This window comes from Aythya fuligula, chromosome 4 (assembly GCF_009819795.1).
Source record: "Aythya fuligula isolate bAytFul2 chromosome 4, bAytFul2.pri, whole genome shotgun sequence".
Taxonomy (NCBI): Eukaryota; Metazoa; Chordata; class Aves; order Anseriformes; family Anatidae; genus Aythya; species Aythya fuligula.
The window spans coordinates 48,389,361-48,533,539 of NC_045562.1; the positions used below are offsets into that span (position 1 = coordinate 48,389,361).

Below are 144,179 nucleotides of genomic sequence, written 5' to 3' on the forward strand. Positions count from 1 at the left end.
AAAATATATTAAAAATCAAAAGAGATTAACTACTGATACTTTTTTTGCTGTGGTAAATATTAACTGTCTTGGAAAACAAGTATTGCCTCTAATAGATCCATAGGAGGATCTTAACGTATTGAACTAATATTCTAAGATATATCAAAATAACAATTTCTAAAGTATTTAAAAATTGATTTTTTAGAAGTAAGAGTGCATAACTACTGTACTAAACTGATGAAGATTTACAGTCTTCCCTGATAATGTAGGGCTTGAAATAAGGTTAGACATACCAAGTTCTATGGGGCTTTGCTACTGAAACCACTCAGCTTTATGCAGTGCTTATTGGATATTTGTCTTTCAGCCACGCAACGGAAAGAGATCAGTGGATTTTCGCTAAGGAGGTATTTATTTAATGCTTTTAATCATGACCTATACTGAAATTACATTATTCTTATACAAATATTCCATGGTACTTATGTTTAGAAGTAGATTTCTGGAGACAAACTTCTAACAGATGTGCTAAATTCACTTGTCTTTGTCTAAAGTGAGTAGAAGCTATAGCTACTCAGTTCCTAGAACAGAGAACACAGAGGGGTTTTGGGCAGCAAGAAAGGGAAAAGATCCCAGATTTGTAGACAGTTTGGAAAGTTACCAATGATGATAGGTGTACATCAGGAAAAACTGATTCAACCTCCTGCCAAATACATACTGAGAAGTAAGCTGATGACCTGGTGATAAACCTACTGTTCTTACACAGAAGAACTGCTCTCACATTGAAATTAGCGAACTTCAGGACTTAATTTCAAATCATGCAACTCTTTGGACAGAAAAAATAATAAATCTGTGCCAATATTATGATATTCTGTTTTGTAACATAGCTTACACCTCTGTCATATTTTAAGTATTTTGTGCAATACCATACCAACAGCTAAAACTTTTTCTTATTTTGCAGGATTTTAGACTCCTGACCTAGAACTTATGCTGCAGGAATGCCTGGGCATGGTGTTTTCCTTACAAAAATAGTTCCTTACTAATGTACAATTAAAAATCACTACAATGTAAATGTTCTTACATTAGATTCAGTAAAAAATTAAAATGTTTCTTTACTTCCTTGATTACATTAAAAGCATATCAAAATTATTTGTTTCTTAGTGTTATGTTTATAACTGTGTGTAATGAAACTGTAAAATATCTCAATGTATGCATGCAACTGACATTGCCTCTAACAACATTGCTTTGTATGTTTATTTGCCTTTATAAATAAAGGCCCTGAAAGAATTGTTTTAATGAGAATGTTTTCATTGTAGACTATTGCTTTTTTTCAGAATATTTTGCAAGTGGCTTGTGTAGTCTTTAGAATTACAGATTAATTTATTCTCTTGTGTTGTATTTGAGAGGTCCTTTTTTTATAATTATGCACACTTATGTAGCCAAAGTGTTACATTTGCATATAATTGTTCTCACATTTATTGGAAACACATTCTTTCATTATCTTAATATGAGTAAGCTTGGTCATACAAAAAAAGACATACACTGAAGCCAAGCTTTCATTCACCTACTTGATAAAATACTACAGTAAGTGTAGTTCATGTGTTATACTTTTCCCTGCTGTAACAGCAAATAATACCACATCACAACAAAACTGAGGGAGCAGAGAATGAAAATCTAGGAGAAAATGCTACACTTCAAAAACAAACAAACAAACAAAAAAATTCAGCAAAAAAAAATCTACGCAGATAGAAACTTTTCATAAGTGGTTTCTATAAAAGCCAAACAAAAAGTGTGGTTTGCTTTTCTAGATGATGTCCTCTGCCCCTGCACTTCCTTCATGATTGCCAGTGGACTTCTGGTAGCCTGTAGAGCCAAGATAAGTGGTCTACAGGTGGTCTACTGAATAACACTGATGATAAAAGTGTCTGGCAGATCAGAGCATGTCTTAAAGGTAATAGTGCTGAAGTTAGCTGAAAAAAAATGAGAATCTCTATTCTCTTAACTAAAGGTAGCTGAATAAATGGTATGGTTTGAAGAAATATCTCAACTTTAACTCAACTAAAATAAACGTTTTTTCCATTTTTTTTTTTTTTTTTTTTTTTTTTTTTGACCTATTAAAAACACTGATACACTATGCCTCTGATTCAGAAGACTTAATTGCATTACTTGCGTTCTTCCAGATTTAAGATCTGTCTGAAAACTCAGCTGGCTCTGATGTAGTCTTAAAGAAGTTCTAGTCAGAAGAGTAAGTTAGCCTCACAGTCTTTCCAGCTTCTTGTTCTGAGTTTGCTTTCACACCAGAGTTGTGATGAAATATTTGAGGATACAATTATATTGACAGTAACTAATACTCCAGTGTAGAAATGGATTGTTGTTTTTAATACAGTACCAGCTGGCCACAGTTTGAAGTGACCTCAGCCCTTGAGCTTGCAAGCATGGGTGCGCAGTTGGGACAGCTTTTGTGAACTGAGGATCCAGCTTTGTACCAGCTGCCTGCTGTGAAGATGTATTGAAGCTGGGTCATCTTTAAACCACGCTTCAAGATCTCTTCTACAAGGATGAGGGGTAGCTGGGGTGGGAAGGCTGCCTCATGGGTTGTAGGTCCTGCCTGTCATGGTGGGCAGCACCGAGCCAGCAGTAGGCACCATGTAGGCCCAAGTGGCCCAGTGTGGCTGTTAGAACCAGTGGTGGTTCTAACCTGGCCCCAACAGCCGCCGATGGGTCAAGCTAGTGGCCTCCAGGAGGAGAGGCAGGGCAGCAGGGGGAGCCATGCAGGTGGGCACGGTGACCGAGAGCAATGAGAGGGTTGGGGCTGGGGACTGCAGGGGAAATGGGGAGGCTGAGGGGTGGTGAGCGGTTGGGCCAGGAGAAGTCCCGAGCGAGCAGTTCCTTTGTGCAGATGCACCTCTGAGTTTCCAGTGGTTAGGAATTAACCCTCGAAAATGCCCTTTAAGAATAATAAAAGACTGCGCTTTGTTGAAGATATCCAGCTCGTGCATTCCCAAACTTGCTACACGTACCATTCCTGTCAAAGCTAGTGGTAACAACATCATCATTGGCAACTGTGAGACTTTATTTTATTTTCTTGGGATTGTGGCCTGCTAGTTGAGTAATACTGCTTCACACTGAGACCAATTAACCCTGGATCATTTTTGCCATTGCGTGGCTCCTTTGCATTTTTACCTTTATATCCTGGGAAGTTTTTGACACATTTTCATTATTTAATCTGTGCCTATTACAGCAAACTTGAATGAGTAGCTTAACGCCAAGTTTTGGAACTTTGGCTTAACTCAATTTGTTAAGAATTGTTGAAGGTTTGCTAGTTTCTGGTCTGATCTTGCTTGAGACTGGAGCTGAGGTGTTATGAGACACCTATTTTTGGTATGTTTACCATGACCGAGGATTCCTGATCCAATTGATCCAGACTGATTTGTCAATTTAGTTTTGTTCCATAATATCAAAACAGGATCCAAATGAAGATACTGAATGGAATGAGATATTGAGAAAATTTGGAATTCTTCCCCCAAAAGAAAAACCGAAAGATGAAATTGAAGAAATGGTTTTACGTTTGCAGAAGGAAGTAGAAGGCAAGTAAAATAAAAAAATATATATGCCATTAGTACAACAAGATGATAGCATTGCAAACTGCTGCATATGGCACCATTTTAATTACTGTTAGAATCACAGTATGGTTTGGGTTGGAAGGGACCTTAAAGCCCATCCCGTTCCAATCCCCCACCATGTGCAGGGACACCTCCCAACAGACCAGGTTGCCCCAAACCCCATCCAGCCTGGCCTTGAACACCTCCAGGGATAGGGCATCCACAGCTCTGGGCAACCTGTGCCAGCACCTCACCACCCTCTGGGTGAAGAATTTCCTCCTAACCTCTCATCTGTACCACCACTCTTTTAGTTTAAAACCATTTACCCTTGTCTTGTCACCGCAGACCCTGGTAAAAAGTCTTTCCCCACCTTTATTATAATCCCCTGTTACATGCTGAAGGGCTTCCATAAGGTCTCCTTGGAGCCTTTTCATCTTTAGGCTGAACAAACCCAACTATCTCAGCCTTCCTTCATAAGAGTTGTTCCAAACCTAACAGATCCTTGGTTTTGCTAACAACTTTGGGTTTTTAAGACTTAGTTTTGACTCAAGTTTCCTAGATCTTTGATCATTCTTTTGCTGTTATCCAGACTCTTATAGATTACTTTGGGCTAACTGGTATAGCTAACAGGCGTAGGATGGAATTTGAACCCAGTGCAGGTGTAGTTAGATCCATGGAAACAGTAATGGCAAGTAACTAAGCAAGCAAGTATCTAAGTAACCAAGTATGGTTAAATAGATTCATTTTTTAATTCTCTCTCTTACCAGTTACCCAAAGTTGACTGGTTTCTGAAATCAGTATGTATTTTCCTTGCATTAGTTCCATGTCTGTGTAATAATTTTCATACATTTAAAACATGTGCAGGCACTCCAGAGAACAAGAGGTGACTAATTTTGTTTGCTTATTTCTAGTGAAACCATATGAAAGAATGAATCTTAAAGAATTAAAGGAAGCTGAAGATGACTTTGATGAGGCTGATAGGAAGGCTGTTGAAATGTACAGGTATAGTAAGCTATTCCTGGCCAAATTAACAGCGGTGTCACTATTGCACATTCTGAAACATAAACTCAGAATCTTTTGAATAGTAACATCTGCTGACACAACTTCTGCCTTTCACCTCCTGCTCTTCTGCTGATAGCACTGATGGTACTGTCCTACATCTTCCCAATAGCCAGTGACAAAGAGAGGCAGTTCACACCATACTTTGCTTTGAGGTTTTGTTAGAATCAAATTATTCCCCTTTTAAAATATTAAATTTAGTCTCAAAGCTGCATACTTAAAGGAAAACAGAAGGGGCCACAGTGGAAGCCACTGTTACACATTCTCAGTTCAGCTGTACCATGCTGCCATATGCAGAGAAGTGTTGTATATTTGAATTGTTGTGTAGTCAACAATTTACACACGTGTCTGTTTGGTTAAACTGTGATCCTCACCCTACCACTCTGAAGATACAGGAGTTAGAGCAGTGCTGATAAATATTCGGAGAAAGGAGAAGTTCTATAGCCCATTTTCCCTCTTTTTCTGTGTAACATCTTCTGTATAATATTTTCAGTGGATTTCAAACTGGGAGGAAAATGGAGAGTTGGTCATGGGTATCCTTTACATATTATATTACAGAAGAACATTAAGGGAAAAACAAAGTCCTGACATACATGGTTTCAACATACATGGCCCCATCTTTGTGAAAGATTCTGAGTTTTTGCAGATGAAGTGCATGCTACCTATAAAAGGACTTTTACTTCAGGACAGCATGCCATTAAAGAACAAAGCTGTATTTCAGTGCTGTACTCAAACTGCTCAGTATTTATAATTGAAAATTAACTAATTAATCCAAGTATTATGAGTGTAACACTTCTCTGCCTTTTGGATAACACTCATTTCTGGTATAGCATGCTTTCTAGACATATTCAAATAAAAATGCAGTATGAAGTTAATTAGAAATTAGAGCTTCATTGTATATGCTGTAATGCTGATAGCTGATAAACTTTGTGTTTAAAATAAAAGATGTTTAAAGTCAGCTGTGAGCCCCTTATACATAGCTATTGTGTTTTGACTCATACGGAAGATTAATTTTAATGGCCTCTCTATTTTTTACTACATGAAAATATTCTTTTGAAGTTTGTATAGAAGAGAAGGCTCAAGGGAGAGCTCATCAATGTATATAAATACCTGAAGTGAAGATATAAACAACGCGGAGTCAAGCTGTTTTTGGTGGTGACTAGTGCCAGGGCAAGAGGCAGCAGGCACAAACTGAAACACAGAGGGTTCCCTCAAAACACCAGGAAAAACTTACTCACTGCAAAGGTGTCTGGGCACTAGTACGGGTTGCCCAGAGATGTTGTAGAGTCTCATTTCTTGGAGACCTTCAAAAGCCACCTGGACAGCCTGCTTCTATGTTGCAATTATTTTTGAGATGAAGACTGCCATCTACTGGTTTTACATTCCAAATTTCATGAATGATTTTAATATTAAATTGTATAACATTAGCACATTAAATACTGGTAGTTCTTCCTCAAACTACTAATGCTCAGAATTATAAAAATGATTTGTACCTTGTAAAATTTTCTTGCTGTCTCTTAAATGATCAAGACACTTGTGTAGTTTGATCAAGACACTTGTGTTTTTACTTAAGTTTCCCAAATCTGATACTGATACATAAACATAAAACTAAGAAGATGTATTTTAATGTTTTCTTACTGAGTAGAGATTAGTATAGCAGCCTTTCTAACTCTGAAATGATACTAGAAGACCTTGAGCTAGAGTAAATCTCAAAGCATATTTTTTTTTTAGAATTGAGAGAAATGCAGAAGTTATTATGAAAAGATGCATTTTAAATGTTCCAAACGTGCTTATTTTTATTATTGTTTTTTAATTAGGCAGCAGCGCTTGCAAGAATGGAAATGTCTTCAGAGGAGGCAAAAGTATGGGGAGCTAAGAGAAATTAGTGGACAACAATATGTAAAGGAAGTTACAAATGCTCCTGAGGATGTTTGGGTCATAATTCATCTTTATCGGACAAGGTAATTACTTTCTAGTATAAGGTATTAAGTACTTCAAAACAGAGAATTCAGCTGGTAATTAAAAAGCAATACCAAGAAAAATGAAATATGATAGACTATTGAAACAGCAATTGTTTGGAGGCAGTGGAATCATAGAGCACAGGACCTTCTTGATTTGTTAATTCACTTTAATTAGTTTGCCTTCGATCTTTTATATTAAAGATTTATTTTGCTGTGTATGCTTCTGTGCTGTGTGCTCATGTACTGAATCTCACTGAGATTTCTGAATTTCACTGAGAAACTGTTGTTGACTGTCTAGGTGAACACAAGTGCCTTTGAAGACTCATTGCTCAACAGGAGTCCTTTAACAGATTTTTTTTTCTCCTTTAACAAGTAAAAAGCCCAGCAGGGAAAGTCTCAACTCTGAAAATCAAGGGCTGCCAAGGGAGTTTGTTAGCTTATTGGTTCACCTATATTGGTTCTCTAATGGTAGTGGGAGTTGTGGCAGAATCCAACAGAAATGTCAAACTGCCATGATTAGCCCACATATGTTAGCAACACTTAAAAGCACTCAGAATTAATATGGAATGTTTCATGCTGTTCAAATTCAGACTTTCTTTTCCATCTTTTTAAGCATGTAAGGAGGAAGTTTATTTGATTCTTTTCAATTGCCGGGAATCAAGCATTTTTTTCCAGGAGGAAGGAGTAGGTCAATCAAATGAAATTGTTGAAATCACAGTAATTTAACTTTATGGACTTGAAAGAAAATAGCAAGTTTTCTTCCTCTTCATTGGTTTTGTTTACTGGAGAATCAATTCTGTACTTGATCAATATGTAGATACGAGTCTGTAAGAAACCTCATAATTCCTTAGGAATGAATACGAGATCTCTGAAGTCTCTTATGGCGAGCGAGGAAACAAATCCTGTTCCCGAACCGTAACCTCACCTGTTTTTGGCCACCAGAGGGTGCTGGTGGAGCTCTCTGACAGTTTAGAGGTTAAATCCTCTTGAACTTCAGTCTCAACAAAAATCTGAACGTCGCAAAGGTTAACGGACAAGAGGGGAACAAACCACGAATTTTGTTGTTTTTACAGAGGCTTATATGGTGATTGCACTGCAAATACTAGCTACGAATGTAACAAACAGGCCTATGGTGGTAATATGACTATAGAAAAATTTCCCTGACACTATTTAGATTTACTAAAAGAATGAAGAGGTAATTCAGTGTTAAAATCAACACCTATTCAAATAAATTCAAGTGAAATGAGATCTAAACTCTCTTTTAAACTCTACAATAAATGGACAAAATGAGTTTTAAAATCTTAGATAACAGAATTGAGGTACAATGCTTGCTTGAGTCATCTGGTCGCTTTAATGACATGCTTCATAAACTGTGCCTATTATATGCATTGACAGTTTTTATTTGGACAGTTCTTTAAATCAAATGATCTTAGAAGAAGCTACATAAAATCTGTGGTGCAAAACTCATTACAAATTAAAGTAGAAACAGAATAAATGGAGAGGTACATTTATTCTTCAAAGGCTCTATTTTAAATAACATTAGTTCTACAAGTCATGTACACTAGAGTATGATCATACTCTCTTCTCCTTTCCTAGCATCCCAATGTGTTTACTAGTTAATGAACATCTCAGCCAGCTAGCCAGAAAGTTTCCAGAAGCCAAGTTTGTCAAAGCCATTGTGAACAGCTGCATCGAGGACTACCATGACACATGTTTACCCACAATACTCGTATATAAATCAGGTGAAATAAAAGGCAGATTCATAGGAGTAGCTGAATGTGGGGGGATATATCTTAAAGTGGAAGGTAAGATAAATGCTTTTGAATAATTCACTTTATAGAAAAGTTTATGCTGTTTGTAATCATAAGATCTAAAAATCGCTGCTTAAAGATAAGAGAGTTTTAAATAATTTTGTAGAAAAAAAAGACAAAAATCAAAGAATGACTTGTGTTATGCTACAGTGATAAGAATATATAGTAAGCAAAGATATTTTGCAGTTTCAGTTTAGATGTTTTACTGGGATAAAGCAGGGTTGTCCAAGGCTCTGTTTTTCTTGTTGAGATGGATCTTCATATTTAATAAAAATTCTGTTTTTCTTAACTGAGAATTTATAGCAATTATCAGCATAAATTGTCATTTGTTATTACAGAACTTGAATGGAAACTAGCAGAGGTTGGAGCAATTGAAACTGACTTAGAAGAAAACCCCAAAAAGGAAACTATAAATATGATGACATTACAAAAGCAAAATACTTCTGCTCATGAAAACACCAATACAAAAAGCAGCGATGTGCTGAAACCACATATTACCTAAGGAGAAATCTTTAATGTGGATAATCTGTTCCAACTTAAACTAGCTCAAATACATCTTTTAAATTCCTCTAGTAAACCTGAAACAATAAAAGAGAGTGTTTCTTCCACTTGTGTATATTTGTGATCTTTAGAAAAAAAACTAATGTAGTAAACATAAGCCCTACTTATCCTCTGGAAACACAGAAATGGCTCATATTGACAAGAGAACCTGGATTCTTCTTTTTATACAACCTGCTTAAATGGAAAAGGAAGGGGAGGTATTAGCTGGGGAGCTGTGATCCATACTTTCTTTCTTATTTTATCCAGCAAGTTTAACACCTGTAATTCTCAGTGACATGAGCGTAGCGGGACTCTGCTCTAAGAAATTTTTCAGTTCCTGCCATTGGAAAGCTGACCTGAAAAGAATGTGTACAGTGATATGAAAACAGGATTTAGCCCTGAATCTATTGATTAATACTTTTGCTTGTTCGACATGTATACATGCATTTTCTCCAGTGTCAAGGATAATCTCCCCACTCGGTTCTAATGCTGGTGGCTGGATCAGTTGTTCCTTCCCAACAAAAATAAGTACATCCCTAGCAAAACAGTTTAGAGTCCATGTGTATATAAGCCCAACAAAACTACACAAGTGAACGAAGAGATCACACTCCTGATTCAGCATTTTTATTCATTATGAGTAGTGAATCAAATTGCATAGTATTTATGTTATTTTTCCAGTGACTTGACTAAAAAAAAAACTAATATGTAAAAAAGTTTTAAAGTGCTGATGAAGATTATACACACTTGACATGGTTTACTGCATCAGGATGCAGAAACAAAACAGAAATGTTTCACTTAACACTTGGCACTTAGATATCTAAGGAAAACAAGAAAATGAACATTAGCTTGTTTATTTATTTTTTAACCATGAGTATAAAGTAGATATGTACTGACAGACAGCTATACTAGAAGCTTTTATTTTGTGGATTCAAAGAGAACTGGTGGATGTACTTCAGAGTTAATAGCTCATCTGCCACTTAAAATTAGAAGGCTAACTAGTATGAGTTTTAAATGTAAATAGGTCAGCAGTGACTTGGGATATGACTTCCCCATTGCTTCAGGTGAATACCAGTGTTTCTGTGAAAGGGGCACTACCACCCACTTGCTCTTTGCAGCAAACCTCCTTCCTGCCATTGCAGCTGCAGTGAGTTACAGGAGCACAAGCCCAATACTCACTGCTTATAGTTTGGCAATGTCTGAACATTACGTTGCCCCCCAAGGAACCATTGGAGGGAACTCACGTTGACAGTAAGATTCAAGAACACAGGATTACTACAAGGAAATAATTTCACCAAACTACTATTCCATTTCTAAGCTTTCTGTCCTGTTCTTTCAGAAGTCCTTAAAGTACTTTAAAAAGAGAAGATGCATTAAAAAACATTGCCTCAGTTAGGCTATAACCTTGGCACAAACACAAGTGTATGTGAACTGCCCAGGTGTGTTCCCTGCTTTGATCTTGACAGATCCCAAAAGGTAAGGGATTTGCAAGCTTCCAAGAGCAATTTGGTACTGCAGCACTGCAGAAGGCTGGTGTTGCTCTCCCATACACACAAGGTATACTTTGAGTCAGGAGATAACGCTATCGTATCTCTGCTGTGTTTGTCTGAAGAATTACTACTGGTGACTAAAGATCCTGTGGCAAATTTTATACATACAGCTTGATGCTAATTTTAGCCTCTGGGTTTCTTGGCCACATTCCATTCCCAGCAATTATGTATTTTTGTTGAAGATGTTTCTACATTTTCTCCTTTGAGTTTCCATCCCTGCTGTGTTATCATTACCGCGTTTCATCATAGGAGCATTACTCCTTTCCCTAAGTAATTATATGATTAGCTTTGCTTGTATCAATATTCCTCAACTGAAGGCTAGAAATAGGGTACTATATATCAGTAAATATCAAAACCCAAGTGTTTTTGTTTGTTTGTTTGTTTTTTACTAATGCTTTTCACAGTTTTTCTGTCAGAAAAAATCTGGCTCACAGTTAGTTCCTTGGCAGCATTACAGCTAAAAAAAAAAAAAGGTTCGTGTCCCCACACTACCTTTGTGTATGGTCACAAGGTGAATCAAACTGGGAAACTGAGCTACCTGAAAAGTAACCCATAAAGGAAGATCTAGGAGATTTTTGCAGCCAAATCGAGTTCTTACATCATTCCAGACACAAACACAAGTTATAATTCTATAGATACATATTAGTAATTATAATTTTAGGTGTATCACTGGAAGATCAATTGAAAAATAAACATCCTTGGAACTGAGAAAAATGGGAATAGCTACATACTTCTGCCACTAAGCAGTGTTTTATTTTACAGAAGGCAGTTAGTTATGCATGCAGAACAGGTTTATGCTAGAATAACCACTGCACATTTTAAGCATCTTGCAGTCCCACAGCAGGCAGTATGGGATACCGCCTGGAACATGGTACAGCTATAGGTAAAGCCTGTGTAGTATCAGCGAGTTATCTGTTTGATTAACTGTGGCACTGTTTGCATTTATTGGCTGGATGGTGTTTCACAACTTAGCCTGCAAAGTCTGTAAGACAGCCGCATCTTGCAGCTTTTATACGTTTTTAAAACACACACGCACACAAAGACAGGGATGCCAACTTTTATTATCAGACCCTCCTGCGAACTCCTATTACAGCTCTATTTTCCTGTGTGTATCTTCCACCAGGTGTTCCCGCCGGGCCGTGCCCCCCCCCCTCACCGCTCGCCCGCCATTTTCCCCTCCCTGAGGTGAGCCGGGGCGAGGTGAGCCCAGGTCAGGGCCCCGCGGCTCGCACCGCGCCTGCGCGCCGCGCTCCGCTCCCCCCCCCCCCCTCCCAGCGGGCCTGCGCGGGATCCCCGTTCCCCACACCCTCTCCCCCCCCCCCTCCCTCCCTCCTCCCTCTGCGCATGCGCAGGCGGCGGGCCGTGAGGCGGGGGGGAGCGCTGCGGCTGGCGGTGCGCGGCGGCGCAGGCGCAGTGAGGGCAGTGGCGGGCCCGGCGGCTGCGGCGGGTGGAGGAGGAGGAGGAGGAGGAGGAAGAAGGGAGGAGGAAGGAGGAGGAAGAGGAGGGCGAGGAGCGGCAGCCCGGTAGGTGAGGGGCCGTCAGGGCGGCCCCGGGGGCGGCGCGGCGCGGGGGGCAGCGCTAGGCCCGGTGACCCACTTTGCTCCCGTCGCGGCGCCCCCAGCGGGCCTCAGGGGGCGGCGGGGCCCGCGCCTCAGGTGCGAGCTGAGGGAAACGGCCTTGTCTGCCCCTCACCGGCCCTGTTCGCCCTCACGCCCTCAAAACCCGGCTGTTGGCGCATAAAGCAGCCCGGCTGAGGGGAGCAGGCGAGGCGAGGGGCAGGTCCAGCCGCGAGGTGAAGCGGCAGGGCGCAGCCCCCGGCAGTGAGGGGCTGGCCGGTGGGCGCCGTGACAGGGCTGCCTCAGGGGGCACCGCTGGCTGAGGCAGGCCCGGTGCTCCCTGAGCTCACCTCGTTGCTGCCCCCCCCCCCCCCCCCCTCAGCTGTGCCAGCACAGCGGTTCGTGGAACCATGTCCCGTAACTAGGTTGGGGAAGTGATCCAGGTTAAAATTAACTACTTTTTTTTTTTTTTTTTTTTTTTTTTTTTTTTTTTTTTAATATGGGGTTATATTTAACCTGGATCATTGCTCTGCGTGACAGGTGTGCCAAAAGGCAAGAGGGATTGTTTAAGCAAACACGCCGGTGAAAGAAATGCTTGGGAAACGCACCTCGACTCTGGTAGTCCTGGCAAAGTGCAGTGTGAGCAGCTGTGCCGCTCTCTTCAGTCACACAGGAACAAAATTGATAACGTCTATGAATATTTAGGGTTTGGAGGCTGCTATTTTAGACAATATCTGGTTGTTACAATAGAGGGATTTTATTCAACGGGACAAGATGCTTTGCAATTTATTTGTTTTTGAAGAAGCTACCAATTAAATATATATATATATATATATATATATATATCCATTTAAGATACTTTCTCAAAATCATTGAAGACTTTGTTTTCAGATATACCAAATACTAAATGTTTGTGTTTGTGTTTTTTTTGTGTGGACCTGGGTGCTAGTGCCTTTAAGGGATAAGGCTTCTGTTGTTGGGGTAAGAGTTACCTCTTTCTAAGAATGGTCCTAACGGCAAAAAAAATAACCCCCAAGTTGATACAATAGTTTAGGATCTCTTTCAGGTGTGTCTTTTTTTTTTTTTTGTTCGTTTCTTCTGTTTCGTGTTCTTACATTAAAAAGTTTAACAAATACAGGTAAAATAAAAGGATGTGAGGAAAGCTATGAGTTGTTTTTTTATGAATGCCTAAAGGAGCCTGTAAACCCCCTGTTTTCCGCTTTTTATACTCAACAGTTTAAAAACTGAGTGGTAATTGCTTTTAATTTGTAGTAGTGTTGGCTAATTATCTTATTAGTATAGAATTTCATCTAAATCTTCATAGCTTGGTCTTCTCAGGGAAATTGTTGCTTCCAAGAAGTCCAAACTTTTGCTGTTTTCTAGACAAAAAGTTGAAGATGCATGTTAGCAATGGAGATATCAATTACCCCCTGCCCCCCAGCATGTTCCTTATATGAAATGATTGTATCAACTTGAAAGGCTTTGAACTTTTTGGTAAACAACAGTTTCCCCCCCCGGTGTAATTTCATGTGTTTCAAAACAGCCTCTTTAGCTATGCACCCTTTTGGGGAGAGATGCATGGCTTGCTGTCTGGAGCCTTATAGCCTCTGTGTAATTTTGTAATTTGAAGAATAGGGATATTCCCTCTCTTAGAATATAAAATCAGTATCCTAGTATGTTTTTAGTGCAAACCACACCATGTATGTATGAAGAAGTGGGGTCATAGCTAAGGTGTCTTCATTTTCGGCACATTGCAATGAGTTAGTTTTTCTTGAGTAGAAGACTGGTAGATGTTTGAAGAGGTAAAAAGTAAAGAAGAATGCATTTTTGCATTTCAGTCTTTTTAAAGTACTCATTTCTGTACGAACACTAGAAATTGCAAAGGCCATGTTATAAAGCAGGTCTAGAAGTGTTTCCTTGGTTAGATGGTACGAGTAGGTAGCTGGGTAGCAAAGACAGTAGTGGTTCCTGCCCTTCTTACCTCTCCTTACTTATTTTGCAGTGTTTTTATCCGTTCTTTGTTAATTGAGCTGGGTGACCCTGTTAGGAGCTGCACTGGTGGCACAGGAACAGGAGTGAGTTGCCAGAGTGCTGGGAGAGCAGGAGCTCTTCTAAGGTGCCTTTGTCTCTGCAGGGGAAAAGATGGCTCAGAGAGACTGCAGCCAAACGGCAGCCAGACCATTCAGCTGCCTCTCTTCTGCTGCTGCTGGTCCAGAATTATTGGCAGTAGCATTGTTATGCTGAATTTGGTAGTGTTTCAAGATAGAAAGAGGTGTAAAAAGGGCACCTTTGGTCACATTGCGGAGCCTGAAGGGGAAGATGTCAGTGAACTGGCACAGGGAAATACAGCTATGTCCACTGGGAAGATGCTCATCTTGTTAGCTCAGTGAATGGAGTTCTGTGGGAACTGGAAACCGGGACGTTCCCCCCTTCATTTGTTGCAGAAGTTAAAGGTGTACAATGCAAAATTGTGGCAGAGGAAGGAGACTTAAGGTTCATACAGCTGGGTGCTGCCCTGAAGGATTGAATTCTCAACCCCTACTGCTGCCACAAAATTCCTTTGTAATGCAAAGGCCGCTTTAATTTTGGCATGCCTCATGCCTGAGTGTTTAATTTTATAGCCTTAATATTCTCTCACCGTACTTTTTGGGTATAATATAAATTCTTAATTATAGCCGCTTTTGGAATACATAATCATGTATTTAAAAAGTTTCCGTGCTCTGCAGTTCCCATATATTTCATATTATGTGGAAGCGGCAAGGCTTCATCTGTGCTTAGATTCTTGCCTCAGTTTAGTCGTTTGCACGCTTTGGACTCTTTCCAACTGTTACATTTTGTCATTAACATCACTGAATTAGTTTCCTTATTTTGCTGTCATGTTCAGAGGAACAACGCTGAGTATATCATAAAATCCTCTCCAGTAGTATTAATATTTTATTAAATATAGATCCATAAAAAGTAGATATGCCCTTAAGATTCAAGAGTGGTAAAGAGTTGCGTTTAGAGAATGAATCTTATGAAAATTAGCAGATACTTTGGGCATTCCTCAGCTTCAACATAAAAGCATAGCTAAATTAGGTGTAAAAGAGGCTGCATAAATGCTTTGTCCTTTTAACGGTCTTTAATAATCTCAAAATATGTGAGAAAGCTTCAGTTCTGAAGCTGAAGTCATTTTACTACTTATGGCAGCCTGCTACCACAGAACAAATGGGATTAGAATAACACCCCTATGTTAAAACAGAATGAAACCGTTCCTGGAGTAAGATCTATTTTAAGCGGCTTTTAAAATAACTATACCTGGCCTTGTTCTGTAGAGGTCCTTCTAGAGTCCCGTAAAAGGGATATTTGCAGGTACCTGTGATGCATGTGATTTTGGTACATGGCCAGATCCATCCAGAATACAGAGGAGTCAAAGTTGTGATGTAGATGGATTCTGGATATCCAGTCCAAACTAGAATCGTAGCTGTATGTTGGCTATATTTTACAGGTCTCTGTTGAGTAAAGTTTTCCAAGCACCTTGAAGTTTTATTCTCGCTGAGATCCTTCACAGTCTTGTCAAACCGAGCATCTTGGCATGTAAATCTGTTTAGCATTCATAAATTAAGCAATCTGTAAATTAGGCATTCACTTGTCCAAAGGCATGTTGAAACCATACCTCAGGCACACCTATGGGATTGGACTGGGACCAAGGCGGTGACTCTCCCTTTTGTTCAGGAGCACAAAGCAGGGAGGAGGAAGAGAGGGTTTTTGATGTCTGCCTCCTGAAAAAAAAAACACAAGAGGAACTCCAACCAACCTCAAACAAACAAAAAAAAACAACACGCAAAACACCCCCAACAAAAACAGCACCCAGACACTAAAAATCCACTTTTCAACATGTACAAGGTGATTAAAGTTTAATTGGGCTAAAGAGGGATATTATGCCGCTTGTTTTCTTGGAGATGGGGAAAAAGGAGATGGGCAGCTGTGCTGTGGCCTGTTCCAGAAGCAATGCACTTTTTTTTTCCACTTAAAATTTTTAATGCCATTAGGGATTTGAAGCCAGAACTCATCTCCATGATTTTGGGTACCCTTCTCCCTAGAGGTATGCACACTGCTGGTTCTGCTCTGTCCAGCAAAGCTTTTACTTCTTTTCTTTTTTCTCTCATGCTCTGAGGAATGCTGCTGAAAAGAGAGGTTAGGAGTTGGTCCAGCTTCCAGTGCAGTGTGGTGCGTGCAGAGGGGTTAGGATCTGAACCCCTTCCGAAGACTAGCTGTCAGATCTCTGTTCGGGGTCACTGCGCTGTAACTCAGTCTGGTGGACAAAATGAGAACATGTCTTTTTCCACCTGCTAGTGTGTTTTGATGGGAAAAGCTCAGCTGTGTGTGTCCCAGGGCTGTGAGTACTCACCTTGCCTGTGTCCTGGGTCGTCAGAGACGCGTGGTGGTGAAGGCACGAACTCATCACAGGGTACTGGAGGAGCTCTGGGGCGTTTGGAAGAGGTGTGATACCTGGGAACAGGCTGATCATCCAGCACGGTCTGAATTTTAGATGCTTTAGAGTAGGGTGCACTATTGTTAACAACATAGTGCTGCTTATCTTGGAGATAAAATCTATGAGAGCTTTTAGCTTGCAGCTCCCTCAGCATGTGAATGTATCTCAGGTGCTTGCAGAAGGCTGATCTCAGATCCTGTAGGCATCCCATTAACTGCTGACCTGCTACTTATAAGTGTTTGTGAATGTATGAGAGACAGTCCTGCAACAAGTGGCCATTGGAAGAAAGAGGAATGATCATTTCCTGAAATAGACATTTAAAAAAAGAAAAAAAAAAACACAAAAAAAACCATGAGAAACATGCAGTTTTACATATTAAATAATGATCTTGGAGGATGTATGAGATACTGAGATGAATAATAAAAAATAAAGAACACTTTGACGTAAATGAGTGTATGAGTGCAGCTAATTTCACATTTCCAATTCTAAGGCTGCAGTGGTAAATAAAGCACAAGTTATCATTTTTACATTTTGTGAATTGCATCCAGCATGATAAAAGTTTGTAATGATTTAGTAAACGTCTTTCTGGCATTTAAAAGCATTTGATGTTTTTGGTGATGTTTCACTGGTGCAGTGAAGTAGTCAGAGAATGGTGTTTCTCTTGTGAGTTGTTGTTATTCACGTGCACCCTGGAAAAGCTGTGCTGACAGAACAATATTCCCGTGGTTGGGTGGCTGCTGGCAGGAAGGTGCTTGGTAATACTGAGAGGTTGAGCCCCAGCTGGCGCAGGCAGGTAGGAGGTTCAGGATTCTTCAAGTGGGTCTTGTCAGGGGAATGCCAAAGGCCTGAGACTATTTTAGTTTTCATTGGTCATCCAAAAGCTTCAGGGTATGTTAGGGGGAAAAATCTTGGCACGTGGAGCAGCTTGTCTAGCCCTCAGTCCCCTGAAAGTGTATTTGAAACTGAAATGTGAAGAAGTGAGAAGTCACAGAAATCAGGAAATGTTTTGCCAAAATCTGCTTATTTCCCTTGGCTCAGAAAGCAAGCAAGAACATTTCTCCATTAAAAGCTGCAGGTTTTTTTAGCCTGATTTCCTAAGGAAAGTGATTTATGCCATTTCCCCTTTTTCTCATTCTTTCCCTATGTCTTCGCCAACAGCTTTTGAAGTCACAGACCAATTTCAACTGTGTTTGTAGGAAGGACAGCAATCTCAGAGACTGTCTTGTTCCTACAGTTTGGGGAAGATAGGCAAACTGGACAGGGAGAAACCCGCAGTCCCCTTTCTTGAGAGAGACAGTCTGCAATGCAAGTTTGGCGCTGACCTGCTTTTCAGCCTGAGCAGGGTCTTTGCTGGACAGAACAGGAGGTGCTTGTAGGTAAGCGGGCTTGTTACAGCGTGGGAGAGAAGAGTAGATAAAAGGTACAGCTCTAAGAACTGTGCCTTGCCATCCACTGAAGCACTTGCTTAGTGAGGAATTGGGAAAGGGTTTTTTGACTGTTAACCAACGCGTTACTGATTAGAATTAGGTAATGCTGTGTTTTGATGACTGTAGGGTTGCCTGGTTTTTATTTTCAATTAGTATGTGAAATAAATCCTTCTGAAATAAAGAGAATAGCTCAAAGCCATGATTAAATTCACATTCTCACGATGTTTTTTTGGGGAAAAAATATGATTTTGGCATATTTCTTGGAAAAGGCTAAAACTTAGACCTTGCTTTCAGTAGGAAAGAGCAAAAGAAAGTGTAATTTGAGTTTGAGAAATGGGACTTTTCCGTCTGAAAGTATTTGACCGGCCATGGAAAATCAGTGGTTTTGGTAGTGGAGGTATAAAACTGACAGGGTGCTGTCTAAAGATTTCTGTTTATTCCAGTTGCTGTATGAAATATATTCATTAGTAGCCAAAGATAAGATGTTTTTCTCAATGTAAGAATAAAAGCAAGTACCTGCCAGGCTGGATTTCCTGCAAGCCTGCTCCTCTGTCTTGTAACACGGAGTTGCCAGTTGAAAAGCAAGGGGAGCTGGGCTTCCCTCTAGAATCACATTTCTAGTTCTTCTGCCTTACCTATTATTTGTGGTGATTGTCGGACCGAAGTTTATAGCATAATATTCAACTTGCAAGATTCTGTCTGGTCTCAGTGGAGTCTGCCCTGCTGGTAGGTTTAGAGAAACTGCTGATAGACTTTGTAATGGTGAAAGTGAAGAAAACCTTATTAGCGTGCTCCTATTAATTTCTAGACCATTCCCTGCTCAGTGATGTCAGACATACTTTCCAAGCCTTCAGTAACACATGTAGTGTTTACAAATCGTACAGTCTTTAGAAATGTTAATTCAGAAGTGTCAACTCTTACAACGTGTTGGTTTTAAAATAACGTAATGGATTGCGGCGTAGTTGTGTGGCTTTGACTTGTGCTTATTTTAAAGCAGTTTTTGTAGTAACAACAAATATTCTAAAGGAAACCGGATTTTCCTCTGACTGCGAGTAGAAAAGCAAGTAGCAGCATGAATCACAGCTTCCAAGAACTGTCAGAATAGGAATGCAGATTCTCCCCCCCCCCCCCTCCCCACACACACACACTTTCCTCGCTGTCAATTTTAACGTGGTAATGTGGTTTAATAAAGTTTTTCTTGCCATCCACAGCAGCAACACTTATTAAATGTAATCGAGCAGCTACTAGCAGTTGTGTGGTTGGAGGTGAAAGTACGGTTTGGAACTAGTGTGCTAGTTTCAATGATAATTCATTAGCATCTCAGTAATTTTGCTTAAAATAAGTTTTCTGACCTAACTACAATAGATGATAAATTTCAGGTGAAAATAGTTGTGTTGTTAAAATACCAGCCTTCAGACTGTATTTTTTTTTTCCAGCCCAGAAGCATTAAACATTTTGTGCTGCACTACAGCTTTGCATGATGTTTCACAGATAATAAGATACAGTTCCAGCCTTGAAGAGCTTGTGATCTAAATTTCACTGACATAGAAAATGAGGAAAATGACCTCAGAAAGGGGGACAAGGATTCAAATGAATGTGAGTCAGAGAATTAAACAAGTTGTAATTTCTAAGAACAGAATAAGGTAGATCAGCAAGGAAGAAGTTGAGAATTTAGAAACAAAAGACAGCATAAAGCAAATCCAAATAGAGGATTTGAAGGAAAAGATGGAACACGTGTTGTAGTGCAGGATTTGCAGAGTGTAATAAAATCAGGAGAGTGGGTAGAAGCAAGATGAAGAGGAACTAGAAGGTGGTAGGAAACAGGACAGGAAAAAAATATGTAGAAATTTAGAAATTATGTTGGTGGGTTTGGCTTTTCTGGGAAAAAGTAGAGAGGAGACAGGAAAAAGGTTGGAGAATGTGCTGGTTTGATTGCCTTGGCAGGAAAGCCAAGATACAAATTCTAGCAGTAAGACTCCCTTAGCCCCCAGCCCACCCCGAAATTTAGCTGTCAGTTTAGGTTGCTTTTAAAACGAGTGACAAAACAACAGGAACCCTGCCTAAAAACTCAGTCTCGGGTATTGGGGTTGCTTTGTCACCATCTGCCTTTGTATAAACTGGAGGACTTTTATCTGAGTTTGTGTTGTTGAGGTGGGGTTATAGAAGCATCTAACACCAAAGCTGATTGAGGCACTATTGCTTTATCAAAGTCAAAAAGGACCTAATTTTTTTTTTTTTCCCATTAAAATAACTCCATGCAAACCAACCATAAATCTAATTTTCCATGTAAAGGTAGTGCCAGCTGAACTAAAATAATTTGGAAAAGGAATTTCAGTTAATTTAATCTTGTTTGTGTTGCCGACATAAGAAATAAAAAATAATCTCTCATAAACTTGTGTAGAATATGCTTAAAATGTCACCTAGACACTTTTCCTGCCCCATAGAGCATAGTTTGTCCTTCCTTAGCTATGTGTTATACTGGGATTTAATTCAGTTCATTGATTTCTAACGTGAGCATATTCCATTTTAGAATGAAACGTACGGAAATACATAGAATGAATGTATAGAGCAGTAGATCAGTAGATAAATGTTCAAGGCCAGGTGGGATGGGGCTCTGAGCAGCCTGGCCTTGGACTTGGTGGTCTTTAAGGTCCCTTTCAACCCAAACCATTCCATGATAATGGCCTGCCTTTCTTCTTCTTCCCACATTAGAAATGTCCAATAAAATATACATTTGGAGTGTATATATAGCAGTACGTAGCACTGCGATCTGCATTAAGTGGGGAGTTGTTTTTGTGGAATGAAGTAGAGTCTTTGTGTATAAAAACATTGGTGTGTGGTTAGCTTCTGCTTAGGAGAGCTTGCTGAAATTCAAGTTTGTCATCAGTAAGGGGAAGATGCTTGAGCCTTTCCCATGCTGTTGTATGCCATGTTCTCTGAGAGGTGTAAATTATGTTCTGAGGTGGATCACGTGTCCTGTTTGAACCATAATACACAGGGTTAAGATTGTATGGATGTATTTTCTTTCCAGAAATTTGTCTGGTGTATTATTGATGTTCTGGAAGCAAATCTCCTCTGCAAAGCAATATAGAGTAAAAACTATGTTAATGCTTGGTAGGCAACGTTAGAACTGTAACTGCAGTGTTACCTTTAAGCCATTGCATTTGTCTTGCAGATTTGGACTAGGTAGAAGGTGGTATGTACCTCTGAAGTTCTCCTTCCTCCTTTATGTGGAGTAAAGGCGTTGGGGTGTGAAGTTGTGGATGCTCTAGGGTAGGAATAATATGAAAGGAGAGGAAACAGGGAAGCAATCAAGGGCTCATCTCTCAAAGTTGTTTTGAATAGATTCATCTTTATAGAACTATGTTTTTTTTGTTGTTGTTTTTCAGAAGACTGTGCCAAAAAAACTCTTTTGCTCAGATGACATCGCATTTGGACTACTAATGCTATCCACCCACTCTTCAAGACACAATGGATTTCTAGGTAATTTAAGTAAGTATGTAGATTTTATTGCTGTGAGAACAGTAATGCTTTAAACAGAAGCATCTCTTTTCAACCTCAGGCAAGGTAGACATTCCACTTCAATTTGAGATTGAAATTAATTTTGTGTGGGGCAAGAATAGACTTCAAATAAGCTTTTAATAAGCTTCCATCCTGTACGCTGGAGCTTGGAATAAAACAATTATACCTGAGCTGCTGTGGAAACCAGAAGGAAAAAAAAAACAACAAAACAACCCATGATGGCACCGTCCTTAGCAATGCCATACACTAATGTGGCTCTGCTGTTTCAGGAGCCTGAGTTAATGTCTCTCCCAGGGATATGTTGCAGTCAGTGAGCATTTGTGTTGCTGTGCTTGCAGCTTGTTGGGGTCTTCTTTCGCAGAGCTCTCGCCAAATTGGTGATGGACTTAATACCCCATTAATATGAGAATGTATACAAAGGAAAACAATGCGTCTTAGTAGGTTCAAGAAGCAATCTCTCTGCTCGGATGTCATCTTGGTTGTGAAAGGGTTGCACCCCTCACTTCCTTGATACAATGGTGTGTACTGTCTTTCTGAAGATGGGCTAGTGGTGCAAGATTTCTTCATATTTTACCGTGCAGTAAGCTTACTGATTGCTTTGTATGTCTGTGGGCATGCAAAGAGGCACACAAGAGACAGGGCAGATTGTCTGAGTTTCCTCTTCTGAGCAACAAAGGGTTTTTAATTTGATGTTTTATGATGATCACAGCCTTGGGCCCAGTAGCCTTCATGCATGTGTTTACGTGCTTTTTCTTTGTAACTGGGTATTACTGTTAATTTTTTTCCCAGGTGGCCCTATAAATAAAAAAAAAAAAAAAAGGAAACAAAAAAAGAGACCTATTTAGATGTATCAGACTTCTTGCTGATCTTTCTCAAATTGAATAATTTTGTCTTGCTGGCAGACTCCCTCCTTATATTCCTAGCAGTTTGTCGTTCATTGGAAATGGTTGGTGGTGCATGAAGGAAAGTGAATGGGGTTGTAGGCAGCAGCGCATGTAGTTAATGACGCTTGACGCCTTCTAAGACCTTGCTTTTGTTTGCTTGTAATTTAGCAAGACTTAAATTAGTGAGCAGTAATTCTGTGCGTTGTGTTTGCCTCAGTTCAGCCTTCACCAAAAGTCGGCCTGTGACTGAGAATGAGATGGAGCAAGGGGGAGGATTAGTGTTTTCTTGACTCAAGCTGCGATGTTAATCTTACCACAGGAAAGATACAGGACCTACATACGCTGAGGTTTTTAGAGAGAAGTTGAGTTTTTAGGAGAAAACTAGAACTGTTATGCTGCAGTATCAGGCTATTTGTTTTGTGCCATTTAGATTTCTGAAAAATAGGTCTGTACCAGCTCAGTGACTTGCCTAAATCTGTTTCATCTGTCCAAATCAGATGAGGTAGGTATGTTCCAAATCCTTTTAGTTATAACCAGGCAGAGGTACCAGAGCATGTTCTAGCTGGACTGAGAGAGGTAAAGAGGCCTAATTTGCTGCTCTCTGTTGTTATGTCAGGCACAAACACTGAGTAAGGAGGCTTTCTTCTGGGCTCTTCCTTAACGTCTGCCTGCAGCTCCCAATAGGTACGATAAGGAGGAGTGGTGGCATAATCAGAGCCAACCCATAGGAGATGGGAGATGTATTGTAGGGCAGTTAGTTATCTTGGTCATAATTACTGGGGCTGCTCTGCCTATAACAGTGAAGAAAAATTGCAACTTGTTAAATAAAAATTTGTAGGTTATAAAGAGGTAAAAGTCTGAAAATGGTTTCTTGGTTCCTAACAGATTTAAGGAAAAAAAAGTATTGCTTCTGAACGAGCTAAGAGTTTATCCCAGTTTTACATTTGGATCAGAGAATTGACTTAAATTAATCAAACAGAGAAGTGGAGCTGCTGACCAAAGCAAATCTGTGCCTTGGGTCAGGTAGAGAGGTATGAGGAGAGCGAGTTTGTCTAAAGGTTTAAATTATGAAGCGGAACGTACAAGACAAGCAGGAGGCTTATAGTTCCACTTTCTTTTGCTGAAATTAGAAAGTATTTTGTGGAGGATGGTCCTAATGTTTCCTGTTGTTCCTTCTGTTTGTTATAGGACTGTGCTGAGCATTTCTCATATTTTGGATTTTTGTGAAGTGACCCCAAAATGTCTAGTGTTCATGAGTTACAGGATGACAGAATTTCTGTCCATTAGGACAGAATAGGAATAAATGGGATATAGGAATAAATGGGATGATTACTTCTGAGATTTTTATAGATGAAGAATGTAATATTTAATTCACATTAAAGTTTCATGTCTGCTTAATAGGGCTTAAAATCTCAACGGGATAGTTGTATCTACCGTTGATGAAAATTAGCATTAACTGATTTTTTTGTTGTTAAAAACAGAGGTACTTGCAAACTCTGTTCTTTGCTCTGAATCCCAGACCCATTCAGAAGGTAGCTTCTGAAATACATATAATGCTGATCATTTAAAAAAAAATCTTCATTTTTTTGTATGTGAGAAAGTTTGTATATATTAGGTGGTTTTTTTTTTAGGCATTGCTTGAAAGAGATCTCATTTCCTTTTCATGTAAATTTCAGCAAATGCAGTGTGAAGCCCATTCTTTCATTTGCAAAAATCTTCTGGAAAGTTATTTGGATGCTGTATATTGAACATCAGTGAAACTAGGTGAGTCTCGGTGAATGTTTTGGTTATTTTGAGCAATGAATGAGTTAATTGTGTGAGACCAAATCCCGTTTATAACTTGCAATGCTAACATATGCTCTGTCATTTAACCTAAAATCTAGAAGATTAAATTATTAGATAAACAAATGACATAGCTCAGAAAAAGGAAGGCAGATTATGCAATATATTCCTGGATTTTCTTTTTGGCTGTGTATATGCCAAATATATTTGTAATAAAGTTCTTTTATAACATCAGTTGCTTGATTAGTTTTCCGTAGTGTATTTGCCATGGTGTTCCTATGGCTGTTCTCTGATGATGTTTGGAACCAGACTAATTTCAGCCTCAAGCTAAACAAATATTCCTGTATCATTAATCTGTTTTCTTTCTCAATTTATGTAGTTATTTGCCTCTGGACTTTGGGATGTGTTTGTATGATGGGAGCAAGCACAAGTTCATCTTTAGCCCTTTTAAATTGAGTTTGGACAAGTTGAATGACAGTGGTAGTGCTTACAGGGCCTGTCATAGTCTAAACTTCGTGAATTGCAAAGTGAAAAACAATACTGCCAACTCTGTCTGAAAGTTTGGAGATGTCAAATCTTAAGTTTGCACTTGCTCTATTTAGTAGTACGGGTAATAGGAGGAAATAGTGAGACAAAAAATCTGAAAGAAATAGTTGGGAAACAAGAAAAGGAGTAAAATATTTAAAGGAAAGGGGCATAAAAGATGAAAGTGAAGAAAAGATGCATGAAGGTGAAGTGGTAGTAGGTACTGAGTTTTATGTCTTCTGCTGAATTATGGAATAGGGGAGATAAAATCTATGTGGCAGTCAGTAGATTGCCATGCAGTGTGGCTTTTGTTTATTTGCTTTTAACTGTGGTAAGGATTTAAGAAAGGCTTACAGAATTCTTCCAGAACCCATACCCTCAAATATTCTCTTGTGTGAGATGGTGCCTTCTTTGATTAGTCTGTTCTGGAAAGGAGGGTACAATTGAAGTCTAAGCATTACCATTTTGATTTAAGTTGTTAATACTGCTTTGGAGAGAAACTCTCAACTATTTCCCCTTATCCCCTACTGATGCAATATGTTTCAACTACATTCCTTTCCCAGGAAACTGTTTAAGTTCTGCTGCAGGTGCAAAGCGCTCTTCTGTCTCTACTGGGAGCACACAGGCCTGAATCAATTATTAAATCCCTGGAAAACTTTGAGTGGCCTGCGCAATGGTGGTTTGCTTCTGGAGACCAGATGGAAATCTAATCCAAAGTAAACCCACTTGAACAGCTAGTGTCAGCACCTGCTGCTTTGATCTACTGATCCGTTTCTACTGCTCCAGTTTATTTGCTAGTGGAGACAGCCAAATTTATTTACTTTGGTTATTGGTGAGTACCTTAGGGCAACGAACATCTCTGTGCGTCTATTTTCTAAATCCAGTTACAAGTTTCAGTGCGTTGGTACTGAGCAACACGACCTCCACAGATTTCCTTCACTGCCTCTGTGAATACAATCTGTCAAGGAAATAGAAAAACGGAGTCACTTAATGAAGTGGAAAATGAACCTATACGGAACCATACTTCATTTGTTGTGATTTAAACAATTAACTGTAAGATACGTCTAGTGCAACTTGATTTTTAACTAGATCCTCCTTGCTATTTGAGATGGCAGTCTCTAAGCAGTGCTAATTTTAGCATCTTCAGTAATGACCTGGAAGAGAAGGTTCTAAGTCTTTGCTAATAAAATATGGTGATGCTAATTTGGGAGGTGTTGAGAACTTGAGAGTGCAGAGAAGACTTCAAGAGGACAAGAATCAAACATACTGAGACATGTTTAGGTAGATAGAAGTAGTGTAGTCTGATGATTCTGTGAAAGAAAACCTTGAAGAGTGGCAAAAGAGAAAAATGCAGATGGAAGCCCGAAGATTTTAGAGAATCATGCAAATATAGTGAGTGTGGTCCTGAATAGTTGATACGGTTTGGTGTTAAATATAGTAGATAGTACAGGAGACTAATAGTTCTGATATAAGTACCTTTGAGCACTCATTTGAAACTCTTTAAAGCTTAAATGTAAGTATTGGGACAGAACATGAATTTCTGAAAATACCAATAAGAGCTGAGTTTGAGGAATTACATTTTTTCCCCCACACCCTATCTTGAAAGTTCTTATCTGAAATGTGGTAGCAGCAAAGCTTAAAGAAGCTTGGCTTAAGAATTCTACGGTTGTATTGTTTTCTGTCTTTCATTAAACATGATCTTAAAATATTTTTGAAAGCACTGAGGGAGTGGAAATGGTTGAGAAATTTTGTTGTGAATGTGAATTTCTCTGCAAGCTCTAAAAAGTTTTCGTTAAAAAAAAATCCTGATGTTTGAAGTGTAATATTGTCATCATAATCATCAACTTCATATACAATTAAGTAGACTGGGCTCAATGTTTTGCAGACCATCGTAATTTATGGGAAGAGGAATTTGTTGGTCTGCTATTGCTGCTTCTCTGCTGAACCTCAGAAGGTGAATCAGTGGATTTTCCAAGCTCCACTTTCTAAGCACAACCTCTGAAAGTTTCTGCGTGTGTCAGTAGCAATTCACAAAGAAAGTACATGTTTCTACTGCTCAGGAGAATGAACAAAGAATTTTAATAAACAAAATATCTGCATAATATGATTGGGCTTTAGAAACACAGAAGGCTAAAAATGGTCAAATGTAACAGTGCTACTTCAAATTACAATGATTTTCCCTCTGGTGTTAATTGTACTTTCAGAAATGTAGTTGTGTTGAGTACTCTGCCATTTGAATATTTAAGCAAACATGTTCTTCCTTTATTTCTATGTGTATAAGGAAAGATGAGAGTAAAATTAGATTAGAGTTGACTTCATACACTTTTTCTGTTGCCGCATTACTGTTACTTACTTCATGCAGTACTATTCTTTCTTTTTATAATGTACTGTCTTCCCTGTCTGAACAAGTCCTCTTATTGACCGATTTTGTTGGCTGATGTTCCATTTCCTTTTGGTTCTTGTTTAAATCTTCCAAGGTGGCTAAAGGATGCCTTAACCTATATCTGAAAAGTGGTTACAGATTGTTTTGCAAAGGGCTTCTAGGGACAAGACAAGTCCAAGGCAGGAAGACTCTTCTAGTTGTCAGTTAAGACAACAGTTGACATTTCAGCTAACGTGCTGAAATGTGCACAGACACTTCCTCTGTGCACCAGTTGTAAGGCTTTTTTATTTTATTTATTTTTATTTTTTCCTCTTTCCTGTTAAGGCACTTGTTGCATATGTAATATGAAGGACGTGTCCTGTATCGCAGGTTTTGCAAGCACTGTAATTCCAGTTGAGCCTGGATCGTTATACTAAAAGTTCTCTTGACAAACTCTAGTGCTTTGTGTGATGAGATGAAGTAGAGTACTGCAGTGCAGGTGTCTGGAATTCATAACTGTAGCATGGAATTCTTGTTTAATGTGTAAACTTGCTCTTTCTATAACAGGTAGTTGTACTGGCAAGGAAATACTGAAGGACCCACCAGCAGACAACAGAATTCTAGAAAAAGTAAGTCTTTACTTCTGTTAAATCTTGTTAATCTTAGGAATATAACAGAAAGTTTGCTAATGCAGACATGGGGGGAGAGAGGGAGCTGCAGAGAGGAGAAGCTGCTAGTTTGGTATTTTTTTGACTTGGAATGTCCTTCAGTGTTTGAACAGAAAAATGTTCCTACTCTCTCATTTTATGGTAACATGAATGTGAATTTTCAGTTCCTCTTTCTTTTCTAAGGCAGTTTCCTATGAAGTGCACTGCCTACTCCATTCCTCGGGCAGTGAAGCAGTCTACTCTTCACAAACGCTTTACAGAATGATTTAGTTGTGCATGAGTCACGCATGCTGGGAAATCTAAGCATCAGAAGCACTTGCACAGCTGCACAGATCGAGGATTGTGCAATCAACTTGGAAAAAACAGTGCCCATAACAAGATAGTTCTAAAGTGGTTTATTTGCATGCTTGCATTTCTGCATGAGATAAGCACGTTTTAGATTGAGTACTGGTAGCTTTCTACAACACCCGCCGTTTGTTCTTGCATGTTGCTGTTTTCAACTGTACTTCTATTTGTTGTTTTTTTTTATATATGTCCTCTTGGTTCACTTGTACAACCGTAAGAGTTACAAATAATCGTTCTTGGTGTAAGTCATTCTTTCAAAAAACTTTCTTAGCTTCATATTATTCATCCAGATGAATAATCATATATATATGTATGCATACTGATGATCATCTTAAAAATGTCACAGTTCGTGATAATTGTGTTGCTTGACAGATAGATTGATAACTACCTAGCAACATGCCAGGTGTAGCTACTCCTCTGCTTTGCATTTTGCATGAGTTTCCCATTGACTCCAAAGCTGAGTTCAGGGTTTGTTTTTATATCCAGAAGCTCTTCATGAGTCTGGATCAGTGCATGTATACAAACCTCATTCTGCCTGCAATATGATGTGGCGCAGTTTGCCACGTGAGATAGAGCAATGCATGCGAGAGGAAAATGTTTCATCTAAAATACAGAGCAGGCTTCTCAAGTAGTAACAACAAAGCTTATTTCTCTGAGCACAAGTTTGAATCTCACGTCTCCTAATTTTGTTCTCTGGTTGCATTTTAACGCATGAGGTAGGTCAGAATGAACTGGCATTGTTGCCAAAAGATGTGTCTAACCTGGTGATTCACTGCTTCCCCTTGCCCTGTGCCAACATTGCTTTTGAGCAGCTGTATGGTGAAACGAAGTTAGCTGATTTAGCTGAATGAAACATTGTTTGGGTTACTTTTAGGCTGGTCCAGCTTTAGGCTGTGTTGGCTTTGTGATTGCAGACAGCAATGCTAGCAGAAGAGGGAATTTTAATGGAGTTGTGGAAATGAGTGTCCATTATAACTTTCGTTTAAAAAAAAAAAAAAAAAGGAGGGTCACATTATCTTGAAGACTTTCAGCTTTACCGAGCAATTTGGTAAAGGTGATTAGGAATACATTTAGTTATGAAGTCACTAGTATCTGTAGCCGTGCCATTACCCGCGTGGCCGATGTATATCCTATTCCTGCTACCTTACGTGTAGTAATTTTCACTTACAGACTAAGCTGGAGGAGGTACTTAGTGTGTTTATCCCACATCCTAGGTGAGTGCCCTATGCAGCTGCTAGGGATAAGTCTTTGTCTCCTATAAGTAAATAAAATAATTGAGTTCATTTTGTTGTGCTGTCTAGCGTGGCATGTTGCTCACTCAACCCCTTCCATCCCTTTTTAATACTTGTGTAACTGAGAAGTGGTGAGATATTTCTGGATTTGGTTGATCATGGTATCTTCGAGGATTAAGTTGTTGGGTTGATGTCAAAGAGCTGGTTGTCCCTTAAAAAGGTAAGGTGAGTTGTAAATCAAGAAAAACTGACATGAGATTCATAGCTATACTTTAAAATTTCTTCTAAATAGACTGTAAAGGCATTGGGTGCAGAAATAACTTGCATAATTTAAATTCTTACCGACTGTCTTGGCCATCTGTTGACTTCTTTGATCTCTAAAGATTTTAGAGTGCAGTAGTGATAACAGCAAGAAACGTTTATTTTTCTTCAGATTAGTTAGTCTGACTCTTCATGTAAAATTATGCATGTTCATTTAGGTTATAAAGAAGTATTAAATCTTCCTTGGGTTGATTTTTCTTGGCCTAGGGTAGAATTTTGGAAAGGTTCATTTGTGTGCATTTCTGCAACTGCTTTAAACTGCCCTGCCCTGTCCACCTTGCAGCAGAGACATGCGCTGTTAATAAAAGTCTGGCACTTAAGCTGCTCACCAAACCTGTAGGTTTGTGGGTTTTCAGCAAGATTAATTATAGTGGGCAGGTAAATGCGTTGGTTTTGTTGCAGTAATAATAATTGTAAGGTCTCATTTTCTACCTTTTAAACATGGATTTCTATCAAAACAGCAGAAATGTTTTATGGAATTGAAGAATTTAATTTACGGTTTCTTTGAATGTGTAATAATTACAGCTGTTGAATTTGATAACAGATTTTTGCTAGGACAGTTCACAAAAAGTAGTTTATTTTCTATATCTAGGCATTTTTTCCTGTTATTGGGGTAGAAGAAAAAAAGTTTAACATTTGATCTGTCCCATTTCTTAGTGTAGATATTAATCTTAATAGATATTAATCTACATTAATCACATAGATATAATAGATATTAATCTACATTTAATTTTTTTCTCCTTGGTTAGATTTCATAGTATTCTTATTATTATTTCTCCTCTGTGAGAAATGTGACAAACCATTTTAGACAAATTGTTGTTTAAACTAGCACCTGAATGTGTTTGATACAAAACACTTAAAATTGCTAATGTGTCATAATTACGTACACTTGTAATTGGGTGAAACATCTCAAAGCGGTGACTTGGGGATAGACAACTTGCTACTGTATTTTAAACTTTTTTTCTTTAAATTTCTGCTAATTTTGAGAAATCAGCAAGTGAAAATAATTTTTTGCCAGGTAATTTTATTCTGTATAAAATATTTTGTACTTAGCACAAAGTTTTATGGGGTAATTAACAGTATTCAGTAGGGATTTCAGCTTTTGAGCATAGGGGAGGTATTTTTACCCCTTTCAACTTATGGGAAGAAAAAATAAAAGAAAGAAACCTGTCAATTGCATACATTCTCTCTTTTATTTAAGAGGATGGAGGAAGGAACGTGGGATTTTTTGTTCATTGTGAAATATACCAAGTTTAGTTCCCTCGTGTGAGCATGAATAACAGAATGTCAAGATTTTTGTACAATCTAGAGCACTTTCTCCTCTGCACAGTGAACGCAAATTTGGAATCTCTTCTTGAGCTGACTGCCGGCTGTTCCTGCCCAGAATCCCATTAAAGTAAACAGCTTTTCAGGGGCATGACGGTTTTCAGTTTTGAATCGTCTCATTAACAGGTTAGCTTCTCTTGGTTAAAACTTGTGCTGAGAAGTACTGTTTTTTGTTAAGTACTGTTGGAGGCATTAGTTATATTTTTTCAGACAGTCCTGATTATGAGCTAGGTTGTATTTTCAATGTGCAAACACGGTGTGTACTCTCAAGACTTAACCTGGTTCCCTGTTACAGACCCAGCAGTGGCAGACTCAGTTAAGAGGTTCCTGCTGCCCTTTGTACTGTTCCTCAGCTGTGCCAATTTTCAAAGGTACAGGAAGCCACGGGTTTTAAACAGAACATAACAATAAAGGTATTTAAAACTGTGAGTGTGGTTATGTGTTTTTTTTAAGCACATCATCTCACAAATCTGCTTCACTGTGGCCAGAGCTGAAGTCCAGGAAGAGTGACAAGAAGCAGGGAGGAGCCTTATAAACAAAAACTGGTGCAAGTGGAATTGTAACATGTAGCTGCAGTCCTCCTCTTGTACAGACTAGTTGCACAGGATTTGCAAGCATTATTTTTGTCACGCTTGCATGGCTTTGTTATTGAGGGAAAGGAATCTCCGGTAAGGATCTGTGAGTACAAAGCACTGAGAAAAATATCTTAAATGAGAGTATGGAAGAATATTGACCTGATAGCCAGGTGCTTAAGGACAGGACAAGAGGCAATGGGCACATAGTGAATCTCCAGTTGTAGTTAATTTGGTTAATTCAGATCCTAGAGGGCAAAGATAATACAGGCAACCTGGAAAGAGATGGAAAAAGACTGAGAAGTGCTTGAGTGCCAGGAGAGGCCTTCATTGCCCCCTGTCAATGAGCAGTTTTGTCTGAAGCCTGGCAACTTGCTGAGCTCTTCCCCAGCTGCTGCAGGGAGCTGAAAGGGCAGGCTGCTCGCTGGGGCGGGTACCCAGGTTCAGGCAAGAGCCCAGATTGTCAGGCAAGTTCGTGACAAGGAGTCAGGTCTAAGGACAGGCTGGGAAGTCAAATTGATGAGTCAGAGTCTGAACCAACATTAGAGAGCCGCACTGTGTCGAAGAGCTGGCCTGGAGCACAAAACTCCTGACAGGGTAAGGAGCTGCATGCCAATCTCCGTGCTGAGGACGGGGAAGGAGAGGCAGACTCCAGAGGAGAGAGGTGGAAGGGTGGCCCCAGAACAGCTGGTCAAGGGGAGATCTGCCCAAAGGGTCTGAACAGAGAAATGGGAGATGGGTATTTCCTCTAACCATGAGCTGGAGGGATGGGAGTTGCAAACTGTATTCAGGCCCAAGTTGGAGAGCAAAGAGTTCTCCCAGTAGCAGGACAGGCTAACGTGGGAAGAATGCAGAAGAGAATTGCTTTTTCCTCTAACCCTTATCATCTGTGTTTCTGTGAGGATGGTACTTAGGATGTCTTTTAAACAGACTTCTTAATCTGATGCGACAAACTTTATCTGAGAACCTCATTTTACCTCCCTGTTTGCTATGTTGCCTCTCAGTCATGGTGATCTGCAGGCTCTTCCAGCTGTTGCTTTCTGTGGGGGCTATGCACAAACAGGTCGATGGGCAAACAGTATGCAGCCATCCAAGTGCCATCGTAACTGGACCAACTGTGATAGCTCTAACCACTGCCACAATAGACCTGCCAGGCAGTTCCAGTCTGCTTGGAACTGGCCTCCTTTCTGCAAGTCTCACAGGAACAGACTTGAAATAGGAGGAATTACTCTAATAGTGGCAGCCCACACCACCAGGCAGCCATCCTACTGCGCTTTCTTTATTATATTGCACATGGATGTGTACTTGTCTTCTGCAACATAGACCTAAGCAAGCTTGCACTGTTGAAAGGCCAGCTGGAAGGAAATGATGTGGATGTCTGTAGTAGATGCAGCGCTCTCCTGCTCTGGTTTCCTGTGGAGCAGGTAAAGATATATGTTTGCTGGTAAAGCGTGTTTATCTACAAGAAATGACATTTGATATGCCTCAGCTCTTCTGCACAAGTACAGACCAACAGTACAGTTGGATTGTTTAACATGATAGATGAATATATCACTGTTCCCAGCTGTTGGAATAATGTTTTCAGCTGCAAAGTTTGGACAGCATTTCTTGGAATTCCTTTCAGCTCCATCATCTTACTTTGCTTTACTTTTGTTATTTTGAGGTAGAAAATGAGAGAGATACATCAGTTTCAGACTGTAACATTTTAACATTTTGATTAATGAGGGGAGGGATCAATCACTTGGAATCGTGTAAGCACAGAATGGTTTGGGTTGGAAGGGGCCTTAAAGCCCACCCAGTTCCACCTCCCCTGCCATGGGCAGGGACACCTCCCACCAGACCAGGTTGCCCCAAGCCCCATCCAACCTGTTCAGTTTAAAACCATCCCTCCTTGTTGTATCACTACACTTCCCTGACAAAGAGTCCCTCCCCAGCTGTCCTGTAGGCCCCCTTTAGGTACTGGCAGGCTGTTACAAGGTCTCCCCATAGCTGTCTTTACTCCAGGCTGAACAACTCCAGCGCCCTCAGCCTGAGTGTAGGAGTGATGCTCCATCCCTCTGATCATCCTAGTGGCCCTCCTCTGGACTCATTCTAACGTTTCCATGTTCTTCTTGTGCTGAGGGCCCCAGATCTGAACGCAGTGCTGCAGGTGGGGTCTCACAAGAGTGGAGCAGAGGGACCTTGCCCTGCTGGCCATGCAACTCCTGATGCAGCCCAAGGTACGGCTGGCTTCCTAGGCTGCAAGCACACATTGCTGGCTCACATTGAGCTTCTCATCAATGAACATCCGCAAGTCTTTCTCCTCAGGGCTGCTCTCAATTCATTCTCTTCCCAGTCTGCATTTGTGCTTGGGATTGCCCTGGCCCAGACTCAGGACCTCGCACTTGGCCTTTCTCCAGCCTGTCCAGGTCCTTCTGGATGCCATCCCTTCCCTCCCGTGTGTCAACTGCACCACGCAGCTTGGTGTCATCGGCAAACTTGCTGAGGGTGCTCTCATTCCCACTGTCCGTGTCACTGACAAAGATGTTAAATAGTGCTGTTTGCATTCCCCTGATGTGCTTTCTGGTGGTGTTTTCTACCATTGCAAGCAAAGAAGAACTATCTCGAAACGTGCTAACTGGTTCAGTTAGGCCAAACATGATCAGGTTAGAGAGCAGGTTGTGCTTCAGCTGTCTAAAGCTCTCCTGCTCTCTCCTGAAGTCCATGCTTACAACAGAGGAATACAAAGCAAATACTTCCCCTTTTCCTCTCTGCCTCTTTATCCAAAAAAAAGAAAAGGCTAAAGAGAAAACTGGTTGGGCTGGAGGGAAGAACAGGAAGAACAAAGTGCAAAGCATGAGTGGTAGCAATGCGTTATTCTGGGTGTGAGGTATGGTTCTCTGCTTGTCCACTGTGGTGGGATGTCCCACTAGAGTAAAACCCAGGCAGTCTGTAGTCCAAATGAACAGAAATAAATATTCCTTTGCTCCTGGAAAGGAGCATCAAAAAGGTTTATAATTATCTTCAGAATCAGTTTAATGACTAGGTTCTTGGTGATATGCTGGTGTTGGGAGGAAGGTACTGACTTGCTGTGGTCTTCCTGCTCCTTGGCTTGCTTACTGCGCTCTGTTACTGGAGAGTTGTGGGGCATCGGGTGCTGTGGAGGTGCTGACCGCTGTCCTGTGATTTTGATTCTTTAAACAAGATCTCTAAAGTTAATCCTCGGTGATTATAATCACTAGTTTGTGCCCCTGGCAAAATAGGATTATGGCACAGAGATCAGGTTGTATTAAGGATGTTAATCTGCTTCAGCTTGCAGACGGTGCACTGTTGGAAAACTGAATTGTTTCCTATATTTTCCTATATAATTCCTAATCAATTTGCATTAATTCTGTCTGAGGGCTGCAATCTGTGAAGTCATGAAAACATTACATATAAAAAAAATCAAGACAGTTATATAAAAACTTGTTTGCAATATAAGGACAATATTGATACTTTGTCAAAAATATTTAGCTAGGTTACTGTTAAAATGAAGTCCTGGAGACATCAAGGCTTCAGTCACTGACTGTACAGAAAATGAAGTAGAGGCAATGCACTGGCTGTTGTCTCATCTATTTTCCAGTCTAGTCCTGACAAAGTATGTCATGAGCAAGACTGTAGTGTAATTTCGCATTTTATTCAATCTTTGAACTTGTTTCCAAGATTTAATATTGTCAGTGTGCAAAGCAGCCTTGATGACAAAATTGGACTGCAGTTACTGAAATTCCTTCAGTCTATAACACAGAGCATTTTATCAGGTGATGCAAACTTTTCACTGTTACGTGAGGTTGGATTGTGGCTTTTTATCCCAGGACTTACTCAGAACCACGTTTCTTTGGCCACCCAATAACTCCGTGCTTCTCTGTGACTGATAAGTCAGCATAGCCCAGAGGTTGCAGCATTGCTAGCTTTTGTGATTTTGCTGCAGATTGAGCAATGTTGTGTATTAATAATTTGTATTTCGATGGCAGCAGCTGAAGCTTTTGATTGAGGAACTTAGCTTTCTTAAAAATAGTAAGTTTCTAGCCTTTGTCATTGCAGAAAAGTTTGAAAACTTGTGCCGAATGTGTACGAGAGATAGAAACAAATGCAAATAATTCATGATATTAAAAAAAACCCTCATGATTTGTGGAGACAGACTTGTGACCTTTGAACACTTGTGGCTCCCAGTGCTGTTGTGTAGGCGTCTAGACCTTTCTGCTAGCTCTCACATGCATGCCATTTCGACTGAGTTAGAGATCTGTGCGGTTTTGGTTACAAAACCTTTTCCACTGTGATTAGCTTTCCTTTTGGTCTGGTTTAAGCTTGCCTATGTTCTTTTATAACATAAACATATTCATTTCCTCCTCATCTTGAAATCCCTTTTTGAAATATCCTTAAAAACTTCCTTTTTTTTTTTTCATTTTGCTTTAGACATTAACAAATACGGTTCTGTGCTTAAGGTCCGTGGTGTTTATCCTAAGTGTTTAATTGAGATTTAAAAAAAATACACCTCTACATACTGCGGGGATGAGATTTAAAATTTTCCTCATTAGAGCTCTGTTAGGAGCTGGGCGAGAGTTGGCAGAGTTCTTCAACTCAAAGCAGTTTAAAAACACAGGTTTCATGTTGCAGTCCCTGTAACCTAGCCTTCCTGGGACTCTTTGTCACCGTTAATGTTTGCACTTGTCAAATGGAACAAAACAGAAGAGGAGAGGAGCCTGCGAGCACCTAAAAAAGTAGGTCAATGGGCCAGCAGGTTATTTGGCCAGAAAAGAGCGAGTGGCTTCATTGAATCATGCTGTAATTGTTTTTCTCTTTTTGGCAGATTGGTCTGCTGTGCTTTAACTTCCTATGTTAATGTTTACATCTCTGTTTTAACCACTTAAGAGCCTCTGTTGCCTGCAGGGAAGAAGAAATTTAATTTTTCTAATCAAATACTTTTTTAAAAAAGAGAGAAAAAAATAGAGATAATTCTGATGTTTTCAGTAACATTAATGAATTTAAGAGTAGCATAAGCTTAGTTTTAGAAGCCACCTTATTTTTTAAAATTTAATTCATTTTATAATAACATTCATAGAAAATGGAATGGATATATTGTATAGCAAATATATAGGCACAGAGAAATGAGATAATGATGGGAGAAAAAGCTGATTTCAGGTGACTTAGACATGTAGAAAGTAGCATAGTTCAAGGGAAGAAGTGTATAAAATACATTTAATTGAAAAGTAATCATATAAAGAAGTCGGGAGTGACTGATTATTTAAACTAGAGGTGATTTTTTTATGGAAATACTCCAATTGTGAGGTAAGTTTGGAATAAATTTTTGAAAGGATTTTTTAACTGGGTTTTCAAAGAAGGGGTTAATGGCTGTGTCTGAGGCAGTAGCAATAATGCAGCTGGGCAACTTTGCTAGTCATCAGCAGCATTCTGCACATTCTGGAGTCCTAAGAGTCACAATTTTGGGGACGAGAAGACATCACTGAGAAAGCCAGTGGAAACCCAAGTAAGAGTTTCAGCAAATAGGATGTTTAAATAATGTTATATAGAAATTATTTGAGGGTGGCATATGGAAGCAAAGATGTAGATGGTGTTGGTGATACCACATTTAAAAGTAAAAATGACATCAAGATTAAAGATTGGCATAAAATGACAGCTTGAAGCAGAGATGAAATTATTTAAGAATATAGTGCTTAACAAGGAAAGAGCTTTAAGGCAAGGTGAATTCTGATAGTGAAATATTTGGCGTGTTTTTAATAGGCAGGATATTGCATTTATAAATTACTCATGTTGGAATTATTATTTCTCTTTTATTTAAAACGTATTTATAAAATTTACTAATTTTAAACCTTCCTTTTTGATTTTTTTTTTTTACAGTTCATAATTTAATGCTTTTCTGCAGCAGAGGATACATTTAACTCCACATAATTCTTCAGAAGAAACAGAGTTTCAACCCTGAAACTTCTACTTACAAGTCCCAAAGTGTAAAAGGTAAAATTGTATTCTTGTAATTAATAAAGCTCCTACAGCTTTCTGTCATCAATACTGAAGGGCTGAATAGCAATGGTAAAGAAGTGTTTTATATTCTGCAGAAAATGACTGAATTTGATTCTTATACATAGTCCTTGATTTCTGTACTGTTTGCATTAAAGTTGCCTGATTTCATTGGATTTATTTCTGCAGTCTTATCCACTGACACGCATAACCACTGAGGATAAGCTGCCTTTTGCAGCTTTGGATGCAAAGAGAGAATGATCAGACCTTAAAAAGAGAGAGAAAATGCACTACAGGTGCATTTCGTATAGTCTATCAGTTCCTTCAACTGTCTTGGGTACCAAATCTATCTGGGTCACCAGTTCTGACATAGGATCTGTATACAGTAACAAGCGAATGATATTGTTGAATTCTAGAAATTGAGTGCTTTGTTAAAGTGGAGAATATTGATTCTGAAATTCTGATTCTGCATAATGAATACATCAGTTATGTCAAAGATTTTTTTTGTGTTTAGTTACACACAGATTTTTCTTTTTCATATTAGTGGAACTGTATATCATTTAGCATATGGAATTTCATATTATTCCTGATCCCTGTAATGTTAGTTCCCAAATTTGTTGAAAAATTAACACAGAGCTGAAAATGTAGTTAGTGGCTATCTTTGTTAGTGTACATTGTACAAGCTTTATAAAAACAAGGTTCTAATTGGCTTTTGATTCAAAACTTAATTCTCTGCCAGTAACGATAGTTTCCTTTTACTGCTCAGCAACCTAACCTCTCTGTTGATTGCTTTTGACAAGAATTTGAACAAACAATTCTCCGTAATTTATTTTTATCCTGCTATTTCTGGCTGTTTTTCAAATGGTACAGCTTAGTGACTTTATAAACCATGGCCAACTAATCTGAGGAATTTAACTTGTGGGAATGGCCAGTGCAATTGCAGTGTTGAAGTATTAGAGTGAAGGTACGGTTTACTTCCAGTGTCTCTGGAGAATAAAGGCAAGACAAAGTTGGGCCTTACTAGTTGAAGAAGCGGGAAAGGGGACTTAAGGGGTCTTGTGGGGCTCTTGGGCAAAATAGCATGCACACCCTGTGATGCACCTTGGGATTGTGCTACAACCCAGCTTTCCCATTTACTTCCCTGCATCACTCAGTTCTGAAGCTTTGTGGAGAAAAAAAAAAAGCTCATCTTGTGAATCAAACATTCTTAGTATGTGGCTGTTGTAGAGCATGAGACAGTTTGGTTGGAACATAAGCTTTCTTCCTCAGTTTCCCTATCTATTCAAAAACTGGGATAAGATTTTCCTGGAACATTTTGCAGGCTGTCTGGACCTTGGAGTAGCAGCTGCCATATTTCTTGTGGTATTAACACTGCAAGTTCCGCTGGATTTGGCACTTCCAGAAACAAACAAATCCTTCCTGCTCAGAAACTATGAGTCATTGAAGTAGCTAAAACCAGCTCCTTTGAAATAAATGTAATGCCTTTATACTATTAAGTTTATAGCATATAAAAACTCCTGAAGATCTGCAAATTTAGCTCTTATATAAAACTTTTTGCTGCACACAGTTGTTCCTTAATGGCTGACAATGTTCCAGTCCTGCTGCTCCCCGAGCAGCCTCTGACAGCTGACTTTTTATTATCAGAGGGAGAGGTTTAATTGTATTATCTTTGGTTTTTGCCCTTTCCATATATCTGTGCAATTTTATAATTTTTGGGTATCTTGGAATAGGTACTAGTTGAATTAAATACTTATTTTAATTTTAAATCCCTTCTCTCACTGTTAATGTTTAATTCACATTCTTTATTCAAAATAACATATACACTTTAAAAAAAAAAAAAAAGGCAAGCAAAAACCTCCTACTGAAGCTTTGTAATGAATAAAAGACTGCTTTAAGGAATGGCCAGGTTAGCTATGAATTTAGCTCGGTATAAGGATCACTTTCTAATAGGTATCATCTTGTAATTTCACGTCTAATATAAAAATGTGCTCAAAAAGAAATTATAGTAAGAAATAAATAACAGCTGTGAAATACTATTTCCCAAATGCTTTCTGTTTGCACAATTTCCAGATGGAACGTATTACTAACTAGGAGGTTATTTTACATCTGTTCAACCTTCAAAATCATATAAGTCTTCTAGATAAAATCGTTGAAATAACAATAAAAAGCTATATCTGAATTTGTAGTCAGAAAAAGGGTTCTATTGGCTTAGTTCAAATTTGTTCATTGTGGCACTTAAGCTCTGTCATGTAAAATAAAATATTAAAGTCCAGGTTATAAAGGTAATGTAGGCTATATTAAAGAAGGTGAGGGTGCAGAGCAGATGGTTGGAATAGAGGGGAAGATTAAAAGCAGTTTATAGAGCAAATAAAAACTTCGGTATGCTCTACTGAAATACACGTTTGTTTCTCCAGAGTCACATTTTGATTTTTTTCCTCTCTTACAGGCAAACGTACAAATGTCTACCACAAGACTAAAGTGTGATATGTTATGTTTTTTACCATAAGCACCCATAAAATGAGCTCCATTGCAGACAGGTATGTTAAGAGACACTGAGAGTTTGGGGGGAATTTCTGTTCAATGTTTTCTATAATAGTTGTATTATTAGAGTTAATATATAGAGAACAGTAATTTATGCAAAAACAAGGAATGAGTTTTTTGCTACCTTGATACTGTTATTTTTATAATCTTTAGATTCATTTAGAGTCATTGGAAATAATGTTTTTATTGTTTGAGATGAATCTTAAAATGTATGACTTTTCAGACACGGAACAGCATCTGTGCAAGTTGAGTTGATTTTTTCTGTTTACTTGATTTTTATTTTTTTTAAAGTACTTCAATATTTGATTAAGGAAAACAAATACACTTAAACGATTAGTGGTGCTGCAGATGACAGTAAAGTGACCTGCTAACCTATTTCAAGGGAAAAGTAATAGCTGAGCCATGGTTTCTGCTTGATTCCTTACACTGGACTTTCTTAGGAGCTCAGGTGATAGATACTAGGTCCTTAATATGCTGGTTTTGAGACTTCAGGAAATGGAACTTGCATAAAACTTACAGAAAGTCAACCCCATTCTGAATAAATAACAATAAAAATGTACAGTAAACCTTTTAAAATGTTTATCTGACTTTCCATTTTTTGGTGAAGTTTGTTGATTTTCACTGAAACCTCAGCCAATTGAATATAAGAATTCCTTCTGAAAGCTTACGTTTATGCAGTGATATAGAAAATAGTTACTTCCTAACATCACCACTGTCTGTACTGTATGATTGCTTGATGATTTATCAGTTACAAATCAGAGAGATGAAGTAAGCTTGTTAGATGGACTTGCCTCAAGGGAAGGAAATACTATGTTGGAAAATTAGCCTGATGTTAATGGGTGGGGACACAGCAGTCAGTGAGAGGACAGAACTAAATAGGCTGAAAGCAGGCAGAAGAAATGGGACAAATAAAATGTGAACAGCAGTTTTAGAAAACAGAATGGTTTTGCCTTGACTTTTAAAAGGAAATCAAACAAAGGTATTGTATGAAGTATGTTAAGGCATCTTGAAAGGAAAAAGTGTTCTGATTTTGGTATTTTAGGACCTCTTTAGCAGTACAGTGGCAATTGTCGAGTTAAAAATAAATGATACTTGGTTAGGAACCAAATATAATGAATAATTACTGGTACTGTTTAGAGTCAATTGTATATTTATAATATCACTTGCGTGGATGAAGTATAGCATATTTCACAGCCCTCTTCCATTATTGATACTTCATTACTTAAGAAAAATGTACTTTCTTACTGTAAATTATTGTCATATTTGTAATAGGAGTTGTGAATAAGTAGAGGTAACAAATTATTTTTGTTCTCTGATGTTTTCAAAAGGATAAGGTAATGCAAATAATCAAAAAGATGGAAAAATAGAATTAAGTAGTGCTCAAGTAAGGGTTTGCACAGGGTTGTGAGTTATCATGAGAAGCCTGAAAATAATTTGGGTCATGTCAGAAATGTACATCTTTTTTTCTTTCTCTTTAGTAAATGTCCTACGAGAAGAACTTGTAGGTGTCTTGGTTTTGGGTTATTGCTGATGGTCCTTGTGAGACATCACAGTAAAACAGTTCTTCAATTTCTTTATGTAGATGAATGAATGATGAATATGGAAGTCTTTTTTTTTTTTTCTTCCTTGTTGTGTTTGCACGCCAGAAGAGAGAGATTTTACCCTCTCTCATTTATTTATTTCTTTATCTTTCAGAAATGATGGAAGCATTTTTGATGGGCTGGTGGAAGAAGATGACAAAGATAAAGCAAAAAGGTAATTTTTTAGCTTACCTACGCTAAGAAATGTTGTATACTTGGACCAACCAAGAAGATTTCTAAACAGAATAAAAATGTGATTATTGTGTAATCAACCATATTATTTAACAGCATTCTCTTACTGTTATTCTCTAGATATGTTGTGTATTTGTAATTGTGGTTCAGTTATTTGTATCTTTGTTTAAGGGAGCTTTATTCTGAAGGCTCAGGTGCACCCCTCCATGAATGAAGAAACCATTCTTCAAAAACTGGTGTCTGTGATTTCGAGTAGGTGTTCCTGTGTCAGTTCTCACGGCAGAGATTCTGAAGGGGTTGTTTCCATCAGGAACCTGGCAGTAGAACGAATCTTATTTTAAGTACGTGTCATAGTTGCTGTAAAACGTTTTCTCTTTTGTTTTTCAGAGTGTCTAGAAACAAGTCTGAAAAGAAACGTCGAGATCAGTTTAATGTACTTATCAAAGAGCTGGGTTCCATGCTTCCAGGCAATGCTCGGAAGATGGATAAATCCACTGTACTGCAGAAGAGCATTGACTTTTTACGGAAGCACAAAGGTAATTGTAACAAGAAGAAAAGTATTTCCAAGTTGTTAAAATGTTTATGATACTCACTTGGTACATAAAAACATTAACAATTCTGCAGTTCCTTTAAGGAAATTGTCAAAAAATGTAAAGGGTTCTTGAATAAAGATATTCTTAAGATTATAATTTAGGTAGCAGAGCTATAACTGTTTTTGACAGTATTTTGCAGAATCAGTGTGTACTTTTTTGTTTGTTTTTATCCCATAGTTGTCAAACAATTCTGTTTCATAAAGAGAAGCATGCATTTTTGAAGTAACCTTGAAGTTGTTACGTTCACATGGAGACCTTTAGAATACAGCTGCTTTACAAGGTGCAGGTTGTAAACGTTGTTGTCTCCAGCAAGCTTTATTGGGCTAGGTTGTTTCATGAGAGAGTGTGCCACACAATGGGAATACAGACATGGAACACAGGCTTTTTCCTCTACCTAGAACATTGAGGGGGGAAAAAGGGGAAAAAAAGAACTACACAGAAAATCTGTAAATGCTTTAAGCTGAACGTTCTGTTTTTTAAGACATATCCATTGGTACATAAGCCAACGAGTGTGTGTTTTGTAAACTTGAACACTAAATGTCAAAACTAGGAATATCTTTGAACATCTTCGCTATGTTTTTGTTTTGAACATCTTCTCTATGTTTTGGTTGTTTGCATCAGCTGATGGTTGGATATACTGAGATATGCTGTACTGAAGTTCAATATAGATTCTTATTTCTGTTATCAAAAACTTCTACCAAGCCTACACTGTTTATGGCTGATATTTCTGTATGTGAAAAATTCCTATTCCTGCTCCTACACTTGTTCTTAATATGGCACCCTGTGGTTCACACTGCCAAAAACAAGATTAAAATTCAAGAAAGCAAGCTCTTTTGCTGGTTAACCCATTTCCCTGAGGAATTTATAAGCATGTATACTAACTAGAAAGCAGCAGGGACAAAATAAGCTACCATTAGGTTAAAAAACACAATAGATGAAGCTAGCTTAGGCAAGGCTAAGTGTGTGAATAGGTAAGTGATTATCAACAGTATGTTTGTCAGTTTAAGGTATGTTACAGTATGGTAAATATTTTTCCATGCCTGAATATGTCTCTTCGATTAGTATTATGGTCACGTTTCAAGTGGCACCAGATGTGTACTGAATAGTGCCATTAGAAGGGTAAACATAATAATTAAAATGGAAAGGGAAGTGGAATAATTTGTGCAAGTATTCATAAGTTGGTTGATTATTATTTTTTTTTGCCAAATAAATGCTGATTATGCTGGTTTAGTTCCATGAGATAAGTTTTTCTCATAACAAATAGAAAAGTAGTATGAAAGCGTCTTTCCTGTAAAGGTTCTGTAGGCTCTAAAGTCTTCATAAAAGTTTGTTCTGTTTCAAAATGACTTTATCTTGTATTAGTGATTCCCTGTAATATAAAGTATAGAATGAACACAGCTGTCAGCCAGCAGCACCAGTTGTAACTCTGTCTTTGAAGGGCTTTCTTATTTCCATTGTTTGGTTGCTGGTTTTTTATGTGGTTTTGCTTGGTTGTTTCTGGTTTTGAGGATAAAAGGGAAAAAAAAAAGAAAGAAAAAAAAAACAGCACTGGAGATGAATGCTTTTTAAAGCCTGGAGCTTTTGTCCTTTACCTGATGGGACAGAACATAGCTTTGTGTGACTACACATTGCACATTAAGGTCTCTGACTACAAGTGCATACCAGAATCGCTCTGAACTTTTTAAGATTAAAATATTTGGGACAAAATCTTGGCAGAGTTCAGAAGCTCTCTTTGCCTCCTGAGGCTCTTGGATCTGTTTGTTACATTAAAATAGAGTGACCCTAGCAGCGAATAAATTTTTGAGCAATGATTAGCTGCTCTACTGTTGAAAATCCTACTGTGTTCAGCCACCAGGTTTTGATTAACTGTGTTGCTTCTGGTTCTTTCTGGACCATTTCCACTTTGGCTGAGCTTGGTACACTGGAAGCAGGTCCAGATGAACTATGTTATCTGCTTATTGGCCAGAGCGGATTCTGTTTCTTATTGTAAAAACCAACAGGATAAGCACTCTGAAATTATATTACTGAGAGCTTCTCACTTGGCAATTCAGCTTTGAGTCCTGCACCTTGCTTTGAATTGCTAAACAAGAAAATTGTGAAAATGCTGAAATACTGAAAAATCTGGCTTATTATGATTACAGCTAGTAGATTTATATTAATACAGCCCACTGATAAATGCTACAGTTCTTGGCCCAGTAGGCAGTTTCTTTTGAGGACGCTCAGTACTAATGCCGAGTTGCTTCAGATCCACGATCTGAGGGCTGAGTGAGTTGAAGGTGTGCAGGTTTGGTTGGGCTCCTGTCTTTGGTGCCTGGCTCAGGAATGTGGCCTCAGTGTCATTCATCTTTTAGCACAACGTTCTGCCATCATTTTAAAACATTTCTCTAAAGGTACCAAGTGAATGTTCTTTTCCGGGTTGCTTTCACTGTTTTCCAATATTATCCTTATTGCTCTCTGGGAAATGAAAAAGAGTGCCCATAGTTGTGGTGAGATCATTCAGAACAGTTTGTTAAAGGCATAAACTTCAGCTTTTCTTCAGCGTAAATTGTCTGCTGTGGAAACCAAACTGATTTTTTTAGTTCTGCACTGGGTTGGCTATATGGGCCAGAATAAGCCAAGAAATGGTGCTTTTCCAGTTCTAAAATGAAGATTTTCTGTTTTGTGGACAGAATGTATTAAGCTCCTTGGATTTCACCTCTGTGGTGATGGCAAAGCTTTTTATTTTCATGTTCTTTGACTTCCCACTCACTGTGAAATGTATTTGTTCAGATGGAAAATTTAGGTTTGGGGTTATATTTAGATTTTGTTTATTCTCTAGCCCACTCTTACTGCTTTATGATACCATTTCAGAATGAATAGCAAAGGCCTGATGAAGTTATGCATTTTGTGAAATGTGATCGTTGAATATTCAGGTCCTTCGTATTAGCCAGTCTTTTTAATTCCTCCTTGCAGCTTTTGATTTGTTGCCAGTTCCCTGTATAATATATATAATAATATATTAGTTCCCTGCATAACATATAATAATAATTCCTTGTTGTTCCCTCTTCTTTTAATTGAGTATAAGGCTCTTCATGAAGTTTTGCCCGGTTTGAGAAACAAAATTCTGAAATTTTCCAGCCTTTTGCATATTTAAGTCAATTCCAGGTTTTCTGTCATGTGAATTTCCAAGTTTTGAGCTATGTGAATTAATAAAATTCACATGAACTTCCTACAGATTTCTCCATTTGAAATCAAAAGCATAAAGACACATTTTTGTTCTGATTCATCTAAATGCTTGATTCACGTTTACTCGTTCAAGGTTGTTTTTACAACCAGTGCCTCTGTAATGCCCCTGTTAGTCATCAGCACTGAGGTACTACGCAGTTTTTCTTCTTGTTGTTCCAGTTACCATTTGAAAAAGAAGCAGTAGCTTTCACAACCCAGGGTCTAATTTTGCTCAGCAGCCTTTGCATCTCTCATTTACGTATGGAAAGTTAATCTATACATTTCTCTTAAGTGCTACTTAAGAGAAGACTTAAGACTGAGGGGGAACCTTACCAGCATATTACAAATATTTGAAGGTAGGGTGTCAAGAGGATGGGGCCAGACTCTTTTCAATGGTGCCCAGTAACAGGACAAAAGGCAATGGGCACAAACTGAAGCACGGGAGGTTCCAGCTGAATATGAGGGGGCACTTCTCTACTGTGAGGGTGACAGGGCACTGGGACACATTGCCCAGAGATGCTGTGGAGTCTCCTCTGGGGATATTCAAAACCTGCCTGGATGCCATCCTGTGCAACATGCTCTAGGTGACCCATCTTGGTAGGGGGGTTGGACCAGATGATCTGCAGAGGTCCCTTCCAACCTCAACCATCCTGTTACAGGAATCTCTGTTCATTTCCAAATTTGTCTCTGTGTACAAAGCAGACTTGTAGCGATTCTGGAGTGGGGTCTGTCGTACAGCTCGTAAAAGTCTTTTTTCCAAACCTACTCTTTTTTAATGTAACTTTATATCTTTATAAACAGCAGAAAAAGGTGGGAAGAAGAGAAGGGGCTGACAATTTTTAGTGTAAAGGTTAGAATGACCAAAATTGGATAAGATAGTTGGGTATTGGGCGTTTAATGACCTTAACTGATGGGTAAATCCTTATACTCTGTATTTGTTTGATTGTAGAAATTACTGCACAATCAGATGCCAGTGAGATTCGACAGGACTGGAAACCGACATTCCTTAGTAATGAAGAGTTCACACAGTTAATGTTAGAGGTACATTATTTCTATTTTCTTGGAAGTACAATGTTTCCTGAAAGGGAATGATTCCATGATGATGTTTTTCTGTTTGATGGCTTGTCTTCTCATTTTCATATTTTAATTGTTTTCATGAAGGTAAACAGCTGAATTTTCTGTGTATACAGTTTAATGAATAATTGTGTTCTTTTAACTGCATTTTCAATGACATAAAACAAAGTCTACAAATAAACATATTTACCATAAAAGAAAAGTTGGTATTTTAAACTATCAACATTAGGAAGGTACTAGTCAAATGAAACGTTACACGTAAACTAAAGTCCTAATTATAAAAAGACTCAACATATCCACTGTAACTTCTGAGGGATAAAGAACTTAACGTATTTACTTGATTCACTTCCCAAAAATGGTGCGTGAGTTTTACTTTGCTAAAGACAATTGCTGAAATAGTTAGATTACTACTAGAAATAAACTTTCAGTTTAAACTATCATTTCCTTGAAAATGAGGCTAAGTCAGTAAAACAAGTTCTAATAATAGCTGAATGAAAAACAAAGCAAATGAGCAAGCACTGACTGATTTTCATTCCATAGCTAAACCTGTTCTTTGAGGTGCAGATTAAAAATGTTTAAAGTTTCATTTTTTTGTACTTAAAAATGTTCCCCCAACCCTTTGTAGTTGGGTTGTGTATTTTTACAGTAAGTTAGTGAAATAACTGTTTCGGCTTTTTGAGATGTTTTGTAGCTGTTTCTGGTGTTTTTCCAGTCCCCTGACAAAATAGGCATCCGCAACTAATGACTTAAAGCTAGAAGAAAGCAATATAAGACTATTTTGTGAAGAAGTGACCTTTAAATTTTCTATTTAGAAGCTCTGTCATGCTTTTCTGTTTGGTAATGTTCCACCAAAAGACAGTCATGTTATTTTAAGCAGGAGTAAGTTTGAGCTAAGTGGAAGATAAGGCAATCAGAACTGTATCTCACAGTCTTCAGATTTAAATGAAATCTGGTACAGGTTTCTTTTATGGAGGTTGGGGCTATTGGGATTCTAAATACTGAAATAAATGGATTTCACCACCTCTTTCACTTGTTCTTTTCTTATGATCATTTTTCCACCTCTTCATGCGTTTGCCTTTAGCTCATTTTCCTGAGCTTTCTGGTGTTTAAAGTGATGATAGAATTAAAAACAACAGGCAGGCAGAGTGGGATGCCACAAAGATGGAGGAAATAGTGGCCTCTGAAGTCATAGTGTTTAAGAACAGAACAATACAGAAATTGTAATGCTCATAGTATAAATGCAAGACTAAGAAGTTTTAATAGTGAAAAGTAATGTAATTTTATATTAAACTCAACTAAAATTGGCCTAAATTCTTTTCCATGTTGAATATAACTTTAACATTTTTGATATGCTGTTTCTTTTTGTTTAACTGCCCATTATGTTTAATTTCAGGCTCTTGATGGTTTTTTTTTTAGCAATTATGACAGATGGAAATATAATATATGTGTCAGAAAGTATAACTCCCTTACTTGAACATTTGCCAGTAAGTATGAATTGCTTTCTGTAACACACCAGCTTGTCTGTGGATGCTGTTTTGCTATGAGTACTAATATCTTTATTCTTTTTGACCTTATAGCACAGATGTGTGCTGCATTCTAATACTCTGCCTTTTCTTCAGCACAGCTCCTTGCTACTGGTCTGTCTCCTATATTAAACATTTCCTTTGGAAATGCAGAATACAGTCAGCACATTTATGCAGGATTGTGAAGTACCAGACTAGCTTCAGACTTGACTCTTCAACATAACTCAAACAACAAATCTGACTGTAGGAGACCCTTTAGAGTTCACACCTATCATAGCCTCTACGTGAGTTAGAAGAATATTGCTAAGGAACAATTTATTGGAATATATTTACACTAGCGTTTTACTACTTATTTGCCAAAGAACTCTTATAAGAAATACATTGCTGCCGATTCTGCTTTTTAGGCTAGGTATATACTTTGTATTTTACTATATTCACTCATTTTTAATCTTGGTGGCATTGCTCACTGGTAAATTCAACATCCTAGTGTTTTGAAGTTACCTTTAAATAAAGCTGCTAGGAAATGCAAAACATTAGTACTCAAAGATGTAAACGGTTGATGAGTGTAACGGTGACTTTTTTTTCTAGAAAAGATGGACAAATTATTAGTATGGGCTAGTTGTCATACTATATTAAGAGTAGTTCGCACAACTTGGAGAGACATATTTTTAAAATGATTTGTCCAAACAAATTGCTCTATGGTATGCATCATACCAGCTTAAGAATTTTGAAAAATACACAGGTAATCGTGATTTCTAAAATCTAATGTTTACCCAGTTCTCAGAGGCAGAGTTATCCATTACTTTTAGATGTGATTTATGTATTCTAAACATATATGGTATGGCGTCTCTTTTTCGAACACTTAATTACATACATTAATGCATTTAAACAGTTGTTCAGTTTTATTGCAGTCATCTGTAAACTCCCAGTTCTGTGTACGTAGTTGTGGAACTGATTCTAAAATATATTCATAAAATCAATTCCAATTGGCTGTAGCTATTGATAATACAGTAAACTATTGTAGGGACATGCTGTCTTTTGTTATAAAATACTGTTTGGTGGTATTGGATGCCACCGAGAGGTTGTAATTCCCTAGAACACCACTGTATAATTTCTAAATCAAATGCTGCTTTACTTGGAATTGTTGCATTCCAGGGGGGTTAATACAGGCTCCAGCATACTTCAGTGTGTATGTTTGTCTGCTTAATTGATGGCATTTTTCATGAAGTGGTTCAGAGTGTCAAGACAAAAAAAATGAGATTTTTAACTTGCAGAATGTTCTTGTGTATTCCAGCAGGTGGCTTTATTGAGTTAGTAGGATTTTATAGATATTTTTCTGATCTGTGGCATTGTGTTGCATTAAAATAGTAGGCTTTCTGATATTGCGTGCATGCCTTGCATTATTTTAATGTTTATTAAATCTTTTTCTTTCAGTCTGATCTTGTGGATCAGAGTGTATTTAATTTTATCCCAGAGGGGGAACATTCAGAAATTTATAAAATACTGTCTTCTCATCTGCTGGAAAGTGATTCGTTGACACCAGAATACTTAAAATGTAAGTAGTTGCATTAAAAACAATCTGCACTGTATCATAGCTGATCAGTTTCTTTTCCAATGTTATTAAAGCAGAAATGTGTAGGTGAGGCCAGCAGAATGAAATATACAGCTTGAATAGAAGCACTTTTTGTGGAGGTATTTTCTTTTTTTTCCCCTGAAGAGTAAAATCTTTAGTGTTGCATTGCATTTCACTCTCTATATTAGAAATGCTCATCTTGTTCATATAGTTTCCATTCTGACAATTCTAGCAGTTTACAAGAATGAAAACAGTTCAGTGGGCGTCGGAAGTACATGCAGTTATGTTTAGGGCAGCTGTTGCTTTAAGATAGTTCTATTTTTCATGGGTTCCCTGTTTCATTGGCATTCAGTCCTTCATGAATAAATTCTAAAGTTCTTTCCTTTAGGTTAGTAGTATCGCGCTGGTTAAAAGCAGAGTCTGTAGCTGTTTGTGATCACCACATTTACAGTATCTCAGTATAAGTATGCAACTTAATTATTCCTGCTTTCCATTTCACGTTGTCTGTGTGTTTCATCAACCATGCAGTGTTTTAATTTGTTTGTTCTTTTTTCAGCAAAAAATCAGCTAGAGTTCTGTTGCCATATGCTGCGAGGAACAATAGACCCAAAAGAGCAACCTACATATGAATATGTAAAATTTATAGGAAATTTCAAGTGTTTGAATAATGGTGAGTAATTTCCCCCACATTGGAGTGGAATACATAGGAAGCTTCATAACTGAACAGGCTTGGGGTGATTGTGCTAAACTTAAGGAAGAGCTAAAATTGGTCTTTTAAAAGAAGAGCCTGAAACAGAGTTATATCACTTTCATGTTGTTTTAATGAAAATGAAGTAAAACTGCCCATTAGGTATTACATGCATCTTGTAAAGCATTTTTGAATTGAGTATAAGAAAAATTTGCATCAGTGCTTTAAAATGAGAGCCCAAATTAACTTGAGTATAATCAATATTTAAGCAGATGACTAAGTAACTTGAGGATTGCTAGTACTGAGTATTCACAATTCTTATTATTCTTGCAGTGAGCTGGGAAGTGAAATGTATGTTTTTTCCCCCATTTCAAGTCCGTACTTTTTGATGACAGGAGTTACCGCTTAGATGAGTCGATTGGCCTTTACAGAATTTGACTTTTCTGCACTGATTGGTTTCTCTCTTCCACAGAAGTTATTTTTATTGGTTATTTCCACTTTTGTATTGCAGTATTTCAAGTTAGTTTGGCCAGCCTGTGCTGAGTAGCTACTTGAGAGGCATGTTTATTTGGTTAGTCAGACAAATGGATTGTGTGGTATGGTCAGTAGTCTTCATGAAGATCACCCCCCCAAAAAATTATCAAAAACATTGTCTTGCCTATGTTTTTTTTAATGTGTTGTCAGTATTTTTCCCATAGGGAAGTAGGGAGAGGTTGAGTGTTAGTGACAAAAGTGTGTATCTAATACTGTAGGAAAGATAAGAAAAAACAGGTCTGTAAAGGCCAAATATGATGTTAGTTCCTGAAAGAGGAGTTGGGAAAATGCAGGCAGGCTTGTCAGGTGCAATTCAGTATCAGGAAGTATTCCAGAGCAAATAATTAAACTGTATAGGAGCTTCAGGAAGCTAACAGAGTTTAATAGCAGCCATTGTGGATCTTTCAGGTACAAGTAACATTCACATCAATTCAGTTTTTTCTACCAGAGTAATACACTGTGTGATTAAGAGGACAACTCATGTACTTTAATTCAGCTTTTGACACTTATCATATTACATTCTCATGAATGTGTAAAGGAAGCACATATTAATTGAAATTGCTAGAAAGTAGCTGTAGGAACTGGTTGGAAAAATTATCCCTGTTCACTGTGAAAATGAAATTTTAAGGAACGTCTTCTGGATTTCATCAGTATTTTCATTAATGTCATGAATAATGGGATGTAGTTTGCAGTCATGCAGTGATGCAAGAACCTGCAAGAATGCTAAAAACATTCTAATGCCCCAAATATAGAAAATATTTTGGTTTTGGTGAAAAAACAGCAGACACATTCAGTAAGAACAAATGCAACACACGGCATTCAGGACCAGATGTCCTGCAGAGGTCCTTTCCAACCTCAGCCATTCTGTGATCCTGTGAAAGAAAAAAGAAATTGCTTTTCTATTTCTAATGGAAAGAGTAAGGAGCTATAAGCTTAAATTGCATAAAGAAACTTCAGTAGAAGTTCTAGTCTAGCGTTGACCTAGAACCACTTAGGCTTGGAAGTGCCTGAGAAAGGTTTGGGGTCACCATCATTGGAGCTTGTCCCTTTGTGACTCCTTCCATCTCTGTGATCCAATAAGTGAAATTTGTTTGTTCTCAGCTTGATGTCCAGATTCTCTCACACATAATTGTGTCTTTGTTCTGTTACTCATTTCTGTCTTCAGCTTGTGTCATTTGAAGGTGATGAAAGCCTAAATAAGAAATACTTAGCTCAGAGTTCAGAAGGAAAAGTTAGCAAAAGCTGATACAAAATAAATTTTAAAGGTATTTTGAAGGAAGATATATTCTAGTAATTTTTAGTAGTTACAAAAAAGGGTTGCAATTGTTATTAGTTTCTAAAAACTGCATTATCACAATTAATACATAAACTGTAATTTTAGTTGAGAAAGTTACTTGATGGTTGTGTTCCCATTGCTATTATTCCTGTGCATAGCTGTATATATATTATATGTAGCACTTTTCATAATGTATACATTCTAAAGAAATGGCGTTAGATAAATACTTCTGATTTTGTCTTGCGATATTCATGTCATTCTCCTCCATGCTGATACTATAATCTATGTTGGCCTCTTGTTCTCTGTCTTCCCTCAGTTCCCAACTCAGCACACAACGGTTTTGAAGGAACTATTCAGCGATCACACCGGCCTTCATACGAAGACAAAGTTTGCTTTGTAGCCACAGTTAGATTAGCTACACCTCAGTTTATCAAGGTATGAAGAATTGAAATCACTTTCATATCATTTTTAAATGTACTCTGACCAGGAAAACTTCAGAGAAAATGCATACAACGCTTCAAATATTAATGAAAACTAAAAGGAATTTCATTATGTGAAACTGAAAATATCTATGTTTCTTACTTCACATACAGATAGGTTAAATGTTATGCAAAGCATCAAATGAAGTTGCTATGGTGAGTGCCATTTCTAAATAGTCATAAAAATAATATTATGCAAAAAATAAATTTGCGAGTCCTTAAGAGTATAATTTAGCTAGTTCACTTGAAACAGTTAAAGATAACACTGAGGTTCCACTTTCACTGGAAAAGTTAATAATTTGAGTTGATATTGCTGATGGTCTTGCTCTAGTTGGACACAGAAGCAAATCTTGTAGGGCTTAATTAAAGCTTGTATCATTTGTCAGTACCAAAGTTAGCTTTATAGACCTCTTCCATTTTGTTTCCGCACTGTTTGTTATTCAGTAACTTGTTTTTTTAAAGAGAACATTTCACATAACTGCTAATGCACAACAAAGATGTCTTTACAAGTCTAGAATTGACATGGACAAAACGTAAGACTTTATTAAGACTAAGCCTGTTCCTCGCCAAAATCTGTCAAAATAAATAGGATTTAGTACAGGATAGTCTGTGATTGCGATTTGAATTATATATTTATACAAATATATATTAATGAAGGTACAGGACAGTCTACTATCCCATGTTTGTTTTGATAATTCAGTTCTAAAGAAATGCCATGAAATGTATATGGCACGTGGTTAACCTGCTGTTATGCAGAACTCTCTGAATATTTCAATATTCCACATGTAAATTGAATGCACTGCTATCTTAAGCTGAAGATTGTTAGTAGTAGACTCAGAAGATATGGTAGAAGACATGGTCTATACCTTGCACTTTGAGTTCATGCTTCATGAAGATTTGCAAGAAAAGATGGCAGTATTTGCAAATATTTTGATTTTTTGAAGTCCTGCTTCTGGAGGAGGATCTTTCAGGTCTCTCTCAGTCTCTTGAGGGCCATTGAATTATGTGTTATACTCAGGCCAAAGTTTCATTCCCGTTTATCTGAACTTAGTACCTAAGGAAGCTTTCACGTTACAGAGGTTTTAAGATCCTCTCAAAGCTTTCAACTAGTGCTGTTCATCTGAGAAATCTCCTTGTGAAGCCTGTGGACCAAAATTAGAGTGAAGATTTTTAATTTGACAATGTTTGTACATACTCTGTTGATACCTTAAGGTGATACTGAGGCTAACATTGACTACACTTCAGCAAATAGTGTTATGTCAGGAATTAGATTTTAGGATTAGTTTTTAGGAATTAGATTTACTAACAGACGTGTGACTGAGATAGCCAGCAGTGAGAGAAGTATTTTAGCACTGCTTTGTCATATTTAAGGTGGAGCCTTACTGCCCGCTCATCTGCCAACTTTTCTCGTTATTTCAGATGGTTTACAGTTACACTTTTTTTTTTTGACCTAAGATGTCATTTGTCAAGGACATACAGTGCTTTTACAGAAAGCCATAATATGCATGAGAATTAAAGTAATCTCTGAAAGTTCCCGTTGAGGTGTATTTTCTACGTAGGACTGCAACACTGGTATTTTTTGTGACAACTTGTGACATAAGTTTTGCAGAGGGATTATCTCTCTCCATACCTTCCCAATGGTGGGATTTGGCTTTACACATTCTTTAAACCCTTTATCTTGCAGTTTGGCTGGAAAATGATTGAATCCTATCAAGAAGTCAGGATTAATCTCACCAAAAGGATTCTACCAGAAAACTTTTTGGTCCAAATGAAAGTCCTTTCTTTTCTAGATGCCCTGTTGACAACTTCAGTAAGATGTCTTGTTCAACAAGGCAGCTTCTGCCAGGGGTATTTACAGTGGGATATATGTAAATCATGAATATAAAATCATTGGGTAATCTGATGCTGGCTCCTCTGTAACAGTAATATTTTTACAGTGCTTTTACTGCTTGCACTTAAGTTATTTTTACTTCTCTCTTGACTTGTGCCAAAATAATTAGAATAAAAGAAAAAACAAATCAAAAGTGTATATCATGGATATATGCTTGCTTCATCATTTGTTTTACTGTGCTGTTAGTGGTGGTGCTTTATTAAATCCTGTAGCCTTAGCAAGGTAGGTGAGTTTGGGGTTATAAAGGTAGTGTCAGTTCTGAAGGTGAGGCCTTGCTGACTGTAGTCATCTCAGGAGTCACAAAGTTGTGCACAGAGTGATTTTGTTCATTACCTTCATTGTGCAGCTCACTTTCTAGTCATTGTCTTTAGATTTCAAACCAGCAAAGGAGAGGAAAAAAACATTACCTAGTTATGTTCACCTTTTATTTTTCCTTCATAGAATGAAAACTTTTCAGTATCTATTTTAAAACTGCAAAATCCCCACTCTATAAATTCATAGAGTTGTAGAGTATCCTGACTTGGAAGGGACCCACAAGGATCATCGAGTCCAACTCCCACCTCCACACAGGACCACCCAAAAATCAGACCATGTGTCTGAGAGCATTGTCCACCTTGAAAGAATGAAAAGGAGCGTGGTCCCTTAGTAGGAACAACTGCTGCTCTTCTCTTGTGTGGAACTGTTTCAGTTACAGATGTTTACAGAGCAGCAGTGTGCTTGTCTGCCCACATTTAACCAGGGCAGCAGCAGTTTCTGTGTTCCATGCAGTCCTTAGGAAGCTGGTGTGGTACCTGGTTGTGACTGGACTCTGCTGTTCTCCTACCTATGGGAACACTGTTGCAAGCTCCTACAAGTGTGTCAAACGTGCGAGCATCCGAAAAATAAAGATGTACAGATCTCTAATTTTACTGCAATACTTTGCGGGGTGGGTGTATCTGTTTGCAAGCAGCCCATTGTTTGCTTGGAAGGCAGCACAAGAGGAGCTGGCCAAGGACTGACTGGCTGGTGGCACGGGGCTCTGTTATTCTCTCAGCGTGAGGCACAGCACTTGGTGGGGCACCTTTACCTCTTGGGTAGGGGATGACAGAAGTTGGCTGTCACACATTGGTTGTTTGGATGTCTGAGTGGAAGACATTTGAACGGATGTACAGAACACCTTGGGGATTTGTTGAAATAGTGGAAATATAATGGTTCTCTTTTTGTTCATGAGTTTAAACGTAGAAATAAGGTGTTGTTGTTATAGGATGTCTGTGCCCGCAAGCCAGAGATTTAGGGAACTCTGTATCCTAGTTGTATAGTCACAGCGAGGTGACCATCTTCCCCATGTTGCTTTTTACCCATTACAAGCACGTACTGTAGTCAGTGTGTCTGGTGGGAGCATTTCACCTCTTCTTTTGCTTTTTACGAGTTAAAAGTGTAACTGCAGGAACTGTTGATTTCTGCTTGTACTGCTGTGCTTGTAGATACTGAGCGTGAGTTTAATGTCTGGTCGTTCCTTTTAAATCAGCCGAATGTCAGCCTGGCATAGCTGAGTTCAGATTCCACCTCAGTACAATGCATCTAAACAAGCAACAACAATAAAGCTGAATACAAATAATATTATATCTATTGTAGAGGTATCTACTAAATTTAGGTAAGCCTGCATTTCAAAAGAACTTATAAATTAGATTAGAGCAGTTTTGAGAGAGATTTTTGTGTTGTTTTTTTTTTTTTTACTTCTTAGGAAATGTGCACTGTTGAAGAACCGAATGAAGAGTTCACATCTAGACATAGCTTAGAATGGAAGTTCCTATTCTTGGATCACAGGTGCAATTCCTTCTCTGTATAGCAGCAATAGTAGCTCAATCACAGTGATGGCTATAATATTTAGAGCTCACTAATCAGCATTAACTACTCATAGCTTTATGTTGGGTTTAATTTTTAATTTTTTTCAGAACATGTACTGTAAACAAGAAAACATGTATCATGATTTTTTTTTTCTTGTGAAAATAAAATGACATTAATTCTTTATTAATTAGGGCACCTCCAATAATAGGTTATCTTCCGTTTGAAGTTTTGGGAACATCAGGCTATGATTATTATCATGTGGATGATCTAGATAATCTGGCAAAATGTCACGAGCATTGTGAGTATGACCAAGTTGCTAACATGAACAAATCTGCTTTACAGATGTTCACTTTAAAGTTTGTTAAATGGTTGGAATGAATTTTTATGATGTATTTTGTTAAAGTTTTGTTATTCCCATTCATTTGACATTATTGTACTGCTGATCTTGATTTTTTTTTTTTTTTAAATTTTGATACAGAACGAAAAAATAGATGTAACTCTTTGTTATAATATAGATTCTTGATTGTGGTGGACTGGGGTGCACAGCATTATGACTAATGTGTCTCCATTCTTGTAAGAGCATTTAAAAGGCTCTGTAATATTTAATAAAACAATAAAAATATCTAAATATGTAAATGAATAAGATTTTGGTTTAGCTACCATGTACTTATATGTTTTTTTCTTATATTGTTTTTTCTTCTGATTTTCTTTAAAATTTTTTGCATGTAAATATTTCACAATATATAAAAAACCTGCAAAAATAGAAGTTTGAATTTTGGAGTTCTCAGACAAATACAGTATAGATTCCTTCTGGTAGAAAACTGCAGTTTTAAACCTGTTGTTAGTCACTATCAGATTGGACAAGGGTTTGTGATGCGTAGAGTTGGGAAATAGAGTTTGTTATGTAATTGCAATATTTACAGACTGGAAAGACAGTAAACTTTATTTTTCACTTTTATAGTAATGCAATATGGGAAAGGGAAATCGTGTTATTATAGATTCCTTACAAAGGGACAGCAGTGGATTTGGCTTCAAACACATTACTATATCACGTATCACCAGTGGAATTCCAGGCCAGAGTTTATTGTCTGTACGCACACTGTTGTAAGGTAAGTTTTTCACCTAAATCTATATTAGGGAAGTTCTAGTGGTACGGGAGCTGTACTGCTAATATTTTTAGAGGTAGAAAATACAATAAATAATAAAGCATCACTGCAAAGCTTCCTGAGATACTTTGTAAGCAATATACATCTGAAAAGTTCGTTTATTGAGATGTATTTTTAAAATCATCCAGGGATATAGCAGTTATACTTGGTTTGTTCTTCTAGTTATGCAGAAGTTAGAGCAGAAAGACGGCGAGAACTTGGTATTGAGGAGTCTCTTCCAGAGATAAAAACAGATAAAGTGAGTGTCTTCAATCATTTTGTTTTACTTCTTCTTTCTTTCTTTACGTAATAATACGTAAGCAAATACACACTAGCTGGAAGTGTTTGTCCTGTTTAAGTAATTATTTTCATCTCTAAATAGAACAACTATTTAAAATGATCAAAGAAATCTAGGAAGGATGTTTAACTGTAAGTCTACTGCTCCTCTTCTTGGGAGTTCATATGCATGTGATTATAACATGATATATAACAAGATCCGATTTCTGCAGTTATATTCATACATAAATATTCTTCCTTACTGGAAGCACCCACAATCTGAAAAAACAAGGTCAACACTCAAAGATGACTTAAAGGAATTCACAAGAGGCCTAGGAGCTGTTCCATGATGTGACTTTCTCACACTTTTTAGACATACGCAAAAATCATTTTGAATGTCCTTGTAAGCACGGCGAGTCTTAGATGAGCGAGCTTGTGCAGATACTCTGTGGTGTTTTCCCTTGGCAGTTCAGCAAGTTTCATCTGACAGTGCTCCTTCTAGTGGAATTAACTTATCCTTCCTCAAAAGGATAAGCAGTTCACTTGTTACACAAGTGCTCAAACTGAACTGAGTTGCTACAGCAGGAGGTCAGCTGAGCAGTCAGTTTGTGGCATGTCTGCATGCATTTTGGTTAGTAGGCTTATATGGCTCTTTTTTTTTTTTTTAGTTTCTTTTCCAAGGATAAAGATTGACAGTGGAAACTGAGCTTACAGATATCAAACAGGACACTACTTCTGCAGTTAAATGCGTTAAGGGGATTGATTAACCACAGCATGGTCTTAGATATTTGCTAACAGAAATGTACATTGTGTGCTGCATCAGATAAAATAGATGTTTCTGTGTGTCTCTTCAGAGTCAGGACTCTGGATCTGACAATCACATAAACACAGTGAGTCTCAAAGAAGCACTGGAAAGGTTTGATACCAGCCCCACACCATCTGCTTCCTCCAGAAGTTCAAGAAAATCTTCACATACTGCAGTATCAGATCATTCATGTAAGCACCAACTGTTGAAAATATGAAAAAAGCCTTCTAAGTGAAGACTTTCTGCGCTTTACTTAAATTCATATCTAACAGTTAATCATCGTTTTATTAAAAGTGTGCAGATGAGAATGTCCTTTATGATGCTTCAGATCTCTGTTGGCCACTCAGGTTTTCAGAGGTTGTATAATGATTTCTACTTCTAAAAGTACAAGAGCAGACCCTTCAATACCTTAGTTCACTCCATCAGGTCACATTATTGTTGGATATTCAGGGAAAAACAACCAAGCCTTAAGCTTTATTTTTATTCAGGAAGAGCCTCCTGTAATTTGATTATTGCATTTGCAGAATTGAGATTACTATTAACACATCTCTTTCTGTTGTAACTCTGAACATTGTCAGCAACACCAACTAAAATGACAGTGGACACTAGCACTCCTCCAAGGCAAAGCTTATCTGCTCATGAAAAGTCTACACAAAGAAGATCATCTCTGAGTAGTCAGGTAACTCTTCAAAGAAAAATTTTTGTACTTAAATCAGTGCAGTTTACCTTTAAAAGGTATTATTGAATCCATGTAACCTTCATTTTATTTCCTCTGAAAACACATAATTTAAAATGTAACATTTTCACTTGGTATACTTGACAATCATCAATATGGACCTTCAGTGTACAATATTGTAAGAGAATACAGTAATTAAGTGTGTAAGTATTTATGGTTTTGGCCTCAGGGTTTGCAAGATTGTATGTGAATCTATGCTTTCAGTCATACACAACTTCTTTATATGATTCTGCATTTTTAATACATGTATGTAAATATCTGTGTGTATATATAAATATATATATGCAATTGCCAAAACATTACTGTGTGTCCCTACAGAGCATTCATATAGATTTATGTCTCTATGAGTATTGGTGAATACTTTCTGAAATTTTGGTAACATGAGAAAATGTCATGCTTCACATGCTTGGTGCTCATATTCCACTTGAACTAATGCATTTGTTTCAAAAATAGAATGCATATTAAAATATGCATTGTGTAATTTATTGTAAGAATAAATCAAAATTGTCAACTTCTAAACTTGTTGAAAAGTTTTTGCCCTTACTACAAATAGGACTTTGAAGACAGCTTTCATTGTAATTTTTGTTCTTCCTGTTTTATACTACTGATTCTTATATATTTTTAGCATTGGGAACAGTCATATATAGATTATGTATATTATCAATTGTTCTTGTATGTTCTTAGTTCTTTAATATTTAGGGTTAGATATTTCAGGAAATGTGTTTATCAGATGTTCATATGATGCTATTTTGGAATTGACAGTTCATGTAAAGAAATATTTCATGTCAAGTATGAAGTTCATTCTCTTCCAGTTACGGAACAATTTTTTAAATCCTAGTCTTTAAGCTCCCAGTCTCTTGGACAACCAGTAACACAACCAACAGTGTCTCAGCCTGCAACTTTACAGCTCCAGTCCAGCGTGTCCCAGGTATGGATTAAGTTGGTTTGTTATTTTTAAACAGTCTTGGTCTGACTATAAGGTTAAATTCTCTTTCAAAAAATCAGTTCTTTGATGCCAAAGTTACCTTTAATGTTATTCTCTCTAAGTTTCCTGAAGTTTCTCGAAATTTCCTGATTTGGCATTTTTTCCTGTATATTTTTCTTCCCATTATTTGTGTGGAAATAGTTTTTGGCCATTAAGAACGTAGATGTAAACACAATTCAAGAGAAAATATTTTGGGCATGAATTTAAAAATCCATCTAGGATCATGATAACTTACTACACATATGCTTGTAACACAGGTTAACTTAGTCTTTGAAACAATTTTATGAAATAAGAACAGCTGTTATTAGGTCTGACTGAAGATCTGTCTCTGTTCTGCAGATACCGTATAGATAGCAAGAGCTTAAATTGACTTATGGCCAGTAGCAAATACTTAGGGAAGAACAGATGTGGCAGACAGTTTCTCTGTGGGCTTAGCTTTCAACAGTTGGTTGCTGAGAGTATCCCCCCGTTATCTGTGTATGTATTAGCTCCAAGTGAATTTTTTTGGTAAACTGGTACAATTACCATTTTTAACCTGTGAAAGTTTTTAGCATTCACAGTACCGTTTATTGCTAAAGCTTTCACAGTGCCAGACTGTTTATATTGGGTGCCAGACTATTTCTTTTGCTATGGTTCTTTTTTTTCCATTATTTCACTACTTCTGATGCATCAATTAAATGTGAGTTCTGTAACATTTTTGTACTCACAGATTTGTCCTTAGATGATGATTACTAGCAGTTTAAAAAGCAGTTCTTGATTTCTTTGCTGCTGTGAGGAAGTACATTTACTGCTCGTGAATTAAATGTTGCTTTTGCTCGTCGTATAATTTATACATGGCACTACAGCCAGTGTTTCAGTTTTCAGCTCAATTAGGAGCTATGCAGCATCTAAAGGACCAGCTAGAGCAAAGAACACGCATGATAGAGGCAAATATTCATCGGCAGCAGGAAGAGTTGCGTAAGATTCAAGAACAGCTTCAAATTGTCCACGGTCAAGGACTCCAGGTGAGTTTGTGTAACTCTTCCACATTTGCTCTATAGAGAATTTAAGTATCAGAAGTGAGATTTGGGCACATAATTTCACAATATGATCTTTGCTGCCTTCTGTCAGCTACCATCTATCTGTACCTTGTGTACTTAAAATTCATAGCATCTAAAGGTACTGTTCCAGAGGCGCCTACCATTTTGCTCCAGAATGTATCTGGATGTGCCCCCGTGTATCCTTTCAGTGCTGAGCAGCTCAAGCCAAGCTTGTGTATGAATCTAAATGTAAAAGGATGTAGTGGTTTTCACTTCTTACATAGTTACACAGCCGTTAGAATATTCGTTCAAAATGTGCAGGATGAGCCTTTATTTTCCCTTTTAGCTCAAGGGTGTAAAATTCCTACCTCTTGAATGAATTCCTGCCTCTTCAGATCTCTTAGGAGATTGGCAAACTATCAGGCTGTGATCCTCCTACACACCCTTCTGGTGAAGTGATTCTGCTTTGCATGATACACTGAAGTAGTCAGCCACAAAGACAGAGAGTCTAGAGGATGCGTTCCCCAGTCTAGCAGCTGAGAGTGAGTGACAAAGACTCAACTACCTAATTCCTGTATTTTGGCCAATATATGTAATTTTGTAATTTTCTTTTCAGCAGCTATCTTTGGAAGAAAAGAATGGATTTTTCTAGTTAAAAACAAAAGAAAAAAATAGTACCACAAGGAAAGAATCTAAGTATTTTCAGGGTGGACTTCGAATAAATAGTAGAAAAAATTACTTCCTGAAAGTATTAAGTATGTTGCTTAAATTCTCTTGAGGAGTAGGAGTTTCTGGCATGAACAGTTTTCAGTGTTTCACTGTGTCTTATGCAAGCCTGCCAGCAGTAGACTGCCTTTATAGATGCTTAAGAAGAGACTCACACTGTGGAGGGACTTTATTCAGTACTGTGCAAACTAGGGGACAGAATCCAAGTGCTGCAGATTGCACGTTATTACCATGTCTCATTGTAGTCTTGGACCTAACGTTTTGTCAAGACTCAGAATATTTTTCTGCTGAATTCAGTATATTAAAATGGTGTGATTCAGTATAACCAATATGGTTTCTTGATCGCCAATAAATACTTCATTCATAGTGCTATGCTTGTATCTATTGAGTGTGAGATTTTCTTCGTTTGAATTAGTTTTACTTCTGGAGATCCTACAAATGATCTCAAGTAAGTTTTATCTTTAGACAGTTACAGGTTACATTGTAAGTTACTCTCTAAATAGTACTTGTTCTTTAAGAACAAATATTAAACCTCAAAGTTCAGGGCTCTAAAATTCAGGATTCTGATTCTTAATTGTTAAAGTAGAGTCTCTGAATACTGACTCTACACAGGAGTTAGCCCTTGGCTCTTTGTGGTTGCAATGCTGTTCCAACATCTGTAATAATTAAGATGAAACTCTATCTTATATTGATTTAAAAGTAATTAAATACGTTTTTTGTTTAAGATTTTGAACAATTAGCAGATTTTTCTTAAAAGCTAATTTTGTGATTTTTTTTTAAGATGTTTTTGCAGCAGTCAACTTCTGGACTCAACTTCAGTTCTGTGCAGCTTACTTCTGGAAATTCTTCAAATGTTCAGCAACTTGCACCAATAAACATGCAAGGTCAAGTTGTTCAGACTAATCAGACTCAAAGTGGGATGAACACGGGCCATACAAGTACACCGCACATGATACAGCAACAGCCTTTGCAGAGTACTGCATCACAGGTAAAACTCTCATTAGTGATTTTGCTGGATAGAGTTGAAAACTGTAGCTGAAACACAACAGTAGCTTCCCTGACTCCTCCCCCTCCCAATTTTTTTGCAACAGTGTCCTTTGACTCAAGTTAATTTCTCAGTGTTCGAAGTTTTACAATTGAAATGTGCTTCTGTTCTTGCTAATGCAATTTCAAATCTTGATTTTATTTTAAAACTTACAAATGTAAATAATTAGTAACTAGTAGCTTTTTAGAAAGAAAACATTCAGCTTGCCTTTTTTGAATTTCTATGAATTTTCTGTTGATAGAACATACAGCATGAGAACATTTGTAGTAGGTGAGCTTGAAACCCAGTGAGCTTGAAACCCAGTGTCCAGACACTGATCTCTACAGTAAATACCTAGAAAAACATAAGAACAGGAAATGCATATATTGCTGCTACTGCAGGTTACTTTTCTACACCTCAGCAATTTCAGTCAGATGTCATAGGTTTTGCAAGTTAATAGCCTTTGCTGGATTTTTCTTCTATGAGTTTTTCGAGTTTCTTTTGATTTCATGTAAACTTTTGAAATCCACAGAATCTTAGAGTGAATTCTGCAGCTTTAGTTCCTGTGAAGTATGATGATGCGTAGTTTTTGAACCTTTCATCCAGCTCCTGTACTGGGAAACACATTGAGTTGTTACTCACTTTTCATCTCTGTCATGTGTAATGTCAAAGTGCTCTGTCATATGGATCTCCATAGGTACACTAGTATTGGACAATTTATCACCTTAGCATTAAGCTAATTCCAAACTTTGAAGTATGAAGCTAGTGGACTGAGGTGATGTGCATGTTAGTGTGGCACAGAGATGCTAAAGGAATGGAAGACAGTTTCTTGAGCAAACAGCATGCAAGTAGCTGAAATAATAAGGAAAAATATATTCTGGAGAAGAGATTCTCAGATGCCCTAGAGCCAGTCCCACATCCACATCCTGAGTTGATAGAAATACCTGTCTACTTCAAATTAAGAATTCATATGTAATAGAAAAGCACTGACAGTTGTAAAGCACGGGTAATTACGATGAGGAGGAGAGTTGTAGTACCTGGCTATTTTCAAGTGACTAATTCATAAAACGATCTTCCTTTTCAGCATAATCAACAAAATGTACTTAGTGGACACAATCAACAGTCTTCTCTTGCCAGTCAGTCACAGAGCACAGTGTCGGCACCTTTGTATAACACTATGGTGATTTCTCAGCCAACAACAGGAAACGTGGTCCAGGTTCCTTCTAGCTTGCCACAGAACAATAACCAGAGTACTGCTGCAGTAACTACTTTTGCGCAGGAGAGACAAATCAGGTAAATCTTTGAGACCATTCAGGTGATTTGCTATACATAAATCATACATCAGGTGATTTGTAGCTTATATAGATACATCAGATATAGAGAAGTAGCCTGAAAAATCATGTGATTTCTTCCTGTAACCATGTATTTAGATACAGCTGGTTAACTAAACTTTGCCCAAGATACCGTTTTTGCAGACTTACAACTAATGGTGTTACAAAATGGTATCAACCTGACAAAATCTGCATTTGTTGAGAGCATCTGATACTTGATATATTTTTCCTAAGGGACTCCAAATGTCTTCTTCTATTAACAGATTTTCTCAAGGTCAGCAACTCGTAACAAAACTTGTCACGGCCCCGGTAGCATGTGGAGCGGTGATGGTACCGAGCACTATGTTTATGGGACAGGTGGTGACAGCGTATCCCACTTTTGCTGCCCAACAGCAGCAGCCACAGACTTTGTCTGTAACACAGCAACAGCAGCAGCAACAACAGCAGCAGCAAAGTCAGCAAGACCAGCAGCAGCAGGTCACCACAGTTCAGCAACCAGCTCAGCCACAGCTGACCCAGCACCCACAACAGCTCCTACAGGTAATGCAGCATTCTCTATAAACTTTTCAGTCCTGACACTGTCAGCATTGCTGGATTTTCTTAGGGGTACTTACCTGAAACCAGAGTTCTTCAAATAGTGACCTACAAACAAGCCTGATGCACAAGATAAGTTTATTCTGTAGACATTCTTTAAAGTCCTGCTTCTTTAAAGAGAAGTACTCTTTCCTATAACTTCGCTCTGTGCTAGGTCCTATTTTTTACCTTCTTCCCTCTGAATTGCTGCTCTTGATTGAGAACTGGAGGAAGAGACAGATGTTTCCTTTCCAAACTGCTTGCATTTTCTTTGCATTCTCGTATCAATGTAAGAAAGTGTGAGAGATGGTCTTGAACAGAACAAGTTGCTCTGGAAAGCATCAGGCAGCCCAAAGCAAGACATGGGGCATGAACATCTCTCCAGGCTACAGGGGAGGCTGAACAGCAAGTAACCTCGTAAGCAGAGGGTAGAGAAAAACCTTAAGTGGAGCAAGAAGAGAGATTGGATTGAAAGAAAAGGAAAGTAACACTCGAGGTGTTTAGAGAGAGAGACAAAATGCACCTCTCCCCTTCCCCAAATAAATCAGAAGGTAAGAAGGTGGAAAGAATGAATAGGAAAATCTGTTGCTATTTTAAGATTCTAATTAACCACTGGCATGTAGCTCACCCAGAAGGTAACATAGGTGAAGGAGACACAGTGGTAGCTAGAACACAAGAGAGGAAGTGCCTCCAAGAAAGTGTGGGTTCAGCCTCCAATGGTGCTTTCTCCAAAGAAAGGTAAAGTCCATATAACTATCACTCTGCAGTTTGTGCACATTCTTAACATTCTTTAACTACTCTGGAAATATTTTTAATTTTTTTTTACTCTTAGAGTGTACATAATTAAAAATCCTTATTTTGCAGTCAGTATTTCTTCTTTCTTGCTACATGCAGTATCCCCTTTGCATTAAAAGAGGGGTCCTGTGTGTAGGTGGAATATATACAGTGGAGTAAGTAACAGGAGGCTTCATCTGTGTTTACTTGCACAACGAATAGTTAAGGTTCTGTTTAGGGTTAAATAAAATTTCCTTTGACTAGGTCATTGGCAGAAACTACTGACTAGCTAAAAACATTTTTCATAGGAACATACAATTTCACGCATCAGGCAAAGGCTTTTCAGCCACAAGTTGACATTTTTAATCAAAAAGAGAATCATAGAATCATTAAGGTTGGAAAAGACCTTCAAGGGAGATGAAGAATGCCTGGTGATTTGAATTTCAGCACTCATTTATGTAGTGGGAGTCTGAGGCTTTGGAACTGAATCAAACCAGAGCAGGTTTGAATGTGTTCTCTGACAACTCAGATACTTCAACAATAATACAGTTTAGCAGGTAGGTAGTGTCTATCTGTTTTTAAATTAAGACGTTTGTACAGTTTTGACATCATTCTGATGAAAAAGAGTAGATTTGGCGAAGATGAAGATCTCCAAAGGTCTGTTCCTGTCCTGGATTTTTTCTAGGCAAAAGTTTGGGATTTTTAATACAAACTAGCGAAGTGCAGGGATTTGAAGTAAATAAATGCGTTTTATTTTTTTCCCTTCTTAAAAGGAGAAAAAGATCAGTGTGGTTTTTTTCTGCCTCTGTTCACTGGGGCTTCTTACAGTCTGATTCTGCAGGTGCAGCAGTTGATGTAGTTGCAGAACATGTTTCTGGGTTGAGCTGTCCAAGTGCATTAGCTGCTTTTCTTCAGTACCATCGTCTTCTGGTTCTACAAAGGTCAACATTATAAATAAGTACTATTTCCAAAAGTGATTAATCCCTTTCAATGAGGATGTTTGGTTCTGCAAACATGGCAGTTTCTTTGATGGTTAATTTTTATCTGGGGATAAGTTTGATCTGTGCCAAGTCATGTACTGTTTTCTTGCCTGATTGCATAAACAGCCATACGTACTGTTAAAATAGATTCCTTAGACCCGGTTATGCTCTTGTGGTTTGACATGGAGATGAACTGCCATGTGTTCTACCTATTGTTACAGGAAATTACGAAGACCAGCTGCTTTATTAATTAGATGCTGTAATCAGCTTCATTAGTATGAATTAATCTTTGCGTTGTTTGTTCAGCTTAATTGACCAAATCAGAAGTTTGTTGTGATTGAGCTCTTCTGAGAAGTTAAAAAGAAGCTAGGCCTGTTTCTCAGTACAGCAGGAAAAATAATCTTCTGTTTGCATGTTTCAGACATCCAGGTTACTTCATGGAAATCAGTCAGCTCAGCTTATCCTCTCTGCTGCTTTCCCACTACAACAAAGCACTTTTACTCAGTCCCACCACCAGCAGCATCAATCTCAGCAGCAGCAGCAGCAGCAGCAACTTTCACGACACAGAACTGACAAGATGACTGATCCTTCCAAAGTTCAGCCACAATAGCTGGGGCTCTGCCTCTTTTTGAAGCAAACTACCAGGTAGGGGCTGCTCCATAAACAGTTGCACTGAGGTTACAGAGGTAGCAGTACAAAGCCTTTCTAACACCACGGTCTTGAGATCTACAGCTAACTTCTGGAACCTGTTAAGAAAAGCCACAAGGTGATGATGGGGACATGGCCAACTTTGATAGTTGCCCCAGTTTCTGTGTTCTAAAGGATTTGCTGCCATGTGTTAATTTGTCCAGGTGAAATCTCAAAATGTGACTGAAATGAGAGGGATGCTGAAAATATTGGTATTTTTTATCAGTCCTGTACATTTTTAAAGTATTAAAATGGACACGGAGCAATCATTTGAATTAGCAGAAAAAATGCCAGGAATATAGTCCAACAAACATCTAATTTTTTCAGATGATTAAGGGACAGTAAATATTTTGAAAATGTTGTGTGAAATCCAGTTCTCTGTTGTACAGATGCTGTAAAATATTGTGTATATGTCTGCATAAAAGGAGAAAGAGCAAATTATTTTATATGATGCATGAAAATGTAATCTGTTATTTGTAGGTTTGAATATGTTTCCCTTATTTCTTATGCCATACTCAGACTAATGTTCTCCTCTGTTCTACCCTTTTGTTTACAACATGATGCATCATAATTTTCACCCTTAGTGTGGGCACAAGTCTCCTGTTTGTGCTTTGTCTGTGATGTCACAGTTTGTTCGGTGAGGTATAGTGTGTTGGTTAGTTGACTTCTCGAGGTTAAATTATTGATGAAGCTGTTTGAACTGGTGATCATGCATCAGGGTTCAGGACATTCAGATTCATGAATATCATCCGTCATTTCATAACTAATTCATTTTATTTGAAAAATAGGAATTTGCACTGCTTCCTTGTGGATGGTTTGGAATTTTATTCCCCAAAGCTATCTTTTGATATAGTTCATAGTTGGAAATATTTATGTAAAAGGTTTAAAAAAATGACAGTAATTTTCGAGAATGTTTCAGTTATAGGAGTAATTTGCACAAAAATATATTTACATTTAATAACCTTTTGGGCACTTTTTAACCACTTTCTCTGTGGTGAGAATTGTAACTTGTTAAAATATGTTGGAATCTTTTTATTCTCCTTCAAAAATTAGATCTTTCTTTAGTCAGAACTAATTCAGGGTCATTTTAACAACAACAACAAAAAAAACCCATAGTGCCTTGATTTTAATTCAGGTGATAATGTTGAACATCTTGAATTACAATGTCTTGAATCTGTAACCATTCTCAATTTTGAAGTCTTAGTACATTGTCGACCAAACCTGTGTATCTGCTTCATAGCTATTTCTGTACTGTGTTCATTGTAATGATGGTCTGAGTTGAGAACATGAGCATTTTTGAGTGCTGCTCCCCCTCAAACACTAGTCAGAAACAGAGGCAGCTCTAGAATCTCAGACCTTACAGGTAATGCTCTTAAAAGATCTCAAAACAGAGAGCACTCCTTTTGCAGGAGTAGGAACAGTAACCTGATTTAAAACAAAACAACAAAAAAAGAATTGTTGTAGTGTTTAAAGCATGTGTTGGGGGAGATCAAGATTGCATTTAACACTACCAGGCTATTGATTTAAGAGGTATCACTGAACTAAGACTTCAGAAGGCAACTTCACTTTATAAAGAAAATAAAAAGTTCCAACAGATAAGATATGCTATTTTAAGTAAACGTTCAGTAGGTTTTTATGGTACTAGTTTGTGAAAACAACAACTTCAGAGGAAAATGAATAAATGCAGATAGATCTGATAAATAAACAGCAAAAGCAGTTAAAATTAGTAGGAAGGAGAGAGAGCTGGATTAATCTTGAATACAGAGGAGGAGTTGAATGAATGTAACCAAATGGTGGTGGACTATTTTGTACTATGGAACAGTTTGATTGTATTACTGGATGAGCCAAACCCATAGGAAGGTGATCCCAGTTTAGCAAGCGTTGGATGCTGTTGGCTACATTTTGAGGCTGGCCTTTGCCTCTGCAGGTGTCCCACCATTGCATCCTTGTTATTCCCCAGTTACAAAGCAAGAGTTTGGCACCAAAAAGCACAGTAGTGAACAAGGAAGGAGAAATATAGTACCAAAGAGAATGAGATTGGTTTCTGCTCCAAGAAGCCTCTTTCAACCTGGAGTGAGGAGCAGGTGCCAAAACCAAACATAGCTAGGAAAAAAATCCTGTTCTTTGAAGGGGTTTCTGGCATCCTCTGAGCTGGAGTAATGGTCAGAAACCTGTTTCTGTCAAGCTCAATATAAAGAAGTTTGCCTTGCTCTATCTACTCTGACTACCACACCGTTCCACCAGTTTCTAAAATAAGCTGCATTGACTAGAGATCTGTGCTATCAGCACTTCTGTTAATGGAAAATAGGTTAGATAAAAATTGTTAACGAATTACAGTAATAACAGAGCACTAAAAAAAATCTGGGAGAGCTTTAATAGTGCCGTTAGAACTCTGGAATAGTGGTAAAATAGGTGTATTAAGCTGTTATATGGGAATTACAAGAAATAGAGATACCAGCCAAGCAGTTAATGATGCAGCTTTTTACATAAAGCTTTGTTTAAACTTCTCTTCCCATCTCCCCCTTCCCAAATACTCTGGTGTGCTGCTATAGGTCTGTTGGTAAAAAGGCTCAACTAGGTAAGAGAGAAGTTAGATGACGACAATAGCGTGGCTGCTGAAAGAGAACTGTAGAAATGTACGCTTTGATCAAGAAGCTTTTTGTAACCTCAGAGAGAGGTCATCCAATTACAGAACTACCAGCTCGTAGGGAAAGTATAGAAGATGGGGAAATTCAAACTGGAAAAACAAAGAAATCCCTACCACGAAATCAGGTAAACTTTATACACAAGCAAGTACGTAAGTAGAACTTGGCCCAGATCCTGTGCAAGGATGCAAATGCTTTGTTTCACAGCTAGTGACTGAGAGGTGCATGGTTAAGGTGTCTGCAGCTTCCCCTGTTGCTGAATCAATTCCTGAGCTGTCCTTGATTTGTAGTGGGAAGAGGACCAGGCTATTGCCTCTTTCTTAATCAGCCTTTTGCTTCTGCCTGATTCATTTACTGCAGTCATAGACTTATTTGCAACATCCTAATGAAGGGCACGATAACGAATGCTGTGATGCTGCAGGTCCTGGAGCGTAACCGTTACAGAATGACTCTGACAGAAGGGAAGGAGCCTGGTAAGGAGAGGACGGTGTTTATGAAGAAACGGGCTGGTGGCACGTAGCGGAGTGAGACAGACAGCAGAGTTGCATGGGGTTTAGAAGACATTGCCTGCAATGGGTGAGGATTTGAAGAAAAGCTTCTAGGATAATTTCAGAGAAAAAAAGAATATAGCTATTTTTATATTATATTTAATATATATTATATTTGTATATAAATATGAAAGGATTCTAGTAGGAGCTCTCCATATGCCTTCCATTTCATCTAGAAGGTTTACCTTCTGCACTACGGTTCCAGTGTGTCACCACCTTCTGTGGGCATCTTGCCTGCTGCCAAACACCAAAATTAGTAACCCAGTATCCTTACAACAGATAGGTTTCATTTCAACTTTATGTAAAAAGAAATACAAATAAAGCTATATCAGGCAGTTTTTCACAGAAAAAAATTTCTTAAGATTCAAATAGCACTTTTTTTTTTTTTGAGTAATGACAAGCACTTTACTGAAAAGACTATTTGAAAAACAGTTTATTTCTTTAGTCAGTGAAACTGTTAAAAAAGGGGGGGGGGCATCAAGGAAAAACATGCATAAAACTGTCAAGAGAGACATTTCTGGAAAATGTTTCTTTAATATGGTGATCCTTTGAGGCTCAAAGTGCAAGATTAAAAAGGCTTCGAAAACTGGTTGGCTTTGTGTTTTATATGGCACGGGGAAAGGATTACTGATTATAGCTTCCTTTGAAGGAGACTTTTTAAGTTGCACAGTTGCCTATGAGAGAGAATCATCTGGGGGCTTACTCACCTGCTCAGTAATTCGAAGTGTCCCTTAGGATTATAATTTGTGTGAAATTGTACTGAAGGTTTAAAGATGTGGCCTTTTTCAAATGTTGAAGTCGATTCAAAAAGCGTTTATATGTTCAGAGGTTTAACCCAGGTATTGTTCTGAGTGTTGTAAGTGTCGTGGCACTGGGAGATGTCAAATGTCAGATTCATGAGTTTCTCTATTTGAAATCGTTATTAAAATTAGATGTACAGTCAGAGGGCTGGAAAAATGGTTATTTTGATTAAAAGGAAAGAGACTAGTTTTAATAATTAACTTTTTATTTTTTTACTTATCCCTGGTGGAAAAAAGTTGCAGAGTTAAGTAAGTGAATTTGGGTTTAAAAAGACGTATTTAAACAAATCATAGTAGATGAGACAACTGTGAGAGAACGTTTGGAAGTGTCTTGGTTGTCCGTGAGACTGGATACTTGCTTTTTCAGTATCATGATTTTTAACACTACATTCCTTGTATTTGTTTTTAAACAGGTAATTTTAAGCTCTGTTATGCTTCATGCTATGTCATCTGCATGAGTTTTGCCAGCATGATATGCTATATTCAAAGAAATTGTACCTAAATAAAAAGGAGGGAAAAAAACACAAAACAAAACACTGTGTCTGAACAAAATCCTGTGTGGCCTAATACAGAGACCCTAGCTGAGACTGAGAGATGCTGCATTAATAGACAATCAAGGGGTAATTATTTATGATACACTTCTGGGAACGGTCTTAAAAATGTTACTGCTTTGAAAGCGGTTGGTGAGTTGTCTTTTTTAAGCAGAAAGGTAAAAACTATTTATTTTAAAATATATCAGATTTGAGTTTTTAAGCAGTGTTGATTTCACAGTGTCTTGGGTTTCAGTTTTGTTTTGTATTTTTTTAACTGGCATTAGATTTGTATACGTAAAACAAAAAAACCCTAGTGCCGCTCATATTGACGTCAGGAAATGTAGATACAGTTCCCTGGTGTTCATGTGACCATTACTAACTGTCAAATTTTTTTAATTGAATAAATGTAACTCATTTAAAATTTTGCTTTTTGTAGCTTCTAAGGTTCTAGATTTTTTTTCCTGAGTTGCTTAATGTCACGCTGATCAGAGTTTCACAGTGAAGCGCGCTCTCACCATTTCCACCCAGACACCTGACTTGTGAGAATTTGCTTGATGTCAATTTTATCTTCTCTCCCCTCCCCAGACACGACTTGTGAGATCTCAGTAAAAACGCATACTGTACTCTTCTCTTGTCTGCTCTCTGTATCTCTTCATAAACCGATGGCCCGCTCCAAAACCTGGAGACCTTTGACTTGTGTGGTTACATTATTATTTTGCCTTTACACCTGCAGCACTTTTGTGCACAACCAAAAATCTGTGTTGGTATCTTTACACATACAGTCCCTGCTCTGTCAAAATGATTGAGCAGCACTGCAGATGGTTTATTTCTAGGTGTAAGGGAAAGCTTCTCAAGAATACCCCTTCCCTCGCTTTCTGGCAGGGGCAAAGCACTCTCCTTTAATTCCTGTGACTCTCCTCCCTGGGAGTTTCTTCTGCTGGTGGATTGTCAAAGAATAGTATTTTAAAGGCACGTGGATTATCTCACCTGTCAGCTATGCCACTGAAAAAGAAGCAGAGAGTTGGCTGAGCACAATGCCTTTAGAGCAGGCACTTACTGCTCTGAACGTAACCTGTCAGGGTGGTCTAATCTTTTCTCACTGATCAAGGCGTGACTGTCAACGACAAGAAATTAATAATTTGAAATTAACTAAGTGCTCGAGGAAAAGGTAGGAGGGAAGGAAATCCTGTAATTGAAGCTGAATGTCTGGAGAAGTGATACATATGCTTAGCTTTTTCTACAGTCTGCAGTTCTTTTCCTTCTACAATCTCTCCAGATGCCCATGTAAAGATACTGATCTCTTGCCTTTGGGAATTCAGTAACCCTTGTGCAAGTTGTATACAACCTTCAGATGCCACAAGCCCCATGAACCAAAACAAAACTAGCTGCAGAAGTGCCACACTTAAAGACTGCCTGTCTACACCTGCCCGTGGTAAGCCTGATAGCATGCAGCAAGCAAGCTGAGCAGTTTCCTTAAAGCTGAACTTTGGAAATACCGAAGTATTTTTCCATAAACTTATCAAGCAATTATAACTGCTGCAGCACCTGAAGCAATGCCATTCAATGTCATTTGGCTGCTGTGCAAATTGAGAAACAAACCCTCTGTTTACAGGAGAACGCAACCATAAAGTGCCTGCGAAGATTAGAAATCCAAAGGTTACTTAACTCTCCACGCTGGGCCTCAGCCATTGGCGAGACAAATTCCTCAAGACTTCAGCTGTCAGAGGGCAGCATGCAGTAAGAACAAAAGCTCCAGTCTTCGTAGCACAGCCTCTACTGAACACCTTTGGCACTTCTGTTTTCACATAGGATGTAACTGCAGAAGGAACACACCTCTGTAGTATGTCACAGACAGACAGATGGAGCTGTTACAGAAGTGTTATGGATTAAGTTTAGCAATAAGATCAGCAGCAACTCACCAGGAGCACTGACTTTTGGGACAGTACAAGGTAAGCTGTGGAAAAACGCCACGTCAGCATGGCAGAAGCCTCTGCACGATGGCCAGAGCCATGCAAATAATTGAGGATAACCAGCTGCGCGAGGCTGAAACCACATGGTCCTCTTCATTCAAGAGCCGAGAGCTTTTTTTTTTTTTTTTTTTAAGCATACAGGACCGTGAGTAGCAGTGCCAGGACTGGAACTATTACACAGCCTGCCCCTGGCCAGCTTTCAGACTTGCAGAATTAGTCAGTACCTGCCTGTCACACCCCCAGGCAGCAGCCCAGAACAAACACACCCGTTTGCATTGCCCTGAGAATGGGCTTGCTGTCAGGCTGGACCTGTACTGCGGTTCACAAGGTTTCTCCTGAACAACTTTGCACTGGCAGGACTGGAGATTACAGGTCTACCTTAATCTTTGCTTACTACACTTTGCCACATGCAACGTAGGGAGGATTGTGAACCAGTAAGCACCTTGGAAAACAACAAGCAGCAACTAGTTTTTGCTCATTTTAAACTTGACATGATTTTTTTTTTCATCCCAATAGAACAGCCTCCATTATATCAATTTTGTTTTTAATGTTCAAGCCTTGGAAACAAGTAGCTGCGGGCGGTACACACCTTTAAGTCTGCGTGCACAGCCTGAGAGGCTAGCTCCTGTTTTAGAAGCCGATGGGGAAATGCCTCTGGAACTGACAGGGAAATCACCTGGAGCTGGTGGGGATCACATTGCAGCAGGGATGGGAAATCTGTGCTGGATCACCACCCACGTTTGTATTGCTGAGAGGCAATAGGAAGGGAATGCAAAGCCTTCCTTTCACCACTTAAGCGTTCACCCACTGTACTTAATATCCTCCAGCCACAAAAGAACAAGAAATTGCAGAGGACTGCAACAATTAAAGCTCGAGCTATTGTGGTGTTTCTAATATGCAAGGCAAACCCAAAGCTTACCCACGCTTCAAAGGGAAAGAGCACTGTTGTTTATGTTTTATATCCTTTGCTCCTGGAAAGCAGGGCCTTGCCTGGCTAATACAACCCCCAGCTCCTTCCCCAGAAGCACTGCTCTCCAGGAAGCAGCTGCACCTCAGGACAGCAGCAGTTATACCAGCACAGTATCAAGCCCGCGCTGCCGTCTTGTAGTGGAAGATGTTTAACAGACTTTGTAATTCCCAGCCCTGCAAAGGGCTCCTCCTCCCCATCAGCAAGCAGGTCAAGTGCTGCCACTGCAGGACTGCCCAGACATGCACTTGTTTGATCCCCTTCCACGTGAGCACGCTGACGTAGCCAAGAGCAGTAAAACAGAACCACACCTGGCACTTCTGACTATTCCTCGTGCTTTTTTTCCTCTGCTGATCTTATTCTTGCTTGTAAGGCAAAAGTAAATCAATCCACAAACTTTAAAACCAACTACTGAGTACTTCTAACACAACTGAAAGGAAGATGACTTCTGTTGTCCCGGTTACTTCAGGTGATTTCTTACCCCACTTTTCCCCTCCACCCTCCACAAGTGCTTGGCTGAAGTTTCATAGCTTGGGCATCTCTATAAACGTGAGATCTCAAGCCCCCCTTGGTGCTTTAACTGGCAGCCTGAGCACTCCTGCAGTTGGTAAACAACTTGTGACATCAGGATCTCCAAGAAAACGCAAAATAATCCACTCTCATATGCCCTACTCCACCGTTAAACACATTACAACTTAGTATGTCAAAAGAGGAAATGAGACAAAGGTGCAACAAATAACCTACCACTCATTCAGACATGCCACAGTTCTTTAGTTCTTGGCACAGGGAATTGCAAGACAGTGATAAAAGTTTGCTTTTCTAAGTAAAGACCAGTAACTTCTGCCAAATTTAGGGCAGGTAGGGGAGCGGGTTGGGGGAGAGCAGGAGCGAAGGACTGCTTGCATATGTCAGCATCTCACACGCCACAACGTTACCTTTCAGCTCCTCACCCTCTGAATTCACAAGGCATCTCAAGTGGCTGCAGCACCAGTCTGCATCGTCTCAGGTTCTGCCTTCAACACCTCCCACACGGGGTATTTTAGCCCAGCAACCCATCTCCCAAAATATGTTTTAGCTGCAGTAAGCAGATTTACTTCAGCAGCATACCTACCTCTTCAATTAACACCTGCCACTTTAAGGAAAGCGTGGGCAACGAAAAGGCTTTAACAACATCATCTAGAAGCTTATGCTACAGGCTGCCCTTAAAGGGTAAGCCACCACAGGTGTGATATCTTTTGTATCAATCCCTACACACACACTAAGATGTTACCTGTATCGGGATTTCGAGATGAACAGTGCCACACACCTCTCTGATGGCAGCGCATTAGTAGGATGAGTAAGCAGTGATGAAAGCTGCCAAAATCCCAGCTCCTGAACCAGCCAAAAATGCAAGCCAGGTGGCTGCAGTCCAAGCCAACAGTCGAGAGAGACGGCTGGGGTCCGAGCACTACGAGGCCATGTGGAAGGACAGGACAGCGGACACGGAGCTGCCAAAAGTAAGTTGGGAATCTTCGATCACCTTCAGCAGGCTCAGGGACACCGTAACAAGGCTCCACCAGATTTCTTGAATTGTGAAGAACTCCAGCAGGCAAGTGACAACGTTAAATCACTGTAATTAGTAGCAACTGCTAAAGTACGTTTTAAAGCTTTTTCTAACTTTTCAGAACCTGTTTAATTTTGTAATAGATTTCTAAGCATAAGTCCATGTTTGTACAAAAAAAACAAACAAAAAAACAGTAGGACCATTATTCAGACTAAAGTCTTACCTGCCTATTGTTAGATAGCAGCCAGATAGCGGTCAAAAGCAGTACTTTGCATCACATACAAGCCTGGAACAGTAAAATGTAAATGCAGAAGTTGCCTGGATGCGTTCTGCAACTTCACATTTACCTCTACAAACACCACAGTAAATAGCTTCTTTTTTCTGTTGTTTGTAATTGTTTTAATACCAAAACAGCTTTAAGCGGTGTATATAAAGACTGGAAGGTTTCTACATGAGAACGCAGCCAGCTAGTCTGGCTTTGTCTTTTGACAAGAGCTTTTGGCAGGATGAGCAGCAGCCTGCAGCACCATAATTACTTGACAAACACGCTGTAATCCAGCAGTACCACTTCGGGGTAACACAACAAACAGCTGTCCAGCGAGCAGTTAGAAATTCAGGCTCTTCCTTGCACCTTCTGTTTTGACATGACCTGTGTGACACATCCCCTGCAGGTATGAGTTTAAACACACTGCCCACAGCATGTTTCCAGGGCATGGGAGAGAGCAGGCTGCAGTGACTGGCTAACGTTGGGTTCAAACTAAACAGAACAACACAGCACATTGCCCAGAAACTAACCAGGGCACTGCCAGCACACCTTTCATTCAGGTCAAGGCATGAATATTTAGGCTTGGAGCCTGAAGTTGTAACCTACTTTCATACAGCTGTGCATGAAAGGGAGCAAGCTGCCACAGCCTTGGGTTTCCAGCAAGGTGGCACTAAGTGCTGTCTGTCTGTTGGCAGAGAAACCCAAGGGAAGGGCTAATGCTCGGTTCTCAAGCTACACACTGAATGGTCAGATCTGTGAGGCTGCATCTTACTTGAACTTGAGTAAAAAGCCGACTGCTGCCACTAGAAACCGTATCTTCAACTCCACAAGACTGCCACTGAATAGATCTCAGAGGGTTATTTGAGCTATTGACTCAGAACCCAAACAGGCACTGAATAGCAGAGAAAAACACGTTTCAGTAATCCACACATCTTAAGCTGTCAACATTCTTGAAGTGTTTATAACTGGCATTTATAACAGTATCCAAAATAAATTTATAAACTTTCCTAGCCTTAGATATATAACCATTACTTTAACCTTTGTGGCAAGAATTATGGGAACTGTCAAAAACAATACTGAAAATAACTCAAATGGAGACACTATGTTTTATTAATACTCCTCCAGATTACATTTCTATTCCTAAAAAGAAAAATATGAACACATCTAAATCTAAGAATTCCATTATTGTTCAATCCTGGGAATGGAATATCGTTACGTTGGACCATTTCATTATTTTCCACATACCTTAACGTTTTAAAATTCAGAAAAAAGGAGAAAAAAAGTCAAATAATAGTAGCTTCAGACAGTTTGCATATCGAACATGGTAGGTTGTTAATCGCCAGACACCGATTTCCTGATATAAATCCCTGATTAAGAAGTTTGCCCTCTACATTAAATTTATAAAATGCTCTGTTGGTGGCTCAGCCACTCCATGGTATAGGAGCTGCTCCCAGGCTTCTTGTTGCTTAGATTATCCAGCCTCAGGCACATTCTGGAACCCAAGTCCTCAGAAGAAGGAGTCAGCCGTTTTCTCTTTAATGCTTTGTCAAAGCAATATGGGACAAAACACTTATGGTCTGCTTCAGAGAAGACTTAAGAATAAGCTCTTGAAGAGAGGTGGAAGTGTGTAATGGAGGAAGAAAAAAAAAGAAGCCTCGATATTTTTGATGTAGGTCCTCAAAACTCAGCTGAGCCAGGTCCAGCAAACAGAACCGCACAAATCCTACCAAGGGAGCAGGCACCACTGAATATACAACCAGACAGTAAGCAGATCTCCACCGCAGAAGCTGTCCATAAATGCGTCAATCCCACAGATCATTTGCTATAAAAAGTTCAGTGTCTCATCTTCAGTGCTTGTTTAACTCTAATTCTGTACATTATATACAAAACCACACAAGGATAGCTGCTCGATGCTTTCAATCCTCGTTTTGCAGTGATGAAAAAATTTAAAAACCAGAGTCTGGACTTATAAATAGTGCAGAAAATGCAAAAGCTAAGAAGACAATGCCTCCTATGATTGTCACTGAAAAGGAAAAATAAACCAAAAAGAAATTAGATACTAAGAAAGTTAAATATCTCCCATGGCACATTACAGATTATTTATTTGTAAGAAGTCTGATTCCCAAAACAATCTTACTTTTAAAATATATACTGCAAACAGTAGACATTATTTCTAGCTTAGTGTCAGGATGTCCATATGCCACCCCCTTGTCTGATTTTATTTACAAGAATGTATTTTGGTCCCTAGAAGGAAGCTTTGACTTGTATTACTTCAGCTCATGTAAAAGAGAGGTTGATTCCTACTGTTGATTATTTGGCTATATGGAGGAAATTAAGATACAATATTCTCAAGCTGGAGCAAGTCATCAGTTAAGAGTAATATTATTGATTAGCATTTTTAGAACAGTTTAAGTAACTATATTGAAAGAGACTATGAAAACCATTCCCTGCTTACAGTGGCCACAAGCCGCTAGGAAATGGGGCGATATCACTGCTTTTGGCCCATTTTACTACTCTAAACAAGCTAATGGGCTAGGTGGGTCTTTGATCTAACCTAGTAAGGCCATTCCTCCAGCCACAGATACACACTGAGCTTATTTATAGGACATTAAATCATTGTTAGATTAGCATCTATCATCTACTGCCATAACAAAGGAGACAGAATATGCATTTCACCTTTTGTAGATGTTTACACCACCACCCCCTCACCTTTTCTGAAACTACAGAAAGCACACAGACCCAAACCCTGGCAGGAAATTACAGAAGCTTCAAGCAACACCCTTCCCAAGCACGCTACTACTGACATTACAGCCATTTCGCCAACATTAATACATTTTTCAGTTGGAATGAGTTTTTACTTACCAGTCCTCACAGAAATTTTTTGTGCTATCATTCTCCCTCCAATAACTGCTAAACCAGTGCACAGACAGTGTCCCACTGTTCCTCCTACTGCCACGCCATAGGGATCCTGAGGAGAAAAGACAAAAGGGAAACATCAGTGCAACTGAAAGCCTACTAGTCCCATGACAAGCTCCTACCATGAGAGGGCCATAACTTGGCTCTTTGGTTAGGCAGGATGAAGCATGAGGAGCATTCCCTGGTGGTCACTCTGCTTCAGCATCTATCATCGTCTTAAGGAACAGTAACAGTATATTTCAGCTCGTGCGACAGGCTTAAATCTAAACCTGACTAATATGGGATGTTTCAACCAAGAAGCACCTTTGAGTGGTTAAACACAGATCCGCAAGTGTTTAAGTACAGCAGAGTGATTTAAGTAATCTCTGGAGGTAAAGTGGCAGCTGTTGCGAAATACAATATGCATCAGCTGGAAGAACACCAACCTAATTATAAGGAATGGGGAAAAAAATAATTCATGGACTGCAAATGTATGTTTTCAGTAGCTAAAACATTCCAGCTCCTTTGTCCAGCTTCACAAGAGTGCGCTCTATACTCCAGCTCCCCCCAAAAATACAAATCAACTGAAGAAGGGAGTACGATAAAATTTTGGTCTTGAGGATAATAAACTGCTTTCAAAACGTATTGTCAACAAATGCTTTCACCTCTTTGCATAATGCGCACCTTCTCACTGCAGTAACAAATTACTACTTAAAGACGTCTGAGATCTGTTTACAAATTGCACAGTTAAGGGCAGCATATATATTAAAAGCCTCACAGAACAGAAGACTCAGCATTAGAAAGAGAAAACAAATCTTTTAATGATAGATAAAGGAGGCTAGATAAGAGCGTGGTTTTCTGCTGCACTAAGGAAAGTGGAGTCGAGTCCTCTGCAAGCCTCTCCTGCAGGAAGGAAAGTGAGACTTCCAGCTCAGAGAGCAGAAAAAGCTACTGCCTCCACAGGAGGAACACATGAAGCCTCTAAGAGAAACAGGAAAACTGTCCAGGAAGTGATCTGATGTGAACAAAACAGACAACACCAACTGATCAAAAACCAGAAGCACGAGCTAGTGAGAGAAGCTACGGAGTAGTGGACAAAGAACAAAAAGCTGCTGACTAAGAAGCCCAGGAGGGAAGTAGAGCTGAGCCAGCAGAATACACTTGCCTCCATTATTGGAAATAGAATCAAATATTCCTGGAACCCCTCATTTCTATGCTGTTGGCAGCCCTCTAGGCAAAGGGTAGATCTTGCTCTCCCTCTACCCGATTCCTGACTGCGGTCCCTGGCAGATAATAATTTATGACTTCTTCCATTAGTATAGTATCTTCAGTAGCACAAGTGCTCAGATACTGCCAAGAAAGTCAGTGTAACGTGATGGGATAGAATTTCTTTGGTTTCCCTTTCAAACACAGAGTGATGAACATTTCCTATATGCAGGAAATTATTAAGGTATTAATATTATATTTATATTTATTTTTATTAACATTTATATTTATTTATATTAATATTTATATTAATATGCAGGAAATATTAAGGTATTTAACCATGTTCTTAAGGACTCTTTTCAGGATTAGGTTCATTAAGACAGACTTAAATCTTTCTCCTGTTTTATACAGGAGACAGTTTAAACTACCATTTATTTTCCCATCCAAAGGAACCCTGTTTCACTCATTGTGACAGGATGGACACTACCCACTTAAAGAGCAGAGTATTTTGCTTTCATGTCATTGGAGAATGTATGGTCACAGCTAACTTCCCACACTACTCACAATCTCTGTATAATTTTTTAACTCGTAATACTTCTGTAACACTTCTGCTATACATCTTAGCACTTCACAAAGAATTCACCTGAATACATTACGAAAGTGGTATAAAAACAATCCCATGGATAACACAAGAAGAGATCCAGATCATGATCATTCGTTGGTTTTGAAAGCCATGATCAAGACACCTCGAATTCATTTTCATAGTATGTGTTTTCATACCACTTATAGAAACACTTAATACATTAAAAGCTCAACATCCACAGGCTTTAGTTGCAATGCTCAGCACCTTCACAAACCACATCAGAGTCCAACTGACACTTCTTAACAGGATGCTCAGAAAAATGCAAAAGAGAATTCAACAACTACCTGTGGCAGGATGGGCTTAAGCAATTTACCCAACACTTTATAAAAACTTTGGCAGAGGCAGTAGTAATAATTCCTAACTTCCCCAGATGGCATGTAGCTGCCTGAACAATGAGATCATCCTCTGCTGTTCCCTGCCTCATTAACTCTAAGCACCTTCCCTACACTGCAATAAAGGCAAGAGGTTCCTACAGATTATAGCCTCCTTCATTACACAGCCTCAAGAGAAGGTCCGAGAGTCTGCTGAAGGAAACCTGAGTCCTAGGAAAAAAAAATTAAATCATCTCAACAAATGGAGAGCACAGGGAAACTATGTGAGTTTATTAAAAGGCTGACTATAAGCCTTAATCTTCCTTTAAATGTATTACAGTTACATACATTCTGATCATCACGCTGAGTACCATTTCATTTAAAGTATTACTGTAAAGTTGTTTGGAATTTTAGTGTCATACACTAAATTTAATATTTAATATTAATATTTAATATATATATTTTTAAAGTATCTTCTTAACAGTTTTAAATTTGTTATGAGGAAGGTCTCCTTTTAAAGCCACTGTGTTAAAGCTGTATGATCTCACAGATCGAAGAAAGAGGTTCTGTAACATCTATCTTTCTACACCGTAACAAATAACAATTGTTTTATATCATGCAGCTGAATACAACTACTTTCAGAAATGCCTGTGCAGTCCCAATCATGCGACAATAGCTCTAATAATATGCAGAGCCTCAATGCCTTTATTTTCAGGTCTCACTCAGCACAGCTGTGACATTAATGCATAATACAGCAGCAGGTGAATCTGACACCTCCTGCAAGGATATTTTGTCTGCCCCACTAATCTACACACAACTCAAAGAGAGCAAAAGGACAGGGGGCGTTCTGCAACACTCACCTCTCTGGCTGCCAAGACAATGGTTGTTAATTGGGAACGATCACCCCATTCTGCTAGAAATGTTAAAGTAAAAGCTTGAACAAAGATTGGAGAAATAAAATGTAGCCATTTCTTCTGAGGTATAGTGGTGCCTGACCCTGTTTCCACATCTGCTGGACCATTTAACAGTTTAGTTCTCTGAAGCTGTAGAGGACAAGGGAAAAAAAAAAATATATATGATTAGAAATATCAACTAAATAACCTAAATGAAATACTTAAACTGTAAAGCTAGTAATTTAATATCTGGAATGTTATTACCACTGACTGGTGCATTAGCAACATTTTATATTAGATGGCATTTTAAAATGCTTATTATACACACAAATACATCTGTAATCACCTCTAACTTCCACTTGTTGTTCATCTTAAAGCTTATATCTGCTTTGTGAGCACAAGAGGAACAATACCTGACTTCAAACTACGGATTCCTTCCTATTCCAAAGCAGGTATAGACAACCTGAGAGGTATAGACGCCAATTCAAAAGCGGTGGCTCTCTAATTAGGAGTTCATAAAATTGACCAAAAAAATTTAACAGAAATAAGATTACTATTGCATACTATTCCTTAGAAGTGGACTAGTTTATTTATAAAGTTATTGTAAGAGGACTTTTGCTGCAGCACCACAAACCTCAGTGTTATCTTACCTGACCATGAAAGCGATGAAAGAGCAACTGTTCATGCCCTCTCTGCTAGCACATGCCTTTTTTAAAAATGGGCTCTCTGGAGAAAACCCCTTTTCTCCACAGAAGTAGGATATGCCACAGAACCGGAATCATGTGCTGGAGCAGCCTCCCGAGGCCCACTTCTGTCCAGCTGCCCACACATTTGCTGTGCAGACTCTCACTAATCCCAGACATGGCTGAACACCACAAACACACTGCAGTTCTGCAAGTGGAAAGCTGTAGCTGTTTCATTAGCCATAATTCACAGACAGTTTTGACTTACTTCCTCATCTTTTTTCTTAATTTCTGCTTGAACTTCCTCCAGCTCTTCCTGACCCTCATCCGGACTCATTTTCAAGCCTTCCCGAAGCATTCGGATGCCAAAAATTGCAAACAGCGCAGTTGACACGTAGTACGTGTACACACGAGGAATAACTGTTGTGGCATAGCCAAACAAAACTGAAAGAAAACAAATGTGTATTTTCAAAGTCAAGCATAAATATTATTTTCCCCATACCTTAAAAACACTTGCTAGCAAAGTCTGGGATTCAAGTTTCCACTAATAAACAAATGCTTTGAAAAAAAAGTTTCCTATCATTTCCTATTTTTGCAAGACAACACTCCAGAAACTCCAGCTGTTACTGGTCATACCAGAGACTGAAGTCTATTAACACAGAGATGAGGTACACCAGGCAAAGTTGATGTGCTACTGTTCTAAAGAATAGCATACTGACAAAGCGTAAGTCCAAGCAAAATTGCCTTTTCACTCAAGGTCTATACAAATCCTGCTTTTCTCCAAGCAGATCAAGAGATTTCATCTATAACCATGTTACATTAGTCATGGCATACAATACCAGTTAAATCTATCTATATGTATGGCTACATGTGGCATGGCATCTCTTTCCAATCTTTTTTCATTTATTTCAGACCTGTCTTTATTTATTGGATCAAGTCAGAATAGTATTTTCTGCAAGATGGATTTACTAGACAAACCTGCTAACCATCTGGTTGCCTGAATTCACTCATTTCTTCTTTGCCAACTGCAAATACCTGCACATTACTATTCCTCTCTCCCCCACACTCCCCGTAAACATGCATGGTGACAAAATTCAATTGTCCTTTAATATAAAAGCACTGATCCCACTCAAAGACTAAAGGACATCTCCACAGAGCATCTCAGAGCATCTACTTTATGGGTATCAAAGGTGATCATCCCAAGCCAAAACTAGCTCTCAAAAAGAAGAAATGTGCATCCAGGCATCACGGACATAAAAGGCCTGTGTAAATAAGAGGAAACAGCTGTTTGGACCATGCACTCACAATTAATTGTCTCTGCTGTTTTACTGCACATGCAGTGAGCTACATGGAAGCGTATTACATGCCTTCACAGTTCAAACTGGGCTCAGAAGTTACTACGCAGCCTGAAAGTTAATCCATCCACACTGCCACTACCCCAAGTACGACTATCAGACCAAAATAGAGTTAGGCTGTAGTATGAGTGATCACAGTACATACGCACATGAATAACAGCATTAGTTCTATTGCCAAGTAAAACAGAAGAATTTCACCTAAACTTGCTTTTAAAGACTAAAAATACTGTAGTAAAGCCATGAAAGAAACTACACAGAAAGATGGTTTTAGCCTTACTTACCATATACAAAGCACAAAAACGATGAAATGATCAGAATGGTAAGGCAGCTTGTTATGTCACAAGGGTAAAAATGTTTCTAAGCACAGCTTGGAGAAGAAAAAAACAACACAACAAACCCACACACTGATTATTTGGAGCTACTGAGTTTAAATGAGCAGGATTTCATGAAATCAAGGTAGGAAAAAAACAAACAAAACAAAAACCAGGAAGTTCTAAACACAGCTTGCTGTGTTTGTAAGAAACAAGGGCAGAGAGAGGGGAAAAAAGGCAGCTCCTGTCTGAATAGAAAAAAAACAGCAGTTGGGAACCCCTAAACTAGGGAAGAAATTAGAAAAGAAAGCTTTCATGAAAAAGCATCAAGAAGGGAAGATTTGAAGGAAGGCTTGATATAAAAAAAGGGAGGGCTGTAATGGACAGATGGCAGAGAGAGCTCACAAGCTACACATGGTGCACCATCACCTATGATACTAGCTGAAGTTAAATGAAGCAAGCAGTGCAGCAGTGGAACAACGCTCAGAGACTGGTGTGACTAATAGCAGAGACTCTTATAATGCTGCCATTACGCACAGTGTGAATGGAAACTGCTCTGAGACCACAGTGATAATTGCAGCAATGCATACAGCAACACAGAGCAGTGGCTATACATCTGAAGAACAGAGAGGCCTGAAGCCCGTTCATAGGCTTCAAGTACTTCTGGAATAGGCATATTTAGAAAGGAGCACATACACAAACTACATGCTGCGTCTGATATACCTGAAGGCTGCTCCATTTTATAATTACAGCTATGTAAGCACCCAGAGCTACTTGTTCCTCAAGTGCCATTTGACACCTCACTTCCCCTCCAGCTCTTTGCTCTGTCAGTACCATGCACTGCAAAGGATCAGGACAGAACGTAATCTTTCACTTGCACAGCTTCCAACCATCTACAAATATACAAGGCAGATGAGGGAAATTTGGCATTGTGTTAAGGATCTTTCACCTTAGGAGAAAAAAAAAGTCACCCCTACAGTCTTTTTAGATGTGCTAATTTAATAGGTGCTAAAAATAGAAAGGAATGTAATAGCACAAAACCCAAGGAAGTACTTCAGACTTCCAATTCCGCTCCTTTCCCTTATATGCATATATATACGTCTAGGGAGTATAAACACCTAATTAGAGTTATGGGCCTAAATACTTGATTTGAGCTACAGCCCCCTGACAACCCTTCAGAATCTCCTCAAAACAGAAATATACCTCCTCAAACAGCATATACCTACTATCTTCGATTTAATTTCAGTTAAGAAGTATTGATTAATACATATTTACCCAGTATGTTTTAATAGACAAACCAAAACACTGCGAGGGCTAACCTGATAAACACGTCATCAGGCCTAAGGCAAGCATAGCACCAGCCAGGACAGTCAAACGGTTGTACCGCATCGCCATGATGGCCGCGATGAAGAAGGTCTTGTCCCCCAGCTCCGATACAATGATGACCGATATAGCAGCCACGAATGCGTGAATAAAGCCCAAGTTAGTCTTGTCAGGTGACTCTTCGCTGACGAGGTGAACTGGAGCAACGGGCGAGGACCCCTTCTGTAAGGGAGAGACAAAACAAAACAAAGACCAGTTAATTAGGCTTGGACATCTGACTCCTGGAAGTACTGAGCTCGGTATTGCTCCTGCCATATGGTACAGCCTAGGGTGGCGTTGCAAGTGTGCAGCTCTTGTGCAGCATTAACTATCATTAACACCTTACTGGTGGCCACCTACCTCGGACTAAGAGTCAGTCTCTCAGCCAGAAGATGCTGCTCTGATTACTGAGGCAGTACTTCAGCACGCAGGCTATTACCACTGCTACAGTGAAACAAGGGGAAAGCAGCTTTAGCTCAGCTCCAATATTGCTCTGCCTTTACAGTCTGTGCCTATTTATGTTATGATCCTCGACCAAACAAGCAATTTTGGGATAAAAATAGTAAGAATTAGACTCTTCAAACAGCTCTTGAGCAATGATGACAGCTTAGGAAAAACGTGAAGCCTTCTGAATGTCTGTCAGGATCCCTTTCTTCCCTTGCAGAGCCCGAGCATCCCAACCACGTTCACATTTCATGCAAGTCTGCGTAAACTTTTTTGGTTATATTTTGTTTGCTGAAAACCATCTCTCCGACTTCCAAGTGGCCAGACCTGACCGGCACATTCCAGATTCTCCTTAATAATTAGTGTTTACGTTTTAAGAAGACTGAGATACCCATCATCGAAAGCAGGACCCACGACAAGGAGGCTGCTGTGCACGTTTGACCAGAGAAAGTGGATCCGTGCACGCTCAAGGATGGATCGCCGCCTGACAGGATCCGCAGCGCTGTACGTTTTTGGGGTTGATTTTTAAACTTTTCACCCGTCATTTACCAAGCGGTGAGCGTGTAATTCTCCCTCAGCTGCCTGAGGTGCGGCGCCCCCCGCCCGTTGGGTTTCTCCTAACGGCCCCCGGACAATTTTCCGTCAGGATTTAAAACCCGCTCCCCCCTCCCCCCCCTCAAAGCCTCACCTCGGCTCCCTGCGCCGCTCCCTGCGCCGCCGGCACCTTGTTGCGGCCGGGCTCCTCCTCGGGCGCCGCCAGCAGCCCGCCGGGCGCCGCCAGCAGCACGAGCAGCGCCAAGGCGGCGGCGGCGGCCGGCGGCGGAGCCGGAGCCGGGCCCGGGCGCAGGGGCCGGGGCCGTCCCGGCGCGGAGCGCGGCGCCGCGGAGCCCATGGCGGCCGAGGCCCGGCGCGGCGCTGCTGCGGGCCTCTTAAAGGCGCCGCGTCACCGGCAGCGCCGCGCGGCCCAACCGCCGCGCCCCCGGGGAGGGAGGGGCTGCGCCAGGCCCCGCCTCCCGCCCCTCAGCCGCGTTTCCTCACGGGGAGGGCGCCGGGAGCAGGCCCGCAAAAGGGGGAAAACGGAATAAAAATGCGCCCCGATGGCTGGCCAGGCACAAAATGCGGCTCAAATGGCTCCCTGCACCCTGCTTTCTCCTCACAGTTTTCACACAGATACATATTTTCGCTTACCACACGACAAGAAGTGTGTTACGTGTAACGTAAATATAAAACACTAAGTACTCAATTAGCATTTCTTCAGTTTTCATTCTTTCAGTCTTCACTCAGCCTCTTCATAGCTTTCATGATACACATATATACCTTACTCCTCGATTTTAATAGAGGTCTTCAGTCAGCCACTTCATATCTTGCATGATATACATACACACCTTACATTTCCCCCACAAAAATCAACAACACTCATCAGATTATCATAAAAATTATTCAGATTATCATAAAAATTATAATCTTTTAAACTAGAATTAGAAAAACGTGCACTTTCACTGTGGCTTTATTAAATGTAAATTTTAATAAAATTTTAAATTGCTCAGTCCCTCATTGAAAACACTTCCAGTCTGTAAAAAATACTTTAGAAGACACATTTTAAAAAACAAACGGTATAAATGCTTTCCGATGCTTTGGGTAGGAGGTGAATTTCGTCTGGTAGAACTCGTGACACAAAACAGCAGCCAGCGCCTGGTTGAAAAGAACGTACATCACTACAAGCCACCAGGTCACGTTGTCAAGTCCAAATGTGATGGCCATAGACACATAAATGAGGAGTTCTGCAAAATAATGAGGGCAAGAAACTCTTTCAAACCAGTCTCCAAAAGGTATACTGTGGCTCAGACTTACGACCTTTCCTGCAAGCAAATGGAAAGAAGTAAGTTCAGAACAATATCCATTAAACAAATTTCTCTACTCACAATTATAGAACAACACGTTCATTAAAATGATCATCATGCAGCTCCATCTGATCTGGCAGCTTTGCACTTCTTAATGAAATAAGGTATCACCTCTGGCTGTTTGCATAAATTTGGTGTAAGGAAGCCTGTTTTTAACCCCCACAGAAAAAGAAGTGACATCTCAGAGGAGTGACCCAAGTCCTAAGCGTGACCATTTGTCTTTAGGATAGCGTAAGCCAGACCTTTGAATTAAGCTCTGAACATTCAGCTGCCCAGTCTCTTCTCCAAACAGCTTCACTTAACCTGCTGAAAGTCTTACAAAGGCTCCCACACTACAGTTACTAAAAAATACTGCTTTTAAGGTGTTAGAAGCTACAGAAGCCTATTGAAACAACCAGGAAAAAAGTAGGGAAGTAAATGGCTCACATAAACGAAACACCTTACCTGATTTACTTTTTCTAAGATTAGCTAGAATCACAAGACATCTGTGCTGGTGAAGAGAGGCCCAAATGTACACCACAATTCCTATGACGTGATACCAGCAGATCTGCACGGAACTTTCTTTTCCTACATGACATACGCTTCATTAATAAAACGCCAGTAAATACCTTCCCAAGCACTGCTCCAAAACACTGCACACGTATGTTATATGTTATTGTCTTACAAAACTTGGAAGATGCTTTTGAGTCCTGTGTGATTTAAGTACTCAGCTACTAGTTCCTTTCCTTTAAATGCTCTACACTAAAAATATCAAAGACCTAGTTTTTAATCCAGTAGCTTGAAGTATACTATTAACTCATATATAACTTGCAGTCGAAAACCTCACTATTCAACTTTGTTTATAATTCTTACCATCCTAACAAAAGATATTGTCATGTCTCAGGTCAACACATAAGTACACTTGTATGTCTCATTCACAGGGAGTGGTATATATAGATATATGCTCCTATCCACACACACTGTAAACCACTTAACCCATCAAAAACATTGCATTAAGGATGAGGTCCAATGTGCATGTTAATATACCAGCTCTGAGAATCTACAAGATGAGAAAAGTAGAAAAATGTGTCCAGATAAAAAAGGGTTTTACCTACTCAGATGACCTGAAGGTTGTTTTTACAAATAACCATATTAAACTGGAGCTGATGTGATTGGAAGTGGTTAAAAACGTGACTAAAGTTACATACTTAGTAACAACCATTTTCCATAAATCGGTCATGGAAGAAGTGCTGCAGCCAGTGGAAGTGTTGCAGCTCATGGTTTATCTGTGCAGAGGAGCAAGTAAGAGTTCAGTCGGGAGCCTCAGTGGAATGCGTTGGCAGAAATAGGTCATATAATTCAAATTACTGCTGTATTAATGCAGCCATTACAGCACGAAGGGAATGACGAGTGCGACTGGTGTAAGGCAGAGCAGTGGGGAATTCTGAGTGGAAGGCAAAGGAGTTGGCCAAGATGGTCCCACCTTAGTAGGTCCACCCTACAGGAAAGCCTACAGCAAAAAAGGAAACTTTATTTTAACTGGAGTTGTGTAGTAATATTTGAGAACTGGCACCGATTATTTTCTTTCTGAAAGCAAATGGATCATAGAATCATAGAATCATAGAATATCCTGAGTTGGAAGGGACCCTTAAGGATCATCAAGTCCAACTCTTGACACCGCACAGGTCTACCCAAAAGTTCAGACCATGTGCCTAAGTTCACAGTCCAATCTCTTCTTAAATACAGACAGGCTCGGTGCAGTGACCACTTCCCTGGGGAGCCTGTTCCAGTGTGCAACCACCCTCTCTGTGAAGAACCCCCTCCTGACGTCCAGCCTAAATTTCCCCTGCCTCAGCTTAACCCCGTTCCCGCGGGTCCTGTCACTATTGTTAATGGAGAAAAGGTCTCCTGCCTCTTGACAACCCCTTACGGGGAAGTTGTAGACTGTGATGAGGTCTCCCCTCAGCCTCCTCTTCTCCAGGCTGAACAGGCCCAGTGACCTCAGCCGTTCCTCGTACGTCTTCCCCTCAAGGCCTTTCACCATCTTCGTAGCCCTAATGATCTTAATGGCAAAACTGACCTGTAATGCTCCTGAAAGTATCATCTACCATGAGATGGAATAACAGTGCATTTCAGGGAACTACAGTGGTGGTTAACATAAAAATGAGTAAGCGAGTGAGCGTGAGTCTGTGTGAGTAATACCGGTTGATTATTATGCAACATACTGAAGTGTAGTTACTTTGGACTATGACAGTACGTTATTTTTACTTCTCACCAATTAACACACTTCTCATGCAAGCCCTCTGTGAAATAAAGTGAACTGTTTGCCATGATGGAAAGAAAACGGAGCAAAAAAATGAAACTGGTAATAAGTAAGCAGGTACTTACCATGCCTGACATTAATAGGCACTTGCCATAGCACAGTTGTGCCAAGAACAATGTAGTAACCAAGTCCAAAGCAATACTGCACAACATGAATGACACCATTGGAAAACACACTGGTACAGAGGCACTCTGCAAGTCTTCGAAAGCTATGCAGCCAAAGGAGCAGGAGAACCAAAAGTGCAGAGAAGTGTTCGCTATCTGCTTACAAATGAAAAATAGTGACTTAGGAATAGCTAGGACCAATTTTACCCCTTCAAAAGAGCTAATTTTCCCCTCCCCACAGCAAAATCTTATCCTCTTTTTAAACTAACCTAGCACTGGGAAAAATATTTGCACATCTGAGACACTGCTGACCACAGTGATTGCACAAGACTACATGTAGAAGGTAAAAATGGCCCTTCCTACTAAAATGAGTGCTGAAAGCTATTATATTAATAAATTAGAATGATTTCTACCTTAAATAAAAACAAACGGACTTGGTATGCTAGGAACATTACCTGGAGCCTAGTTTAAGAGCAGCTGATGAAATAGCACAAGAAGAATACTTATCCAGCAAAGGATGGTAGTGCAGTTTTGTAATATTTATATGTCTGCTTTACAGTAGCTGGAATACTTGCCTGTGTTCTGGCTCTGCAAATCTCTGCCAAAAGCACTGTGCAATTGCTGCATCCACAGTGCGAGTGCTGCTCCAAGGAATTTAGCTTGGAAAAGCTTGATCAGCAGAAAGCCATTCCAGAGTACAGAAACTATATAGAAGTGAGTAAACCACCTGTGGGAACAAAAAGCATCTTCATTACACTTAATGTTCTCGTTATTTTTTAGTTGGACATGTAGCTGCAGGACACACTTGTCTGATGGTCAGCACGTGCCTTTTCGTCTCACCCATCAATGAGCAGAGAACTCAGGACTCAGCTGTACCAAGCAGGCAAAACCCTAGCATCTCCCCCCTTAAATGCTGCCTGAAACAACAGGCAGCATACATCTAACTTAGCTGACCTCAGCAACTGTAGCTGTACTAAGAGAAGGTGTAAACCATGCACTGCAAAGACATTCCTCAATACTGACAAATAATCATGACTTACACAAATTTTCTTCATAATTTATACCACTGAAAGCATGTCTGAAATGACTTTCTGAACATTTCCATGCTGTTGCTCAACAGCAATACAGCAGCCAAGTCAGAAGCCAGCAAGTTTCCTTGCACACTCCAGAACAACTTGACCATTGCAGCTGGTGAGCTTTCAACAATCTCAACTATTCTGGGGATGTGTCTGACCTACAGAGCAATCCAGCACTACAGTAACTACTTGTCAACCCTCAAGGAGAGAGGAATGGTATGCGTTTGCCAAACCAACCTGAAATGAATCACAACATTTGACAAGATGGAATAGTAAAGTTTAAAAAGGTCTAGGCTAGTGAAAATACAATGCTTGTTTGGAAATACGATGCAGATGAGTGGAAATAGAAAATGTCTCAAGAGTTAGCTTCAGGATCTTCCGTCCGCCTTCAGCCAGCATGAACAACATGGTTACGGGTTCAATACTGCAGTAACAGAATCGCCTTGTAGATGCTGAGAGCCTGAGACCAATTCACTGAAAAAGCCACATTCTTCAGATAGCATCTTCCCTAAGAAGAGGTGGTTAGAAACTTCTGTTGAAGACAGATCAACTCAAATCAGACCCTACCTCAAGAATACCTTACTTTGCAATACACTGCACCTAAACCAAAGCTTTTATGAACCCTTCTTTTTGCTGTGGATACCACAGAGCCTAAATGCATCTGTGGGAATTTTCTGGAGCAGAAGCTTGATAACTAAGATACAACATTATAATCCTGCCATGAATAATATGCTGTGTCACAAAACCTTTTTAAACATTTGTTTTGAAAGCTGCATATGTAAACTCTGTTACTGATAATGAAGTTATATCAGGGATGATCAGGCCTTTGGGTTAAGCAGCACCCCAGTCCTGTCCTTCTGGACCTGCAAGCTCCTGTCATGCCTACGTTCAAGTCAAAGGCTAGTTCTGGTCAAGAATCTCAGGTGATCAAAGCAATGAGATCCCAGTAATGTATAAAAAGCTGGAGAGGTGTTTTTTTTTTTTTTTTTCCCCGTTTCCCTCTCCTATCCTATTAAAAAACATCTATTAAGAAGTCTCCATGGCAATTTGTTTCAGCATCTGTTTCAGAAAAAAAGTGTGTTTGAGTAACACAACAGTTCTTTTGCCTTGTTAGACTGCGCATACAGCACTTGGATACTTAGATTAACATGCTATTATCAGGATCATGTAGTATATTTTATCAAGAAACCCTGAAAGTAGAAGACAACAACAGACTTGATGATCCTTGTGGGTCCCTTCCAACTTTGAATATTTTATGATTGAGAACTGATTTCAGAAAGCAACGCCAAAGTATGTTTGAATAGTCACAGTTACACTCAGGTGTCCACACTCCCAGGTCCCTGATCTCGTCTTGCTGGAAGGTTTGTGTAGGTACAGCATGGGACTGGGGTACAAGAGAGTATGCTTTTATTCCAGTTTGGGGCATATGATCGAGGCCTCTACGTTCCTTATCCATAAACAGAGAATAATAATTTCTCAAAAAACTGAGGCTAACTCTGTAAAAATAAGCATGTTCCTTAGAAGCCATTACTGAGGAAGACAGAGTAAGCACATAATGCACTTCCAGCATCATTCAGTTTGCATATGAGACTTCAGCAGGTCCGATCTGAAGCAGAGTTTTACACATCTTTCCACTCAAAGTCTTTTCCAAAAGAACTGTATAGTAGCACAACGTGCTTCTTGCTGTCAGCTGGCTCCTCAACAAGTTCTGCTCTGCAGCCACAGATTTTCAGATCCTCACCGAAGAGCAGCGTCCCACGGGACCACAGACTTGGCCATTCCGTAGTGCCAGTGGGCAGCCACCCAGTACATATGAAAAGGACCCAAACACACTTATGCTTTTGGTAACATCCTGAGAATCAACACTCCATTTTGCGTAGGCTGTTTTGCAGTTAATTGAAATACACGTTGCATAATGCACGCAGCATTCACTCAATAGGAGAAAACGCAGCATTTCATTGCGTGCTGAAACACTTCTCTAAGCCTGTGCCCTACCTCTCCTGCGACCTGTAACACCCCCCTCCACCCGCAGACCCCACAGGGAGCACTGCAGGAGACCTTGAGGGGCTTTTAGAGACCACCACGCCGCCCGCAGCCACCACAGCCCCGCTCACCTCTTGGGCACCTGGCAGCGGCGCAGCCATGCGGGGCGCTGCCCGCCGCCGTTCTTGGTCTTCCCGTAGCGGATGAGGTCCTGGAAGAGGCCCGAGGCGATGCCACCACCACCACCGCCTCCAGGCCGCCTCGCCTGGGCCCGGTGCAGCAGCAGCGCCGCCAGAAAGGCAGCGGCCAGCAGCGCCCAGGCGGCGCCCAGCCCCGCCGGCATGGCCCCGGCCCCGGCCCCGCCGCCCGCCCCGCTCCGCCCCGCTCCGCCCCCCGGCCCGCGCTGGGTGATGGCGGCCAGCGCCAGGCCTGAGGGCCCGGGGCTGAGATGCCGGCTGGCCGTGAGGCAGCAGTGTGCCCTGCTGGCCGGCAGGGAGAAGGGTGTGCTGCTCAGCCGGGAAGGGGGACGACCGAGGGGAGGGAGACCTCGTGGATGTGGATAAATATCTGAGGGGAGGGTGTCGGGAGGCTGGAGGCGGTCTCCTTTCAGTGGTGCCCAGCGACAGGATGAGAGGCAAACTGAAGCACTGGAAATTCCAGCTGAATATAAGGAAACACTTTAGTGTGAGCGTGACAGAGCACTGGCACAGGTTGCCCAGAGAGGCTGTGGAGTCTCCTTCTCTGGAGATATTCAAAACCCACCTGGATGCCATCCTGTGCAATGTGCTCTGGGCTTGTTGGACTACATTACCTTCAGAGTTCTTTCCAGCCTCAGCCAGTCTGTGATTCTCTGAAAAGCCTTTCCTTGCCTTTCTTTTGTCTTGAGAAACCAAGACTTCAGAACAGCCTGGCACCACAGGGAAACAGCTCCCTTTGGCCCCAAGTGAAAAACGTCCTCCCTGCACCCCTCCTCTGTGCATCCCTCTTTTTGTCACTCTGGTGTTATCTGGAGTAAAGTAACAAGTCAGGAAGAAATTGCTGAACAGTATTTCAAGGCCTTTACATACAGAGCAGCCTAATTTTGTTAGTCTTTAGTGCTAACCTAATTTTTCAGTCTTTAATGGTACTCCAAACCATCCTAAAGTCAATAAATCAGGAGGATAAAGCAGTGGCAACCACCATGTAGATCACAGAGATTCGAGCCTGGAGCACACACGGGTTTTTGACTTCAGGTGGAAGTTCCCCAGTGGAAGTACATGCCTTGTCTGCATGCTTGTAGAGTGGTACCTCCAATGCTCTGAAAGGTGTTAATGACTTTTTCCTATACTGGACTGAATTATGTCATTATAAGCACTTTAATTGAATCCCAACCTACTGCAAAATTCATACAGTGTGTTTTTTTGTGTGTGTAGATCAGGTTTGACTGAAAGAAAATTTTTAAATTTTACTGATGCACTTTCCTAAACATGAGGTGTAAGCCTAAATGATTTTGAGGATGCATTTATGACTGTGTTAATTCATCCTATCAGTGGATCCTGCAAGGCAGCCCATGCTCAGCTAAAGCACTCCTGGCATCAATAATATTGCTTTGGGAAAAATAATCACTGAAGCTCACATTTTCTGCTAAAACATATGATGGTAGCTCTATAGTTATATACACATAATGTGCTGTAATAAATATTTTAATGTCAATATAATTTATGTCAAAGTTCGGGACTGAGTCTGTTTTTCTTTCAAATTCAGTATAACAATCACAAGTCTGGTTTGGGGATTTCATGCCTAATTGTTTTTGATAAACAGCATGAGAAGAAGGTAAGCATATGACTAAATACATAACATATTGCTGTTACTCTCATTTTTAAAAAACTCAAATGGCTGGTAGCTTCACTCAGAATTTAGTAAATTAAAAAATAAGATAATAACATCAGATTAACTTTTTGAATATTTTAGTGTAAGGGTGAGAGCTGATTTTATCTGAATCCATCACGAACTTTACCACAAGTTTTACTGAGAGCAGAATGAGCTCCTACACCTGCCATCCCCTGGAGATGATTGCCTCCTGGACATCGGCCATCCCAGGCCAAACTTTCCAACTCCACATGTGGATGCTAAGGCTACCATGGAAGAGCCTCAGATTTCACCCATCAGCAGCCCACCCCAAGCCCCATAGCGTCCCCGTGAGTTATCACCACTGCTGTAGTGGATCAGAGATTGCAGGTGGCAGATTTAATGGAGGAGGAAAGGAGATGACATTATTTATGCACTGGTTCTTCCTTGCTTGTGGGTGTTTGTTCTGCTCCTGCTCTCCTGCAGAGCAGCTTTAAGTTAGGTGGGCAGGTGCTGGTCTTCAGCAAAGCTGGTGATGGGCAGAAGGCTGTGAAATTGCAGTCTCAGGGATTTCTTGACTGTGTCTTTTGGACGTCTTAGATATCCAAGGCACTGCTGCCATCCGACTCCAGCGGCATACAGTGCTTCAGCAGCACAGGGAACTGTGGTCTGACCTCAAAATGTGGTCAGATTGCTGGCTGTTTCCTCAGGGTGTAGAAAATTGGAGGAAGAAATGGAAGGAGTACAGCCGTGAGGCTGGGAAATGGCTTGAAGGAGAGAGAAATTGGCAGTTGGCTGTCTTAAGTACATGTTCTATATTTATATTTGCAAGTTGTGGTGAGGACTATGACACCTTTTCAACACAAGTTGTACTCTTCTACTCCTTGTTATTGTGTATAATTTTTTCACAGTGGTAAGTACCATTCTCTAGGATTTTTCCTTAATACTATGCATCTGAGGCACATTATTGTGTCCATGCGCAGTGATTTTCACACTTTTTATGCGAATGGTCCCTCTAGGTGGCACCAACACTCTTTGGTTCCTCGAGTGTCAGAGGAACCTGCCCTGCACTGGACCTTGTCCAGCTTCCAGCAAGAGCCCGAGGTGCCATCAACCACCCACCCTTTGGCCAGAAGCTCTGCAGGGGCTGGCACTCGCAGTCACTCCAGGCTTTGGAAATCCTGAGCAGCTCATATACCGTGAACATTTGAAAGCTTTGGGCAAGTATGGCTGTTTGTGGCTGCTTTTGGTTGAAAATATTTGTGCACAGATCTACGACACTGTTTTCAGCTCAATGGATGGAGTTCAAGCTAACTTGACTCAACCAGAAACTAGCTGAAACTAGTTAGCCTGGTTCCTAGTGGGGACAGGTCCCTCCAGAGTGCCAGGGTTTTCCTTCCAAAATTCATCCGTCTCTCAGCTGTAGAGCTGAATTGTCCTCCCAGGTGGAGATCTTCCAGATGGAGAGAGAAGTATTCAGAATTAAAATGGCCATTAGTTATTTATGTTCCTAGATCTAGGGTTATTTTGGTGTGTTTCATGCAAAGAAGCATTCGGTGAGACTAGAAGAAGACATCACTTTTCCACAAAGGCGCAGAGCACGCAGGAGAGTCATCTTGAGATGTAACTGCTTTGAGTTGCCTGCCTGTTGCAGAAGATGTGCCAGGACAGGTTATACCGTGAGGAACAAAAATGAGTATTGGTCACTGGTCAGCCCAGAGCAGATTTCACTGCAACTCTGGACTCGATAGACAAACCAAATGATTTTACAGGTTTATTTGATTTGATTTAATTTGATTTGATTTGATTTGTAAGGGAGGATAGGGAAGTCATCCAGTTATTCAGATACTTTTTGCTGGTTGGCTCAATCAGATATTTTTCCAAGGTAGATTTTAATTTGCTAACAAAGCCCAAAAAACTTTGTGATTAAAATAGCTACAGGTGGGTGTCCTGGTAATCTCTATGGGACACGATTCAATTAGAATTTAGGACAAGGGCAACCTTGAAAGTACCAGTTGAGGCCATGGTCCTTCAGACATTTATGAACGTGCTAAAAGCCAATGTGGGTGGAGACCCTAAAATCTAGATACTCAGCTACAGGGCATGGTAATCTATGTTAAGTTGTTTAGTACCGGAAGGTCTGGGGATTTTAATTAGTAAAAAGAATCCTTGATTCAACTAATTAGCACCGCTTTTATGATTTATGGGAAAATAAACCAAGAAAGCCATCAGATTGCTACATTTTGAAGGTTAAAATACTGGCCCATGTCTACCGGTTTTAATTGCTGGAAGACAATACCAAGATAGTGGGGCCAAGAAAGCATAAATCACAGAGCACACAAAATAAAGCATGCTTTGAGATGTGAGAAACTTACTCCAAAATGCACTTCCCACAATTCAAGGATGACTGCATGTCCTTGGCTTTCCAGTTAGAAAACGTGAGTGTTCTCAGTAGCTGATGGAAAGCAGGAATTGCTCGCAGATAAGACGAAAAGTCCCGTGCCCGATTGGTGCCGGACTCTCAGGAGGGCAGGAAGCAGTGCCCACGTCACGCGCTTCGTGAGACTGGCGTTGGCAGTGTGCTGCATGAGCAGCTTAATGGGGAGATGCAAAAATCTCCATTTTCACATCATGTACAGTTTGGTAGGCCCTACGGTCTTCTACGAATCCAAGATGGTCACTCTCACATGAGAAAATGGCTGTAGTGTTATGTGTACATGGCAATCTCAATGCAGAACTCATACGCACGAATCCATGGACTTCAAGGTGTGACTTTACATCTCTTAGAGATGTGATGCTAAGAAATAGGACTTGCTTGCTATTCAGCTATATTATTTGCTGAGTTTCCACTGATCACAGCTAATAAGTATCTTTCCAACATGGCAGGCTTGGAATCTGAGACTGTTTGGAGTTTCAGCCTGGGAATAAAACCAGCTTTCTCACTGCTCTGAAGATGTATGATATGGTTTTGGTCATTCGCTAGCTGCGTGCTGTGAAGGCTGTCTGGGCGAGCTGCTGTTTGCTGTATGAACCTGGATTTGGGGTTTCACAAGAGTAAACTAACCTTAAGAAATTTGCAAGGGAGAAAACTACCTAAAGCTCATATAGAATCCTTTTGATTTGCAGAATAGCTTACTGAGAAATAAATACACCTTTAGTTAAGATTATAGGTAAGTGGTGGTTAAAAAGAGAGCAGGTCAGACAACTTACAATTCCCAGGGATGCATCATTATTACTTTCTTTGTCGAAGTGCACTGATCCATGACACAACCCCAGGGCTTGGCAGGGGCAGAATTCAGATCCATAATAGTAGCAAGGGTTCAAATAATTGTCTATCTCTGCACCTAAATTTTCAAAGAATTTGTGGAAGCTGTGCTTACCTGTGACCATCATCTATATATGATTTTATGTTATTTTAGAAATATGCCAGAATGTCTGTGCTTGCAAAAATGATAGGGGTTTTCCTGGAATAGACAGATTCTGGCACAGATTTGGCACTAAAGCTACAAGTGAATCTGGCAGGCAAAGAGAAAAGTAACATCAATATTTAGAACTCAAAATTGGGAAGGGTCAAAATTTCCTCAAGGAAGCAAAGATCTTATGTACGTTGCTTTGTGCACTCTGTGGAAATAGATGGCATTAGGGGCCCTTTCCTACCCTCTCTGGGACTTCGAACAGAAAGTAATGTAATGCTGGAGCCTATTTCAGAAAAATCAGCAGGGAAACAAGAAGCGGCTTGTTCTAGAAGGATGAAAGTTGCTTCAGTACAATCTGCGGAGAGTGATTTTGTCTACAGCACACCTTGAGGACCAGTCCATGACCCCTTTCAGTTTTGAGGCCATTTTTTATTATTTTTTTCTCCTGAAATGTGTTGTAGAATAATCTTGGCTTTATATTGGCTCTTTACTACATAGAAATGCTAGACTATTTTCCTATTCCAGAATGCAGATGTGTATTTATTTATTTATTTTCATCTGCTATCAGTGTTTTGCTGCATTTTGCAATAATGTGAAGACATAAGTTTCATTCATGTATCTGCTCATACTTGACAGTGATTCTGCCTTGGGAAAGATAGAGAGGCTCAAGGAACACTTACTGCCCATGACCTGTGACTAGAAAGAAATTCAGGTTTTCAACTACTAAGTACAGTTAACAGCTGTAAAAACAGCTGTAGAAAATCATTTGTGTTCCTCAACTTAAACATGTCACAGGGGAAATGAAAGCTGTTTATGAATATTCTTTTTTTTTTTTTTTTTTTTTTTTTTCTCATTTATTCATATTGTATAAATATAATTGTGGCAAATTAATTCTTCCTGATAAACTCAGTGCAATATCTGAAAGACAATTTAACGTCTTTGCTTTCTTATTAATACAAGTATTCAGACATTGTGATAAAGGGCAAAAAGACAATAGCACAGATACTGTACTACCATACGGTTTGTGCTTCAAACTGCTAGCTTATATTTGCAGAACTGGATCCTAAATATGTCTAAGCTCAAGCTTTCAGTTTGATGTGTGGGTTGGAAATTAGACAAACCAGTGCTGGCTGTGAAAGACAGAGCATCCCTTTTTAGTATTTCCAAATGAAAGTCTCTGTGCAGGAGAATATGATTTTATTCAAAGGAAATTAATTTTATCTGGAGCTGTCAGTTACAAATCCGAGTCTAGTTCTGAATGAAATTGGGAGTGGAAACAGAGTCAGTGCCACTTTAGCTCACCACATCTTGTTTTATTCTGGCAAATCCTTCCTTTGCTGTGTACTACTTCCCTTGCTGGCATATGCTTAATTTGTATACTCTTTTTTTTTTTTTTTTTTTTTTTTTTCTTTCCCAGCTGTTTGATTGATTTGTATCTTGGCCTGCTTTTCTAAATGATTTTTTGTAACAGCCTTTAAAGGATGATTTTTTCCTCCAGTGTGCTTCCTGACAAAATATCTGTAGTAAATATTTATCAGGAAAGTGTTGTACTAATAATTTTCTCAATAAATATTTATCAGAGGATTAACACCACAAACTCGTATAGAAGTTATGATAAATACTGACTACAGCTGGGACAGAAACAGCATCTGAAGAGCCCTGCATGCTGCGAGCACATTCAGAGGCGGCTCATCAGTGATAATTTCTCTGTGGTGGTTTGTAGGTCGTGGAGCTGAGCTCTGCTTGCCATGTGCATGATGGTGTGGGATTAAAGGCCAAGCTGGGGCACAGAATTCAAGAGACAAGCTTAAGGAGCTGGGACACTGCCACATGTAGCCCTTCTGTCCAGGCTCATCTTCTCTTTGCACTTTGAAAAGTGCAAAGGAGAGCTGTGTATGATGCAGCTAGGCAAGGGTGCCTGTGCCCACGTCATTCGGGTCTCCACACATGGTTGGGAAAACGATTAAAAAAGAAAAAGTCTGTAAGCGGTGAAAGCAAATACAAGGTCATGTGTGAGTTAATTACTTGTAGTGCCGTGCCTAAAGATTTGCACTGGCATAAACTACTCTGTTGCTCTCTGAACCAGAGGCTAGAAAAATAAACCATTAGGAACAAGCAGATATGACTGAGGCGTATGGGGTCTCCGACAATAAATAATCTCAGCCTTTGTGTCCAGATACTGAAAGCAGCTTTGGCTAACGTCACATCTTGCTTGCCAGAATCATTGTGTGCTGTTCAGCAGCCAGAGTGCTCGAGAGAGCAGTTAATAAATATTCGTATTGTCCGACTCAAAACAAAGTGAAGGTCACGCGGGGCTGGCTCTGTTACCTAGGAGGACGCAGGCTGTGCTCCCCACACCTCTGACTGCTGCTATAATGAAGTCTTCACATGACGGGCCTCAAAACCCTTGGAAGGAGAGCAACAAGAAGAGTGTTGTAGCAATAGGGACGTGGTACTTGTACAGGCCTCTGTCCTTCATGTCCTTCATGGATTAAGGGTTGTGGATTGCATAAGCAGTAGAGACGTGAGAAGAAATACAGCCAAGTTAGGATTGTTAAACCTAATTGTCTGGTTGGTCTGAGGCAGCGTTCAGAATAGGCTGAGCACAGGGCAACAAGCAATGAAGACCTCTGCTGTGCTGCCGGCATTTTACACAGCTATAAAGGGGTATGTGGCTCTGTTTCCTGCTGTCCTGGCCAGGCTGTGGGGGCAGAGGACAGACACACCAAGCATCACCAAGTACATGGTGGCTCAGGGCCTGGTGGGCTGGCAGGGCAAGGAGCACCAGCACTGCTGGGCAGAAGGACAGAGCACGGCATGGTGCAGATCTAAATGGGAGAGGCTGCTGCCTTCTTTCTGCCTCTGCCAAAATCAGGTGTAGCAATGCTTGCCCTGGCTGCTGGTGCTCAGAGAGCCAGGTGGAAATCATTCAGATTCTGGATTTTTAGCCTTCAGTTAAATTCAACTTGATGAGCTCTTCTGAAAATCCCACATCCAACTTCGATTTCTTCATGTTACGCCAGCACTGAGAGCTTTAGCCCACTGTCCTCCCTAATTGACCTCCAAAGGAAGCCAAGGGCTTCCAAGTTGCTCAAGGCCTTCAGGAACAGAAGAGTTTATTTTCCAAGTACCAGTGCTGGAACAATGCCTGCATTGGAGTGCTGCTGTGCTGACTGTCACACCTAAAGGTGCTGTGCCAGTGGATGCTTTTCTCTGCTGGCTTCCTTCCTTCTATCTGCATGCAGGATTTGTTTCCACTTACATCTAAAGAGCCTTGGAAACTGATCTGATGAATTAGAAGAGGCTACTTAGGAAGAAATGAAAATAACTCCATGTAGTTCTTTGTTATTTCCTCAAGTCCCTCTGTGGCTAGTGCTAAGCTGTTATGATACAGGATTTCTGAGATGCCAGAGAGGAAGAACAAAGGGCTTTCTGTGTACTGCTCATTTTTTCACCTCAGAGTTTTGGATCCCCGCTTGTGAGACCGACACAGAGCCACCCTGCCACTGCCCACCAGCAGCACTGAAATCAAATGGTGGTGGTGGGCTCTGCTGCCAGCCTGGGGCTTTGCTGAGGCTAACATGAACACACACTTCACACACTTGCTGCAGATCTGATGAATTCTGCTACTAAATATCTTTTTTTTTTTTTTTAATTAAACTTTTTTTTTTTTTTCCTGTACTAAACCTCCCTCTCTCTTTTTCTTTCCCCCTCTCTCTCTCTCTTTTTTTTTTTTTTTTTTTTTTTTTTTTTTTTTTTTAAATAAGCAGGAAATGTTTTGGAAGGGAGAGTCAAGAGACTTAAGTCTGGAATTTTTATGTACACCAGAAACTTAAATGTGTGGTTCAAGCTGATAAACTTACCACACCTCTTTCTGTTTTCTTTATAGACTTATTACAAATATCTGGCTTGGAACCGAGATTTATGGTGTGAACAAAAGAAATATAGACCGTAGAGACGTGAACAGATAAATCTCGGGAGGAGACATGAAAGGGTCTGTTCAACTTTTAAACTGCTTCTTAATGAAACAAAGCAAAACAAAACAAAAATCCAGCTCAGAACACTCATTTTTAAAAGGGTTCATGTTTAGAGAAATTGTTGAACATCAGTAATGCTGCATATAAAATATCCCTTGAAATTGCATATAGAAGGTCCGGCCCTGAGTGTCTGCTAACATCACAAATTGCATTGCTCTCAACTGTACAATTTTATTTATTTATTTATGTATTTATTTTGTACAGAGAAAGGAAGACTAAGCCCAGAGCGTTCAAACTGTATTTTTGAACCTAGAGGTAGCCAAAATTTCCCAATGAATCATTTTTAAGAACACTTTTTTAGATGTGTTGAAAACATTTTCACAATGTTTTGTGAAAATATGTACACTTTCATGATACTGGAGAAAAGAATAAATCATTTCTATTTCATTTTTTCTCTTTTTCCTTATACGGCATTCATTTCAAATAGTTTTAATCAGAATGGCAACTTTATGTTTGAATAAAGAAAAAGGTTTTGATGAGTCTGAAACACTATTTTATGGTATTTATTTTTCTGCAAATTTTCCCCTTTGGAAAGGAGCACTTTTAAAAATCAGTCTTGTTTCCTGTGAGGCGGAGAAGCCAGCAGTGAAAGCCCAATTTGTGCCTGCAAACAGGACCATGATAAGAGATTTCAAAATGAATCCTTGTGACTTCAGTTTTGCCGGTGGCATGGACTCTGAAGATGCTGTGATCATCTATGCCAGCAAAGTTATGAGTTCCTTGGAAGTTTGAACTAGAACATCTTTTACGAAATTAAAGGACATTTACTAATGACTTGTTAGCTTTCCGCGGTGGAGAATTCCCACAACTTGGTTAAGTTGTTCCAGTGACTGGTTATCCTCACAGGTGAAGAACTGGCACTTTTTCTCTAGGCTAAATTTGTGTGACTTCAGCTTCTCCCTCCAAGGACTTAATTGTACTTTGGTCTTCCATAGTGAGGAACTTTCCAGTTGGAAACTAGAAGATCTTGGAGGAGGAACTTAATTGTAGGCTTACTCTGTCCTGGTATCACTGGTGAGAGTTATTGACCATTGAGTAGTTACTTGGTGTCCCTGATGAAATGAATTCTTGTGTCTTCGTACCACAGTGTCCACAGCATGGTACCACCACAGCTGTTCCTAGCAGGCACCTTTCCCAAAGGCTAGGTGCCTTCTATATAAGGCCAATATGGCTACAGAGCAAGATCTGTCTATCTAGCCCCATTAAGATGACTCTGGGTAAAAGCAATGAGGCAGCTTAGTAGGAACAGGTGGGGAATTTATGCTGCTCCTACCTGAGCTGTCATTTCTCTGCGGTTGAATAAGATATTTGCTCCTGACCCTGTGAAGCTGATCACTTTCAAGAACACTAAATTAACTTAAAAGAAAGTCAGGTCTGAGTCCAAATATAAACAGATTAACTCTGGGCCCTAACAAATGAGATTGCTGTGAAGAATTATGTAATTCTCAAATCTGACCTCTAGTCAGTGTAAAACCCTCAGAAGCAGATGCATCTTTATGGGGATATACTCAGAGCTTTAAAACATCTTAGGCTCTGTGGTTTTGTCACAAGCACATAGTAAATGTGTCTAAACATCGCTACTGCAAACGTCTGGAAGCTACCAGTGAAGTCAGAAGTAGCTAATTGAATACAGCACCAGCAGGCTTAATGAACTTGCACTGATTTTAATGTTACGGGGAAGATTTAATATGCAAGTGAATACATTACTATTAATTGCCTTGTTTATCCTTAAAAATGCACAAGATAAACAATTACTAAAATTTATGTTAATTCAGCTCAAATGAAGTGATTAAAAGTAGAATGGAAAACATGAAAACAAAGCATTACCAAATTCTTTTACTCTCTTTGGTAATCAAGATCTTTCTGTGATACAACTGCTGTTCGATTAAAAAGGTATATTGATAATTATAAAGTATTGCGAACAAACTGTTTTCCATTTGACCAATGATTTTCACTTAGCACATTAATGTTGACAGAAAAAGACCAAAGGCACCCTTGTGACTTTACCAGCATGTCATAACAAAATGAAGGCTTAACCTGTTTCTGAAGGATTGACTTTCAAGCAGGAAACTGGGCTATTTTGGAAACTTAGCTAATGACACTGTTATTTTTTCTCCTGAGTGATAAGGTTGATGGATACATACCACTTGTATTTTGCTTAATCCTTTTTCTCCCATGCTCAGGACTATCACTTACACCATAACGTTGATCAATCAATGTATATTAGTATCTAGCTCTGCTGACGGTGCTCTTGATCTGTCTTTTGCGGCTGTGAATTTATTTCAGGAGAATTATCTGGCAATTCAGGAGAATTTATCTGTATTTCTTTTCTTTGGGAACCCTGTAAAAGCTAACATTTTCAAAGGATCAAGGAGTACTTGGAGTCCACATCTAAATGATATTCCATGAGGACTGAGCAACTGGATGCTGTAGGAGTCCTGAAAAACGCCAATGTAGGCTAATTCAGCTCCAGAAAAATGTTGCAATAATCTAGAGGTGTATAGAGTAATAAACATGCAGACTGATGAGATTTAGAAAAGGTACCAGTAACAGTAGCTACCACAGGTGTTCAAGCAGTCAGTCTTTTTTCCAAGCTGTCTCCCTAAAGAAAATTCTTACAGGGAGCCCACAGTAAAGGATATAATTGGATTATAGAGCTCTGCAATATCAGTCCCTGGCTTCCTTATAGAATTGAAAATCTATTTTCACTGCTGGTGGAGAGCTTCCAGTTAAAGAGGAGAGATGCTCAATAAAAACATGATTTTACCGTCGCCCGACACTTCTGAAAGGTCGCGAGGGCAGATAAACAACTTCCTGCAGCTGTGGCAACATCTGGCACACGACCGAGGCAGAGAGCGTGCTTCGCAAAGATAAACATATCAGGTTGTATCTCCATAGTCTCCTACACTTCTGGATAAAGCTTAGGGAACTGAACTTGGCCCTGCAGTGCCAGCAGTAATTAATATCTGAAACTGCTTTGCCACTTATGAAGCTTGGATAGCTTAAATTCAGCTGATTTTTGGGGGAGTTTTGGGCATATTGTCACACAAGTTGTTTTATTTTTTTTTCCTTTGGCAAAGGCTGTGACATTACTTTTGGGTGCAAAGAGGGGCAGTTTTGTTTACTATCTGAACAAACTGGAATTAATAAATGATTTTTGACTGACCCCACATTGAAGCTTTTTGACATGCGCAATGAAGCAAGCCAAGTTAGCTTTAACCTGACCAGGAACAGCAAAAAGGAATCAATTACATTTTGTGCCATTTTTGTATTTGGACTGAAGAAAAGCATCGCACTGCTGGCGAGGTTTTTCCCTCATAGTCCCTTGGTTGCATTACACCTCTGAAGGGAAATCAAGCTCCAGGTCCCCTGTCTGCCTGCGCTGATGGAGCCAGGCTCTCTCCACAGCATCTCCTGCACTCTGAGCTGTGGGCCACCACACTTGCCCCTCTGCAGGTTGAAGCTGCTTCATTTCCAACACTGCCCTCTCAGAAAAGTTACCTTAATCTTTGAATTGGAAAGGGTTATCACAAGTTCCTGCTGATGTTTGTCTTCTTTTATAAAGGAATGACCACGCAGGCAGTCCTGCTTGTGCCTGCAGTGCCTCTGTAGGAAGCTGAGGGATGCGGGTGCCTCTGAAGGTTTCTGGAGGGAGATCCAGTCTTCCTGAAAAGGTGCTGGGGAGGGCAGGCAGTGCCCGGTGTTTAGATTATATTATATATTATTATTTTGGGTATTGGTTCTACGGGGGCTGTATTGGTATGGTCAGAACACCCCACCAGCCAGCAGCGATGCAGGAGTCACTGTGCAGGATGGGGATGAGAGTGAGGAGTTTCTGAGCTTGCCCACGAGTCACCTCTCCAAATCCAACATGTGAAGCCCTGGCATGTGCCGGGTTTCTCTGGGTGTCAGAAGGAGAGGCAGAGCTTTTCAGATCCCGTGGTGAGAGATCCCGATTCTCTGAAAGCTTTAGAAACCTGCACACAGTGGCTCAGCCTGCTGAGGAGGCTGGACTCTGACACCTGGAAAATGTCCACCACAAGCTCTGCTTGAGCAGTCCTCAGAGAACCTGTGTCCCAGGCAGTGCCCAGACAAGCCTGTCCATCTCCTGTCTGTCATCACTGTGAAGGAAGCCCTCCATGGATGCATCAGCAGAGATGCTGGGCAGACCCAGAGCTCACGTGGTGGCTTTTGGCCGTTCTCTATTCCAGGAACTGTCTGAAGAGCAGCTGGCCAGGGAAGGAACACATATACATGTATACCTTTCCTACCAGCCAGATCCCGATCACAAGGAGCTTTTCCCCTCAAGAGGAGAAAAAAAAATTGCTCTTAGCTTGGCAGTTTGCACTGAGGAATAGGTGTTGGGGTGTGTAGCTGTTTTGGTAGGAGCACTGATTTCTTGCTTGCTTGTGTGTCAGGAAATGGCTCTCTCTCTTGCCTGTAGATGCTTACAGTATCTTCCACGCGAAAACTGAAGTTGCTAGGACCCTTGGCCCCAGATTTATCCTGTCTGTAAACAACATGGGTTTAGGCTGAATTTAATTCAATTTAGGAAACAAACAAACAAACAAACAAACAAAAAACAAACACAAAAAACAACGTAAGTTATAAAACTTTTGTTTTCTTTGCAAAACCATGTTAGGTAAGTACTTGTCCACATCCTGACATGCCATAGAGATTACCTCTATTTAGAAATTAACTCTATTCTAGTTGCTATTCTAGTTGAAACCAGGACAGGTTTCACAGGAGCTGACAATATACGAGCCATTTGATGTGGTGTTCCTACCCTACTTCCTGGCAGACACCTATCAGGGATGACAGCGGAGTATCATTTTTACATTACGGTGTTTCTACCAAACTGCTGATAGAGCCCTTCACAAGATCACAGAAGGGTCCGTATCATCTGATTAGCATTTAGAGAAGCTAGTCGGCTGGGAGGGAACCGCAGGAGACCAGAGCCTGCCACCCTCGAGGGCTGAGAGAGGAAAGACTCAATCAGTGCTTGATAAGGCTTAGCAATGATAAATCACAAACAAAACTTCAGGCTTAGGAATTCACAGCACAATCTGTCATGAATTTCCTTCCCTTCCCTCCCTCCCCAATATCTGACGAGAGTTTGCCTTTTGAAATGGTCTCTGGCAGTACAAGAGACCAAGTTAGTGAGAATGACTGAGCTGCGCCTGCCTTTTGTTAGCTTTGTTAGTACTCTATTTTTTATACCTGTGGCTCTGTGTGCATGTGTATGTATGCAAATTTGGTTGCTAGTAGGTGGTATAGGAGGAATTTTGAAGTTCAAGGATTTTTATTTTTTTTTAATATTAAAATGCAAAAATGTCTCCATACACGGCTGTGATCTGGTGCTGGGGATGGTGCAGAAGGGCCTTGTTTCTCGTGTGCATCAACACAGGGGTTTGGAGGTGGGATCGAATAACCCAAATGGGCGCAAGAAAAAAGCTAAAAAGGAGGTAGGAAAGAAAGGACTGCTAGAATGGACAAAGCAAGGAGGAAAAAAAATACAAATTTGAGGAGGAATGGTGGCAAAAAACTATCAGAGATTGCAAGAAAAAGCTTTAAAGAAGAAAGGAAGGCACTTGGAGAAATATCTCAGCAATTAATCATAGAGCAATTGGATGTATGCTGCTGCCTAATTTGAGGGATGGCTGGTAGGAAATGTGCTGAGCATCTCACAGAAGAGTGCTTTGAAAATACATTGAAACTTTGGCTAGTGAACTTCAGAAGAAGCCTGTAGGCTTTCTGTAGCAGCTGATGGGCTGAGCTGAAGAAAGCATAAATGTTCTTTGCAAACACATGAGAGAGAGAACTGTTACCAGCGAGGAACACTGGGGATCTATTTTAGATTTTTATCTTGTTAAAGACCATGTTTTGCACTCCTATAATAACGTGCTTTTACATCTGTAACAATTTCTGTCCTGGAAGAGCAGCAAGACTCCTCCGAGGGACGCCCGAGTGCGCAGAAACGCTGACACTAGGCCAGTGCTGGTGCTAACAACGTGCACAGCTCACTGTTATTAGACAATAACACATACCCTGGGGCGTCTTCTGCCTTTTGATTAAGCTCCCTGGGATTCCGGCTTTGTAGATTGGCCATTGTAAATGAAGAGGCAGAAGAAAGATGCGGTCGTCTCTGCTCCAAGGGTGGTGCAACCACCTCTCCCGGCAGGAAGTGTTCGGATGCCCTTGATGACAATGGGCAAACAGTCAGTGTTTTTGTTTGTTTTCTCATAAAGTGCTGATGAACAAATGAGGCAGAGGAATTAAGAAGTTCACGCTGTGAGGAGAGATTCGAGTTTATCAGCTGCTTCTTGGCAGGGTAAATTTTACATACAGTGAGGATATAAAGCAATCCCTCCCTGAGGGGTGAAACTCTCAAGTTTTATTTCATAAATAAAAGGGGAAAAGTGCTTTCCTTAGAGCTTTGCTCTTCTCTGAAGTCAAGTTGGAATAACACCACTCCATTTATTTTCTCTGATCTTCTTTGGTGTAACATGGCCATGAAATATATCACAGCTAGATAATTTAGAGTTGAGGGCAGCAGAGGATGAGAGAAAGCGTCCATGGAAGGATGAAAGGACAGACTGGAAAATACTGGGGAAAGCCTTCTCTGACTAAGGCGAAGCTGTTATCAACGAACTTTGTTCATTTGGTGGCCTAAGCCCTACGACGAAATAAGCTGTTCAAAACTTGGTCTGGTTTGTGCCGTGAAGGCATCCTAAATGGCTTAAGCTGCTGTGTACAGACAGTTCTGTGCCCCATGAGAGGAGGCAACGATGACTCCAAGCGATCACAACACAAATCATGTGTAGAGCTCTGTCCTTCCAAGTGGTGAGAGCTGAAACACTGAACCTTACAACTAGCACACAATTCTTCTTTGTCCTGGTACATTACATAGGACATCCTTATAAATTTCTGCAGAGAACTCGTACTACATGGCAGGTCTGGAAAACATTTTGAGATTTACGTTGTGAAGCCAAGTGGGATCTTCCCTCCAAAACATCTAGAGGCCAGTGGCGAGGTCCACACGATCCCTTGTAAAAAGGTGATGCCATATGGCAGGAAGCCATTTATCTGGCTTCATTGCTGTGGGGAGTGAAAATTGACAGGACAATGCTATCTGCAGGGCTCACAGCGCTGGGTCAAATCCTGCTTACCTTACTTATGTAAATACTTCCATGCATCTCAATAGCTCGGTGTTGTTACAAACTGTCCTGATTTGCACTTTGCAAACTGAGAGCAGAAATTGCTTCCAAATCTTCCAAACGGAGCTTTTTCCACAAACAGAAAAAAACTTTGTCCTGCCCAGCAGAGTCGTCTGGACTTCTGCAGAAACCCAGCGGTGTTTCACGGGGAGATTTCTTTTTAAGTTTGGTTGTGTAAAACAGGAGGAGAACCTTCCCTCCCAAACATAATCCTGGAGTGCAAAATCAGCTTTATATTTATTTATTTTGACATTGAAACCACTCTTTTTAATGTATAAGCTCTTAGGGATTTAGGTCTCCATCACTTGGTGATTTGCCCAGCATTTCTCACTGTCTTCAACACAAGGGAGCTATTTTTAAGAAACTCCGAAGTTCCTACTTTGTGATTCCTTTATGATTATTGGAGGAGGAAGTCTGGGAATGAGGGAGGCGTTTAAACAAAATGTTGAAGGGTGTTTTTCCAGACTCACTGGAAACCACAACCAAGAACTCAAACGCATGAAGGGCTTAACAGGACTTAGTGGGATTGCCAGCCCCGATGCCCAGGAGCACAGAGCTCATTCCCCCCAGGCACCCCATCTTACACCCCATCTTACACCAGTGCTCTTTCTGCAAGTGGTGGAAAGGGACTCAGTCCTGGCAGGGGCACGGTGCCCATGTCTCACCCATGAGGCTGAAAAAATAAAGATTTCTCAGCGCTGGTCTCACCTAGGTGGTATGCTTTGAATATGTAAGGCTTTTTGCTAGACAGGCTGCCCCATTGAACAATTAATGAGCCTTACTCAAAGGGTAGAAATGTATCTTTCTCTTCCTTTGCTTCTTCTAACTCTTTCCCTTTTTCTGACAGCAGCATATATAGGATTTGAGACCTACAGTCCCTTTCTTCCATTGCCTGACACCATTCAATCCCAGTTCCTTAATTCCCCCTTTCACCAAATGACACTGACTGGGGAGTGATGGGGAGGACTCATTTGGATCCATAATATTGGATTCAGGAAAAGAGACGTGAGCTAGAAATTGATTTGGAGATGTTTTGCTGAGCTATTTAGGTATGCAAGTATTTCCTCTGAGAAAGATGCAAAATATTATCATAAGATGGAGCAATTCAGATGTGCTCATCTGGAATTAACTGGAATCTTGATTTGTTAATTTTGGCATTTGTGAGCGTGTGTGAAGCTAGACAAAAAGGGATTCCTGCAGATCTTTGTGTTGGCCTGGCAGGAGACTAAAGAAGCTGAAACAGCATAAGACCTGGGATAGGGTTCAGTCTGCCTAAATCCTACACTGATCCCACACTCTTGGATGGAATAATCTCTGTGCTGAAGCCAGAAATTATAAGCATGGTGTTAACAACCTACATCAATGCTTTTAGCCTTATCTCCTTTCTGAAATGATTAAATTGCCAGAGAACCCCTCAAAACCAGGGGGCCGCCTAAAGGAAAGCAGAGCCCGACTGGGACACGTGAACATCCCTGGCCTTCTGGTGGAGGGGTGGGCACCAAACCTGTGTGGAGCCCATTGCCCACCAGGAGCACACTCCTGCCAGGTTCAGCCAGTAAACAGTGAGGAGAGTCCAGGTCACTGGTGAGGATCTGCTCCTGGAGGCTTTCAGAGACCCCTTCCTCCTGCCACTGCCTTCAGAGGGATTTCACAAGCCTGCTTTCAGAAAACTAAGTCACCCTTGTTAACATTTTCCTCCATCATTCCTACTGTGAAGTCTGGAGGACCTGATTTTACCACTTTGAAGGGAAATTAGCCGCCTAAATTAAATAATGGGTAAGCTAAAACATGGTAAAGACTGTCTTTGCTCCTAAGTGAAGATGTGCCACACTGAGCCCTTTGGTTTCCACAGATCTCCCCTTTTTCTCATTTGGGTTTTCAGCAGCACGCCTGACACACAGCACAGCTTTGAAGGAAGGCTAGGAGGAATAGGTTCAAACAACTACACCTCTCCAATTCTCGTATTGAGCTTAGGGATATGGTTTAGTGGGGACTGTTAGTGTTAGGTCAGAGGTTGCACTCGATGATCTTGAGGTCTCTTCCAACCTAGAAATTCTGTGATTCTGTGATTCTGTATGTGAATGAAGAAAGTTAGCACAAGTGACATATTTTCAAGTATACACAATTCCACACTGACATACGGGAGGAACATTACCATCACACTTTGGCATCAGTTTCCACACCAGTTTAATCTTCTGAATCATAATGATAAAGTCTAACATTTTGCTGTTCTTAAAATCAGGCTCCAGATAAAAACATATTCGTTCTTTATGGCTTTGTCTGAATAACATAGTGCTTTTAATGTGGACAGTAAGAGCTTGACAGAGTTTTCTATTTAATAACATAGATATAAGGTGCCATTCGAAATACCCTGGTGCACCAAGGGCATCTCCATGGGTTGACAGCTATGACACATGGCCTTCAAGAGACTCACTCCTTTCTGGAGAAGACTACTGGAATACTTCAGAGCATCTTGAGAGCTACTAAATGCAAATTATGGACAGATGAACCAAGCCTTCAGTAACTTAATCTGGGCCCTCTCTGCTACAATTTTAATTGATTGCTGTAAAGACTCAGAAAGCTTTGGCTCCTGAGTCACTCAGCTCCCTAACTCCTTGTTTTATAAACATCAATTTAAATATGAAAGAGAAAATAGTATTAACTGAGGGACCCCACCTCTACTGCTAATAATTTGGCTTAAGGAAGCTACTCTGTGGAAAGGTCTGCAATGGCTTGTTTTTCCAGAAAAAAAATTGCCTATGAATGAGGAAGGAAAAATGCATTCAAAGGGACGCAATTTCTAAATGATAATTTATGTCATTTTCATTACACTCTGTTTCTCTTTGAAAAAAAGTCCCATTGTTCGGTGTTATCAGGAATTTAAGTGGGAACTCCCTGGAGAAAGGTGCAGTTGGCTCACTAAAAAGTTTCTCATTTAAAACATCACCGTAGATAGGCCTATACATGAGATAAGAAGGAAGGGGCATGGTTAAAAGGAAATAATAAAATATGCCAAAATGTTCTGAAATGGTGGTGCTGAGTTGATATTATTTTTTTCATTTCCTTTATTTTCTCCTGCATTGTCATACAAAGAACGTGGCTCTTATTTTCATGCTTTCATCAAGCGCACAGCTCTGGGAGGAATGGGAAGTCTTTTCTTTTTTTACTTTTCACAACTTAAGATCTGTCAGTAAAGGCAGATATCTTTAAAGTAGGGCCATTATTTGAAATTTTATTTACTGGAGAGACTTGCAGTTGTTCTTTTGGGTCCATACCCCATGGAGCAACAAGAGTTTTCAGACTATTAATGATATGTCTTCTGACCTACACTGTTGGTCTGAGTTGTGGTAGTTTTGGTCAGTCCATTTTACCTTTATTTATTTATTTATTTATTTATTTTTCTTTCTATCACGTTTTCAGCTCCCAATGCAACCTTGGGGCGATGCAACCCTATCCCAGTCCTTGCAGGTAACCCATATTTTAAGGAATGTTTTCAATTTGTAACCCATTCTCTTCCTTCAAGAGCCTAAATATTTTGTGTACTTACCCTGTGTAAAGGAGTGTGGTTCTTACAACCTCTCTTCAGTTTTCTTTCACACAAATCTCAGCGTATCTGTGTTATGGAGCTGAAGGGATAAAAAGAGATTGTGTTAAACCCCCCTGTTTAATGTATTCGTCAACATGTTCATCTTCTGCATTCAAATGTTCAATTCTTGCTTTCTGTTCAAGGAACTCTGCTCTTCCCCCTTGCTGCCTGAAAGACTGAAGCTTAAATGCAGTGATATTAAGGTCAACGTCGCTTTTGCTGATAACTGAGTTTTCAAAGTATGTCAGGCTTTGTATAGTTCCACACATGCACACACACACAAACTGCTGGTCTTTGTATTTCTGTGGTGAGAGGAACGTTTCAGGATTCTCCACCCTACTTGCTGTCAGATTTTACAGGCTGAAGCAATGCAGTTTTATTTGCCTGGTACTGTTAGTTATTACCAATGTTCCTTGATATTCCTTGTTGCAAATGTCAGCCTTTTGAATTGGTATTGTCCGTGATGTTTGTCTGCTTCAGGATACTTTAAAAAAATGCTGGGCTAGAAACAGTTTAGTTGTTTTCAAAGCTAAGAAAATAATATATTTATTTCCAGTAGTAAGATGCTGGGTTTCGTTTGGAAAACTGTCACCCCTAACTTAAAATAGAATGAAATTCAGGATGTGTATTGGTTCATTTAAAAAAAAAAAAAGGAATAAAAAAAAAGAACATTTTTTTGGAAAATTGAACATCTTTTGAAAAGTATCCCCTTGCCATGACCTGAAAATTTGATCTAGGCTTTATTGCCAAGGTGCAGAGGAGCCTTTCCTCATGGTGTCAGCTGCTGGCACAGACCATCTCCACCCAGCACCTGCATCGTTTGGGTGCCTTGGCAGAGATTGTGCCCAGGCACTGACTGCCAGCTCCTAAGTTTTAAGAATTATGACAGCCACCTGAAGAAGTGGAAAACTGCGGCTCCCCAGTAAGGCCAAGATGATCTCTCTTGCCCATGGACTACATCCTCCGAAAAAGAATTTAACACTGACTTCATCTGTTTCCCTTCTCTCACAGCCTGTGTGCTCAGGGGTGTCACCACATCAGACAGACAGAATTAATATTTATTCATCACAAGACCCCGTGGCAGAGAAGAGAATTTCATTCCTTGGCTTTGCATTAAGATGAACGTTCACTGCAGAGGTTGTATAAAGCAAGTCTTCCCTCCCCAGAGGTTCATACTTTCAGGGCTTTGTTTGAAGAGCTTTACTTTTTCAGTATTGGTAACGCTGCTTCCTTCTTAAACTCAGGAAGATAAATGTAAATGGGAAGGTCAAAGATCATTGGGGAAAAAAAATTAAAAAAGCACACTTTTCTTTCCAAAATTGCCATTTTTGATCTGATTTCTCTGGGTTTCTTTTCCCTAGCTGTTTCTCAAAGCAGCCCTCGTCTGCATCAAAGAGCTACGTTGGGTGTTGCTCCTGGGAAAAGTCAAAATATTTCTTTTGCAGTTTCTTTGGGTCAAAATCAGAGTGAGATAGCAAATGTGCTGTGCTGAATGGGAGGGGGAACACTGGCGTTCGACCAGCAAACATGTCGATGTGCAACAATGGCCAGCTAGCAGGGGTAAGCAGAAAAAACAGGAAGGGGAGCACACTCACTTTCATTAGAAGAGCTGCAGGATTTCACCTGTAACACTATCTCCCCTCCCCGTGTTTGTGTAACTAACAGGCTCCATGTGAGCAAACAGCCCTGCCGATACCTCCCTTGCAGGGTGTTCACAGCGAGGCTTTTTCTCCCTAAGTCCACATCTCACGTGCTAATTGATTCCACCTTCCCAGCCAGGAAGGGTTTCGCGAGGTGGCGTGTCCTCAGCGCCTCCCTTAAATCACGCCGCGGGGACCCGCGGAGAAGAGAGAGGAATTTTTCCAGTGCATCTCACGCCCTTTGCTCGTCGTTAATCAGATAAGTGTAAAAAATGCCCTCTAGACTACTTGTGAAACTACTTTGTGCTTTTCACGTGTTGCTCCTGCAATGTTATCATTCCTGCATCACCTCCCATCTGTGTCCTCACAGTCTGAGCAGCTAAAACGTGAGTCAGGTCCCCAGGACCTCTGTGACTTTATGGTAGCTGGAGGGTTTTCACTCCTATATGGTAGCGTTCTCTCTGACTGTATTTGTGGGCTTGTATTTCATAAAATCATTTCTAAATTTTAAATGGTGGCAGCTATAACAGTGTATCTGACACAGGATTAAAAAAATGAATGACTCTACTGTTTATGGTAAAGATTTAATTTCATGGGGTGTTGTGTATATTTTTTTTACCATATCCAGCACTCTGGAACTGGTTGAAGATAGACCTCAAGTCCCCCAGACAAGGGACAAGGGAAGGGCAGGTAACATAAAGTGTCTCCACTGTGCCTCTTGCAGAACGTCTCAATGATCTCTACCTCTGTAGAAGTAATACTTTTTGCCTGTAACGTAGCAGAATGGCACCAAAATGGCTACAAACCCTCTGTCCTTGAATGGAGGCCACAGGTAATGGCTGCAGCATTATGGCCTGCACGCTCAGTCATCTAAGGAACATCTCAGAGGGATTTGATTCTGTGGTGCAAAGCAGAAATACTCGGCAATATTTACAGACTTCTCAAGGGCTGGAAATTGTTCCAGCTGTCCCTCTCCTGCCACTGCCCAGACAAGTTTTTTTGGGCTACTGGGGCTCACTCCTCTGCAGGAGATGCTTTGCAAGAAAGACCAGAGCAGAGGCTTTTTTTCCTGAGAACATACAGCAGATGACCAAAGCATGCCTATCATCATCAGGATTAAGAGATCCCTTGTGTCCTTCTTCTGGTTGAACTAAGATGCCACTACACCAGCTCTCATATACTGGAATCAACTTTGTGACTTAATTGCAGTTATACTAAGACAATTTCTGTCTCTATGTGGCAGCTGATGCCGTACTGGACGTGAAGCATGGAGCTGGGTTTTCCATGGCTAGGGCAGCCCTTGCAGTCTGTGGCAACAGCACTAGAGAACAAGCAACGAAAATTGCATGGGTCCAAGCGAAAATTTAAACTGAGGGGTCAGTAGTATTGACCTTGGGATCTGCTTAGCAGCCCCTTTAAAAGGGCTGGGCTTCTGCCTCCCTTGCCCCCTGCACAGCCAGGTGGCTCCTGAAACAGAGTCTTGAATTGTTTGTCCTCCTGTCACGCCTTTCCATAATAAGATCTAAGCCTTTAAGAGAATAATAATTTTTTAAAAATTGCTATCTTTGCTCTGAAACAATGCCCCTCTCTGCAATCTTTTTTTAATAACTTGAACTCCTTGTTGTGTTCCACTCCATGCTCTCCTTTGCAGTACCTGTTCTTCCTGGACTGTCACTCAGTCACAGCCTAACCTAGTATGATTTTTGGCAGCTTTCAGTGAGGGCTGGCTTCCGAACTATAAGCTGTTCCTTTACTTTTCGCTCGCCAGCACTTTCCTCTGAAGTGCCAGCTTCCAGATTCTTGTGCGATTCAGCTCATACTGACTGCTGCTTCCCTGCTAATTAACAAGGAAAACATGGCCGAGGCCCAGCTGCAAACGATACTGTTATTGGCGGCGCTTTGCTCAAGGTGGTGAACTCAGAGGAGGGATTCTCTTTCTGCTCTCTGTTTGCACAGCACCTAGCCGAAGGAGGATTTAATCCCTGCTTGGACCCCTTACACACCATCACGTTAGGAGCAGTAGTTCGATTGTTTGCTCAGCCCGAGCTTCTTGTTATCTGTGCAAATTGTCAGACATTGCTCAGTATCTAATTAACTACACCCCTGAAGTCCATATTTAATTAGCAGGCATGCTTTCAGACATAATTGCAACAATGCTGAGATAAACTGCTCCCCTCTCCACCCAGCGGTGCGTGCCATGCTGAGCACAAGGCACGGAACTGGGTGCTCACTGCCCATAGCTGTAGGCTACCTGCGATGGGCAGCATCCCATCCACCGTGTGTACCTGTGTGCTGATCAGGTGATTGCTCCTGAAATCTTCAACCCCAGAGGGAAATTAAAACTGACTTTCAGTCTTTAGCCTGTGTCTGCTAGGCTTTTTCTTTCCTCAGCAATTCCCTATGGGATAACTCAATTGCTTTTCATGACACTTCTCCTTCCAAAACCATTATTGACGTGTTTATAAATTGGTAGACTGAGGAGCTGCTCTTCTCACAGAAGGGTTTATTTTCTTTACAGCTAGCAATTATGGTTTATCTAGTCCCTAAAAGTGGATATAAGATTTTGAGGTCCTGTTCAGCTTTACCACGTTTTACATTTTTTCTCCTCTTCAAGAAAAGAGCTAATTCTTTTCTAATAATTTCCAAAAAGTACGTATCCTGGAAGTCAAACTTGTGGCATGGTATATGGAAACCAATGTGCTAGAGTTGTGAGAGTAAAAATAGCCAGGAAATGGTGATAGAGCATTGACTAAGCTACAAGATTGTGTGCAAGATGCCAATTAACCTAATGAGGGCACCTTGAAGTGAACGTGACTTCAGATTTCACATGTTCATAACTTGACCATCTAATTGACCATCTTACTCGGTGCTTGACTGATTTTGTAGGATTCATGGAAATCTAAAGTAATTGAAGATTACACTTATTCAGCTGTATCTTACTGTTTGTTGTACAAGCAAGTATACTTTTAATTATTCATAATAAATATGAGGAAAATGCATATTTAAAACTATAACCACAATGATTAGCATAACAATCAGAGCTTAAAACTAAATCAGTTTCAGTTAAACAGAAATTGAACTGTTTAATTTTTCTGGATTATCTCTTTCAAAAGCCCAGTTCGTTTCTGTTAAAGAGGAAGGGAATATTTGTTAAGGTGATTTTGGTCTTTAAAATATTACCACCGGTGACTGCAAATTTAATTCTCTAGAACTGTTGAACTGGATCAAAAGAAAACAGAAACATGAGCATGTGCTGAATGAACTCCTGTCTTTCTGTCTTTCTTTAAATTATAAAAGTTGTAGCTCTATGCTGCTGACAACACTAAATTTCCCATTTGGCATTGCATTTTTGAGGACCTTTTCTTCTCCATATAGCACCAAATGAGCCTTTCTTTATTATACTTAGTTCAAGCAGTTTTTCAATTTTTCACTACATGGCTCGTCAAACACTTAAACAAGTTGGCCAGAAAGACCGTGAAATCTCTGTCCTTGAAAATATTGAAAATTAGACTAGGCAAGGCCCTGAGCAATGTGATTGAATTTTTATGTTCGATCTAACTTAGAAGCTGACCTGCTCTGGGCAGGGGACTAGAGGATTTCCAGAGGTCCCTTCTAACTTAAATTATTCAATGTTTCTGTGCATCTGTGAATTAGTTTTAACAGTCACAACAAAATATCGTAAGTAGATCAACAACTGTGCTATCAAACAATGAATATTTGCATTCAGGGGAAGGAAGAAACTTCTTCCCAAGTTTTGTGATCATTGGAGCTAAATATTTTTTTCTTGCCTTCCTCCTGACTTTGGAATGACTTTCAAGGTGGGACATGTTTTGTGTTTGTCCACAACATGACGGTCACTCAAGGGATCTGGAAATGCACTCAGCTGTACACAAAAGGAAAATATTCTAAATATAGACTCTTCCATAGTTAAGCTCTTCCTGTTGGACTTAAATTAATCTTGTTTTAAAAAGAGAAGGATCCTGTACACTTCCCATCCAAACATACGGGCAGTTTACTTTAAATGCAAAAGAGCAGAAATCCCAAAGGAGATTTGAGCGTTTTCTTGAGAAAACATTGCAAGTTTCTAATCCAAATCGAGTATGACACAGAGATGAAATAGCATTGTTAAGATGCCAACTGCACTTAACTGCAACCTTGATGGTTGCCAACGTAAACACCTGGGCAGAAAAAAATATGCATTTCTGAACACAGATTTGTCCTCAAACTGTATGTTGGGGTATATGTTTTCCAGCACAGGCAGCAAGCTGCAAAATGCATGCTGCAAGGCAGACACCACCTCCACGGAGCTTTGTGAAACAGCAGCAGGCACGCAGAGCAGGAAGGAGATGGGTTGCAGGTAGCAGGGGATACTGGACCTCCTTGCTTTTTAACAATCCTCATTTTTTAGTTATTCATCACGCAAAACTATCTAAAGCTCAATGTTTCCAGTTCCTGGGCTGAGCTGAGGACTCTGTCTCAGGCTGAGCTGTTGTGGTTGGCTCTGTGCTCCCCATTGGACATCCTCATTGCCGTGCTCTGACACCTAACTGCATGAAACAAAAAATATGGGGTCTTCATATGAGCTCTATAACATGTGTTGCAGCAGCCAGTTACATCAGAAAATGGTTCCTGTAAGAAAAATAACATAAATAACTTAATTTCATGAGCTACACAATATAGCTGGCCAGACTTCATACACATGAACATTTCACCCAGGCAAGACATGTCACTAGGTATTTTTAAAAGACAAACTTCCTGTTCAATAGGAAATATTTTCCATGCGGAAAATGATTGGGGAACATAAGGAAGCTACAAAATATATAAATAATAAGTAAAAATAATAATAATAAAAAAATCCCTGAGTAAATGTTATGCCCAACATGTTATGTTGGGGCACTTGAGTTTTGGGACCAGCCATTGTCTGGGGTTGAAGACAGATCACAGCTATGTGAGCAAGTGAGAAAAACCTCTTTTCTTTGCACTTTCCAAGATGAAACTCTGTATCCCTGTTGGGTCAAAACCAAGTTTGAGCCATAGTTCTCAGATGAGCTCCAATGACAATGAGCATGAGGGGAGTGTTCAGTTCAACTACCTGCCAAGCTGCAATATCTACAACAGCTCTTCCTCGTTGCTGAAACAGCTGAAGCGGCTCATTGGAGACAACTTCAGTTGGCCGTATGGTTTGTAATTCCTTTCTGGATGTGTAAAAGGTTTGCGTGCCTGAATGCTTCAGGGTCGCTAAATGCTAAAGCTCTTTGGGAGGATGAAGGAGAAGCTTTGTGCAACTTTCTCTCTCCCACTATCATGTTGCTCATTTTTCATTTCTCTCCGTTTGGAAAGGCAGCACCTCTCAGCGCCTCGCAGGGAGATGAGAGCTCTGGGAGCTGATCCCAGGTCTGCATCCAAGCTGTCTCCCTGGGGTCCTGGTGGCCTACTGGCTTTGGCTGGAAAATGAAAGCAATGTTCACTTACCTTTAGCTGGGAGACCAATGCAGTTCATTTTTGATGTAGTCTCAGAAAAGATGACATAGAAACATCTGAAGTAAATCAGAGTTACCCAATGCACAGAGTTAAGGCACATGGTATCATCATTATGGTTCTCCATGGCTATCCCATTTACCTGGAAGACATACTTATACCTTAGCACAGAGAGTGTATAGGGATGCTAATAAAAAGTGAATAAAAGACAGCAGAGTTCTGGATTCTTTAATTAATATTACAAAGACTCACCTGAAGTCTGTTTTCACTGAAGACAAACTGGTACTGCTAAGCCTTCACAGAAACTTCATCCACAAAAATGATGCTGATTTGAGTATGCTTTGCACTGGCTCATACAGAAAGAGACATAAACTGCTCCCAATTAGTCTTTGAGTCACTTTTTTTTTCTATTGATGAGACATCTTCAGAAAGCTTTTTAAGGTAACAATGCCACTTCCTTGTCACGTGTAGCTATGACAAACCTTCCAGTACAGTGCTTATGGACTCCATACAGCCAGCACTCTGGCACTGAATAGCACTTTAAAGAGATCTCTCAAAAGACCTCAAAGGAGAGATTCTCTGTTAGAATAAGAGAGATTCTCCCTGTTGCTACAGGTTTATTTATCTGGTTGTATCTTTGCAGTTAGCCATTTTCTAACAGACATTTCTAATAGAGCAATAAAAATATTATTAAAGGAAATACTTTACAAATTCAACATTTCATAATTGCTTTGCAAGAAGGTAAAATAATTGTGGTGTTTTTTTTTTTTTTTTTTTTTTTGTTTTGTTTTGTTTTGTTTTGTTTTGTTTGTTTGGCTGGTTCTTAGTAGGACAGAAACTTTCCAGCTGCACTGACTCCAAGCTTTTCCAAACCTGGAGCTCGTGGCTCTACACAGCTCTGGCGCTGTCCCCCAAAGTTTTCTGGCATTTCTACCAACTTCACCAATGGGACAAGCAGAAAACTTGGACCATGCTCCAAGGGTACCCTTTTCCAAAGTCAGCTGGTTCAGTCCCTCCTGATTTATCATTTTTCTGTGCAAAGTTAGCGGTGACTCCTGGGGAGCCCGTGGAGGCTGTGTTGTATTTGTGTGTATGTTATGTTGAAGACGTATGGCTTATCAGTTAAATATGTATTGACATATAGCGGAGGCAATAAAAACTAAGGCCAGAGCTTAAATCTTATCCCTGAATTTCCATTCCCCCTCCTGTGCCCTGGTTCCTGCCGCAGTTTACTGCAGGAAGCTATCCACTAATCAGACTGTAAACCGCTGCCCTGGGGGAGACGCTGACCCCAGCCCACGGCTGGGACAGATAATAGACTTGTCTCACTTGACAGAAAGATAAAAGAGTGCATTTTGTTCCTTGTTATTTAGCTGGTTTTGAGGGGTGAGTTCCCTCTCTCTTTTGTTTAGCTGACATAAACAACGCGGAGCGTCACGACAGGAGCAGGAGCCTGTCGATCCAGCTCTATAATTAGAAAATTTCCACACGTGAGGCAAAAGGGGTGTCTTCAGGCTGCTTCCTGACCCACTCATCTGTAGATCAGACACCCAAGCAAGATACAGATAAGAAAATGTCCATGAAATGAAAAATGCTTCGGACTGCTGCTTCAGACAGCCTTATTTTTTAATGCAGTGATTCTGCCTAGGTATGCTTCTGCAGTGGATATGAAAGGGTAGCAAGGTGATGTCTTTTGGGGGCCAAGCATTTTGTCTTCCTTTCTTTGGTCTTTTTTCTTAACCAGAATGTAACACTATGGATGCAGCATAACGCCCTAGAGGATGACAGACCTGCACTGCTATGGCCAGGACAAGCAGTTCTCTGAATTCTACTCAAAGGACACAAGCCCACATGTCTCCAGAGGTTACAAAGACCTCCTACACTTGACTCAGTGGCTCCTTTTTTCTTTTACAGGCTCTGCTGGCTTCACTCATCTTAATTGTTGAGGGATCTGGTCCACATTTCTCAGTTATAAATTAGTCTTTAATACTTTCTGTCTGCTTGCACATCCTCTCCTCTCCTCTCCTCTCCTCTCCTCTCCTCTCCTCTCCTCTCCTCTCCTCTCCTCTCCTCTCCTCTCCTCTCCTCTCCTCTCCTCTCCTCTCCTCTCCTCTCCTCTCCTCTCCTCTCCTCTCCTCTCCTCTCCTCTCCTCTCCTCTCCTCTCCTCTCCTCTCCATTAATAATCTCTAAAGATTATTCAGCCCAAATAACAGTAGGAAAATCAGCCAACCAACCCCAATGAAATATTATCACTGCTCAACTCTCCTAGTCAGCTATTTGCTTGCAGCTACAATCCCATCAGATAAACACATCACTTTCTGCGGATATCAGTGCTGTACCCTCCAACCTACCTCCCTATGCCACAAACACCAAAATCCAGACACAGATAGCAGCCAGCGGTACTGAGCATGCAGCCACTTCCCAGTTTCAAGAGCAAATCAATGCCAGGCTCCTGTAAAGCCAGGCTGCGTGGGGCAGGGGGAGGCGGGGGGCAGGATGAGCGCAGGGTGAATTCTACACAGTGGGGTGCAAGCAGAGCCCCGGTCAGGGAGTTTTAATTGTGACAGCATCCAACCTGGTCTGACTGATGAGCCTGACATCTTAATTCCTGTAAAAAGCACCGTGGGCTCTGCAGCAAGAACTTGAGGCCAAGACCTCGGTCTTGCAGCTCAGCTGAGTGCGTGCACGAAATTCTCACAAGCCAGAGAGTTAAGATCGTCTGTCAACAGCTCTGTCCCATAATGTGCTGAGAAGTCTGGCCTGGGTCCAGGGCTAATTTTAAGCATATGAGTAGCTTCTTGCAAGCCAGTGGGAGCGGCGGAGCGAGCTGCTAGCTCAGGGAGCAGGATGCTGGGTTTCTGGTGGCACTGGACCCCCAGGGTGGCACTTTGGGTGCCACCTCCGCGTGTGTGCTCACAAGTTGGCAGCCCAGAAACAGTCATCACACACTCCTGAGGCCCCCAGCTAGTGCCAGCATTGCTGGGCTGCTTATATTGCATAGGATTTCCTGCTCTGCATGGTCAAATCCCATGCGCCGTAGGACAAGCATATGGGATATGTCTTTTCCTGTATTTTTGCAGTGACCAGCCACTCTTCCGGATGCCTGGGAGTCCAGGCTGACGGCTGTCTGAAAGAGTGGATATTGCACACGTATGGATAGATCGCACTTTGTGTGCCAGAGTTATTGTGCCTGGGCTGTGCTGTCAATTGGTGTGTGCACAGCAGATCCAAATTTATCTGTCTGAGAGGAAAATACAGTCAGAACCACAATCTGGGACTCTATGACAAACCTGGGCGACAGTAACATCCTCACTTGTGAATTGCTAACCTATATCAGTGAAAATACACAAATCCACCCTGCAATACCTAGCCATTTTACAACGTTATTGCAGCTTTTTACTTGGTGTGAAGGTATAGGAGTCAGTAATTCCGTGCAGCTGTCATGAAGATCACTTTTTTAACAGCCAAACAGTTTAACAGCTTTCAGCTGTTACGGTTGCACTTATCTGTTGAAATGCTCCTGGAGACGTGCAATTATTAGAAGAGTAATTCAGTTTCAGTTTGCAGAATTTTCTAATGAAGCTCGTATCTTCAAAGTCGGTATAGTATGCCCATCTTTTATCCAAAATCACTTATTATCTCAGTGAAGGGCACGTCTATTAGAGAGCAGCACTTACATGCAAAGCTCTTGTTATCTGAGTGTGTTTAACTAGTGAAATTCTGTGTCTCCAGGGTCAACCAGATAAAGAAGGCTACTGTATATTTAAGACATAGCCTGTAGAAAAATTATTACCAAAATATGACATCTCATGAGACTCTGCTTTATTAAAAATGACTCTTCTTACCCAGCCTTTTCAGATTCCCATTTGAACTAGTGGATTTTTTGTTTTAGAGCTATTCCTCTCCAGCTCCTATCTATACTTTCTTTCTCTTCTTCACACATTTCTGGAAGATGTAGCCTCTTTCCTTAGCCAGCTAATGCTGTATGTAACATTATGTATGTACATGTAAGATGTTAAATGATGCTATGTATATTAGCATTATAAACCACCCCAATGTAGTGAAGGGGTATTGCCAAGTGACCGAATGATTTGAGCCCCCCATTATGTTGAACCAGGCAGCTATTGTGCTTTTCAAGTTGATTAATTAACATGATCTGGTTTTGTTCATGTTCCTTTCCTGTGACCTTATCTGACAAATGCATTGGCTACATTGAAAATATCCCAGTCTGTCACAGGAGAAGCACCTTTCTCCCTTCTTCCAAACACCAATGCAGGGTTGAGCATCTTTTGGGACCAAAGAGCCCCCCTGACAGTAGCGTGGGTTGTGCTGGTTGTTATTGTTTTGGCATTTTTCTCTTTGTGAGGTGCACCATAATTCTGCCAAAAGAGGTATGCATAAACCTCTCTTTCTGCTTCGGGGGCTATGAGTCCAAAAAATCAAACCAATCCACCTTGATCAAAGTCAGAAAACATTGATGGTTGTTAATCAGGATCAACTGATTTCTTCAGAAGTGTTTTCTTTAATTTACAACAAGTACAAACTCAGGAACTTCTGCTATAGACGAGGAAGCACAGGAACAATGGCTCTTTCCTGTAAGTATCAGTAACATGATGACTAAACGAGTGCTCGATGGCTAGACAGCAAGCGGAGCTACCTGCCCTGGGCAGGCACTGAAGCGAAGGATGGCTGCTGAGAAGGATGGTGAAATTATACAGATATATTAATATTTCCTGTCATTTTCCAAGAAGGGATAAGTGAATGCAAGGCCAGCAACATGCAGTGACTGCTGGTAAAATGCAGTGAGATTATCTGGTAATAAATTATACCCCTACATGGTCCGAGCCTCCCATGCAGCTGTGCCACAGCTGCATTTCCAATTACAGTCTGGAAAAAACAACCATTGCCTTCTGCAGCAGTGTTGTGAACTGCTGGACATAGGGATTTTCTGGTTGAGCCAGGCCCTTTGTGGCCTGTCCAATTCACCCTCTCCTATGAGAAGGGCTGGTGCTCATGTTTGGCCATGGCATGTCCCATGAGCTGTTCCCTCATCCCATGCTTGTGGAGCCGGTGCTGGCTGACCCACTGTTGGCTGAGTGTGAAACCATCAGTTGTTCTCACTTAGCAAAATGAAAGCAGGATTACGGGGACCATGCCTGGAGAATATCATCTTGCTAAGTGCTTAATGGGCCCGTGCCGAACCATGGGGGCCTCTCTTCCTCCAGGCTGGCGCAGATATCGGCTGTCACTGTGGGATGAAGACAGCTCCGTCCCATCTCTTGGAGGAAAGCAGGGCTCCAGGACATGGTGGGAAGGAAGCTGGGACTTCGTGGGGAGGAAACAGGACCTCCGGGCTGCTGTACAGGTGGTGCTTTTCAGGAGTGACACGACGTGAATGTGGGAAAGCCTGTGTTCGTGCACCGCTGCCAAGGTCTTAGGGTGCTGGGGTAAGAGCCTAATCAGAATCCTTTCAGCTAGTTTAGTCAAGGTCAGCTCAATGAAATACTGTTTTGGTGTCACAAATGATGAAAGAGTTAAATATATATATATATATGTATATATTCCATCACTCCAAGATTAGCCTTCCCATCACGACTTTTCTCCGTTTCTGATTATTTTGGTGAGTGTCTTCTTTCAGGCCCACCATATGCTCCTGGTTCTGCCTACATGTGTGTGCAGATGCATGCTCCTGCTCCATGCACTGCTCTGGTGCTCCCACCAAGAACGCCCAGCACAACAGCAAAGAGATTTTGCTCAGAAATGAAGCTAGGCAAATTCATAAGGAAGACTTGTTGAACTTGGCTTCTTATTTGTAGGAGAAATGACTGGTAAACAGATTTATTTGTCATAAATTCTTAGCTGAGTGATTTTTGCAGATAATTTTTGGCTGCAGACCATTTGCAAATACTTTTTATTTAAAATGGAGATTTGAGATGATTTGCTGTAGGTTGCATGAGAAATTTCTTGGCTGGATGAATATAACTCCTTGAATCAGGTTTCTTGTAGGAATTCTTGTGTGTATAAAACCCGTATTTACTTTCTGAGATTCTTTGTAGTGTATGGTTGATCCTGCCAGGGGCTTAGCACACTGTCCTTGCTCCAAAAAACCACTTATACCTGTGCTTAACTTTAAGGACAAGATTAGTTCCCCAGAAGTCTGGCCAAAGTTAATTTGAGCATATGTAAGAGAAAAAGCAGTAAAGTTAGTTTAGGATTATATGATCATGAAAAAATGTGTGTCCCCTCTTTGTCCTGAAAATATAACAGACTTCCATTTTTTATTAAATTAGGTAGATACTACAAACTGAACTCTGAAAGATGCCTAACACTTCTGAAGTGCTCACAAAAAGCCTTTGTATTTGTATGACTGAAAATGCTGACCACAGTTTACTTCTAGCAAAGCACTGGCTGCCATCCTTTGGACTGTTTGTTGTTTTTTTTTTTGTGACCTGGAGAGCAAAAGTCTGAGCTGGGACAGCCCAAGCAGAGGAGAAGGTGGGGTACCAGCCCTCCAGGTGCTGATGCTGCAGTGCAATTTTGGGGATGTTTGAGACAGAATTTTCTTCCTGTGTCAAGTCAAAGAGAAGGGCACGCAGTAGTGATAAAAGCCCTCTATTTATAATAGACCTTTCCAGAGATTTTTTTGTTAGGGCAGGATCACACAACACTGCACCTAATTTTATTTATTTATTTATTTATTTATTTATTTATTTATTTATTTATTTATTTATTTATTTTGTAACACAGAACACAGCCATATTTCCCTGGAACTGGTAGAAGAAACTTGCCAAAATGACAACCTGTTCTGCAGGGCGCTGTAGTTTTTCTTAAGCACAGGGACATTCAGAAGTGAGCTTCAGGCCTGAAGCACTTAAAGAGCCAAGGTTATCAAGCTGAAATGCCAAATATTTACAGAACCTCAATGAGAGCTTCTGCATCTTTATGGCGTGGGAAAGCTGTATCGTTCAGAAATGCTTCTTGCTTTACAAATGGCTTGTAGTAAAAAGGAGGCTGTGTCGACTGGGCTGAGCTCTCCAGGGACTTGCTGTGCACTGTGAACACCTGCCTTTGCTTCTCCTGCTCTCTTGTTGGCACTGTCACCTTGTGATACATTTCTCATTGAGAATTTCATACAGAGGAACCATACCATAAAGTAATTTTGAATTTCACTTGCCTAAGGGGTAACCTCTTTTCTTGTCCCTTGAAGGCCAAATCAGTTGGTAGAAATGGAGATGATTTCAGTGACTTTGAAGAAATTACCCAAGTTCATGCAAGCTCCATATTTCTCCCACAATACTTCTCCTGCAGTAGAAGTGAAAATTTACCCCTTTCTAAAGCTCTTTACTTTGGCAAGACCTCTAATGGTGGATTTATAATGACCATCACCATCCTATGACCATATAGAAGTGTGGTGTTCTGGAGCTCAGTACAGAAATACCCAGGCTGTGTATGACCAACATGGGAATGAGGATGCCTGTGTAATCCAGCTAGAAGCCCTATCCTACAGTAGCACACCTGGACCAGCTCATCAGGAGCTAATCTGGAGCATTTTGTACCTTATTTCATCTACAGCATACTTCAAAGGTGCCAAATCCTCCCTAGTTGCTACCTCTGGCTCCCATCTACATACATTCATGGATTTTTCTGTTCCACTGTGTTACATGGCCACAAATCCTGCAGGGCCATGGCTTATGCAGTAGATAGCCCCATTTTCCATTTGTCCCCTTTTTAAAAGAAACTTAATGCAACAGGAAGTACAAAACCTCTTGCCAGTACCTTGAGACTTAGGACTGAGTCAACTCTGCAGCAGAACTTAATCTTCCTTTTCCAGAAGTTGTCTCCTGGAAGATGACTGAATGTTGGTGTTGCAATGCAGGAAAGCTGCCCTATGCTAGCAGTCAGAGGGCTTCAGGCTTCAACCTTCAAGACTGTCAGTCCACCCTCTACTGCAAAAGCTATTTCTATTAATAAATACATAAAATTAAGTGACAGCTTGAGGTCCCATCAATCCACCTCAGTGTGCAACAGCAGTTGTGGTCAAGCCCCATGTGAGATGTAAGTCCTCACAGCTGCGATCCTGTCAACTTTAGCTATTTTGTTATTTTGGCTAAGTTGTCAAAACGTTCATTTCCTGATGTCTGGGAAACTGGCTGAGCAGCATCTAGTGTGGCTCACTGGTGAGATAGAGGGAGGCTGGATACAAGAGTGCAGGCCCTCCGCAAGTGGTAATGCAAAGCAAGGACTGCTCTTAGTTCCTCAGCAGTAGTTTTATCTTATCTGCACACATTGCTCTTTCCAAATCAAGACTGGCCTTTTCATTATTTTAAACAACTGGAGAGTGGGAAAATATTCCCCGAGGCAAGGAGCAGCACTTGAACTGAAGCACTGTAATGGAAGCTACAGCATGCAGCAAAATTAATCACTCCTTGAGATATGTTCCTGCTCTCAGTGCAAAAGGCATGTTTGCACCAAATGATACACAGCCTGGTGTTAACTCTGTGAGTCGAATGAGTCTCTAGTAGAAGGACAGCATGTTGAGTCACAACTTTTAATCAAGTCAGGCCTGGTCTCACAAGGTGCTGCATCCTGGTGTCCCAGCTTGAGTCCCGTACTGCCTGTCAGTGTATTCCCCAGCTCCAAAACACTTCCCATTTTGTGGGAGGCATGGGAGACACTTGCTCGCTTAGTATTGGGTACACATGCTCCAGCCTTTTGGGAATAGCGAAAGCAGGGTCTGGCAAGACCAAGTTGAACCAAACCATTAATAACTGGACCTGCATGGGGCCAGAGCACAGCTCCTGTTACATACAGGTGATGTCCAAACCCTACTCTCTTCTTTAGGAAATAAAATTGCTTATTGAAAAACAGTTTTCAAGTTGCTTATTGAAAAAAACAAACAAAATTTTTTTTCAATGAACCTTACTGCATTTTATGACCTTTCTCATCTATTCTTCCTGCACTGTGGTGCTGCTGCTTTTGTTAGCTGTTACGATCGTCCTCATCATCATTACTCTTACTGTGCCTCTGCTAGCTGTTAAATCCAGAGTGCCTGGGTGTTTTGCAGTGCTTGTGTGTCATTTCACCCGGTGTTTTCTGCAGTGAAGTGACTGTGCTTGCCCTCAGTCGGAACACAGTGTTTGTGAGAGTGTGGTCAAAGTGCACTGCACAGCACAGGATGACAGCCTCAAAATCAGCCCTGCAGCTGTTGTACTTCTCTGAAAAAGGTCTCCGTCAGCTCTTACAAATTTGCTGATGTTACTTCATTTCCACTAAACAGGCCAGGAGCCCCAGAACTGTCTCTTTCCCCATCTGCCTTTCCTTACCCATGCACCTTGCTGAGAGCTTGCTGTAAAGGCTTCCTCTTTGTTTCACAGCCTACGTGTGCTCTGAACCACTATAATGAGATGCTTGCACATAGTCAAAACTGGGCATGTTCTTGAAAAATGATTGCATCAGGTCAGGACTCTGCTTTTTAGTGGTATATGAACTTATTTTGATCAATAGCTTGCAAAAGGGAGAAAGAAAAACAAAACCTCTTGTAGAGGTCAAGGCTGGTGATAGATGTTTGCAGAGCTCCAGGCTCTGCACCTTCAGGAAGGGAAAGGAAAGTGCAGAGAAGGAATCACAAATGTGACCAAATCCACAAAGGTAAATACAATACTGGTTATGCCAGTCCTGGAGATGAATTTTTGCAAAACAGGAAGATGTGCAGGGAACATGAAACACCAGACTAGGTTGGGACAGTGGCATTATGGTGTGGATTCATGCTTTACAGAATCTGACCTACCTGCTTGCGGCCAACAAGAGGGGAGCTGGTCCACTGATCTGATTTGATGGACAACTCTTTCTTGGAAGTGGGTTCATTTTCTGCCAGATGAGCTCAATGGACCAACTCACTGGTTGTGGCTTTAAGGAGAAGCAATGACAACTTTTGTCTGAGAGGGAGCTGCAGCACTAATGCTGGCTGTGGGGGAGGGGCTGGGACTATCTTTCTCAGAAGAAGTCTTATCTCACCCCACTTGTGAAACCACACCATCAGGGCTTGAATGTATGGCTGCTTGTGAGCAATGCAGGTGAAAGCTGCCATGTCCATTTGTAGTGAAGAACAGTAATAAAACACATGTCCAAACCCAATTAAGGGCAGTACAGGAATGGTGAATGATTCAAGCACAAAATTTTGAAAGCTGACCATATAGCAGAATGTAAGTAGTTACTACAGCTATTTCATCTAAATCATTTTGGCTGAGGCACAGTTTAATACTCATTTGCAGCTTGCTTTCCTTGGCAGTGGGCACAGTGGCAATAATTAAATTGAAGGAAGATGAAGGACCAAGCCATGACATCAGCAGCACATCTCTGAGTGAATGCAGAGGTCTTTTGCCCATGCTGGCAGTGATGACAGTTGAGTATTTATTGTAAGCAAATGATGAGTACAACCTGGTGTCAGCAGCTTATAAGAAAGTGGAAGTGGAAGCTCCAGAACCACTTCTGTGTTCTGTGATGCTTCATTTCATTGGGAGGTGTTTATCTGGCTGTGAATACTACATGGCTGGAAGGGCTCTGGCTAAGTCCAAGTTGTGAAAGACCTTGGAAGCAGGATAGGTACCTGGTCGGAGCTGATAGATTTACATTTTGAGGTCCATGCCTGTTCAGTCTTCTCTTTCTGAAAGGGTTTTGCCTTTGCTGATACTGATACTGAAACCATTGTTTTGTTGTTGTTGTTTTGTTTTATTTTTCACAAAATAGGCACTCATTCTGAGTTATTTTAGTTTATTTTGCTGGATTGTAAACTGCAATGATTCAAAAGCTGTCACAGGAGCTTGTGGGATGTCCTACAGCAAAGGCAGCAGCTTCTAAGAAAATGGTGACGGAAATCACCATGAGTTTCTCCAACTCATGAATCAGACCTTCTATCAGGGGAAAGACACCACTTCCCTGTTTTCTAAACTATTCACATTTCTTTTAAAACAAGAGACTATGCATAAAATTATGGATGTCTGTGGCCTTATTTTGCCCAAGAAAAGGTACTGAAAGAGAATTATTAAGAAGGAATCAAATGTTTATACATATACATCTTCCTTTTTTTTTTTTTTTTTTTTTTTTTTTTTTTTTTTCCTCAGACAGTGTATTTGGGCAGTAGACACAAAAAAAAAGGAAGCAATAACTTCAAAATGTGACTTTAAAATAGCAAAGCTCTGTGCTTAATTTCTGCCTGAAGTTAGCAATAGGAATGTATCAGAATGGTTGAAATCAAAGGGAAGATTTCAGCTTCTTTCAGCATGAACAGAATTGAGCCTCAAATATCCACGAATGGTTGAAAAAATTTATCAGGTCTTAGATTATTGGTGCTGGATTATGTGCAAAGTAACTGATATTGTCTATAAGCCTAGTTTCTCGTTAGAGCCTGGAGGCACTTTTATTTACATTATGCCTTACAAATTAACTGCTTTCTGACGACCAGAAATGCAAGAGACTGGCAACTCTGAATGAAAGCCCAGCTGAGGGAAAATTATATGAGCCTTCATGGATTTTTCTCTCTTTATTCTTACTCAGTGTTGATAAGTTCAGAAACTTCACTATATATTATGTTTTCACTTTCCCCTTAATCCTCAGTCTTGAAAGTGCTGTGTGCTTTAGTTGATAATGGGGAAATTTATGGTAAACTTCACTGGGCCAGGGTATAAAGCAGCCCCTTCTCTAAAATGTGCTATGGAAAGTGGGATGAAGTGAAACTGTGAGGACAAAATAAGAGCTCTGCTCCCTGGCAGTTTATTTTCCCATTTTTTTGTTCTATGTAGTTCGGTGTGTGCTTGCCACTTTCACTGGAAATTTATGTTCTGCTCTGAGTTTTCAGAAAGGATTCAAGAAATAAAAATCAGATGGAAATACTGCCTGAAATGAAGGGGTCTGTTAGAGCCTTTTGATAAAAGATTCCCTTTATGTGTGAAATATTTATTAGTCCTTGCCTGTTCATTATTTGAAGGGATATTTGAACTGGTGAATCCTTAGGGAATCACAAAGGGAGCAGAGGGAATGTTTACAGTGAAAATGGTGCTTAATCTCCAAGAATGACAGGAAAAGATTAAGCAAACCACAGATAAACCATCTTATCATTCAAAAGTATACATGCTGAATGCGTTGTAAAATAAATACACAGCTGCTTTTTAAAACCTTTGTGCATCAAAGGACCAGAACCCCCAAAAGGACTTATTCACCTCAGACAGGATTTACGTGGACTCTCCATCCAAAGCTAAGACTTAAAAGAAGTCCCACTGAACAACCACCTCAGTCTAGCATCTGAGCTGGTTTGGAGGCTTCAGCAGCTCCATACTCATCTCCTCCACCACAATTCAGAAACTAGGCAAGGTGCCCTCTGTCCTTCACCCATGCTGGCTGCATTCTTGTATTATAAAACATCACCAGACAGCTGTTGTTTTCAATACAGCTGCCCATGGTAGCCTGTTTTATGTATAACAAAGGAATCAACTCATATATTCAAGAAGTGTGAGGCTTGGGTTTTATGCCCTTCCTTGTTAATGATAATTCACACTGTAGTTCCTAACACTGGATTATGACTGTCAGGCTCTAACTGAACCCTTGAAAAACTTAAATATTTAGAGAACATGACCTCTTGATTGACAAATAGCATTTTGAGAAGAGTTTCATAGAAGGAAAACTTTCTGTGCCTATAAGACTTTTATCAATATGGTGAGAGCCCATGAGATATTTTTCCCACTAATGTGTCCATGAGATAGTCTAACTGTTCAGATATGGTGTTATTTTCCCACCACACCATTTGCTCTCACATCTAGAGTTTTTTCTACCATTAATGTACCAAACCCAGAGATTTCCAGCCTTTGTACCAGTTCATTTTGCAGAGCCTTTCCTGATGTCTGACACCGAGATGAAAGCTCTTCCTCATGCAGTCCATTACAATTCCTCTGAGGCCAAAGAGTGCATTTTCAAAGTGCCATATGGCTACCATTAAAGATAGCAGTGGCTGAGCTAAAGGTAGGGGTGGTTTCATCTAGCCCTGGAGGAAGACAGTGTTTAAACCTTCAGTGGGATGGGTAAAATCAGGAGCTGCCTGACCTGCTGTTGTGCTGTACCAAATCCAGCTCTGACAGTAAGTCTCTTCCAGGTTAAGACTGTCCCCAAATATCACTATCAAAATTTGAGACAAGGATTTTCCTGTATCAGAAACTCACGTATCTATCACTGCAGGTTGAGGTGTACTTGGAAGAAAATGATATCTCTGGTCCTACTGCTTAGAAAGCCCTCCCATATTTACAGTGGAGGATTAAATATTTCTCTACAGCAATTGATAATAGTAATGACTTCAGGTAGGTATCCGATGAAAACCAATAAATAAGAATAAATTCTGACCTATTCATATTGAAGAAATCTAGATTAACTCCAGTGATGGAAATAATCTTACCTTATATTCAGACAGACTGTAGCTGAACTCCGAACATTTGTCCCTGTATTGACAACCCAACTTTAAAAATTATGGTTCTTCTTTTTATTTTGTGACAGATGAAAGTCAGTGTCCTTCTTCACATAGATCCTTTCTCATGCATAACACTCAGAGTAGCTTTTGAAGAAAATAGGTCTGATATAAGCTCAGGTGTGAAATTCTTTCTACTAGCTGGTGGAAGTGCCCAAGAGAAGACTTTAGATATTGTAACCAGAAAATAATTTTTCAGATGAAAAATTACTTAGTATTTCTTCTGTCGTCTCGCTGAAACAGATTCATTATTGACTTCACAGAAATTAAGGGTTACTGAGTTTGGGTTACAGTCAGAAGGATAAAACAGCAGAATAAGCCTGTGAGAATTGTGCCTTTTTCCCCCTGTCTTTTGGCACTACCAGGAGGTGTTAGTTTAAAGTGATATTTTAGACATGCTAAGAGTAACCAGTGAAGGATGTCCATACGGAGTTTTCCACTCTGCCTCAGTGCAAAGGAGAGCAGAACCAGACTCACAGAAGCATAGTTCTTTTGGACATATTGCTATTTCTCTTTGGAAGGCACTGGCTTTTCATTTGGTTATGACCTGTGATAAATAAACCCAAGGAGCTTTGGCATTTGACACTTTAAGTACGACTGAACATATTAACACATTAACACATGGGCTTTTTGAGCAGCAAAACTAGCAGAGCTTATTTCCCCTGGACTTGTGACCTCTCAGGAGCCCCTGGGCTGGAGCTGTACCTGTGCTGGGGGCAGTCTGGAGCTAGGAACAAAATGACTGGCAGGATGATATGTGTATGCCCTTTTGCTATCTGGCTGCTATCAAGGAAATTACCTGTGCCCCAGAGGGATAGAGAACTGAGTCTTTCTTCTCTGTCTAGCTGCCAGTTTCCACAAACACATTTATCTGTGCTATTTCTAACTCTCTTTCAACTTAAACAAAAATTGGCCACTGAATTAAAGAGCTTGTAAGGAGAGTGGGGCTTACAGATGGACAAACAATGGGATGGCACCATTTATTTCATTAAGACAACAGGCTAAAGCTCCATAAGGGTGAAAATCTCTCCCAAGAGGTTGAGCTATTTTATTTGTTTCCCTGTTTCAGTCAGGTATGGTTGAACAGCAAGCCAGCATATACTAGACCATTTCCAGTCCTGCTTTGGGGACAGATCCAGCTATGAGCACTAGGATTTCACAGTCAGAAAAAGAGATTTGGTTAAAAGTTCCCCATTCTCATTTGGCCCAGAAGAGACCTGGAATTACCTCTGATCTGAAAACCTTCTTGATACTCAGTTTGGATTTGTTACAAGTTCAGTTGTTTCCTTCATAAAATTAATTTTGTCCACATGGAGCCACAAGTACACAGAAGATCTCAGCACTGAGAGAGATGCAGTCCCAGTCCTAGTGCCTTTGTGAGATAATATTAGAAGGGCTTGATCAATATAGTTTTGATCAATAAAGGTAAGAAAAAAAGATCATGTTGAACTCCAAGGGGACCAAAGAAATTATTTTTTCTCCCAGCCTGAACATTTAGAGACAGATACATTTTTCTCCTCCTGGCTCTCCTCATTTAGGCTGTCTGATTTCTCTGTCCAACTATGTCCTTGATCATGGCTCCTGCTCACACTCCTGCTGTGGCTATTCTCTTCTGTTTTCTCAAGAGAAGCATCTCACAAGGAAAAACTCTTATCCTGGAAGAAGATGCTTGGATTGAGAATATAGGAGAAAGCACAAATAATTTTTTTATTTTTTTGGGGGCGGGGGCGGGTGCACTCACAGCAGCATGTCCATTGGAAAGTGAAGCATTTGGGGGAGTGGAGCTCTGCTTTTTCAGGCATACTGTCAGCTCTGTGTGGCATTTTACAAAGGCCAAAGTCCCCTTTCCCATGAAGCATTTATCACCCTACCCAAAAAGACAGCGAGCATGATGCTAGGTGTATTTTTTTCCTTCCCTACCGCTCAGTTATCACCACCACACACCACGATGGAAACACCACTTTGTTTTCCAGTTGTAAAGATGCTTTGAAACCAAGTACATCCCCATCACACAGCCATCTTTATGGGCTGATGAAAATAATGAATTCTGGACACGGGGAAGGTACAGGATGTCATTGTGCTAACAGAGCCGGTGTGCAGGTGGCAAGCCCTCTTGGCAGAGGAGCCAGGGGTCAGGAAACATGTGGAGCTCCAGAGGCGGAAGAGAAAGTCGTGAGCTTGGACTCGGTTTTCCTGATGACACGCATGTCCATGAGGAAAGCTGGAGGCTACAGAAAGTGACTTTCACTGACTGCACCAGGAGGGTACAGTAAACCTCCCCTGTGCCTGCACTGCTCTGCCAAATGGATTAAAGAATGGAGGCAGAATGAAAAGTCTTTTAGCTTTTTTTTTTTTTTTTTTCAGGACTTGTCTTTTTTTTTGTCTTTTATTTTTTTTTTCCTTTTTCCTATTTTTTTTCCTACTAGCTAGAAACAGTATACCTGTATTTCCCCACTTGCTTCCTTTGCTAACTGGATATTATTATCATACATCAGTAGGCGTGTTATTCCACTCGTGTATTTTGACATCCACACCTCAGGTTTGCTTGATATATTTTTGCACCAGTTCAATCAAAATATTTTCACAGGTTCATGCAAAAAAAAAAAAAAAGTGACTGAAATGATGACAAGAGGATAGAAAATCCACAGTCAAACTCTGTGAATAAAGTAAGTAACATTATGAATAAGTTAGAGGGGAGGGAATGAGCAGACAGAGAGCATTATTTAACATGGTGAATGCTCATAAATCTGTGGTTGTTAGAGAGATTCATTTTTCCCTGACTCCAGTTGCTATGTTTGCTGGTTAAAAAGAAAAAAAATAATTGTGACTTTTAAGAATTCAGAATGTCTTAAATACTACGCTTGGATTCCCACCCTTTATAAAACAAATCTTCCAGTACTTCTAAGTCATCTGCAATAAAATAAGTCTTGTTGGCAGGTGCCGGTGACCCTGAGCTCAATGTCTTCCTTCCTTGAACTGCTCGGTTACCTTTTTCTTGGCACACAGCAGTCAGCAGATGTCAAAGACTAAGGAGGCGTTTGGTGCCAATGCTTCAGTGCTGGCAGAATGTTTCCTGCAATAACGTCTCTAATTTCAGGCTTATGGAGAATTCCTGCTGACTTTTGTTCCATGGCATTTTATGGACTAAAAGCCCAAAAGTGGAGAATCTGAGGTCCATTAGAATCCTACAAAGTTTTTGCCCTCTGCAGTTGCTTGCAGCTCTCCTTTCTGAGTGGCGGTAGCTGTGGCGTCAGGAGAAAGTTCTCCCTACCAATTTAAACTTGTAGATTTGGCATCTCTGCCCACTTTTGCACCTGTGTAGCTTGCACTCTCTGCATCTGCCTGTAATTCTTGGACTCACAATTCCCCATCTCACCTCTTCTCCATTGTCCAACACTGCTCTGCTAGTCTCAAGTGGAAATACAACTACCAAAGAACAACCTCTGCAGAGAAAGCAGAATATCCCCAGAGGACAGTCTGGCAGCTCACCATCACGTGGCCTCCTGTGTATCACTTTTCCTGGTCTGCAGTGCTTTGTATCCAGGGCTTGCCTGGAAAATATGATCCTGATGTTGGGAAGGAACCGAGCTGGGTGCTCTCCTGGGCTGCTCCCTGGGCTGCAGGATGGGTCTCTAGGAAACCTCCAGCCCCTCCCAGGGGCCTGGGCTTTCCTTAGAGCTTCCTTGGCCTTGTCAGCCTCCATCAGCAACCTCTGAGTCTGGGCAGGAGGAAATGAGTGTCAGTTCTTCCTCATTGCTTGCTATCGGTGCTTCAGGGAAGGTTCTCAGCTGAAAGGAAGTGGGTGGTAATGCATTACTTGCAAGCACTGAATCAGCAATTTGGTGAAATTAGATCATTTCAAAATGCTTATCAGATATGTTAATGATGTAGTTCATAAATGGTATACTAGTAGAATTCCATAAATTTTCCTGACCTCCCACAAAGTACAGGCAGGATGTAATATAGCTAATATTTGCTTTTGACCTTCATGGCAATGTTCTGAATTTTGTGCACTTCTTTTAGACATCTGCCTTAAAAAAAAAAAAAAAAAAAAAAAAAAAAAAAAAAAAAAAGGATCTATTTGTTAACCTTTTCTTGGCTGGTAGGCGCAAGATAAACTCAACACACAGCAAGTGTTTGTTCACTTCCTTTCCTGTTCATGCTTTTCTTCTGGGAGCTACATGGCCACACATCAGCTGCTAAATATTCAAGGGGGTTCGTTTCACTCCAGCCACTGCAGAAAGTAGTGAAACCATAATATGGTATTTGCTATGATGCCTCTGCTTGGATGAGAGGTGGGACAAAATAGTCAGAAGTTTTTTTTAGAAAAAGAAAAGTGTAATCAAGCAATCTGTCAACTTGTTCTCAAGGGCAAAAATATGTTAAAAACAAGCTTTGGGATTAGGGTTTCTGGCTTTGGTGTGAAGGGCCTGGTTGTGAGAACTGAGGTAGTCTGCTTTCCCAGACTGAAAAAAGTTGATTTTCAGCCCTGTAAATAGGGAATTTTGATCAGCAAATAAACAGATATTCTCCCTGAAATTAAACTCTGTTGTTTTTCCAAATCTGATCAATTTGCTTCCTTTAAGGGGAGTCTGAACAGAAGCAGAACATGTTACTAGTGGATCAGTTCCTTACTTTGAGACAAATAATGGCTGATACCTGATAGAATTAGCTATGAAGTTAAATGATACAAAATATTGGGCAAATAGGCAACTAATTGTGATGAATATTTATACTTTGTCAGAAAAAGACTTTCAGGACATGGGTGTTAAAAATCAGTTTATGCATTACAACTTTAAAGTGATTCATCACATTTTAGGTATCAGCTGTGAAAATAAATTTTGACTGTAGCATACCTGAAATAAGGCTTCCTCAGTGCTGGGATAAAAATAGTTCTTTGGAAGGACTGTGAGAGCCAAGTGTGCTGGTACCCCAAAAATTCTTCAGAAGGGTGACAAAGTGATGGAGATGGCTCCTGTGTCTCCAGCAGCCCTTGCTGTGCCTTTTTCAGCATCTTGGGGTTCCTTACATTCATATGTCCCTGCATTGTAGGGCTGCTACATTATGTCCCATAACAGCTATGCCTCTTCTGGCTGAGAAAGACTATTCAGTTACCATCCAGTTCTGCTACCTGTGAAAATATTTGCAAAGAAAGTCAATTACCTGGAAGAAAGCAGTTTGGACATTTCCCCAAATACTGCATAAATGGACTGGCAAGTACTGGTTGAGAAAGAAGTCATGCGCTGTTGACATGTGTACCATATGCTGCCATTTGGGAAAATTGTTTTATATCATTTCAGACCATTACTGCTTGTACTTTGCCAACTATTGACATGTTTCAGAAGTCCCCATCAACTTCTGCCCTGAGGAGCTCATGTATTCTTACTATCACAGGAGTTCCTAGTTGGAACTAGGGCTGTGTGAATAATTGCTTGGACGTTGTTATTTTTTCAGGCGGTTTAGTTGCTGAATGCACACACACAATAACAACAAAACCACCCACTCCAAGATACCTTCTGAGAAAAGAAACAGGTATCAGCTCAGAATGATCATGTTAGTTTTCCCTGCTGAAAGGAAAAACTGAAATGTTGTTGTAAGCTGGTTGAAATGTTAAACTTGACCTGATAAATTGATTAATTTTGGGCTGTTTTATAAAAGACCCTGAAAACACAAATTGTATTCCTATCAGTCATGAATATGTGGGACTTGAATAAACCAAGAACTTGAATAAATGAGAAGACTACCTAATCCCTACTTCTGCTGTAAAACACAATTACATTTCACCTTTGACAGAGATCTGTCAGACCTAATCTTAAACACTTCAGCTGATGCCAGTCCAAAGCTCTCCAGACAACCTTATTTGGTGCTTAGTTGCCAAGAATGTCAGAAGATGTCCCACATTATCTGAGATATCCCACATTATCCACATCTCATCCAGAAAATTAGATTGATCATTGGTGGCTATAACTGATCAGGTACCTCCAGCCTATCCACACTGGAAGGCTGTTACCATACTCATCTGTCCATTTGGACCAGGTGACCTCCAGAAGTCCCTTCCAACCTAAATCATTCTGCCTGATCTCTTTTCCAAGATAGAGCAGGCTTAGTTCTTGCAGCTTTTCCTTATAGACTGGGTTTTCTTTATTTCCAACAATGCTTTGCATCCCTTGAGTTGCCTCCCGTTTGTCTAGTTCTCTCCAAAAATGTGATGTCCACAGGTGTCAAAATGGAGATATTTCTTCAGACTCTGCAGTTTCAAATAATTATCTCCAGAACTGACACACACAATTAACAGCATCACACAGTGATGACTTCATTCCCCTTCCACTGCAGCACATAAGCCCTTTCTGCAGTAGCTCTACCTGGTCAGCTCTTCCTCATTTTGCATTTACCCACTTGCTTACTCCTTTCTAAATGCATTTGACACTCAAAAGTGACCTAGTGTCTGTCAGATGTCTTCAGCAAATTTTGTCTAACTTGTTTGGGACAATTTTTGATCTGTGTCAGAATGATTTTAAGTTCTAATCCTGTCCTATGAAATACTGGCATTTTTTCCAGTTGGTATGATTTGTAATTTTTAGGCTGGTTTCCTATGGAAATGAGACTTACCTAATGATGTTCTTTTTGTCTGCCTGTTTATTTTTTCTACCTACTTGACTCATAATTTGAACACTTCTGCCAGTTTCAAGCAAATGTGACAGCAGTGAAATATCTCTAAGATATTAAGTCAATTTAAAAGGAAGTTGGATGTAGGAGAGACATCTTACTGGAAACCCTCACCCGAGAAAGGCTTCAGACTGATAAAATCAATACTAGACACTGAGGCACCCCTACTGCAGACAGGTGCTACAGACTCCCCAGCCTTCAATTGGAGGTTGTTCCTTGTGAGGAACGTGTGACTGAAACTCACCAGGAGCTAGGGTGGATGGCTGCTATTCCTAATGCAATTATTTACTGTAAGAATATGTTGAGCAGGCTGGCTCCTAGTGAGATATGCTCATAATCCTTACTCCATAACAAACCAGTAACATATTTTGGCAGGCAGTTTTGCAAGCAGCTGGATCTCCACTTCTGAGCAGATTTCCCTGCGGGAGGCCTGTGTTTGAATCCGTAGCCTGTCCCTGTCACCAGCTGCCCACCTATTAGCCTGGCTGACTGTGTCCAGACACTGAGCTACCTGATTGCCTTCCCTCTGCTTCCTGCTCATGGAGCGATGCTTCGAGCTGCTTCCCACTGCAAGAAGAGGGGAGAAAGACTTCCAGAGACTTCAGCCACATAAAATTGTAAAGGCATTTGCCTCTTCCCCATAAAGGTATACAGTGCTGGGCTTGATGGGAAAACAATACTGGAAGGGAAAAAATGATCAGTGCCTTGAATAGATCTGGGCAAACAATGGGATGCTGCCCTGGCATGAGCAGTTATCACTGAACAGAGTGATTTAGAGAACAGAGAACAGAGATTTAGGACATGTTGGGGGCAAACAGGTAAGCACTGAAAGTGCTCCGCTGAAAGTGGAGTTTTTCAAAGGTGTGTCCCTAAAATCCCACGTGCCTCCAACCATAATTAGGTGCCTGGGAGTGGGGACACATATCCAAGGCACGTCAGACTGGTCTGAGCCTTGACAGCAATGAACCTGCTCCTCCAGTTTGGTTGCCATCAGCATCCAGCCGAACTGGAACCAAGCTGCTCTGGGGATGTCCACACATGCCAAACTCACACCTCCTGTTTATAGCTGGACATAGCCAAATACAAGCAATATACTCACAGATTCCAGCAAAGGTTTCAACATTTTTGGCAGACACTGAAAACAGGCAAAATGGTCATTCAAATCTCTACCTTTGGGCAACTCTTTGTGAAAATGAGTGGCTTTATGCTTTCTCAATTCTACTTCCATACCTGTTCTCACCTCTATTATTCCATCTCTAACTGGAATTACAGATTTTGCCCTTTGAATACTGCATTTGTGATCAAATTTTCAAACCAACAAATTTTCTGGCACCTATACATGGAGTATTTGGTATGCTATGGTTGAACATGCAGTGTAGACAGAAACGAGGGCCGTGTTGATGCTAAGCTGATTGCATATTAATACAACCATCTAGAAACTGTGTTAAATCAGCTCAAACTCTCTTTGAAGCCAGTCTCTGAGTTTCTTAGTTTCCCCTGAGGACTCTCAAGGCTGCTACCCAAAGCCACAACCTGCCTCCACCTTTTTGTTAGGTACTTGGGATGGTTGAGCCCCAGCTGTGGCACAGAGATGTGACCAGAAGCTGGTTGCCACTGGATGTGTTCTGTATGGGACCTTGTAGCTTGCACAGCTGCCATCCCCGATTTTATTTATTTATTTATTTATTTATTTATTTATTTTTCATTTGTGAGTATAATGGTGTTTTCCTCGGGGGTGGAAGAAGGTTTACATGGGAAGGACATTTCACCACAGCCAACCGTCTCTCTGATGGGCAAATTTGCTTCCTTCATCCCCATGCAGTGAATATGTGTGTGTTTGCTCTCAGCTGCTGCTACAACCTCTAGCAGGACAGAAAATGGGGGTGATATCAAAGGTGCTATCAGTGTTTTTTGTCTGAATGAAGGGATTTCTCTGAGCAGCTGCACACTGAAGGCAGCGAGGGACCACTGGCAGACTCATTCAGCCCCATGAGCAAGGGAGCACGTAGCTGGTGTTCCCAGCACTGGCCCTTATCTCCCCCTGGGTTGTTATTTGAATAATTAAGCAAACAAAAGGCGGCCATGGTTGTCCTGGCTGGGCTCCTCTGCTAGGCTGCCCGGGAGGTGCTGATGGAGCCGGCGAGCCTGGGGGAGTCGTGACAGGTTGGGCATGAGAAGGAAGGGGGCTGTCCTGTTCCTCTGCTGCATTTCTTTGTGTCTTGTTTTCGGTGAGCTTGCGGAGACCAGAGCAGCGGACGCATAAACAAAAGTTTTGCCCAAGGCGAGAGACATTGTGCCCCCTCCTGTTGCACCGGTCATTTCCCCGCATGGGAGCTAAGGTAGAAAAATGCTGCAGAGAAGGAGGAACATAACCCAGGGGATGAAAACACACTGTTTTTTTGCACACCTCTGCCTTGAGACACACAGAAAGGTTTCAGGAGTGGAGGGGCTTTGAGAGACGTGGTGGGAGCAGGGTGTTGATCTGACAAGACATGCAGGAGTCAGGCATGGGGTCTGATTGCTCCCCATCTGTTGGATGCCAGCTCTG

General features: G+C 40.3%; 5 protein-coding genes across 5 annotated transcripts in view; 3 read left to right on the plus strand and 2 right to left on the minus strand.

Moving 5' to 3' along the window:
* Positions 1–994, plus strand: part of NMU (neuromedin U) — a 16,106-nt gene extending 15,112 nt beyond the window's left edge. The window contains exons 9-10 of the mRNA XM_032187506.1: positions 344–383; positions 935–994. Coding sequence (XP_032043397.1) covers positions 344–379 — 36 coding nt within the window. The 3' untranslated portion in view covers positions 380–383; positions 935–994. The remainder of the gene's footprint in view (positions 1–343; positions 384–934) is intronic.
* Positions 995–2,742: 1,748 nt separating this feature from the next.
* PDCL2 (phosducin like 2) lies at positions 2,743–8,908 on the plus strand. Its single transcript, XM_032186330.1, has 6 exons — positions 2,743–2,778; positions 3,440–3,560; positions 4,487–4,577; positions 6,452–6,595; positions 8,192–8,400; positions 8,745–8,908. Exons 1-6 carry the CDS (start codon positions 2,743–2,745, stop codon positions 8,906–8,908), a joined length of 765 nt encoding a protein of 254 aa, XP_032042221.1.
* A 3,078-nt stretch (positions 8,909–11,986) lies between these two features.
* Positions 11,987–71,057, plus strand: CLOCK (clock circadian regulator). The gene is given in 26 exon segments (XM_032185927.1): positions 11,987–12,016; positions 21,343–21,442; positions 24,033–24,120; positions 27,593–27,654; positions 37,364–37,477; positions 39,927–40,017; positions 41,717–41,776; positions 42,181–42,329; positions 46,540–46,631; positions 48,058–48,069; positions 48,071–48,148; positions 49,622–49,742; positions 50,317–50,430; positions 52,575–52,693; positions 56,352–56,434; positions 56,647–56,753; positions 57,417–57,564; positions 57,784–57,859; positions 58,731–58,872; positions 59,260–59,360; positions 60,256–60,345; positions 61,248–61,406; positions 62,929–63,135; positions 64,256–64,464; positions 64,766–65,042; positions 67,251–71,057. Coding segments are annotated over 21 exon segments (2,580 nt in total). The 5' UTR covers positions 11,987–12,016; positions 21,343–21,442; positions 24,033–24,120; positions 27,593–27,654; positions 37,364–37,477; positions 39,927–39,970; the 3' UTR covers positions 67,440–71,057.
* Positions 71,058–76,575: 5,518 nt separating this feature from the next.
* Positions 76,576–87,782, minus strand: TMEM165 (transmembrane protein 165). The gene is made up of 6 exons (XM_032186331.1): positions 87,579–87,782; positions 86,404–86,629; positions 83,687–83,862; positions 82,703–82,885; positions 79,650–79,755; positions 76,576–78,810 (listed from the first exon to the last, which is right to left on the minus strand). The coding sequence occupies exons 1-6, from the start codon at positions 87,780–87,782 to the stop codon at positions 78,734–78,736; spliced, it is 972 nt and encodes a 323-aa protein (XP_032042222.1). The 3' UTR covers positions 76,576–78,733.
* A 617-nt stretch (positions 87,783–88,399) lies between these two features.
* Positions 88,400–94,599, minus strand: SRD5A3 (steroid 5 alpha-reductase 3). Its single transcript, XM_032186789.1, has 5 exons — positions 94,388–94,599; positions 91,773–91,924; positions 91,159–91,353; positions 89,236–89,358; positions 88,400–88,749 (listed from the first exon to the last, which is right to left on the minus strand). The coding sequence occupies exons 1-5, from the start codon at positions 94,597–94,599 to the stop codon at positions 88,490–88,492; spliced, it is 942 nt and encodes a 313-aa protein (XP_032042680.1). The 3' UTR covers positions 88,400–88,489.
* Between the last annotated feature and the right edge of the window lie 49,580 nt (positions 94,600–144,179).

What these genes read in the sequence shown, in the direction of transcription:
- SRD5A3 (XM_032186789.1), bottom strand. Translation starts at nt 94,599, where the DNA reads ATGCCGGCGGGGCTGGGCGCCGCCTGGGCGCTGCTGGCCGCTGCCTTT. An exon ending in TTTGCAGAGCCAGAACACAG is followed by an intron (nt 91,354 to 91,772) that starts GCAAGTATTCCA and finishes ATTTGTAAGCAG; the next exon opens with ATAGCGAACACTTCTCTGCA. An exon ending in GCCTATTAATGTCAGGCATG is followed by an intron (nt 89,359 to 91,158) that starts GTAAGTACCTGC and finishes TATGTCATGTAG; the next exon opens with GAAAAGAAAGTTCCGTGCAG.
- PDCL2 (XM_032186330.1), top strand. Translation starts at nt 2,743, where the DNA reads ATGCAGGTGGGCACGGTGACCGAGAGCAATGAGAGG. An exon ending in TGACCGAGAGCAATGAGAGG is followed by an intron (nt 2,779 to 3,439) that starts GTTGGGGCTGGG and finishes ATATCAAAACAG; the next exon opens with GATCCAAATGAAGATACTGA. An exon ending in AAGGCTGTTGAAATGTACAG is followed by an intron (nt 4,578 to 6,451) that starts GTATAGTAAGCT and finishes TTTTTTAATTAG; the next exon opens with GCAGCAGCGCTTGCAAGAAT.
- TMEM165 (XM_032186331.1), bottom strand. Translation starts at nt 87,782, where the DNA reads ATGGGCTCCGCGGCGCCGCGCTCCGCGCCGGGACGGCCCCGGCCCCTG. An exon ending in GAGCGGCGCAGGGAGCCGAG is followed by an intron (nt 86,630 to 87,578) that starts GTGAGGCTTTGA and finishes TCTCCCTTACAG; the next exon opens with AAGGGGTCCTCGCCCGTTGC. An exon ending in AAAAATTTCTGTGAGGACTG is followed by an intron (nt 78,811 to 79,649) that starts GTAAGTAAAAAC and finishes TTTCCTTTTCAG; the next exon opens with TGACAATCATAGGAGGCATT.